The 113,379-nt window shown below is 47.2% G+C and overlaps 1 protein-coding gene across 2 annotated transcripts; it reads left to right on the top strand.

Moving 5' to 3' along the window:
* Nucleotides 1–9,809: 9,809 nt before the first annotated feature.
* Nucleotides 9,810–91,429, top strand: LOC126505926 (protein FAM169B-like). Of its 2 annotated transcripts, XM_050149171.1 has the most exons (9): nt 9,810–9,904; nt 33,624–33,754; nt 36,979–37,078; nt 54,156–54,241; nt 60,854–61,031; nt 77,643–77,825; nt 79,193–79,324; nt 85,455–85,558; nt 89,479–91,429. In XM_050149171.1, the coding sequence occupies exons 1-9, from the start codon at nt 9,874–9,876 to the stop codon at nt 89,713–89,715; spliced, it is 1,182 nt and encodes a 393-aa protein (XP_050005128.1). In that variant the 5' UTR covers nt 9,810–9,873; the 3' UTR covers nt 89,716–91,429. The 2 variants fall into 2 exon arrangements, with proteins under 2 accessions (XP_050005128.1, XP_050005129.1); XM_050149172.1 differs by lacking the exon at nt 79,193–79,324.
* The last annotated feature ends 21,950 nt before the right edge of the window (nt 91,430–113,379 follow it).

Here is a 113,379-nt window from a genome sequence, read left to right on the forward strand (position 1 = left end):
CCCTCCCCTCCCCTCCCCTCCCCTCCCTCCCTGCCTCTCTCCCTCCCTTCCCCCTCTCTTTCTCTCCCTTCCTTCCTTTCTTTCTTCTTTCAAAAGTTAAATGAGATCCCTGCTCAGGGTTCAACCTCACCTGAGATTATCCTTTTAAGTGGCCCCCGGAGGTGGGGCCCTGGGCTCTTGTTACCAGGAAACACCTGAAAGCCACCTTTTCTTTCAGCCAGCTTTCTACCATTTGCCCTGGGAGGCTGAGGCCGGCCAGGTTCTTGAGGAACTCAGAGGGCTTTGTACTGGGTCTGGCTGGGGTAGGGCTGGAGGTGGGGTCCTAGTTTCTTTTACTCCTGTGGGCTTTTGTAGACATTTGTCCAACTTTCTCTGCTGAACTGTCCCTCCCTAGATGGTGGCCTTTACATATTTCTGTTAGGAGGGATATGTTTCCAGGTCACAGTAAAACCAGCTGACAAAATGACCAAGTTTGTAAAGGTGGTTGCTGGTAGTGGTTTCTCTGTGTAGCTTCGGAGCCTGTCCTGGAACTTGCTCTGTGGATCAGGCTGGCCTCGAACTCACAGAGATCCACCTGCCTCTGCCTCCCAAGTGCTGGGATTAAAGGCATTTGCCACCACCGCCCGGCTTAGGCAGGCAGATCTTTGAACTTGAGGTTATCTTGGTCTACAAAGTTCCAGAATAGCCAGTGCTACACAGATAAAACCCTGTCTACAAAAACAAACAAACACGTGCCACCAAGTCTAACCCTGTTTACTAAAGCTTTCTCAGCTTAGAGAAAGCTTCCCCCTTAACTGCAATTACTATTTGTGAACAAGACTACTCGTTTGATAAGGAAGCTGTAATTGCTCTTGTTATTATTATTTAGAAAGGGTCTTGATCTGATGAATATATTAAATGTCACCATAGAAACTCTATCCAGCACTGGTGGAAAGAGAGGAGAGACCCACATCAGAGCACTGGTCCGAGCTCCCAAAGTCCAGTGGAAGAGTGGGAGGAGTGAGAATATGAGCCAAGAGGTCAAGACCATGATGGGTTCACCCACTGAAACAGCTTACCTGAGCTAATGGGAGCTCACCAACTCCAGCCAGACAGGGAAGGAACAAACATAGGACCAAACTAGTCCCTCTGAATGTGGTTGACAGTTGCATGGCTGGGGCAGACTGAGGGGACACTGGCAGTGGCACCAGGATTTATCCCTACTGCTTGTACTGGCTTTTTGGGGACCTGATTTTTTTTTTTTTTTGGTATGGATATCTTGCTCTGCCTAGATATAGTAGGGAGAGCCTTAGACCTTCTCCAAAGCAATGTGCCTCACCCTCTTTGAGGATTGAATGGGGGTGGGGTGGGAAGTAAGTGGAGGAAATGGGAGGAGGGGAGGGATTGGGAACTTGGATTGATATGTATAATGAAAAAAGATAAATTGTTTTCTATTTTAAAAAATCAATAAATAAAAAAGAAAAAAAGGGTCATGCTGTGCGGCACAAACTAGCCCAGATGCTTGAACTTACGTGATACTTGTGTTCCGCCTCTCAAAAAAGTTGGATTATAGGTCCGTGCTAGCATGCTAGAATTGCATTGTTAGTATCTGTGCGGTTTTTTTTGTTGTTGTTGTTGTATTGTTTTTGTATTTGACACACGTCCTTTTTATTTTTACCTTAAACTGGAATACATGAAGGAATTTTCACTTTCCCATCATTCATTCCCTTTTCTCCTGCCCGGATGTTTTCTCTAACTTTGTAATGAAGTTATCAAAAATCCCTAACTGATATAAAATATTTTAGTTAGTCACAATGACATATCCACTACTGTATTCATCCTGACTTGCAGACAAACAACAACAACAACAACAACAAACCGTCATCTTTCTCTTAAGATGAAGACAGCTCAGAGAGGTCTGGGTTTTCAGGTCTGGATTGGTTCTTTCATTTCTTTTCCACGGTAAAAACAAAAGGTCTCTAACAATCGGTGATGCCAAACACCACCTTCAGGCTGATGAAGTACAGAAAGCCTGAGTATTCGTAAGGCAATGAGGGAGATGTTTGGCTTAAGAGAAAGCATGACAACCTACCTTCTAGGATATTCCCCAGAGAGGATATTTGCAATTATATTTGACTAGAGGGAAGGAGCTAGCGATCCAGCCATGTGTTCTCACTGGGGACAGCCACGATGACAATATCCCCGGACTACAAATATTTTACATTTTAAACCAAACGCGAAGCTTTGTGGGATTTGTTTTACATTCCTTCCTGTTGAGTGGTGACTTCCTGCTTAAGCAAGAGAAAGGACTAAAAGGGGCTGTTTACCGGCTGTGAGCCAAACGCCCCTGATGCTATGACATGGACAGTTGTCCTGTTGACATCAATGAAATTTCATCAGACTGGTCAAATTCCTGCGGGGGGGGGGGAGGGGAAAGAACTCAATCATCAAGAAGCGGGGATCGTTTCAAAAAGGGTGTCAATACAGGCCTCCCCTGTGTCAGACATTTCTGCTCCTGTCAGTCACATAGCCCATAGCCAAATTGCTTCTTGTCAAAGCACAAACTGATTCCACCAAAACGTCACTTCATATTTGGGAGTCATCTCTCTTGCTCCCTTGTACCCTGGGGCGGGGGGACAGCCCTAAAGTTTCTATGAAGGCCGGGTAAGAAGGACGCTGGCTTGGTGTAGCGCGTGGCCTCTGGTGTGTTCCTCCAGATGTTTCTGCTGCAGTGGGCACGCGGCACAGAGTCTACGTAAACCAGTTCTGGCCCTGCTCCAAAGATTATTTATGAATGCTGAATTTGAATATTCCTGTACTATTGATATGTCATGAGATAATGTTGTTTCGATATTTTTAAGCTATTGGCAAGCGTAGAAACTATTTTCGGGTCTTAGGCTGTATAAAAGTAGGTGGAGGGCTGGGTGAGGGCTGTGGGCTGTACTATGTGAAGTCCGTGAGAATTCCATATTTCTCCTCTGGGAAACCTAAGTATAAAGTAGTGGGGCAAATCTTCAGTAAACTGAATACATAGATTATACTTAGAGATTCTCTGTAAACAATTTTGCGTCCATATATTAAGTTGCCCATGGTTGCCAGTGGCCTGGAAATATGGAATGAAAAAAAAAATCTAGTTGTCAACAGGGCTTAAGTCCAAACTGCACATTGTTTGGAGTAGTGTGACAGAAAATTACACTGTTGAGCGCTGTCCCCTCTGGATGTGGGCCACCGCTATTTCCAGTGTATGCTGCCCTCCCTTTATCACTCAGCAGCCCTCTTGGTCGTCAGATGGACTAAGTATCCTGATATATGTATTTATGTTCTTACTTGACTTAAGCATGACCCTACGAAACGTTACTGGCTAGCCTATTACAGCACATTGTTACGACGGTCTAATTTAATCATTAGTTAGTTAGTAGTTACTAATTCATTACTGATTAGTTATTGTTGATAATCTTTTACTTACTAAGTCTAACTTGTAAGTTAAATGTTAGCATAGGCTTGTATGCATAAGGAAAACACATAGCGACTGCAGGACGAGTCTTAGCTTTGTTTCTGACTTCATGCTCCTCACAGGTAAGTGGAAACTCTGTATGTGGGGAGCAAGAGAGGTCCCGAGTGTGTGGGTGACATGGACACAGCCTTGTCAAGGACCCCAGTGCTTTAGTCCATGGGAGAGGCAAAGCCTTTCCCTGGTTAGGCTGAGAGGGATGGCAATGGGGAAGCTCCGAGGGAGGGGAAAGGCTCCCTCTGGTCCCTGTGTGGATGTTAACAGTGTGTACAGAAAATGTCCACCATGTCTTTCTGCCTCTGGGATGAGTCTGAAGACGGATTCCCTCGGAAGACTGCTTCTGTCCAGATCAGCTAACCTGCCTCCTTGTGTGGCTGTATGCGTTAATCAAGGCTCCTTGTGCATTGTATATAATAAGTGAGCTGAGCTTCTGGGGTCACTGCCACTTTTCCATCTGATTCCAACTTTTCTGTGTTTCCCTGTATCTTTTCCTCATTCTCTTGTTGTCTCTAGTCAGGGTTCAATGACCCGAAGATGAAGTGACTTCGGAGTTTGGGGAGATAGCCCAGTCAGTAAAGTGCTTATCTTAGAAGTATGAGAACCCAGGTGATGGAGGAAGGACATTGGTTAATTATAATAAAGAAACTGCCTTGGCTCATTTTATTGGTTAGAACATAGGTGGGTGGAGTAAACAGAGAGAATGCTGGGAGAAAGAAGCTGAGTTAGGAGTCGCCATGGTTCTCCCACTCCAGACAGACGCAGGTTAAGATCCTCGCTGGTAAGCCACCTCGTGGGCTACACCGAATATTAGAAATGGGTTAGAACAATATGTAAGAGCTAGCCAATAAGAGGCTGGAACTAGCCAGGCCAGGCAGTGTTTAAAAGAATACAGTTTCCATGTAATTATTTCGGGGCATAAGCTAGCCATGTGGGAGCCAGGGCTGCCGGAATGCAGCCCTGCCGCTCCTTCAACACTCAGGTTCAGTTCCCAGCACCCACATAAAAATTCCAAGCATGGGGGGCTGGAGAGATGGCTCAGAGGTTAAGAGCATTGCCTGCTCTTCCAAAGGTCCTGAGTTCAATTCTCAGCAACCACATGGTGGCTCACAACCATCTGTAATAGGGTCTGGTGCCCTCTTCTGGCCTGCAGGCATACACACAGACAGAATATTGTATACATAATAAATAAATAAATATTAAAAAAAAATTCCAGTGGTGATGCATGCCTGTCACCCCAGTTCTGGGGGAAAAGAAGACAGGAGGATCCCTGGGACTCCCTGACCAGCCCAGCTGGCTGAATTGATGAGCTCCAAGCCTATAAAACAAAACAAAAACTCCAAAAACCAAACAAAATAAAAAATGGTCTCAGAGGAAGTGGGTGGACTTATTGAAGATGATACCCAGAAGGTAGTCCTCTGGCCTCTACTTATGTGCACACACTTGCGTGGACCCCTGCATGTATTTGTGTACCTGCATGTACACAAACACATACATTAAATGAAGATTATTTAATACAGAATATTTTTATCAAAACCTACTGCTTTACTTTTTTTTGTTAGGTTTGTGCAGAAAAGCATGCTGAATAAATCAGCACTCACTGTTGTTACTTCAATAATATAGTAATGATTTTTTACCACGTATGAACTGACTCGATTATCAATTTCTTCTTCACATTTGGTGAGAAGCAAAGATTGCAAGCCCCTCCCCAGCCTTGGTCTGCAGTTGCTGGCTGATTATACAGTCAGTCGAAGGATGGGCTCTGGCTTCAGCACTCACACAAGGTGGGCTTATACTCAGCTAGGGAAGACCTTGAAATTCTTCTCTGTGTTTGTGGTGGTCCCAGATTCACACATTGATGATTTTGCCTCTGGGAATGCTACCCTGACTGCAGCTGATCTTGTCCGATAGATTCTTGACTCACAGGCCTACACGTTTTTTAAACTTCCCACTCAAAAGGCATCTCTCATGAATGCTTGCACCTTTTTCTTATTTAAGAATTAGTACTGAGGTACTTTTTTATAATATTCCGAAACAATCATTTAAAACTTTTAAAGCGACCAGAAAAACTAAAATTATTAGAGAATTTATCATGACAATGGAATTATGTCAGCACCCTGTAGGAAACTAGTATAGACAAGAATGAGTTTCTGTTTTCTTTTTGGCCGTGGAGACTCCACGGGTTGTCTAGGTTGACCTTGAACTCCTAGGCTCAAATGACCCTCTTGTCACCGCGCCCAGGTAAGATTGTGTATTTTCTGAAGTCCTCTGTGAGTTATGAAGTAGCTGTTTGTTATTTCCTCTTTTCAAACTCCGGCAAGACTTCCAGCTCACACCAGAAAGTAATGCTCTTCCTCCTCACGCTGTCGGACAAAGATTCAGCCGCGGGTTTTTGTCTCTCACATTTTCCCTGTTTTCACTAATCCTTGCTCTGACATTCTTTTTTTTTTTTTTAAGGAGTACATCTCCTTCACTAAAGGGTGACAACTGTCACAACGGAAATTTGTTTAGTCATTAAACCCAGGAGTTTGCTAGGCCTATTGTTTACGGGCTGGATTCTTTTGGTTGAATTTCTCTAAAACCTTGGGAGTGACTCAACAGCTGTGTTCTTAACACAGAGAAAGTTCCCGTGTTGATAACTGAGGCCAGGTGAAGGGTATGGGATGGAACTTAAGAGTCCTCTTGGGACACAGAAGCCACATCAAACACTTGGCTAGGTCTTTGCCGGCCCCTCCTTGTCACAGTTATAAATGGCACTTTCCTTTTATGTTGGCTGAAGGCCCAAGGCAATTTTGGTGTTGGCAGTGAGTGTTAGTAGCTGAGTCTGTTTTTTTGTTTGTTTGTTTGTTTGTTTGTTTTTTGTTTTCTGAGGCAGGGTTTCTCTGTGTAGCCTTGGCGGGCTGGAACTACAGAGATCTGCCTGCCTCTGTCTCCCGAGTGTTGGGATTAAAGGTGTGTGTCACCACCGCCCAGCAGGTGAGTTTGTTTTAAGAAGACTTGAGTTGGTCCACGGTGGCGCACGCCTTTAATCCGAGCACTCGGGGAGGCAGAGGCAGGCGGATCTCTCTGAGTTCGAGGACAGCCTGGTCTACAAGAGCTAGTTCCAGGACAGGCTCTAAAGCCACAGAGAAACCCTGTCTCGAAAAGCAAAAGACTTGAAAATACAGCAATTCATTTATGATCAATCCGATTGTCTGTATAGGAAATCTATGACAACTTCTGAGCATGCTCAGACCTCAGAAGTGGCTGGATATGAGACTAGCAGGTGCCCTGAGTTAAAAGTTTTGTTTACCAACAATAAGTCATCCTAAGATAATTAGTAAAAGGGGAGGGGCCTTTTGTGGAAAGCCGACAAGGAAATCTGTGAAGGAATGTGCAAGGCATTTGGAGGAAAATGACCTTCGCCAGCTCTGGGGCTCACAGTCTCAGAAATTCAAGAATCTGGTGAAGCCATGGTGATTCAAATGGTGTGAACTGGTTGTAGAAATAGTAAAACAAAGCATATATATTATATGTGTGTGTTTAAGGAGATCATTCAAATTATAAAGAATGCTGTCTGTTTTTTAATGAAAACATTATTATTGTATGTGTAGGTACCTACGCCACGGTGCAAGTGTGAAGGTCAGAGGACAGTTTTTTTTTTTTTTTTTTTTTTTAGTTTTTTGAGACAGGGTTTTTCTGTAGCTTTGGAGCCTGTCCAAAAACTAGCTCTTGTAAACCAGGCTGGCCTTGAACTCAGAGAGATCCGCCTGCCTCTGCCTTCAGAGCGCTGGGATTAAAGGTGTGTACCACCACCGCCAGGCTCTACGCACATTTTAAAGCGTCTAAGTGTAAAATGTATAAAATAAAACTCTCTAGAAAATGATAACAAGGTCTTAAAAATGTTTTATAGTGCAGATTAGTAAGCTTTCAACCTACTTGCTAATAGCCTGAGTAACACCCATGGTTATCAATGTCTCTACAAAGGCTGCAGGGCTAGAAAGAAAAAAGAAAAGGAAAAAGAAGAGCATTGCTGCTCTCTCAGGGCCTTTGCACTTGTCACCTTTATAGATATTTCCAATAAAAATGTTACAATAGCAATGAGCTGCGATTAAGGCCTAAGCGAATATCACTTTCGTACCAGCTGTAAAACTCAGTTTTCTGGGGACTCTCGCTTTAACTTGGGGGCCACCCTTGGGACCTACAGGACAGGCTGTAATTTGTGCAGTGACAATACAGACCACATTACCGTCTCATTAAGTTCCCGATACACCCTTCGTGATGTAACTCCAGAGCCCTCCAAGATATATAACCACAATATATAATGGCTGATTGCCAAAGACACTCTATGGCTAAAGACACTTACAAATATAGCTATATTTTATGGACACTTAAGTGAGCTCGCTCTCTCTCTCTCTCTCTCTCTCTCTCTCTCTCTCTCTCTCTCTCTCTCTCTCTTTCTGAGACAGGGTTTCTCTGTAGCTTTGGAGCCTGTCCTGGAACTAGCTTTTGGAGACCAGGCTGGCCTCAAACTCACAGAGATCCGCCCACCTCTGCCTCCTGAGTGCTGGGGTTAAAGCCTGCGCCACCACTGCCCAGCAAGTGAGCTCTCTTGAAAAGACTACACACACCTGGGTATGTCTCATTTCTACCCTTCCCCCCCACCCAACACCTATCTTTCTACTAACCTTACATCTATGTTTAAAAGCTTTTACTAAACTTACGACTTGTGTCACACTGACTTATTCCAAAATCTTTTTTGTCAGTGACATCAAGAATCCTGGCTTCATCAGAGAGAATTTCTGAAAAGAATTCTTTCGTTTGCTAAACCCAACATGGAATTGTGTTGTGTGTCCAGTTACTGACAGAATCTCTTTGATTACCCAGACTGTTCTCCAACCTCCTTCCTCCTTCAACCTCCCTGTAGTTGGGTCATTAGGTGTGTCTCCACCACAATTGGTTGCAGGGTGTGTAAAGGTCTGTCCTGTCCCTTTAGGATACAAGCCCTGCCCACCCATCCCCACCCCCTTTTGCCGAGGCAAGCAGAAGATCTGCTTCCAGCCTGAGCTCTTTCCCTTTCCATCTCTCTCCCTTCTCCCCACATCTCCCCTACCCCTCTTTGTTTCTCTTTCTTTCTCTCTCTGCTCTTCTCCCTTCTCCCTTCCCCACTTTCCCTTTCCCCTCCATAACCCACTAAATAAATACCCACTTTCTCTGCATGGCGTCCTAATAGGTTTCTATCTCTCACCCACTCCCTGCCTGGGACTTGCTGGCTCTCGTGGGCCTGGGCTCCTGGCACTCTGAATGGCCCCCTTTTACTTTTGCCATAACAGGGTAAAATTTGAAATCATTCACCCCTGCATCCTCCCAAAGCAATATTTTGAAACAGGCTGATTATACTAGAGAAAAAAATTGTTGATATTGAATTTTGCTTTTCCAAGTGAGCGCCCTTTGGAGCTTTTGCTACATTGTGAGCACATTACAGTTTCCAGGAGACTGTTGGAAAGACTCTTGAAGTGGACAGAGACGATGCATGGATGCCCTGTATTAGGTGCATGTTTCTTACATTTTAGCTAGTTTTTCAGCCATGCAAGGTTGTTAAAAAAAAGGGGGGGGGAGTTAATGCTCCCATTTGGTCAGAGGTGGCTGCTCCTTTGCTTCTCTGGTCTTTCAGCATTTACTTAGATATCTGACTCCAGGTATTTATTGATAATACTAATCAGGGTCACGCTTCATACACTGGTTACGGTCTAGTGTGAGGTCAATGCAGGGAAATACAGTTGCTGTTTGTTGATTGCTGATTACAACAGCTGTATGGAGTCTAGAGAACGGTGTGTCTTATCTCTTCCTCCTCTTTTCCTTCTCATTCCCGTTCCTTTAGCATGAATCACACCAACTTGTTTCTGAGTTAGTAAAATGACAAAGCCACCATCTATAGATGAGATCAGTACAGCTCAGGATAAAAAATATAAATTTATTAAGTAAAAAAATTTTTTAAAAAGGGCTAATGCAAACGATTTTTTGCACATAGAAATAGAAGGGGCCATGGTGGAAAATCTATTCAGTACAGACCTAGGTGAAGGGACTCGAGCCAGTTGACCACAGGGACCGTGGGGAGGAGGGTGTGTGCCTGCGTGACTCAGTAGCTCAAGGACAACAATAAACTCTATTTTGGTGCAAACACCGTTTTTTGTAAACTTTGTGGTAATGAGACTACTGGGCTGTGGTCCTCAGGGAGGAGATAAAGAAGGCCCGGAGGCAAACAGTGAGGAGAAAGCCCCTGGGAAGGTGGCAGGGGCGGGGCAGCCCCAAGGGAGCTCGAGGTAGAGAGGTGGTGGCCTTGGGGGGTTGGGGTGAGAGGGTAGAGGCCGACTGGGTGACAGACGCTGTACCAGCTGAACCGAAGCATGGCGGCTGAGGCCGCCCCCGGAGCCACAGGTAAGGGCTGCCGCGTGCCCCGAGTAGCTGAGAGAGAGCGAAGGACGCGCAGCGGCCGGCCCCGGGGACACTAGCCCGCAGAGGCAGAGTGCGGCGCACTTTTCGCCATTGCAGCCTGGGGTGTGCAGCGCAGCGGGGCTGAAGGTCTTCCCGCTTCCTCTGATCACTTCAGTCCTGGGTCAGCGGAAACTGCAGGAGGAACCTCCAGAGTTGAAGCCCTCGAGGGCCCTGAACTGAGTAACCCCTGAGCTGGGTACCTCGCGTGCTGGGTACCCCCTGGGCTGCTCCCCCACCCTCCAACACCTGCTTTGGGACCTTGGATCTGGGCTTGCTGGAGTAGTTGGGGAGAGAGCTCCGGGCTAGATTCCCAGTGTCAGTCTGGGAAACAGGAACCCCACGGTGGGGAGAATTCTGCAAAGCAGTTCGTGCCCATTTCCCAGCAAAGAGGACCGGGGCTGAGGCCTGTGTTGAGAGAGGAAGTGTTGCTGCCGCCCAGGCTTGGTGCCAGTCTCTTTCTAGGCTCCAGGCACACAGCCTACATGCCTCTTTGGCCCAGCGAGCTTTCGGGGGGGGGGCGGGGGACCTGGATTTGAAGATGTATCCTTGAGCTGGGGCCCCCTCTGATGCCTCAGGTGATACCATTCCAGACATTTTTGCTAGGCATCCTGGTCACAGGTGACTGGCCCTGTCCCACAGGCAGCCACATCGGGCGCACAGGCCACTTTCTCAATAGAGTATCATGTTGGGGCGTCTTGGCATTTCGTCGGAAGCCTGTGGCAGCACCGGAAGCCACCAGTTTTTATGGTCTGCCGTAACTGCTGCGGTCCGGTTGTTTTTCTTCTATTTTTAGGGGAACAAGATAAGGAAAGAATGTAGCCACTAGCTAATTATATAGATTATTAAAGTTTTAGTTGATCTAGAGATTAAGAAAAAGTTTGTCGTTGATATTGGAAAGGGTGGTATTATTCCTCGTTTGTTTTTTAGTTTTGTCTTAGCTTCGTTTTTTTTCTAGAAAGTTAGTGTTAAAGGCTTGGATAAGCGAGGGCTGTTTCCAGTTTATGTGTTGGAAAACTAGAATGAAGGGGGGGGGCTTGCTTTTTGATCTTATCTTCCTCCTCTACAAAACAGGAGAAGCCCCCTAGGGTCTATTAAGCCCCGCTGTCTCTGGTTACACTCCGGTCTCTCCTCCCTCCTGGAAGGGAAATGGTCGCGAGCTGGAGGGCCTCCCCGCTCCTCGGCATTTTAATAGGAAGCAGAATAGTAATTTCGCCTTCTGGAAAAGTGTAGTTGGCCCGAAAGCGGCTTGTGGATTTTCCTGTACTCGCTTCGACCTTTGCTGTGGTCTCGATGGTCACCCACGGTTCGGATGACACACAGCAGTCTCGCGCTTGTCATTTCCACAGTGTTAGCTCCTAATGGGTCGGAGGCTTGCATAGTTGAACTGCTGCCTGAGCTTTGATAGCTGTTTCCAGAAACAGCTCGGGCAAATCTCGGCGACTGGGGAATCCCTTTCTTTTCAGCGGAGAAGCATGAAGGGAGAAGTTAGGCTTTCAGGTAAAGGCCACATGCCAGCCTCCGCTTAGCGTCGCCGCCGCCGCTGAAAAATGAGGAAGGACGTGTGACATTCCTGCGGCAGCTGTGCTCTGTGTCTGCGGGAGGATTTGGTTTGGGGGCGGTACCGTCCAAAGGGGATTTGAGGGTACCCCACAATAATTTACATCCTGACATGCTCTAAGTCGCCCCCCACCCCCCTCATCTATTCTCTCCCTCCTCTCTACCTGTTTTTAATTTCCCTGATGCCAAAACCTTCTTAGGTTCCACTGGGCCATCTGTTGCTGTCATTTTAGCTTAGAACAGAGTTGAAAGAAAGGAGAAAACCAGACACAGCCTGGTCCTGTTACCACCCTCATCTTTTATCTTGAACTTCCCTGTCTGTGAACTAAGGATTGGGCTGCCTTATAAGGGATTAATTGGGATCCTGTGTCCTCGGGAATTCACGGTTGGTCCCAGTGTCATTAGTAGTAAGCGTAGAGAAAGCTATTCATTTTGGTTTTTGAAAAGTTGGATTTTCTGATAATCCGTGCGGCTAATGAAACAGAGAGGATAATAAAGCATACATAATAATAATAATATATAAAAATATAAAATAATAAAGCAGAGAGGATTGATGGCACAGAGCTAGAAAGCAAACTGAAACAGGACAGAAGCTCGTGTAGGTTTGTATGACCCGCTGCAGAAGGGGACAAGAGAGTTAGGGGACAGGAGAGAAGTGAGTGGGACCTTGGTTTGGAGGCCTCCCGTGTCCTTTTTAAAGCATTGAGTATGCCAAAGGCTGTGTCTTAGGGTCTATACTGCTGTGAAGAGACACCACGACCACGGCAACTTTTATAAAGGAACACATTTATTTAGGATGACTCGCTTACAGTTCGTAGGTGCAGTCCATTGTCATCGTGGCAGGGAACATGGAGGCACGCAGGCAGATGTGCTGCTGGCTACGTCCTGATCAGAAGGCGGCAGGAGGGGGCTGTGATACTGAGAGAAGCTTAAACTAAAGGGACCTCAAAGCCCGCTCCCACAGACACCGAGTCCTTCAGCAAGGCCACACCCACTTCAGCAAGGGTAAAGAAGCAGTGGAGAGATGGATACTGAGGGACCTGAGGTGTGCACAGAGCCAGAGTAGCCCGGAAGTAGGGCTGGAGGGAGGGAGGGGACATGTCATAGGACTCTAAGGGGCCAGGCACAGGTATAGTTTGGAAAGTATTTGCAGAGACAAGAGAAAGGAAAATGTTAGTGTTAGGTGAAGGTCTCTCTTGCACCACGTCACACCCGGGGATTGAACTCTGGTCACAAGGTTTCGGGGAAGCTGTCCTTACCTTTACTTTTTTTTTTTTTTTTTTTTTTTGGTTCATTTACTTTTAGGAGTGCTTTTACATCAGGTATTGTCTGGAGCTCTTCCCAGGCTTACCTTCACTGACCTTCACATCAGTAAGATTATGTACAAGTGGGGAAACTGAGGCCGAGAGCTGAACTAGGGTTATCTGGCCACTAAGTGGCAACAACCCTGGACATTGATATGAAGGTTTCTGGCAGGGTTGGGTCTTTGGCTCAGGTCAGAGCTTTTTCTAATGCCTGAAGCCCTGAGTTCTACTCGTAGGGCTGGAAGCAAAAAGCCAGGACAAAGTAACCCAAGAGACATTGGGTTTCCTCAGAGAGTGGAAAATTTCCCTCCATTTGAGAAAAAGAGGTGGTCCAAGGAGCTGGGAGAGTCAGTTCACCAAGGTGTTTAGAGGTGACCTCATGTTAACACAAATTTAAATCACCCCCGCCTATTCCTGGTGACTCAGTGTCCTTGGAGGGGATGTGGATTTGGCAGGTTTGGGATCTCAGTTTCTGGGAAACAGAACCTCACTGAGGACAGAGGGACTTTGCGCTCAGCTGTCCTGGAGCACCTCGCTGGGGCTGCCAGTGAGAAAGGAAAGGATTTTGGGGTGGGGTGGGGGAAGGGTGGTGTGGACGGACAGTCAAAAGCAGAGGGACAGTCAAAAGCTGCTTGACCGTGAGGATTGCCCTTTGCTTCCTACCCAAGCAGACCTTTGTCTCTGGGCAAGCAGGACCCCTGTGGATCTTTGCGGTTAGTGTCCTGAGCTCCCTGAAAGAGTGTGGAGGTAACAGTTCCTCTTAGGTATGGGCAGAGACCCTTGTTGGCACTGCACCCAGGAAAAATTCCTGGGTGGGAGTCTCTGCAATCAGGCAGGTGTATCAAGCTTGCTCTGTTTTGGACAGAGTGCCCTGACCAGGGCTCTGGGTTGCCTGACCCCTAGAAGGGCCAGGTTCTCCCAGTGGCTGAGTGTCTGTGCGCCTCTCCTTTTGTGGTTCCCGGTGCCCTGTGCTGTCTATACTCCATCCAGCTCCTGCTCACTCGCCGCCGCTAGACTTTGCAGTAAACGGGACTGATATTTCATAAGACTTGGGCAGGAGATCTAGGTGTCCTTGTTTTGGACTAGTCAGATGGGGTGGATGACCAAGTGACCAGGATTCACACCGGGCAGTGGGACAGAAGGCTAGTCGGCTGGCCTTCACTAGCTCCTGGCTCCTCTAATGTTATTTGTTGTGTAGCCCTTGCAAGTTCCAGGCGAAGGACCGTAGAAAATGGAAGTGCTTTGCGGTAGAGGAACAAAGGGTTTGTAACAAAAATGGAAGCTCTTGGTCACTGGGCAGTCGCCTTTCAAGGTCAGTACTTTCAAGGTCGGGGACTGTCAGTAGCAGTTGAAGGTCTGGGCCTCAGAGTACAGTTAATCAGGATGAGACAGTTGTGATTTTGAGATGCTGTGCACACCTGGAACCCTCATACTCTGTAGGCTGAAGCAAAGGGGTTCTAAGGTCAAGTTCAGCTTGGGCCATGGTGTGACTCCGGCTCAGAAAAAAACAAAAGCCCCCCCCCCCAAAAAAAATCTAGGTTGCCTGTATGGCTCTTCCAGGGTTAGTGGCTTCTCTTTCTAGAGTTAGCAATCAACTAGCGTGGATGAGGGACCCAAAGCCTCGTGAATTTAAGGCCATTTAAAGCATGTTTAAATATAGGCATGCCCCCTTGCTATTCTTCTTGTCCCTTTCTCTAGTCTCTTGAACCCTCTCCCATTAAAAGCATTGCATCCGGTCATTCCATATCCCTAAGCTGGGGCCTCATTTTTTTCCCCCCACAAGAAAACAGATTGATTTAACCAGTGCCCATGGGTTCTGAGGACATACAAACCTCTCACAGGTGTTTGTACCTTCAAGACAGGACAGCCCCCGTGTCCTGAGTGCCCAGAATGAGCACTATGGGGCTGAAGCCTCTCAGCCATGCGTGTGTTACGGGGGGGGGGGGGGGGGGGGGGGGGGGGGGGGGGGGGCCACGTCTCCACCTAGACAGCTTGACTTGTTGAAATGAAGATGAATGTGTTGTTCTTGGAGAGCAGGTCTGTAACCACGACTTGGAAACTCCGCTAACAGAGAGAAAGCTGTGTTCATCTCCTCATTGCTTTTGCAGAAACAAGCTCTCGCCATTCTCTGAATATTTTGCTCGGTGGTAGGTACTTGAGAAGTTAGCATGGTAGTGTCTTCATTGTAGAAAGCTGCTCACACAGGACAGCCCACTACCCTGGAGTGCTCTCTCTGTTATTCTGATCCAGGGTGGACTCTTCTGGGGGGGGGGGTCTGTGGACGATGCAGCTGTGTTAATTAGGTTTAATTACATTCAGAGCGTGTATTATAATGGTTGGTTGTTCACCTGACCTTTATGATTTCCTACAAGTGATTTAAGCAATACATGTGTGCTAACCACATTTGGACAGAACACCTTAGACCAAAAAAAAAAAAAAACCAAAACAAAAACAAAAACAAAAAAACCCTCCAACAAAACTACAACAACAACAAAAAAAAACCAACAACAACAACCACAAAACAAGGTGGATAGAGGTGTAGCACAGTGGTAGAGTGCTTGCCTAGCTTGCACAGAAGTCTGGGTTCAGTCCCCAGGGTCCAGAGGTAGAAATGGGGGAAGGTCACCTCCATAGCAAGCTTGGAGTCAAGCAGGGATACATGAGACCCTGTCTAAAAAAAAAAAAAAAACAAAAAAAACAGTTTGCATGGCAGTGGTGGCACATGCCTTTAATCCCAGACAGAGGCAGGCAGATCTCTGTGAGTTTGAGGCCAGCCTGGTCTACAGAGTGAGTTCCAGGACAGCCAGAGCTACAAAGAGAAAACCTGTCTTAAAAACACACACACAAAAAAAAAAAAAAAAAGGAAGGAAGGAAGAGGAAAAGAAAACTTGTTATTAACAAATAATCATCTGCTTTTAATTATAATTAAACTTACCAGGCAGATCATCTTTTCCATCTTTTGCCCCTTTTATGTCAAGTGGCATCAACTCCATCCATGCCCCAATTTGATTTTTTTTTCTATTTTGAAATTTAATAACCGTGTTTCTCTTCTTTTAAGTGCTAACTTAGGAATTTTAATATTCATATCTAATTAATTTATTCTGTGATTAGTCAAATTTTAACTGCTTCTGGAATAAGTTAAGGGCCTTCCAGTGCTCTTTTTCTATTGTTTCCTTCCCAGCTCGCATGCCGTGATGGTTCATAGACACTGTCGACTTGACTAGGTTCAGAATCACCTAGGATACACATCTCCGAGCATGTCTGTAAGGGCGTTTCCAGAGAGGCTTAATTGAAGGGAGAAGACATGCCCTGAATGTGGGTGGCACCTTCCTACAGACTGGGGATGGGGGAAGTAAGGGACAGGGGAGATGGGGGCACTAGACTGAACAAGAAGGAGAAAAGTGAGCCGCTCACCAACACCCATCTACCCATCTGCTTCTCTTTCCTGAATCTGGGGGCAGTGTGAGCAGGCATCCCCGGCTCCTGCCACCACAGAGCTGTTCCTTTTGTCACTATCCTGGAAAAATTATATATATATACATATACCATTATACAGATATATACAGATACATATACCATTTTCACATGGCACTGTAAGCGCTATTACGCTTCTTGCTCCTACAGTGAAATGTTTTATGTTGTATGGTCGACATTGGCTTAGACCGTGGTCAAGTTTATTATTGCTTTCTTGTGCCTATCTCTTCTCAAGCAGCCTTTCTTCCTTCCAGAGGCTCATGGCCTATATGCCAATGTGCACAGGAAATAATGTTGCGGGAAGTGTGCTCATAGCAAACTCCCCGATGATACGTTTCTAAGTATTTCTTGATTTCACCCAACGTCTTGGAAGCTGTTTTTGGGAGATGGAAGATGAATGTTATTTTCCTTTAGCTCATTAAAAATGTCATTCCATTGTCTCCTGCCTTCCATAGCTGTGTGGAGGAGGCAGCTGTCCACTTATTATCAGCCAAGTAGAGAGAGCTGTCCTTTCTTCCTGAATGTTTTCAGGGTCGTGTGTGTGTGTGCGCGTGCGCATGTGTGCATGTGTGCATGTGTGTGCGTGCATGCTCTTTGCAGTTTGGCTAGTCTGTTTAGGTGGGAATTTCTTTGGACCTTGGTTAAGATTACAGAATCTAAAGAGTAGATGTTTCTTGTGAACTCGCCTATAGTTTCTTCATATTTTGATTCTTCCTAATCTTTCTCCTTCTAGAGCTTTAAGAAGACTGTCATTGCATCTCATATCTTATTCCTCTACTCTTGATTTCTCCTGAGTTGCTTCCCAAGTTTACCAGCTGAGTCTGTCTGATCTGCATCCTGGGTCAGTTTCTCAGCTAAGACATTCCTTTCCTCCTCAAATCTTACTGGGCAGTGTGAAGTCTTGGCCCCTTTTATCCTTAATTTAAATGTTTATAAAGCATTTTTTTTTGAGACAGAGTTTCTCTATGTAATAGCCTGTTCAGGAACTCGCTTTATAGACCAGGCTGGCCTTGAACTCACAGAGATCTGCCTGCCTTTGCCTCCCGAGTGCTGAGATTAGAGGCGTGTGCCACCACACCCAGCTGAAAATCATGTTTATTATCAGCATCTTCTATATTGCATCATTTCAATGGGTACAGTTTTTTGGGTCATAGTCTATGCTACCTCTATGGTAGTTTATTTCACCCAGAGACCTTTTTTTTTTTTTGGTCTTAGTCTTTTTGTCTGCCTGTCCGTCCGTCCGTCCATCTATCTATCTATCTATCTATCTATCTATCTATCTATCTATCTATCTATCTATCTATCTATCTACCTATCATCTATCTATCTATCTATCTATCTATCTATCTATCTATCTATCTATCTATCTATCTATATCTATCTAGAAGCAGGGTATCACTGTGTAGCCCTGACTAGCCTGGAACTTGTTATGTAGACCACAAAGCCCTCACATTCATAGAACTCAGTCTGCATTTGCCTCCTGAATTCTGGAATTAAAGATGTTCACCACCATGCCCAGCTGCTTGAGATTTTACCTATTAGGTCTGAGTGACCTCATGACTGGTACCCATATCCTTAGCCCAAACACACCTGTGGCTGAATATTGAGGAAGGTCAAACTTGTCCTTCACCGGTTTTCAATACACTATGTGAAAGCTGTCCTTTTGAAGACTTTTCCACACATTTTGACTTTATAATACCTTACGGAAATATTTAGTGTTTAGAGGAATGTGCATCTTAGTTTCCTGTTGGCATGTTTCTTAGCTTAACTTTCTGGTAATACTAGAATCATAATAGACTTAGGCTGCTTTCAGAGTTATTTCATGAAACCATCACAACGGAAAGCTGCCAGGTGTCTTTTACTGGCCTGTTTGGAAGGAGAGATTAAAATAAGCCAGGTTGCCAAAGCCTGGCTCACGTGTGTCCTCTCTCTTGCCACCTCTCTGCCATCTTTAGTCTAAGCTGTCTTTGCTTCCCACCGAAACTCTTCAGAACGCCTCAGACTTAGTTTCTAGTGTGCTCTCTGCATAAAATATTAAATGGTCCACACACCAACTTCTCTCTCGCATTGGCGAGAATTGTAAGAATTGTCTTGCAAATTTTTCAAGGCTGATGTCAAATACTAAGAATATATTGGCAAAGGACTTGAGATGACACTTCTCAAAGAAGATGTACTCATGAACACGTGACAAGATGCCTGATGTCACCAATCATCAGGAAGGCACAAATAGAAACCATGGCAAGCTACCACCTCTGCCCCATTGGGTGGCTACTGTAAAGCATCAGCAAAAGAGAAACTAGGAGAGTTGCTGAGGATGGGGAGAAACTGGGATCCTTGGGTCTTGTTGAGAAGGATGTAAAATACTATAGTGTTGAAATAGGAGCGGCGGGGCTGCGTCCCCGGCACCCGGCCTCCCGCATGGCTAGCTTATGCCCAGAAATAATTACACGGAAACTGTATTCTTTCAAACACTGCCTGGCCCGGATAGTTCCAGTTCCTTATGGCTAGCTCTTACATATTGTTCTAACCCATTTCTAATATTCTGTGTAGCCCACGAGCTGGCTTACCAGGGAGGATCTTAACCTGCGTCTGTCTGGAGCGGGAGAACCATGGCGACTCCTCACACAGCTTCTTTTTCCCAGCATTCTCCTCTGTCTACTCCGCCTACCTAATTTTCTATCCAATAAAATGGGCCAAGGCAGTTTCTTTATTAATAAGAAATCACTCCCACATCATTTCCCCTTTTTCTGTTTAAACAAAAAAGAAAGGCTTTAACTTTAACATAGTAAAATTACATATAACAAAACAGTTATCAAGTAAGAATTACAGTTACAATATTTATATCTATTTTATCTCTTATCATAACTAAGGAAAACTATAACTAACCATTCTTCAACTCCATCAAAGACTCCAGAAGGATATAATATTACCTATCAAACAAGAAATAAGAAAACTCTAGAAATGACAGAGACATCTCGCTGCCTGGACAGTCACCCAAAGTTCCTCTGTACCGTTGGGGCATCCATCTTCGGCCTACAGGCCCATAGTATCCAGCAGACATTCTCATCAAGCAAGAAATTCCAAAGACAGTTCAGTCACTTTTTGCTGTGTCCTGCAGAATGTCTCACAGACTCTTTCATGAAGCAGGAACCCCAAAAGGTCATCTCACCTTTAGGCAAGTTCAGCAGTCCTCTCTCTGCGGGTTCTCTGTGTCCAGTTTATGCAACAGTCCAGGCAAGAGCAGTTTCTTGCCCAAATGGCTATCAAACTCCATAAGGATTCTCTTCGATGCCCATCTTCCTCTTGAAATAGATTGGTGCTGCCAGGAGCAAATGTGTCTCATTGTCATGAAAAACCCTAAGTTATTAAAATATCTTAAATGCCATATTCTGCAGCCTTTGAAAGATATGAAGAATGCCTATCTAACTAAAATATCTCTCTATATATCTAGAAAATCTAACTAACATGACTACAAGCTTAAGTATTAGCGATGATTATCCATTAACAACCTATATTTCCTAATTATACATTACATTTTTAAATGAACTACACAATCACAATACCTTAATCAAGATCAAAAATACATATACATATAACAAAATTGACCATAAAATCCATACCAATGCAAATTATTCATATCTATATCATATCCCCCTTTAAATGTAAAAGAACATTTATAAACAATATTTGGGAACATGGGCGTAGTTTTTTCTCTACAAACTGCTTCCTGCTGAATAGGGGCGTCGTTAATTAGGTTGTTCATGATATAACCTGTATGCTAGTTTCATCTCAGTTGGCAATTGAGCGAAGCAATTTTTTGAGGGTATTCACAGCAACCTTTCAGGAGGGCGTGGTCTATCATACCAAATCGGAATAGATGCAATCCACAGGGTCTCATCCTCTGCAAAAACAAAAGAAGACCCTCTCCAAAGCATCATATCCTTAGACCCAAATTCTGAAATCATAATACCCTTATATCCATTTTGGTTTAGATTGGCAGCCCATGTAATGAAATGTCTCTCTGTACTTAGCTCCTTCACAGTCAAAAATTTTAAAGAAAACACAATGTACATAATCCAGACTCTCTGTGAATTTTCCATTTTTACGTGGCTTATATTTCTTTATTTCTTTTAATCTATAACTCTCTGTACTTCTGTACTCTGTCTCTTTAAAGACTTTACCCTTTTTCTTTTTAAGACATTAACTTTATTCTTTATATTCTTTTTCTTCTCTTTCCCAAGCCTACGTACATTTATCCAACAGTGTCTGAATCTGTTTTATTGTGAATCTGTAATTTCTTTACTATACAGGAGCATTTCTTAAAATGTTAAGCATTTCTTAAAAACTTAAGTTGCACCATTTACAGGTAATACGGTACTGCCTGTGTCCTGCCCAGTCTAAACCTTAACTGCACGGTTTTAAGGTAATTACGGTAGTTCCTGCCTGAGATCAGCACAGTTCAGCATGGAGCAGCCGCTCCTGCCTCAGAGTCATTTGGTGCCCCTGAACCATTCACAGTTTCAGGCACACAGCAAGTCCACATTGGAGCCGCACTCAGCAGTTTAACTCTGAGACTGAGTGTGCAGCACAGAAACTCTTTTCATCCAAGTTACAGCCAAATCTGACATGCAGAGCACTGCGCAGTCTGAAAATGCGTCTCTGTATAGCGGCAGGAATCCGCCATGCTCTTCCGCCTGCCTAAGCCTGATTCTGCCTTCTGCCCAGGTGCAGGCGGGGAGCTCTGAGCCATCTGCACGGTCTCAGAGCACTCTCCTCCGATCCCAAGCGGAACACAAACATCCAGTCCCATAAAAGCCTTGAAATGCTTTAAAGCCAGAGTTCATGCTGGCAGCACAGCCCCCAGGAAGCCGCGCTTTAAAATGATGTAGCTTATTTTTCTGCTGTTGTAGCTGAATCAGGAATCTCTCTACAGCACGCCACCAACAAAACAGCAAAAATCTGTGTTAAACTCTCTCTCCCTTATTTTTAAGCCTTCTCAGGTTTTTAAGTGGATTTAGCCCATCACGTCTGGGCGCCATCTGTTGAAATAGGAGCGGCAGGGCTGCGTCCCCGGCACCCGGCCGCCCGCATGGCTAGCTTATACCCAGAAATAATTACACGGAAACTGTATTCTTTCAAACACTGCCTGGCCCGGATAGTTCCAGTTCCTTATGGCTAGCTCTTACATATTGTTCTAACCCATTTCTAATATTCTGTGTAGCCCACGAGCTGGCTTACCAGGGAGGATCTTAACCTGCGTCTGTCTGGAGCGGGAGAACCATGGCGACTCCTCACACAGCTTCCTTTTCCCAGCATTCTCCTCTGTCTACTCCGCCTACCTAATTTTCTATCCAATAAAATGGGCCAAGGCAGTTTCTTTATTAATAAGAAATCACTCCCACATCACTATAGCTTAGTAAATGGTATGAAAAACTGGGGATGTAGGTCGGTGGTACTCTTGCCTAGTATGCCGGAAGCCCTTGGTTCAGTCTTCACTGCTGCCGTCAGAAAGGAAGAAAGGAAGGGAGGAAAAGGAATGGTATGGAAGTTCTGAAAATAATTAAGCGAAGTCACCATATAGTAATTTCTCTTCTGGATGTACAGTCTGAGGAACTGTGAGCTGGAACTTGAACAGTAATTGTTTATTTACATTTTTTTTGAGATAGGGTTTCTCTGTGTATCCTCGGCTGTTCTGGAACTCACTTTGTAGACCAGGCTGGCCTCGAACTCACAGAGATCTGCCTGCCTCTGCTTTCCAAGGGGTGGGATTAAAGCTGTGTGCCACCACACCTGACAAACAGTATTTGTGTATCCAAGCAGCTTCTTTCAGAGTATCTAAGAGGTGGACGCAACTGAAGTGCCCATTGATAGTTGAACGGAGAGAAAAAAATGTTACCAACAATGGATTATTATTCTGCCTTGAAAGAAGACATATATCACGGCAAGGATGAACTTTGAAGACGTTATGCTGAGTGAAATGAGTCAGTTGCAGCAGGAAAAGACTGTGTGCTCAGATGATGTACCTAAAGCAGTCACGGAGCTGTGGAGGGTGATGTCTGTGGACCCTGGAGTGTTCGAGTCCAGGATGTGGCATGTGCTTTTTCAGTCTGAGAGGATGAAGTGCTGAGGTGGATAGTCGTGATGACCTCACAATGACATGAACGTGCTTAGTGTCATACAACTGTCCTTTAAGAATGGTTAAATGGTAAATCCTTATGCATTTTACCACCATAAAACTATCTGGGATAGTTATGGCTATGTATTGTGATTTGTATATAAAACAAAACTCTTGAAGGCAGAGGCTATATATTTAGTATTTAGTATTTTAATTGTTCATTTACTGTGGTAAAATACACACAACATAAAATTTATCATTTTAAGTATATTTAAGTGTATCGGTCAATGCAACATGAACTATTGCCACCATCCATTTCCAGGGCTTTTTTTTTTTTTTTTAATCATTTTTAGTAGAAACCCTGCGGCTGCAAGTCTCTGAAAACATCTGTTTCGCTTTTCTGCTGAACTTGCCTATTTTAGGTAGTTCATGTAAGCGGAAGTAGAAATTTCTTTTCCTTTGGTGACTTTTATTTCCTTTACTGAAGTGTCCTCAAGTTCTGTCCGGGTCAGTTGCTGTTAAGTCCCCTTCCCTTTGACAGCTAACTGATCTTCGCATGCTATGCATGTACCGCATTGTGTGTGTTTTCCTGCCCGTGGACCCTGGAGCTGTTTCTAGCTTTGGGCTTTTGGGAGTGATGCTGCTAGGAACAGTTTACAAGTTCAGTGGATCCTGAACACGTGGATCCTGCCATTTAAAGCGAGTGGTTGGTCCTGTATTATGAGCGCTGGCTCAGCCGTTAAGGGTAGCTGCTGCTCATGCAGGGGACCTGGATTGGACTCCTAGCACCTTGTGTGGTGGCTCATAACCATCTGTAACTCCAGTTCCAGGGGCTCTCATGCCCTCCTCTGGCCCCTGTGGCCATCAGACACTCACCCAGTGCACACGTAGGCAAATACTCATACACATACAATAAAAACCTTTCAAATAAATTAGTAGGCAGGCGAGTCACTACCAAGGGCTCTGCTAGAAATTCAAGATCTGGGTTTGAGTTTTAACCTCGCCGCCATTTGACCTTTGAATCTCTGCTTCTTCGTCTGAGAAGCAGGGTCACTGCAGCGAGCTCTGTTGACTCTGTGGGGTTGACATCCTTTCCACACAAGCTGCGCATGTAAAAGCCCTTTGGACTCCGGACATCTCTGCCAGCGTGAGGTTCAGGGTGCAATGTCACACAAAAACACTTTGCTCCTTCCCCCTAATTCTACTCCTACTTTAGAAATATTGTTTATCCATAAAGCACGAAACATCATCACGTTTCTTTTCTATTTCTTCACATTGAAGCCGAGTCGGTACCAGGCTCAAGGCAAGTATCTGCCTTCCCTGCCTCATGTACTTCTCAGTCTTATTTTAGGCCCACGAGTCTGGCACTCTTTAAAAGGCAGTTATCACGATGCTTCTCCAGTTGTTGAGAAGCAGATCTGTTTCCCTTAGCAAATCCTCACATAGGTCAGAGGAGCCCGTTGAATGCCACGCATTCTTGGGTGCTACATATCTGAAGGATGAGCCCAGGGACTTCAGCAGTGGGCAATGACAGAGTCCACAACCCAGCTGCCTAGCGGAGGCCCTGGGTTCTCTCAACTCATCGCCCTTCACAGAGCTGGCATATGGGCTGGGACCCCTCCTTTTTCCTCGTTAGAAGTTTTATTGTTTGACATGTAACAGGTGAACACACAGGGGTGTGATTTTTGTATAGACATTTGTCAAGTTCATAAACGGCTGTGCTGTTTGGTTGGGCCTGTGGAATGTCATCTGGTGGCATCTGAAATGTATCACACTGCTGAGAGGTTGTTTTTCTTTGTCCCTCGGGTCCTGTGTGGTATGTGACTCTCGTTCCTTGCTGGGTGTCCTACCACCAGCTCCGGGACTGCCACACGCAGTCTTACTGATACGAGGGTATTTTCATGTGTTCTCAGGCGATTGAATGCAGGCTGTTAAGACTTGGGTTTTCTGCCTTGTCCTGTGTGTGCGACAAACCCCTCTTCCTTTTCAGCAAAGTTCAGACAGATAGCAACCTCACAGCTGACCAGCTGGGATGGAGTGGCTCCTGGTCTCAAAGGTGAGGAACCTGAGCTTGTAGCAGCTCTGTTGAGGTGAAGCCCTCTTTGGTCGCCATGCATATGGAAGCAGATATCGGAGGTGTTGTCTCCTGATCTCTGTCCCCCTCCCTGGGACTCCATCTATGTCTCTGTATATGATACTTCCTCGAAGGCTAAAGGAACAGAACGCTATAGTCTCAACTCATATCTTTTAGAAAGTTTGTGTGTGTGTGTGTGTGTGTATTACGTGTGTTTGTGAATGCCAGCATGTACATACTACGGCACATATATGAAGGTCAGAGGACGACTTTTGGGAGTTAGATCCAGGGCTCGAATTCAGGTCACAGGCTTTCTCAGTGAGCACTTTTTTTTTTTCTTGCCTGTGAGTTACACCTGCTGCCACCTCATAAGGTTTTGAATGATTCATGGGAAAAATAATTCTACGGTGTTTATTTGCCCAAACGTAAGAGGCACTGATAGTCATACTAAGAGCAATCAGAAGCTGGAGCGATCGATGGCTCACAGGGAAGAGTAAGTTTATTGCACAGTTGTAACCAAGAGCTGAAGCCATATCTCAGCGCCCGTGTAAAAAGCCGAATGTGGCTCCGCCCCCGCCCTCTCCTGTAATCTCATCACTGAAGGGGGCACACACGGGAGGATCATTTTGAATGATTACTGCCCAGCTGCCCGGCTTCCGTGAGAGCCTGGGATAAGGCAAAGAATGATAGCTAGAACAGGCCACCTCACTGATAAGTCTTTTTATCCCTGGTCTCTCCACCAATGCAATAAGTCAGATCAAGCCAAATCAGAAAGACCAGGTTTAATGAGCAAAGCACCCCCCGGGTGACTCTCAAGCCCCCCAGAAGTGAGGTGGCGGAGGGAGGAGGAGAAATCACATGGTATAGGTCTAGGGACCAGAGCTGAAATACCCTGTAGGCGTGGTCATGAGCAGCTCCTGCGGAGGAGTCGCTGCTTGGTGGGCTTTCTGAGAGGGGTAGGTAGAGGAGTGGGGCCTGGGTAGAACTCCCAAATGAACTCTAATGTCCTCCTCCGGCATCTAAGCATGCACCTACACAAATGTTTACTCGCATCATATAACACCCCACCGTGTTATGTGTGTTTGTAACCAGCATGCATGCCACGTACAAATATGGAGGTCAGAGACCTCTCTCTGTCTCTCTCTCTCTTACACTCACACACAGCAATTAGGAGTTGAAATATTCGTATATTAGAACTACCATAGCAAGATTAGCAGATCCTGGCCGGAAGTTGGATAACTTTCTAAAGCTGTCTACAAGAGAATTAGAAACACTGTCTGTAGATACCCAATATTCATAACGAAGTTATGAAACCCATGTGTCATCATATTTATATTAGCTATTACTAATAGCTAACTATAGGTAATGATTTCCTATCACCAAGATGATTTATATATTGTTGATTTCATGAAAACAAAACAAAACAAAAACAGGACTAAGTAAACATTCGTGTGGGTGTCACATAAAGTCATCTGCATATTCTACCGTCTTAGAGGCAGGGCAAGTGATATATTCTCAGCCAAGGCATTGACAAGTTGCAAGTTGGCCAATATTAAACACGCCATAACAGAGCAACAGGCAGCCTGTCAATCACCAGGGAATAAAAACTCCACCACAGCCACCTGCAGACCTTCAACAGCGTCTCCTCACTCCTTGACAATTTTGCTCATCTGCTCAAAAAATTCTAACATATTCCACATTCTGTCTTCCAACTTAAAAAAAAATCCTTTGCTAAGAATATTTTGGCAATCAGACGCTTTTCATAAACAACAAAAATATCCGAGTGTTTGTTGGCCTCACCTTCTGTTCTGTACTTCATTGGAAAGAGATGTTCTGCAGCCTTCCCTGGCGGCGAGTTCTTCACGTCTGACCTCAGGCTCCAGACTCTTGCCTGTTTGTAGTCTCTCTGATAGGAATGGGTCCCTCTAATCTCACACCATTTCAAATGTTGTTCTCCAGGCTATGTTTTCTCACCTAAAAATTAGTGCTCAGGGATCAGGGTCCTTTGTTAACTAAGTTTGGGAAATTAATCTGAGCGATGTAGCCTTTCTTGCTGCAAAAATTTCGAAGAGGACTTGGTTGCTGATGGATGTCTCAGTCATGAGGTGAATGTCTCATGGATCACCCTTCTACACTTGCTGGCACCAGAAACTCCCTCTTGTCTATACTAGCATGTCCCAAGCATATCTGCCCAGCTTGTTTCCCATCATGCATCAGGAAAAAAGGAGTCATGCACCAGGAAGTAGGTGGAGATGTGGGCACAGACCTCAGATCTGCAGCTGTCTGAGAAATGCAGGGAACTGCCTCACCTGATTCCTCAGTGAGTGTGTGTGTGTATGTGTGTGTGTGCTCACGCACGTGCGTGCACACGTGTACACATTCGTGCACATCCACAGTGCGCCCATGGAGGTCAGAGGACAACTTGCAAGTCTTGGTATTCCCCTCCCACCATGTAGGTCCTGGAATTGATTGGGTTTGAGGCTTCATGGCAAGAGCTTTTTATACACTGAGTCGTCTTGCCAGCTTGCTTTCTTTTTAATTTTTTTTTTTTTTTTTTTTTTTGCTTTTTATTTTTCAAGACAGGGTTTCTCTGTGTAGTCCTGGCTGTCTTGGAACTTGCTCTGTAGACCAGGCTGGCCTCAAACTCACAGGGATCCTCCTGCCTCTGCCTCCTGAGTGCTAGAATTAAAGGCGTGCACCACCAGCACCCCTCTCCCTGGGTGGATTTATTTATTTTTATTTTAAGTGCATGAGTATGTTTTGCCTACATGTATGTCTATGCACCATGTTTGTGTCTGGTCTCAGGGGAGGGCAGAAGAGCGTGTTGGATCTCCTGGAATTGGGATTCCTGATGGTTGTTAGCCTTCAGTAGGTGCTGGGGATCAAATCCAGGTCCTCTGGAAGAACAGTCAGAACTCTTAATGGCTCAGCTATCTCTCCAGCTCCAGTAAGAGGACCTTTACTGGATTCTGTAGAGGCTCTCAATCTCCATTTGTGACTTCATTTTCTTAAACCTCATCCGTTTTACAGACCTGGCCCTAGGGACTGGATTGTGTTGAATCACACGTACCTCCAGTGACACTGGAGACCTCCATGAGGTGGCCTTTGAAATCTGAGCAATTTGGGTGTTTGGGGGATTACCCTCCAGCGTGTTTACAGACTTCACAATAGCTGTCTTGCTGCATGCTTCTAGCGTTTTCTGCTGTCCTCCCTTAGCTGATGAGAATGTCTTGACTGAGCCCAGAACTAATCTTTCACCTTCCTGGGTAGCAGATTTCTCTTCTAATAAGAATTCCTTCTCGAATAGTTGCATTTTAGAAGAAAATTCTCCTGTAAACAAAACCACGGAAAACGAACATACGAGAAAGATTTCTCAGTCAGTGTTATCCACTCTTGTCCATAGAACACGAGAGTGGAGGATTCCTTTGGTTTTGTGTCCTTGCATTTTTTCCCCACATTATCTGGAGCAAGGATTGTTCTTACTGTGATTGAAGAACGACAACCCACATTACTAAAAAAAATCCTGTGTGACTACCGCCAGCTTTTCCAATGACACAACGCCCCGTGATTACTGCCAGGTAGTGGCGTTTAATGAAGCCAAGTTTGTAAGACTGGGACTAGTAAAATTTAAAATATCTCCCTTAGTGTTTCTCAGGATAATAGTCCCATCTTAGAAAAAAAAAAAGCGGCGCTTCGCCAAAACAAAAGCCTTTCCCTGCTCTTCGTGGGGAGAGTCTGGTGTGAGTGGTACCCAGACTACGATTAAGGGCGGATCTTTGAGCCCAGCAAAGTCTCCATTAGCGGGGGCTTTACTGTTTACACTCAAAGAAGCCAGCATTTCTGGGGATCTGTCTGAACACTCTCTACCTGTCTGGATTGGTTGGCTGGTCGCTGACTCTTTGGGCTGCTTGCTGGGCTGTCGGCGAGCCCCAGGAGCCCTGGGAGCTCCAGCGTCACTTGGGAACTCTCGAGCCTTTTACATATTTTCCCTAGAAGAACACGTTCAGGTGCGCCATTATTTTCGTTTTGAGGATGAGGCCACCAGCGTGTACCCAAGCGACTTCATAAAATCAGGCTTTATCCAGGAATCTCCATTTCTTTGCCGTCTGCAGTGAGTTATTTCGACTGTATGCTTTTTTAATAAAAGCATTTAGTGTTGTGCTGTGGGGATTACATTCTTTTGGCTTTGGAAAAATATTTCCTGTTCGGTTCAAGCCATTAAGGCCTGCTAGGGGCTCACATCTGGAGGGCTGAGGGGAGGGGAAGGGGCCTGTCTTTCACCACCAGAATTGAGCTTGGCCTGACCCACCCCAGACTTGTTTCATTGCCAGGGCCACTTGGAGTGGGAACCTTACTAAAGGGGGTCTGTTGGGGGTTCTGGGGCTTCCTCCCGGGAAGGAGGAGGGAAGTCCCCTTTTCTGCCTGGGTTTGAATGTCTATCACTTTTCCTACTTGGGCAATTCTCATTTTCATGTTCCCCTGGTTTTCCATGAGGCTTATGTGAACATTTTCTGTTTAGGAGACACACTGTTGAGTTTTGGGGTGGTAGAGTTTCCCCGGGGGTAGGGTATTTAGTATGGATGGGGTGTCATGGGCCCTGGTTGCAGGGTGCCCCAGGCGTTCTTGCTGACTCTTCTTCCTCATGGATACAGGTCTACAGTCAGTCTCAAGTCTTAGCAATGAAACCCAGTGTTGGTGCCAAGTAACTGGTGAGTGTTGACATCCCCAGTGCTTAATTTCAGTTCCCTGTTGCCCCCAGGCAACAGAAAGTAAACCCCACTCTCAAGATAATGAGGCGGGACCATGTCTTGCTGGTTCCTGTTGTGGGATTCATTCCGCCAATAGCTTTGGGGTACCAGCCTTGGCTTGCTACCTTTGTCTCTCTTGGGTTCTGCTTGTAATGAGAACCACAAATATATATATCAGCTTGTTAAGGAGTGCGGGGGGGGGGGGGGGGGGGGGGGGGGGGGAGAACAGACTCAGGGAGTTGAGGATTTAGGGAGCTGGGAAGCGGCCACACTCTGCTTCATGTCACCTCACTTGGTCTTCACAACCCAGAGAGCGCACAACCCTTGCCTCTCCTTTTAAGAGATCGCATTAGCCGACAAGAAGCCATGCCCTAAGGCAGGTACTCCAAAGCTATTGGCAGAATGACTTCCCACAATAGATTCCAGCAAGCATTCTGTTCTTGAGAAGAGGTCTCCCCACCTCTGCTCCTGTGCCCTTTTGGAGAGGCCAAAGCGCCCCATTTCTCTTATGGGGACAGGCAATGTCTCGGGAGCCCTGTACATGAGTTCTTTGAGCGGGTTTTAACTTTCAGGGTGAATGATTTCATGATGTGAAGAGGGCACAACAATTTCATGATATTTATCCTGACCACACACCAACCAGAAAGGATATCAGACAACTCCTGGCAAGTGTCTGGCTTAGGCCTTGGATAGCTGCCATTAGCAAACCTGATGACCCTAAGGTCAGCTTTTCCGTGGGGCCGATTGATAATGGTCCTTGTGAGTTCTTCAGCCCATACCTCAGGGGGTTGATGGTCCCGAACTGATGAGCATTCTCCTAAAACATAGGCCTAGAGACAACAAAAATTCAGGTCTGGTCTCTTTGTGCTCCTCAGGCTGGTGGTCCTGGGGTGGTCCATTCTAAAGCTGGCTCCCACAGTACAAATGTAGCATGATGGGTACCCAGGGTCCATGCAGCCCACCTGCTGGCTTCTCTTAATTTATTGGCTTGCTCACTAGATCTCCTATACCCGTGGGAAGCCATACGACAAGTCCATGGACAGCTGTTGAAATGCCAAGATTAACCACCCACATTTCCTAAGTGCTTCCTATGGGGAAGGCATGGGTATGGGGCTTCCTGTGGGGAAGGCACGGGTGTAGGGTTTTCTATAGGGAATGGTCTTTGTGCTGGGGCTGGGAAGGGAGCTGAGTTGTGCTTCCCAAGCCCCAGCTTCTTTGTTTATGGGTTAAGAGGTAAAGCATTACTCTAAGACAAAACTAAGGGGCAAGCTGGAGCGGACTGCAACTCTATGACAGAAAGGTGACCAGGCCATGTCAGTTCCTATCCTAGGTTGAAGTGGTGTTTGAACTCAGGCTTCAGTAACTCATGGAATCCTTGATCTTGGTTTTTGGGGCTCGAGGAGGGCCCCCCGAGGAGTGCTGGCTGTGAGCCTTGAGGATGGAGTGACAGAAATCTGAGTAGGGGCTACAGGAGCCCATTGGGTGCCCCGCTGTACTGATGGGGAGCTTTGGTTTAAACAACATAATCTGGTGCTTTACCCAGAGTTTGGAATCAGACGGGCCTGGGTTCGTGCTTTGTTATTTTCTTTTATGAAGCCTTGCTCCATTCCCTGTAAACTGGGGGCAGGCAGGATACAGTGCGAGAAGGTTGTGGACACTCAGCTGCCTCTTGGCCACTGGAAGCCAGAGAGAGTTGGTTGTCGCTGTTAATTATGGATGGAGCTTAGATGGGTGGGAGGGTGAGGCCTGAGGCTCTCTGGAGAAGCTGCAGCCTTGATCTAAGTGAGGGAGGGATAGGAGGGCGGTTGCAGGCTGGGTTGGTCTCTGTGACAGATGTGAAGCAGGCAGCTGGGTAATTTGATATCCTTCAGGTCCCTCTGGCTCTTGTGCCTAGTACATGACAACCCCAGTAAGGACTCAGGGCAGGCCTGCCTGGGCTTAGGGACTGCACTGCGTACTCGCTAACGGCATTGCTGAGCATGTTGGTGAGGAGCCTGAGCTTCCTTGAGCACATGTTTTTGCATGTAGAGAGCACATGGGTGTGTGCCTTCTTTGCCAAAGACGATCATGGCTTTATGGAAACTCATCTCTTTTGTATTCCCTTAGTCATTGCCACCAGTAAGCCATCAACCCTTGATGTCTTTATTTTAAAGATTTCTGACAGCGCACTTTTATTTATTATGTATACAGTATTCTCAGTACTCTATACATCATGTGTATGTGTATGTGTGTGTGTGTGTTTTACACTCAAATGTTTTATAAAAGATTGAATAGTGACAGAATGTCCAGTTTTCCTTCAGTGTCTACTGGTAAATGGTCGAGAGACCACCTTTAGACATGCAAATTACCTGCACTCAAGTCCCTTGCAAAATGGCATGTTTATGTGCAGCCTGTGCATGTTTTCCTGGATACCCTAGTTTCCAGGTGGCTTATAATTGCTAATACAGGTGAATGCCATAGAGGGAATCGTGGTAAGGCTATCTCTACCTGTTCTGTGCTGTCCTTCTCCCTGGTATCTTTGTCTGTGGTTGATTGGATCCGTGATGTAGAACCTCCCGAAGGAAGACTGTCTGTTTCCACTCAGCCATGGGGGGCCTGTGTATTCATGGCATTTGCACCCCGGAAAGTGAGCCCGAGGGTTGCGGTGCATGCAACCTGGTCCTAGTCCTCTAATATTGGCAGCTTGCTCACCCCCGAGGTCTCCCACCGGGAGTTCATCGGCAGAGGTCAAAATTCCGCCTGGGTGAGCTGAGTGAACCGAAGGCTTAAACTTTTTTTTGCTATCGGCAGCCTTTTGGATCCCAAGAGCGGCTCCCAGAAACAATGGTTCTCTGGAGATAACAGGAGTCAAGATGCTGAAGGAGCTTGGAGCTGGACTGCATGTCCAGATGAATCCATGTGAGGAGATACGTGGAGAAAGAGGAGCAGGGGAAGGGGAAGACAGAGAAGGGGAAGAAAGGGGCCGGCAGCTGCTGCTAGGGTAGCCTACTTCCCTCATAGGAGGCGGCAAATCAAAGGTAGAGATGTGGTGGGGTCCACAGAATGTGCTCCAAGTCCCTACGCACTTCGGAACACGTCAGCCAGAGGCAGGAGGCGTCTTTGTCCACGGCTGAAGGGGCAACCGATTGCTACTTCCAAGAACTGGGTGCTGTTCATTTGTAGGATGATTCCAGGGGATCTGTTTCTGTCAGAGGTGTGAGAGGAAAGAGATGCTGAGGATGGCTGCAGAATACCTTAGATTAGTTTCTGGGCAAGTGATTGCAGGGATGCGCGCTTTCATTCCCACAAGCCACTGCGCTCCCAGTGCCGAGGGACAAGAAAGGGGTGAATCCTAGGGACTTGTACCGTGACGGTAATCTAGAAAAAGAGTAATTTAAGTTGCCTGTGACAAAGGCTGATGTCAAAGTTCCAGCCTGCCCTTCTCTACTTTCAAGGGAGACTGTGTTCACGGTCTCTAAGTGGACCACAGTGAAAGGGGGAAAAAAGCATTCCGTTGATGGGTGTGTGACTGGAGTTTTAAAAATAGTGTGCGGTGGTGGTGCATACCTTTAATCCCAGCATTCGGAAGGCAGAGGCAGGTGGATCTCTGCCAGCCTGGTCTACAAGAGCTAGTTCCAGGACAGGCTCTAAAGCTACAGAGAAACCCTGTCTTGAAAAAAAAAAAAAAAAGAAAGTCTGATAGGAAAATTGGTGAGCATGATTGTGATTTATTTTCTTTTTTGCCTTTATGTGTAAGTGTGTGTGTGTGTGTGTGCGGGTATGTGTGTGTGTAGTGTGCATGGTATGTGTTGGTGTATTTGTGTGTGTGGGTATGTGTTGGTGTGTGTACGTGCTGATGTGTGCACGTGCTTGTGGAGGCCAGACATCAATCTCAGGTGCCATCCTTCAGGGGCCATTCACCGTCTACCTCGCTTTTTGAAGACCTGGACTCTCGTGGGCCTGGAACTATTGATTAGGGAAAGATTGCCTGACCGGAAAACCCGAGAGGCCTGTCTTTGCTTCTCCAGGGCTGGGATTGCAAGCTTGTTTTTTTTTTTTTTTTGCATTTGTTTGTTTGTTTGTTTGTTTGTGTTTGTTTGAGGGTTTCTCTGTGTAGCTCTGGCTGTCCTGGAACTTGGTCTATAAACCAGGCTGACCTCAGACTCAGAGATCTGCTTGCCTCTCTGCCTCCTGAGCACTGGGATTAAAAGCATAGGCCACCACTGCCCAGATCTGTGGGGTCTGAGGCTAGATCTCAGGCCCTTATGTGAGCATGGGAAGCCGCTCACTGAACCATCCCCCAGCCAGACTGTTATGGTTAAAATAAACTATTCCTTAAAAAGCCTGAAATAACGAACTCTTCTTTTAGCTGCAGAGTGCCACTAACTGTTTGCGCCCTTTTCTCCTACAGAGGCCTACCCTGTGGATATCCTGCAGGACGACTCGGAGGGCCAGCAGGCAGCTGCTCAGGTTTACTATGACTTGCTCAGGGAAGGAGCCCAGGCCTCAGCCGAAGTTTTCTCCCTTCGCACTGGGGAGCAGGTATGCTTGACCTTCCTTGGAGGAGCGCGCTGCCCAGTGTAACTTAGAAAGTGGGGTGCTATATAGAAAGAAGCTCTCAGGTTTAGAAGGACAAAGACTAACCAACTAACAAAGAAACTTCTGAAGGGAATGCTAAAGCAATTCCAGTTTGATGTAGAAGAAACCCTTCGCTGGAATCCCAGAGCCCCAAGCAGGAGGCTGGAAATTGTAGATCGTGGGCTGGCTAAGCTGCGGGAATCCCATGCCTCCCACTTAGGAGTTCTGTGGACTCAAGCAAGAGCTTTCTCCTCTCCGGTCCTGGTACTCTCATACCAAATGCAGAGAGAGCATTAGCATCATTTTCCTCCTTGGGCTAGCATGGGGGTGAAATGAGATACTGTATGAATGCCCGGCTGAACCTCACTTTCTTTGTTTTAAAGTGAAGGTGAGACTCATCTTTCCTCTCCAAGGTTTGGTTCAGTGCTGGTACGTGATTTGGAATGAAGCTGTGTCCCTTCAGATTTGGCGTTGATGAGATTCTGTGCCTTGTGAATATATACACAAGGGGACACAGGGAACCAGAAACTTTATTTATTGTGGCAAAATGTAAAAATAATGTGTTGTGGCCCGGTGGGGGTGGCATACGCTTTTAATCCCAGGCAAACAATTCTCTGTGAGTGCAAGACCAGCCTGGTCTACAGGAGCTAGTTCCAGGACAGGCTCTAAAGCTACAGAGAAATCCTGTCTTGAGAAAAATAAGAAGGGTGTTGTGTGTATGTGTAGATGTCAAGGTCCAACCTCAGGGTACAATTGCATATGAAATACAGTCCGCCGTGTATTTTGAGACAAGGTCTCTCATTGACTGGAAGCCAGGCCAGCAAGACTGGGGATCCGCCTGTCCCTGCCTCCCCCAGTGCTTGGGATTATGAGGACACAGTGTTGTCTTGCACCTGTCTTTTTATGTGTGTTATGGGGGAAGCAAACTCAGGCCCTCCTGCTTACAAGGGGAGCACTTTAGCGGCCATACTCCTCTGCCCCCCAGCACTGTTTAAGACTCCTATCCCTCCCCGTGCTATCACGGGCAGTACCTATAGTGTTTGCTTTACCTGTGAATGAGTTCACTCTTGCTAGAAATGGTTGCGATCTCACAGGCAGCGATGGTAGGGGAGGCGGTCTTGTCCCAGAGTTAATAAACTGAGTGGCTTATGCAGTTGTAAACTGTGGCTTCCCTGAGATTTTGGAGGTGGAAACTTACAGGTAAGGAAGAACCCCCTCCCCTTGGTGTCCTTAAGTTGTTGGGCTTCAGCGGGAGCGTGCTGGCCTCAGTAGAAGCTTGCTGTCTTCACGTGCTTTTAGTGCCTCCTAGTGGCGTTATAGCAGAACGACATGTGGCCCCGTCAGACACTGCCTGATCTGATGGGTGTTGGAGCCAAGCTGGAGCTTGAGAGATTGAGGAGACCTGCCTGTCCCTCCCCGCCCCCTGGGGGGTGCTGCCCCCAGGTTCTTTAGGACACAGCTTCCACAGTCTGCTATTATCACACACATATTTTTGAATAACTTAAATAAGCACCCCAACATAGAGTATGTTCTGTGGAGGGAGAAAGCTGAGGTTCTTATCAAACAGAAAGCAAAACAGTTGCTGACATGAAGTTGTTCTAATATGACATGTCAACATGACTGAAGACTTCTTGCTTTCTAGACGGAAGGAAGGCAAAAACCGTCGTACTTTATCAGTGAGTAAGGAAGCAGGGGCAGGGCCTTGCCACTTGGCACGCTGAACTGAGCTCCCCAGCAGGGGCCTGGACCTCCCCACAGGACTAATCAGGCCTTTGTGTATTCAAAGATTCTAGACCAGAAGGAAAGAGGAGGAGGTGGTTTGGGGAGGTATCATGTCTTGACTTTCATCTTTGCATAATTAGCTGTTTTTTTTTTTTTTTTTTTTCTAGTCTTGACATTACCCTGTCACATTTAAAACACAATGCTTACTGATTTCTCTGGAGCAAAGCAGTGGACGTCCATTAAGTGATATTTAAGGGGCACAGCAAAGGGCAGAGGAAGCACAGCCGTGTGTGGTTAGCTGCTGTAAACAAGTTGATGTGTTTCTGTATTTCTTTTTGGTTTTTATTTTCTTCCATTTTTTTTTTTTCTTTTTGAGCCAGGGTCTTAGGGTCTTGCTGTGTACCCCACACAGGCAATCTTCCTGCTTCATCTTTCCAAATGCTGCGATTTTGGCCTGTTCTTAAAAAACCTGGGTGAGAGTCCTCCTTGAAGACACTGCGTCTACAGTAAAGCATCTTTCCAGGTGGCTGTGACGTTTGGCAAACTTGGTGTTCAGTGGCCTTATGACAGCCACCCCTGTGGACGAGCCCCTTGAGGACCCTTCATTAAAGTCACTCCCAAACAGGGAGCTACCAAAGCGTTTGCCAGCTCCAGGACTTGCCAGGAAACAGTTCTCTGTAATGATGGTGGCCTGCTGTAAACTTTTTACAAGAACCTGCCTGCCTAGCTCAGCCGCATATTCTTTTCTCGTTTTCCTATAGTCTCAGTTTTCAAAACAGTGCCGGTAATGGAATGTATTGGCCTTTCTGCGTTAGAAGCTGGGAGCAGAGCGTTGGATGATTGCAACGAGGGCTTCAGATGTGGCCGACAGAGACCGTCTGGTTCCTCTCACTCACTAGCAAAAGCGGCAGACTTGATCTGAGTTTCTCCACCGTGGGGTCGAAAGGACAGGGTTGAGCCTGGAGGGCTCAGACACACTACCCATTTTAATGGCTGCCTTCAGAGCTGGAGCCAGGGTTGCAGACAGCAGGAACTGCTGTGGAGGCAGGCAGAGCCTGGGCACATGCTACTGAACGGCTACCAGGGCTCTAGAACAGAAGAAGATGGTGGCAGAGTTTCTTGTGTGAGGTGGGGTGAGGCCGTCAGCCTTGCAGGTTGGGGTGCAGGGAGGCCCAGGATGCAGAAGGCTTCAGGAGCACTACTCACAGGGAAGGGAGAGTGCACGAAGAACAGTTGTCTAACCCATGGGTTTTGGGATGGGAGGGCTTGCTGGTGGCAGACAGAAGCAAGACCGTTGCTACACCTAGGTCGACTAAGGCTTCCCTTGTTGGATTTCTTGCATCCTGAGTTTGCCTCTGCGAACCGTGTTCTTTCAGTGAGCACCGTGCCAAGCAATTGCCCAGTTGTTTCCCATGCTTTAGTCCAGTGAGAGAGCAGAATAGTCATTCAGTTGTTCTTTTCTTTAGGTCAAACTTGGAACTTCATCTCTTCGATTTTGCGCCATGTACCGTGACGAACCTCAACATAAATTACTGACTTTGGTTAGTCCCCAGGACACAAAGACAGGTTGGTAGTTATTCTGTTTGTTTGTTTATTTCATGTGCATTGGTGTTTTGTCTGCATGTCTGTCTGTGTGAGGTGTTGGATCTCCTGGAACTGGAGTTACAGTTGTGACCCACCATGTGTGTAATGGGAATTGAACCTGGGTCCTCTGGAAGAGCAGCCAGTGTTCTTAACCGCTGAGCTATCTCTCTAGCCCTGTGGTTGGTAGTAATTAGTGGACGTGTTGGTGTGTGTGCATGATGTGCTGAGGGCCTCACACATGCTAGGCAAGCACCACGACCAAGGCACATGTACAGCCCTGAGTTTTAAAAACCAGGTACCTTGATTTTCATGGTATACAATGTATGGAGGTCACATACCCAGGGAATGGTGTCAATGTCCTTTGTTGAATTTGGAAGAATATTAAGGTAGACTGGTTTGTTTTCAACTTTTAGGGACCCAGTGGTACCTTCTTGTCTTTCTTGAGACATGGGTCATTCTGCACGTCTCCCATCACAGTCCCTACTCAGAGCTGCTTTTGTGGCTCACTCTTGCTATCCCATTAACAGCAGTCTACAGAGCTGTGGACACCAGGTAGGACACTATTGGGGTGCTACCATGACCTTGTGGAATGAAGGGGTCATTCTCATTACCAAATGCAGTGAATGAGGGTCTCAGAGTGGTCAAGTGACTCGCCAAAGGCCTCCAGCTAGGGTATGGGAGGGATCGATTTCTACAAAGTGAAAACTGGATGGGGGTTCTGGTTCTGGTGCTGATGGTTATAGGGTCTGTGGTTCATTTATCTTTTCCTGTAACTACAGAGAAACTCTCTGGGCCAGGCTTTTGTGGTAGCTCCATGGAGCGAGTCCTCTGGAGAGAGGCAAAGGAATGGTCAGTTGCATCTTTTTTTTGTTGCTGTTGTTCTTTGAGACAGGGTCTCTCTGTGAAACAGTCCTACCTGTCCTGGAACTCACTCTGTAGACCAGGCTGGCCTCAAACTCACAGAGATCTGCTTGCCTCTGCCTCCCAAGTGGTTGCATCTTACGCAGAGGCTGGGGGGTGTCGGCAGTGAGCAGCCTGCCGTGTGGAGGACTAACTGGTTGGTCTTCCTGAACCAGAGCGCCAACAAGCTGGTAGGTGGCCCCTTACTTCTGACGTCACAGTAAACAATCCTACATGACATTTTTTTTCTCATTTGTTTTGCCCTTCTTACAGTGCCAAGTATTGCTTTCCAGTAGGAAGTAGCAACGCTAGCACACTGGTAGTACACTTTTAAATTGGTTAGCCCTTCTAAAGGTTGCCATTCTCGGACTCTAAGTCTTTTAACTACTCTTTGCAAAGGAGGTCCGCCCCAGCTCTCCACCTCCTATGGATAAATAGCTTTGCTTATCACCTGACTGTCTGTCTGGAGTGTGTGCTCAGAGGATCCCTTCAACTGCTGTCACCAAGTCCAAGGTGACATCTTTGGAGGCAAGCTGTTTAAAAGTATGTAAGACTCTTTTTTTGTCTTTTGAAGTATTAGGTATTTTTAGCAGCTCTTTTTTTTTTCTTCTTCTTTATTTATTATGTATACATCATTCTGCCAGAAGAGGGCACCAGATCTCATTATAGATGGCTGTGGGCCACCATGTGGTTGCTGGGAATTGAACTCAGGACCTCTGGAAGAACAGCCCGTGCTCTTAACCTCTGAGCCATCTCTCCAGCCCATATGTAAGACTCTTCTTGCTAAATATGAAACATCAGTGTGCTCAGCTCACTCTCTGGGCATTGGGGGTATGATGCCAGGGCTTTCTTAGTGCCCCACGGCCAGCAGAAGCTGTATGAGAGCCCTCTGGTGGCAGTGAGGGTGCCTCCTCTCTCCCTCTCCATCCAGCTGAGCCTGGACTGCCCTGAAGAGAGGGTCCGTGAGAACCTCAGGTATTTGACACTACTTTGAGTTTGCAACCCTGCCACCAGGGGGCGAAGAGGAGTCCTTCGATGCACAGATTATGAAAATCTCTTAAAAGACTCATTTTAGGAAAATGTCCAGATATCAGCAGCTCCTCCATCCCATTGAGACGCCGAACAAGAATCTGGTTACAGGCTTTAAAAGACAGTCTGCAGGATATAAACACATGACGGATTCTTAGAAATCTGTTTTCCATTTGCACGGTACTTAATTTCTGTTGTGAAGCGTACACCCTAATACATATTCATGAGTGCTAAGAAATCTCACTGTGGCTCCAGCTCGGATGCGAGAGTGCTTTTAATAAAGTTTCCGAGTGACTTCCTGCTGCTGTGGGCTCCATCGTTGCTAGCTACGATTGTTTACGATTTCAGAGAAACACTCGCGCCCTTGATGCCCCGTCCAGTCTTTAGACGGTGTCTTGAGTTCTTCCCAGACTGTGCATCTTGGAAACTTGGGACTTGCAGACCCTGTAGTACAAGGATTCTTTACAGCTATGCCCAGTGTGTCTGCTAAGCTGTGTCTACGGAGAAGGGCATTGCTGACTCTTGTGCTGTTATCTCCCCACCCCCCCCACCCCCGTAGGCAAAAGCAAAGAGCCTTTGTTTTATGCAAGTTTGCAAACTCGGTCTCTCCGCATGTCCATCGTACTGGAATAAACGGAGAGCCCTGAGCTCAGTTAGAGTTGGATTTTTATAGTAGTAAAAGTGGGGGTGAGGGGTTTCTGAGGTTCAGGACCCCTGATTGGCTGACATTTGTCTAGGGGTGTCTTGGTGAGTGGGTACTGGCAGGTGATCCTATCTACAGCGGTTGAAATGTTTGGATGGTCTGTTCTTGGGTGGTGCTCAGGTAATCTTAGTTTATGGTCCTTCCTGCAACCAGGTATTGCTTCAGGGTAAACTACTGAGACTCTGGTGGCTGAGTCCTACTCTGGCAGGTGATAATGGTTGGAAGTAAAGAACTTCCTTTGGGTGATCTGTTCATATTTAGCTTATCATGGCTGGTTCCCACATTTCCCGCTTCACAGGCACCGATGGCAGGACCCAGTCTTGGGTCCTGCTTGCCCCTGGTTTTTAAGGAGGTCTGGAACTACTTAAATTAATAAATCCATTAATTGACAACTCTGGACCTGTATATCAACAGTGCCGTTATCTTTATTCTGATGAAGGCAGATGCGTGTTTAAATGGAAGCTAAAGGGACCAGAAGCTGTTTGATCGGCCCCGTGTATGAGTTAATTATTGATAACTGTGTGTGAGTTAATTATTGATAAGCTGGTTCGCTCCATTAAAGTGACTTCCGATAAGTCTGTAAGCAAATAAAAAACATCCAGGAAGGGTAAGTTCCCCAGTGGCCAGCAGTTGATGCTTATGGCTTCCTGCTCCAACATGAGGGACAGAGCCTTCCACCACTAGCCCTGTAGGAAATTGCAAATGCCTTCCGCATAGAGGTGGCTTCAGAAGCAGGCGCTCTTGGCTCTGCGGCTCATATTTATTCGGATTTTCTACACAGTGGCTGGTTTTCCTAAGGGGAACTGGACAGATGAACTCAGCAGCCCTGCTTTCTATGTGGCCTCAGCTTCCCAAGGGCCTTCATCTACTTTTTCATATTTTATTTCCCTCATTTTTAAATTACTAACTCAGGTGTTTACGAATATTAGAAAGTGAGTCCTTATGCCAAATGCAAAGTGACTCCCCCCCCCCCCCATCTCTTTATTCAATCCAAAGCACTCGCCCTAGTGTTCACTACCGGTGACCTTGGCTTTTCTTAGTTCTTCCTTTGTTCTGCATAAGCAGTAGGATGAATATGGACTTGGGTGTCTAGTGAAGCGCTGTGAAGTCTTGGTTCCGTCAACTGCCTGCCTGTGTCAGCTGGGCTGTTTGGCTTCTCCAAGCATCAGGTTCAGCATTTACAAAACGGAGAAGATCTTATACTTCCCGGGGTGTTTGTGGAAGCTGATTGACTTGTGGCAGCAGATAGGATGCATGCTTTGGGACCATTCCAGCAGAGAGCAGGAGGCCCGTCGTCCACCGCGGCAAGCCTCGGTTTGCTCTTCAGCTTCGCATTTTCATTGTGCGAGAGGAACGCATGACTTCAGAGGGCTAGGCTCCTGTGTTTCATTTCTGGCCAAACTCTACGAGTGGGAGTTATGTCCCCAGCAGATTCTGCCTGCCACACCACTGTCAGCCTAATTTGACTCTGAACTACACTAAGAGTAAAGTTGTTCTTCAAACCCCAAAGTTCCTAGTGGAGAAATGTCATATACTTGATCTGAAAACATCAGTTGGTCAGGGGTAGGCTGGGGGGTGGGGCACATGGCCATCCTGGGTGAAAGAGGGAGGTATTCCAGAGAGGGGAGATGCCAGCTGTGATCTGGTGCCGCCAGAAGGGAGAAGATGGTGTTTCTAATGGCCTCCTTTGTCAGTCAGGCCACGTCTGAAGTAAATGGTGTTTGTCCATGAAGAGTTTAGGGAACAAAGGGAAGGGTGGAGCAATGATTGAGAAGACCAGGCTGCAGATAAGGGCTGTGGGGATCCAGGACTCCTGGAGGGATGGCTGAGTGCTTAAGAGTGTTTCCCAGAGTCTGAAATCTAGCATAGAACAAGCCAGGTGCCCCATACACTCTTTTAACTCCAGTTCCAAGGGAGCTTGTGTTCGTTTCTGACGTCTGTATGTACACACACACACACACACACACACACACACACCACATACTCATACACTCACGCCACACACATACTCATTCATTTATATCCCACACACATTCACACAGACTCACATATATACTCAAACTCTCTTTTGTGTGTGCACACATACACACATGAGTAAACAACCAGAAGATAGCCTTTGAAGGTTTGCTCAGATCCGCAGGGCTCTGCAAGGTGGTTTTAGGCACCCTGGCTGCCTTTCAGAAGGAGAAAATGAAATAATTCTATTTCAGTTCTGAACTTATCAATTGTTCTCTATTTCAAATAGATCAACATTCAATTATAAATATTTCATTTCTACTTCCTGAGAACGTGCCTTTCTTGCTTGACTAACTATTAATCCCACTTTAAAACAAGAAGGAGCAGGCTTCTAGCCAGAGATGCACTGAGTTAGGGTGAGATGCTCTTTGTAAGACTTTGATCTGTACGGCAGTGATGCTGTGTTGGTACCCAAGGTGCTAAGAGGATAGGCGTATACAGACAAGTCAATCAGTGCTTCTGGAAAACTCTGGTCCCTGCTCCCTGGGGTGGTTCAGGCCACTAGGATATGGCATGCGGATGTACCCATGTGTCTCCTTTCTGACCAGGTGCTTTCCATACCTGGGCCATCCAGGCTAGTGGGTGTGGCCTCTTCAGGGACAGTTCTTCTCAAGTCTGGAGTTGCCTTTTTCTTGCTCCTCACTCTGGCTGTTGCTTCTCTGATGTTTCTTCTGTGAAGTGGATCATGCAGGAACTGCGTGTGATCTGCTAAAGACATGCCTCGTGGCTTCTCAGGGCCCCCCCATCATCGGCTCTTTCTAGTCCTTGCCCGACTTTTTGCGTGTTTCAATCCCAGGATAACAGTCATAGGTTCTGGCAGCTGTGAGTCTAGAGCTATTTGCCCTTGCAGTGAGGATGGCCCTCTGTGACCATCAAGTGCTTGGCGTTTGTTTTTTGGATTCTGTTCTCCACAGCTGCAGCCTGTCAGTATTCCTTCCTTCCTCCCTCCTTCCCTCCCTCAACTCCTTCCTTCCTTCCTTCCTTCCTTCCCTTCCTTCCTTCCTTCCTTCCTTCCTTCCTTCCTTCCTTCCTTCCTTCCTTCCTCCCTCCCTCCCTCCCTCCCTCCCTCCCTCCCTCCTTCCCTCCCTCAATTCCTTCCTTTCTTCCTTCCAGTTCTCCCTCTGTCCCTCTCTTCTCTCTATTTCTGTCTCTGTCACTCTCTCTCTGTGTCTCTCTGTCTCTATCTCTCTATCACATACAGACAGACAGAGACAACACATTTGTGGAGTTCAGAGGACAGCCTTGGGTGTGGGCCTTTATTTTTCACCTTATCTGAGACAGGGTCTCTGTTGTTTGCCGCTGTGTCTGCCCGGCTAGCTGGCCTGCGAGCTTCCGGGGATTGTCTTGTTTCTGTCCCCTTTCCCCTTAGGGGCACTTGAGCACTTACCCAGCTTACGGAGTGTTCTGTCCCTTCCTACCAGGGTCATACAGGGCCTTTGGGGGCCTGGCGATTGGTCCTGCCTTGTGGGACACACCTTCCCTGCTTTACACAGTCATATCTTTGTGACAGAGGACACTTTCAGACGACAGACTTCTCTAGGAACTGCTAGGCCACGTTACAGCTGCCCTCTTCAAGACATTTGCTGCTGACCTCATTACGTTTTTTTCTTTTTTAGCTCGCTTCTGACAATGTTTGTGATACTATTTATTTATTCACTCATTCATTCATTCACTCATTCATTCATTCAATAAAAGCAAGTGGTGAGAAGTCAGCCAGCGGCTGGTAAAGGACGACACTCTGTAAGTGAGTCATGTGACAGAGGCACACTACCAGAGTGCTGCAGAAGTTTCTGGAATGGGATGGCACTGCTCCGGTAAAGGGAGAGCCACGAGTGGTTCTTGGCAGGAAAGTGGAAGCTGGGCCAAGATGAGGAGTATGAACCCTGAGAAGATGGCCACGGCCACTTCCTTGGCCTTCTGTCTCTGTCTCCTGGTGCCAGGCTCAATGGTGGCATCGACTCCTCCTCCTCATGCCCACCCAGGTCACTCTGTGACCTACAGGGCTCTGGGACTTGGGCTTTTGGCCCCTGGCACTCCTGGGCTTGCTCCAAAGCAGCCCTCTGCCTGGAAATCTAACTGTAATCTCACCAGAAGTCCAGGTTTCTTTTTGTAGCTATCCTGTTATGTTATTGGCTATTGCTTTTCCTGGAGGCCATGATGGGTGGGAGGGGGAGGGGACCACAGAGTTCAAAAGGTGCCTGGGCTCCAGACTAGGGCTGGAGGCAGAGGTCCAGGCTCTGCTACAGTGGCCGGCAGACTGCCTTTGAGTGGTTGGAAGGAAAGCTGGCTTCGATTAGGGACCAGAATGTTCATCCCCGGAGGCTGCCAGTAGCCACGTCGGGAGTGCAGTGGACCCGCCTGGCACCTTTAGCGGAGGCAGTGGGAAAGGGAGCATTAAGGGGCGGATGGAAGACGAGGATGAAGGAAGCTTGGGCCTGGTCAGGTGCTGATGCTAACGAAGTTTTGTTATTTAGGAGAAACGGTGCCCAGTGGGACCAGCTGGAGTCTTTTCCTGCATGGTCTGGGGGACAGAGATGGTAGTGAAGAGTTAGGTATACCGTGGGCAGGGGATGCTAGATCTGGACACTCTGAGTGGTACTTCCGCTGTAGGTGTCCCACTTCAGGAGTGAGCACACCAGTTTGAAATGTATATGTGTGTGTCACCGCCCTGGTCATTCCTTGCGGCTGATTTTTTTTTTTTTTTTTTTTTTTTTTGGATAGATCATAAGCACCGTGAAGGCAGGAAGGGCCCCTCAGATCTGGCTTGGAAGGGTGTGTGTCATCCCAAGAGGGTGCCTGACACGTGTTCCTGAGCCTTCTGCCCAGGGAGCTGTGACACACAGTGGTGGCCCAGGCTCAGGAAAAGCCAAGCTAGACACTTCCGGAGACGGGAGACGGAGGTGGTAGTGTAAACAGCTGTGGCCACACATTGACTTCCCTCATGAGAACGTCTGCCTTTCCCCTTGGCTCCCAGGACATTTTGTGACCAAGCGTAACGTTCACTCTTCTGCTAATTTATTTACAGAGTTGGGTGATTGCGTGTCACGTGCACCCCGAGAAAAACAAGCAGGGGATTGAAAAATGATGATTTTTTTTCCCCGGAAAAACATGTCCATTATAGCCTGCAGTGACAGCGGGTGCCAAGGCAAACATTCAGACGAAAACAGAACCTCTGTGTAGTCAGCCCTCCGAGGGGCTGTCTTGTCCAAGGAATATTGCGACACTCGGAGCAGACCTCTGCGTTGCCTTTGGGGCAGGTGCTTAGCTTGCAGAAGTGAAGGATCAGATGGGAACTGGAGGCATTTCTCAGAACAGAATGCCCTTCCCGAGGTACCCCTTAACCCTGAGCAACAGAATGCCCTCCTGCGGAACCCCTTAACCCCCAAGCAGGCTCTCTAGACTTTGAGGATGGCTTAGGGAGGGAGTCTGGGCACGGGGTGGGTAGCGCTGTGGATTTCTTGAACAGAGGTAGGAGAGATGAAATGAACCGGTCCAAACAGTTCTCCAGAGAGATGGTTTCTATGCCTCCAGGAAACGCATGGGTGGCACCTCCAGGAGACGTCTCCCTCACAGCAGAGTCAGTGGAGGGAAAAATGTACAATTTTTCTGGCATTAACTCTGCCTCCTCTCCAAACTCCAAAGCCGACATGCAGAGTGGGCTAGCTCCCTCAGGGTCCCCTGGGTCAGCTGACACCCTGTTGGCATCTGGGACCCAGGAGACCTAGCAGTTGTCTGTTTAAGCTGGTGCACGAATTTTGTATCATACAAAGACAGACACCATCCTGAGGTACTCCAGATTGTCTCACCTTGAGCAACGGGGGAGCCCCACTTAGATAGTTCAGATCACTGAAGGGGGTAGAAAAAGGTGGGCTATGGCTGGAAACTCAGCTTTCTCTTAGGTACCCCCTTCTTTGGGCAGCTAAGATGTCCTATGGCCGCAGACTCATACAAACTCCAGAGCCCTGTTTTCATTGGCGTGTGAAGGAAGTAGATTGGGGATCGCTCCCAGTGACAGCAGTGTGCTTTGGGAGCACCTGTTGGCCATGGTTCGGGCATCTGTCTGTCCCCTGTTAATTTATAGCACTGACTGTGTGATGGATTTGCACAAAGAGAAAGGACATCCTAGGAGGGCGTGTCCTTCATACCAAGACATCATGGTGTCTGGGAACCATGGAGGCCAAGGAAAGTATAGTGGCCAGAACAGGGGTCTTTGTCCTGAAGGGCAGGGACGGCATATGGAAGGTTTCTGTCCATGCCGCTGCAGGGTCTGTCTGCATCTCTGTTCTTCCTGCCACTCTGGGAAATTCAGTGCATTTGCCTTGTTTGGTGCACCTAGGCAATTTTAAGGTTCCTTTCTTTGATAGACTGGACTTTTTTTTTTTTCTTGCCCTGGTATCTCTTACTTCAACTGTACTTCGGGATCCAGGCATGACCTCCCTCCCTCCCTCCTCCTCATCTTCCTTGAGTTCAGTTTTAGACCCATGAAGACAAAACAGCTGGAGGCAGGAAAAGCCTGAGGAACACAGGGGGCCTGCTGTGAATGTACTGTGAGCCAGATGTTTCTTTCCCTGTGACGAAAGGCACCCAAGTTCACGAGCATCTGGGGAAGCATTTGTCCTTTAAGGGCAACATCTGTATGGAAATGGTAGCCCCGAGTAATGCAATGTGACGGTTGCTATGCCAACTGGTGTATTTTCCCCTCCCCTTAAATTATTGACCAGCGCAGTCAATGTTGCATGAAAAGTCTTGCAACTCAGTGGAATGTGTTTATGTGCCGGCCTCTGCCAGAACTTTTCATCGCTTTCCCCCCTACGTGTATTTGCTTTGGGGAACGATGGCCTGCCACTTTGGTTTAACTGTGCCCCCACCCCTCAGCCCCAGCACACATATTTCTAAGATTTGTCACAGGCCAGTGGTGACTTAAAACTGCGGGGGAGCCATAGAGGGAAGTAAGAAGGGCTTGAGGGACTGGAAGCCCTTTTAGTTGTGATGAAGAAGATCAGACTTGGGGAAGTATGGGAGTCCCTCGCAGATGACTTGGGGAGGTAAGATGTGTCTTGGTGGGCAGAAGAAGGACACTGGCTCTTCTTAAAGCTCTTGTGACATGGCAGGGGTCATGAGCTCTGTGTTTCTTAGTCCGGGCGATGTATTCAGCTGCCTGCTGGCTACCTATTCCCTGCAGTCCGTGTAGCTCAGGTTGACCTCAGATTCCCAGCATCCTTCTTCCTCAACCGAATACTGGGATTATAGACATGTGCCGCCATTCCTGGCTTTCTTTGCTGTCTGTAATTGCCACTCCATGTCTCCCCACAGTCCCCGAATCTTCCTGGCTAAGGCATATATTTCCTTTGGTTCAAGCTGGCTGCCCACTTTGCTGTCTGGGATCACCCCCCCCCCCAAATGGGTCCTTTCTGCCTCCCCTGACACCCTAGTATTTTGTCAGCAGGATTGCTATAGGTCAGCCCCTTAATCCTTGGGCTATATCACCTTTAGCCTCCACTTCTCCTCCCGGCCTCTGACTCACCCCTTCCTAATTCATTCTTTATACTTTAAGTCTTAAAAAAAAAAAGGACTTAATTTCTAAAAATAGCACTTTCAAGTACACACAGTTTTGGGTGCCATAGTTTATACTTAAGAAGGCAGAGATTTAGCAGAGTCCCCTTGCTTGCATTCATGTACAGCCGCCTGTGGTCAGTATGCATGCTCCACCGGGACATGCATCGCAACTACTGCCTAAATGAATGTGTCTCAATGGTCCAGCATCCTCATTTACATTAGCCTCACTCTTGGCGGTGGCTATCCTGTGAGGTTGGACACTCGCCTCTTTTGCTTGGTCTCTTCTGGGACTTATTGTTACCAAGCCCGATACCGTGATCCAACATCTATGGTCTCCAAGACTGGACCCTGTCCCATAGCTGGCCACCGTCTGTTGCCTCAGGCTTGGTCTTGGAACACGGTCTCCATCCTTCACAGACAGTCTTGCAAAGTGCTTGTCACGGTGCGAGTCATGGCCAGGCTGCCCTTCTGGCTCCCTAATGCTGAACACAGTATCTGGCACTTGTTAGATTTGCTGAATAAGTACCGTGCCCCTCGCTTCCCTCAGTGTGGCAACAGCTTGACGATATTGGCTCTGCCGAATCCTTTTCTTCCCAGCCTCTGCCACATAGTGCCTGGGCCCATTCTTTCATTGATCTCCTTCTGCTGGCCCTAGCTCTACACCACTGGTTTTCTGTCTGGTTTAACCTGTGGTCACAAGGCTTAGAAGGGGGCCTTTGGAGCCGGGCAGTGGTGGTACACACCTTTAATCCCAGCACTCCGGAGGTAGAGGCAGGTGGATCTCTGTGAGTTCAAGGCCAGCCTGGTCTACAGAGTGAGTTCCAGTTCAGGCTCCAAAGCTACACAGGGTAACCCTGTCTTGAAAACCAAACCAAAAGAAAACGAACCTTTGGATCCAGTGAGACTGACCAGGTTCCCATCTTTTCTCAGTGGTACCATTTACACAATACAACTTTGAGCACGTGTCTCAACTCCTGAGCTTCACCTGCGAAATGGGATGAACTTGATGGCCACTGTGTGAGGTGCCACACCTGCCATGGCACCGAGTGCTTGCCGAGCACTTGGACATGCTATTGTGTTGCGGTTACTGTTTTACCATAGTAATTGAATTGTCTCTTTCCCTTCCTTCCTTGGAGTCGAATGGCTGTCAGTCATCTCCAGAGCACACCCCAGAATAGCCACACCCCAGACTTTTGTAGACCAGGCTGGCCTTGAACCCACAGAGATTGGCCTGCCTCTGCCTCCCAAATGCTGGGATTGAAGACGTGCACCACCATGCCTGGCTTGCCTTTGGTGTTGGTGTGGCGTTCTGTCTTTGCCCTCCTGTGTTCTCTATTTTCTCACGTCTGGAGTGTCCTCCTGCTCACTACTGCCCCACTCACTCTTCTGGTCCTTGCCATTCTTCAGGATTCTTGTTTTGAGTGACCACCTCTCCTCCCTCCCCTCCAGCAGCATATATAGCTTGAGTGTGCTCGGATTTTATTCTGTGCAGACCCAGTCCTCTCTTTTTCTCTAAGATGGACTTTTCCTAGGACAGAGCTTAGATTTAATCCCCGAAGTGGATTAGGTAGTGCTTTACCCTCAGTGGCTCCTCAGGGCGTGTGTGCTTCATGGGAAATTGACCTTCTTTAATTGCCACTGTGGTAGGACTGGGTCACTTTGGCACCCCCTGCTGGAGCAAGTTGGGAGAGGTGTTAAATAGCCATCTGAGCATCCTTCCCCTGATGGATGTTGCTAATTTGTTAGAGCCCTGCACTCTTTCCTGAGTTCAGCCGTGGCCTAAAAATCTGTCCATGATTCTGGCTGTCACAGCCTGCCCATTCAAGGTGACAGGGGGCCACTAACTCTACCTACCCTATTCCATTGCTTTTCCCAAGTGATTGTTTTACTTGAATGTTAATTTGGAAGATACTTACGCTAGAAAGGCTTAGTTCTCATAAGGAATCTTAGCAGGATCCAAGGCTTAAAAACCTCGTTGGGGGCTGGAGAGATGGCTGTCAGTCAAATACACACAGGAAGATTTTAGTTAGATCCCCAGTGCCCACTTAAAAATCCGGGCATGACTATGTATACTTGTAATGGGGACAGGGACAGGGAGCTGGGGCTCTCTGACCAGCAAGCCTAGTTCAGTCAGGGAGCCCTGGGTGCAGTGATGAATCCTATGTTGAAAAGCAATGTACATAGCACCTGAGGTGGAACACAAGCCTCCTCGCTACACACATGCACATACATAAACATGTGCACTGACATGCACTGCTCATCTGCGTGCGCGCGCGCACACACACACATTCTTGTTGAGAGGCGCTGGTCAGGTAAGGTGCATGCCCTAATCAGGAGTACCGTCATCAGTGTGACGTTCTCTGGTAGAAAAGGGGCAGTGACAGAGAGGTGTGATGTGCAGAGCATTGTGTCATTCCACTGGAGGGGATGGACAGGGTGGCAGATAGTAAGCAGTAAAAGACAGACAGACAGACAGACAGACATCCCTGTGCAGACTGGAGCAGAAGACTGTCTGAAAACCTAGTTAGTTTTCCAGGCAGAGATGGCCCGTTATAAAACTTTTTTTAAAAAATTGCTTCACAGAAAGTTGAAACAACCAAGACTCTTCACCCTACCTAGGTGGTGGAGGCGCACGCCTTTAATCCCAGCACTTGGGAGGCAGAGGCAGGCAGACCTCTGTGGTATCGAGTCCAGCCTGGTCTACAGGAGCTAGCTCCAGGACAGGTCCCAGGTCCCAAAGCCACAGAGAAACCCTGTCTCAAACAAACAAACAAACAAAACAACAACAAACAAACAAACAAACAAACAACCCTCTTCACCCTGCAGAGTTTAAGGCGAGTAGCTGAAATTTCTGGAAACCACAGGAGAACGTCAACACTTTAGGAAATGTTGTTCAGTGAGGTGCATTCTTCCATGGAACCTGCAATGGAACAGGGGGTGGGGGGAGAGGATGCTGCATTGAACTAAGGATCGGTACATGAAGCTAGTAATGGAGGAGCTGGCGTTTGAGACCCGGCTGGCTTTGAAGTCTGGATGCTTCTCCCTACACCAGGTCCCCGGGGCTGTGTATGGAATCGCTGCCGGCTGCCCTGCTCACTGCTTAGAAGCTGAGCGAGTGACTCGGCTTTGCGGGACTGGCATTTGCCACCTCTTCTCCTTGTGTTTTTCACCCAGTTGCTTTCGTTGTCCCGAATGCAGCCTTGGACTAGGGGGCTGGCTCCTCGCCTCGGCTGTACATTGATTGCCTGTCTCATCCACCTGCTGAAGCCTTCCCCAGTGATTCGGGGTTTGGGGTTTGCAGAGCTCTCCTGGGACACTGTCCCTTCCTGCCTCTGCCAATCTGCCTTCTCCTCTGGGTCCTCGTGCCAGTCAATTTCAGCACTTCCTCGCCTTGCATCAGGACAGCTAGCTTCCTCTCTGCCGCCTGCCAATCCCTGGAGTCAGGATGGAGGTGGCTCCACCAGTCCCCGGGGCCAAGGTTCTGTGGACAGAGTTGGGGACCAGCCAAGGAGAGCTGAATGCACTTGGTCCCTTGATGCCTGAGATGAATCTGGGCCACTGGGAGTTCACTTGGGGACCTCACTGTCCCCAAGTTAACTTGTTTGAGAAACCTTGGCTTGGCGTAGAATAAAATCCATCAGCAACATCTTCCTTGTGGTCCCTGTCACCTGTCACTTGGAGAGAATGAGAGAACTGAAATTGGTGCCAGTGCTCTAGCAATACTGGCTCCTCTTAGCCCTGGGACAGGAGGTGTGTGTGGGGGGGGAGGGGGGGCGTGAGTGATGAGTTGAGGACATGCTGGTCTATGTGATAGTTTTTGTTTTCTGAAGCATAGGTGTTTTGGTTTCCATTTTGTTACCCTTAGTACCGCTAGATCCAGAGTCTCCGCAGTGCAGGCCCCGTGGCACGTGTCAGTTCACCTGGACACATCCCGAGACAAGTCCTGGATGTGCTCTGACAGCTTTGGCGTGGGCTCTGCTGCCGTCTTTTCCTGCCTGCCTTTTCAGGTACTTGGGGCTCACTGATTAGAAGCTGCTGCATCCTCCAGGCTGGTTTGGTGCAGAGGACAGGTTTAGTTTAGACTATTAAATTTGATTGGACTCCCTCTTTATTGTTATACACACTTAGTCATTAAAGATGAGTTTCGACAAACATCACGAGGCAGGTCGAATCTGTTTGGTAGCAGCATGAGTAATGAACGCTCTGCTGTGCCCCGTGAAACTCAGAAGGTGCCATGTCAACATGGTTCTGGGTGAAACGGTGTTAGTGAATCGAACATCTGTATTACGGAAATGCAGTCTGCAAGGAGACTGAACGGTTCTGTCGCTTCCCTTTGTTGAGCTGGGAAATCATCCCCGTGGCTGTAGAATGCCCCTGCAAGTTCTAGTAGCTGCCATTTTGGAAATTAATTGCACAGAATAAGCGAAGGCGAATGCCAGGAATTTAATTGGCTCTTCTCTCCCAGGTTGCTGCGTGAATTTTAGAGTCATTGTTAGAATTCACCCCTGATCTGAAGCTGACAGGCCGGGACAGAGGCTATTGGCTTTTAGAGGGGGAAGGGCAGGGTCTGAGACCGGCTTAAATGTCCGGCTTGTGCCTTGTAGCCCGGTCCTCCTGGATCTCTACTAATAGCAGATAGGGCAAGAGGGAGTGGCAGCTGACCCAGAGTGGGCCACAATGTTTATCCACAGTTGTAAACCTTACGTTAAATGTTCAAGTGACTTGGTTTTTGATTCCATTGTCCCCCAAGTCTTCATTTAGAAAGGGTTGTCAGGGAAGATGCATTTAAACATTCTGTGGCTTCCCAAACCCTTGGGATCAGGTACTCAGCTTAAGAAGTAGTGAAAAAGGTATCTAGTAAAAAGGCATAAAAGTTTGCAGAAAGCAAACAAAGGGACTTTTGTATGTGAGATGAAAGTGAAAAGGTAGAAGCCAGGGTGGGATTTGCCTTTTGAAAGTGACCCCTGAGCAGGGAAGGACTGGCGAGGAGGCAGGAATGGGCCAGGTGAGGGGCTCCTTTAGTCACCTGAGGCAGGAGGCTGAAGACAGAGCAGAAAGACATGGAACGAACAGCTCATTGATTGACAGGCAGGGGGCACATTCTGCCTGCCAACCTTATCCTGGGCATCTCAAACCAGTCCACCTTGGAGTTTCTTAGACCCCTGGGGCGATGTCTTTGGACAGCTCTGGTGAGGAATCTGGGGCTGTGTGAACAGGTGTCCGCATCCAGACTTGGTCCCAAGGATGTTGGGCAAATCAGCAGGGCGGTGGCACCGTTAAGGTGTGGCAAGGTAAGAGTGAGGAAGGAAAGGCATGCCCCTTACTTCTACCCCCGGATCATTGCTCCAGAGCCTTCTTCTTCCCAGACAGCCCTCCCCATGTGTTCCACCACCTTCTGACACGCATGCTGCAGCTCTGGCCTTTTACTGGATTTGTGGTCCAGAGTCCGGGGCTGAACCCTCTCTCTGCTCTTCCCAACCAGTGTCTTCAAGTCACCCTCCCTCTCAGAGCTGCGGTGTCCGCAGAATGATGCTGGTAATAGTTTCATTACGGGCCTGGAGGACATTCTAGTGAAAGCAGGCTGTGCTGAGCCTAGTGCCAAGCCAGGCATTGCTCAAGGCACAGGAGGTAAGTCTCTGCGCTCGGAGCTCAGGACCCATAGATAGCGTTCAGTCAGACAGTGTGTGGAGAGTAAAGGGCGGTGCAAGTGATTGGACATGGTTTTAAAGATTTATTATTTTAAAGAATCATGTGTCTGAGTGTTTCCTGCATTTGTGTCTGGGCGCCACATGTGCCCGGATCCTGCAGAGGGCAGAATAGGGCATCGGATTCTCTGGAACTGGGGCTATGGATGCTCTGAGCCACAGTGTAGGTGCTGTAAATTCTGAACCTAGGTCCTCTGAGTGAGTGCTCTTTTGGTTGGTTAGTTTGGTTTTGTTTTTAGAGACAGAGCTCTACGTTTTTCTCTGTCCGCTCCCTGTCTCTCCCCTCCCCCTCTTCAAACCTCTCCCATGGTCCTCATGCTCCTAATTTACTCAGGAGATCTTGTCTTTTTCTACTTCCCATGTAGATTAGATCCATGTATGTCTCTCTTAGGGTCCTCATTGTAGTCTAGGTTCTCTGGGACTGTGATTTGTAGGCTGGTTTTCTTTGCTTTATGTTTAAAAACCACTTATGGGTGAGCACATGTACACTGATGACAACTTATGCTGGAGAGGTTGTGGGGAAAAGGGAACACTCCTCCATTGCTGGTGGGAGTGCAAGCTGGTACAGCCCCTTTGGATGTCAGTGTGGTAATTTCTCAGAAAATTAGGAAACAACCTTCCTCAAGACCCAGCAATACCACTTTTGGGTATATATCCAAAGGATGGTCAATTGTGCCACAAGGACATGTACTCAACTATATTCATAGCAGCATAGTTTGTCATAGCCAGAACCTGGAAACAATCTAAATGCCCCTCGACTGAAGAACGGATAAGGAAAATGTGGTACATTTACACAATGGAGTACTACACAATAGAAAAAAAATATGATATCTTGAGACTTTCAGACAAGTGGACTGAGCTAGAAAACATCATTTTGAGGGAGGTAACCCAGACCCAGATTTGTGTTCTTATAGAATGCTGCAAACCTGATCCCAGGCTAGGTAGATAAGTCCGTGGTAAGACACTTGGATAGTACGTGCAGGGCCTGGGGTTCTCTCCCCAACATCGTAAAACAACCCAAATGATAAAAATGTCATCGGATTCAGCCACAGAGCACTCAATCTGTCGGCCCATGCTATTGGGAGTACCACCTCAGACCTCCGGTGTGTACCTTGTGTGACTCATGCCTTTCTCTTGGTTCTCCCTTCAGTTGTGGCTGTTTATTTGAAAGACTTCTGGTGGTCCATTGAAGACGTCCTAAGAACTTCTGATCCCACAAGGGAAGGGCTCATGAAGGTGAGGGCATGTGATGTTAAATGAACATTTGCAAAACAGGTTTTTGAGGTCTTTTTACGGGGGGCCTGTGTTAAGAAATTAAGGCTTGTTAGCAAGTGCATTTAAATCAGGGAGCCATTTCTTAACCCCCAACTGTTTGGAAGAACAGGTTCCTCTGTGTCCACATTGTCTCTCTCCATGTATTCGTTCCGTGGGCTGCCCTGTGGGCACCAAGTCTGTTTTGTCTCTGGACTCTGAAGACTAGAGTTCTGAGGTCAAGGAGGACGTCTTTTGTGTACTGGGGGAATCTGTTGGCTCTATCCCCACTTTGGGTTGCTCTAGCAATTCCTTGGCCTGAAGATGGCCATGTTCATGTGTCTCCATATCACCTTCTTTGGAAGCATTGTCAGCCTGTGTTGAGAGTCCCCCCTTTTGCTGAGACATCCTTTGTGTTGAATTTTGGGGAGCATAATGTACCATCATAGCCCAATCACCTATAAAAACTCATTCTAAACAAGTTCTCATTTACGGGTTCTGGTGGGACTTTCAGCATCTTTTGACAGGCATCCTGCTAGCATCTTTTTGTTAGCATCCTGCCAGCAAGGAAGAGGAACACGTGACCGTTCACCAGATATCTGACTTCTGTCCAGTCTGCTCCACCATCTCGAGTGTCTCTTAGGCTTCAGTTTGTAAACTTTAATCTGCCCCATTTCTCTGCTGTGCTGAGAAGTTTTTCTGTTGAGTACAATTAGGTCACGGTTATTGCTACAAGATTTAGAAGCGAATTGGTCTGCTTGCATATTTATTACCCCAGCTTCTTTATGGGGCTGGTCTAATTTCAGAATCTTTTGAGCTCCTTGTTGTGTCCTTGGTGGCACAGACTTGAGTTACACAGCCCGTGAGGGATTATTTGGGTGTAGACTTCGGTGTCTTTAATGTCAGGCCTAGAGCCTCTGAAGGGTTGTGGTGTTGGTGAGCAGTCGAGCAGTCGTAAAGTAGGGGCCTGGGATGGGGATGGTGAAGGCGGCAGCAGCAAGCAGCTTCTCAGAGTGAGAGAGAATCGCTGGACTTCAGCTGGAGCGGGTTAAGGAGGGAGGCAGTGATCAGCCGAGAGAGACGCTGTGTGCCGCATAGCTGTCTGTTCATCTGGCTGCCGGATTTATTTTAATTCTGTAGGTGAGAGGAAGATAGCATTTCTGTATCATCCCGAAAGGGCGTGTCTTTCCATGACTGTCTAGAAAACCACTTGCTTCTCTCTGTGGGGTTCGGTAGATGCCGGATGAAATGTCAGCACAGCATTTGTTCACACTCAGTTTGGAGAATGAGTTTCTAATGGAGTTTCTTCTACTGAACAATTCAAACAGTGAGTCCTAGGGCTGAGCAGATGGGCTCGCCGAGTAAGAACCCCTGTTCTGCAAGTGTAAGGGCCCGAGTTGGAATCCCCAGCGCCCATTCAGAAAGGCAGGCATGGCTGAGTGTACCCCGACTGTGAGGGGAGGAGACAGGTGGACCCTGAGAGCTCCCTTCCGCTTTAGTGAGACTGTCCCAAGACAATAAGGGTGACAGAGGAAGACACTCAAGGCCTGCCGTGGCCTCTGTATGAGTTTCCACATTCAAAAAAACACTCAAGGACATGCATCATACAAATGCACCAACACACACAGGTTGACAATTGAAAACTAAGTCCTGTTTTAAGTTTCATCGACGTGTAATTTGCATATCGTAAATTTACTCTAAAAATGTACAATTCCGTGATGTTTAATAGACTTAAACCCACCCCTCCACAGCAGTTTCATTATCCTAACCCTGTTTTTGCTGACGGACAGCCTGGCATAAGGATAGACTACATTTTATTATCCATTTGTCAGCTGATGGACATTGAGGAGGGCCCACGTCTTAGCTGTCATGAGTCTTTTTGGGTAACTGTTGATGAGGACGTGGACTCTGAATTTTCTTGTGTACATGCCTAGAAGCATAACTGCTGTCACACGGGGTCTCTCTCATATTTTGAGGACCTGCCATGCTGTCCTCCACAGTTCCTGCACCAGCTGACTTTCCCCCAACTGTGGTGGTTTGAATGGGAAGTGTCCTTCCCATAGGCTCGGATATTGGGACACTTGATCCCCAGTTAGTTGCACCACCTGGGGAGTTAGTTATGGAACCTTTAGGAAATGGAGCCTTGCTGGAGGGAATAGATCACTGGGGGAGGGCTTTGAGGTTGTAGAGTATTGTCCTACATCCTGTTCTCTCTCTCTGTCTCTCTCTCTCCTTCCTGTCTTTCCCACCATGATGGACCCTGTCCCTATGGAATCTTAGCCAAAATAATCCTTTTCTTCTTTAAGCTACTTCCCGTAATGGTGTTTTATGATAGCAAGAGACAAGTAGCTTGTTCACCATCCTGTAGGTGTGAAGTGGTACCCCAGAGATGTGTTGATGTACGTTCCCTGATAGCCAAGGATACTGAGCATCTTTTCTTGCTTTTACTGGCCATTGTCTGTTCTTTCTCTCTGGGAGAAAGCCCATTGCAATCCTTCCTTAGCCCACTTTTTATTGGAATATTTGAATTTTTATTGCTAAATTGTAAGAGTTTCCTACACATTCTTTGTGCAAGTCTTTTATCACGTATCTGTTTTAAAAGAACTATCATGCTGGTTGGTGGTGGCACACACCTTTAATCCCAGCACTCAGGAAGCAGAGACAGGTGGATCTTTGTGAGTTTGAAGCTAGCCTGGTCTACAACAGCTAGCTCCAGGACAGGCTCCAAAGCTACAGAGAAACCCTGTTGGTGCGGGAGAATTGTCTGTATTCTGTCAATCATGTTTTAAATAAACGCTGATTGGCCAGGCAGGAAGTATAGGTGGGTCAACCAGACAGGAAGTAGAGGCGGGGCAATGAGAACAAGAAAATTTCAGGAAGGAGGAAGCCCACATCACCTAAAAAGCAGGATGTAATCTACCCCATAGAAAAAGGTACTGAGCCATGTGGCTAACATATACTAGAATAATGAGCTAATATAAGTTATAAGAGCTAATACGAAGCCTGAGCTAATGGGCCAATCAGTTTATAAGTTATGGAGACCTCTGTGTGATTTACTTTGGGGCTAAACGGCTGTGGGAACTGGGCAGGACAGGAACCCCAAAGCTGGTCCACATGCTACACCCTGTCTCAAAAAAATCCAAACAAGGGGGCTGGAGAGATGGCTCAGTGGTTAAGAGCATTGCCTGCTCTTCCAAAGGTCCTGAGTTCAATTCCCGGCAACCACATGGTGGCTCACGGCCATCTGGAATGAGGTCTGGTGCCCTCTTCTGATCTGCAGACATACACACAGACAGAATATTGTATACATAATAAATAAATAAATATTAAAAAAAATCCAAACAAGAGCCGGGCGGTGGTGGCGCATACCTTTAATCCCAGCACTCGGGAGGCAGAGGCAGGCGGATCTCTGTGAGTTCGAGACCAGCTTGGTCTACAGAGCTAGTTCCAGGACAGGCTCCAAAGCCACAGAGAAACCCTGTCTCGAAAAACAAAAAAAAAACAAAACAAAAAACCAAACAAACAAGTAAATAAAAGAACTATCACATATTTGCTATAAAAACTTACATGACTTTTCCCATTCTGTGAGCTGCCTATTTAAAAACACTAAATCTGGATTCAGTGGTCTTGATAGATGTCATTATAGATGTTGTGCCAAGGTTTTCTTCGAAAAAAAAAAAATCAATGCTACCCTGAGATCCAGCTGAGGACCATAATGTAGCGGTGTGTGCTGTTGTCCCAGCCCCTTTGTCACAGGTGGACTCAGTGGGTAACTGATGCTAAGAAGACTCTAATTTGCTCCTTGTAATGCTCCAGAATGGGAGTCCTTGCTTTTCTTGCCTCCCATCTCTTCCAAGTTTAGACTGGGAGCCCACCTCCAATTTTCCGAGAGTGTCCTCTTATGTGTATGTTTATATTCTGAAGAGAAAGAACCTAACAAACCACATTGGGATGTTCTACACCTCCCATGTCTCCGCCCATGTTCCCCTCCTGTCCTCCCACTTCCATATATGGGTATTTCCTTCTGTTCTTTCTAAGACTTACTCTGTACTTTTTAAAACCAGGTTTTGTTTCTTAGCCACTTATTTTTTCACACATTCCTAGAAAAATCCCCTTTAATGCTCTCTCTGTTAACACGATTAGTGGCCCCAGTGATGGCTTAGAAATGGATCTTAGTTTTATGTTTTCAGAAATGCTTCTAAGTCAAAATGGCATGTCACACAGTTTTTTTTCTTCCCGTAATGGAATTGGACAAATTTAGCACACTCCCTATCCCCCTTTTTCTCTTGCCAGCGTTTGATTGGGTGTTTCCCTTCTGCCGCACGCAGTCTGGCTTCCCTCCGGTGCCATTGATTGAAAATTACTGCCTCCCAGATGATACCCATTAGCTCTCGAGGTCAGCTAGTTCTTAAAGCTGAGCTTCACATCTGGCCGCCGCTGTCCGAGAGAGAAAGTGAATTGGTTAGATCCACACATGTCTCTTATATTCTTTTATATTTTTATATCCTTTATATTCTGCACCTGCAAGGATGTGTGTGGACACTGGATACTTGGCTGGATGCTAGGACCTTATTAAAAGCAGACAAGTGGGCCAGTGAGGTAGCTCAGTGGGTGAAAGGGCTTGGCACAAACTTGACAATCTAAGCTTGAGTCTCCCAACTCTTGTTGAGGTGGAAGGAGAGAACTGACTCTACAGAGTTGTCCTGTGACCTCCACATGCATATCATGTGTCTACGTGTGTATATCATGTGCTAACATGCATGTGTATGTGCATGTGTGTGCGTATGTGTGTGTGTGAGACAGAGAGAGAGAGAGCCCATGCACACACAACAAAGCAACAGACAAGTGTTTTAGGGCTCACTCAAGGACATTATCTCCTGAACTGAATCTCAAAGAAGTATGAATGGCTGAGATCTCTCAGGAAATGCAGGCTGAGATCCTCTCCCACAAGTACAAATGACAGCAATGATGTTGGGGAGGACAGTATTTTGGGGATCTGGTATTAAATCTAGAACTAGGAGGCTGGGTAGATGATTTATTTGGCACGAGGACCAGGATTCAATCCCCAGAGCCCACATAAATAAGTTGGCACATGCTTATAATCCTTGAACTCGGAAATATAATAGAACCCTCCTGCCCATAGCAGAGTCGTCCCTGTGGTCAAAGTTGGGGCCACCAATTTGAGAGCTTTCTCTTACAACGGCCAAAATGACATCCTATTCCTACCTGTGACTCTGAAAGGGTGAATGTGTGAATGAAATCAGGGTCTCTCTTCTGGACTCATGGGAACTCAGAGAGGCTCATCGGCCAGCCGGCCTCGTCTGTTTGGTGCGTTCACCACACACACACACACACACACAAACAATCATATACACCATATACACTCACCCCCATATGAACAGTAACATAAAACATAAATAAGTAAAATTGTCTGTAAGACCATGCATTGATGATTTCAATGAAGGCCCCCATTCCCAAAGTCTCAGGTCTGGTGGACGGAGAGGCGGAAGGGAATTAACTTCTGTCTGGGCTTGGGCAGGTGTGCTGTTGCGATGCAGGAGCCCTGGCCTGTTCCTTCAGCCTGTTTCTGAGCTGGCTCTAGTGCGGCTGTCTGAGTTGTCTCTGGAATGAGACAGTAAAACTGATGCCTGTACCCACTTAACCTCTTTGAGCTTCAGTATCTGCACCTGTAAGCCAGGCCCTTCCCCAGCAGATGAGCCCCAAGTGACAGCTCCGGGGGTGGGCGGATCATGGTGGCAATGTGGATCCATGCACACACACATGCCCACACATGTGCCACTCCGGCTGTCACATAGCAAAGTTGTAGGCTGAAACCCAGTGCTCTAATACAGTCATTGTGTGAACAGCTGGCTGCGTTCATCCTCCACCCCGGATTGTATCAGTTGCCGGTGCTGCCTAGATGGATGTTTGTAGGATGAAATAGATCACAGCCTGGCTGTGTAGCCGGCCGTGGTCAAGTAGCCGCATCTCCTATGAGTCTAGAAGAGAGACCCTGATTTCATTCACACATTCACCCTTTCAGAGTCACAGGTAGGAATAGGATGTCATTTTGGCCGTGTAAGAGAAAGCTCTCAAATTGGTGGCCCCAACTTTGACCACAGTGACGACTCTGCTATGGGCAGGAGGGTTCTAGTATATTTCCGAGTGATCCCTGAGTCCTAGTGATGCCCTGGGGTCGAGACTCCAGCTTGTGCTTGAAGTCTGTCGTAAGTTTTGAAAGTCAGTGATTTTTGCTTTGGCAGCTGATCCCTGGGGCAGAGATGTCCTTGCTGTATAAATGGCAGATTCAGGCCACAGCTGGTCATCTCTTGGAATGGCTGACCTGGCCTCCCTAGAGGCAATTTTCTGTTCTGTTACCCTCAAAGGGTCCCACTTTGTGGACTTACAGCCCATGTCTGTGGACCCGAGACTTTTCTGGCACGGTTACTCTGTACTGCGCTGTGATGATTCAGTGGTATTGAGACCCCACAATTCATGCCCTGATCAAGAGCATTCTGCTACACCTGGCCCTGCCGCGAACTGCCTTTCCTGTCTGGCCTCACTTGGTGGTGGTTGTTCTTTCTTTTTCCTTTTAAGGTTCAGTCCTTCGGGGAAAGGATTGTACTTTTTGTTCTCAACACCATTGTTTTTGGAAGACTGGAGAGAAGTCTGGATGATGATGACATGTTTTTCTTACCTCACCCGGCGAAGGAGCAAGCTAAGATTCTGTGGAGAGATGGAGCGGCCGTTGGATTTTATTCAATCAAAATGAAAGGTGAGGGATGTGTGGTCTTTGGGATACAGGGTGGGGTGGGACACCTTGAAGGTCTGATCATCTCTGCAGAACCCCTCAGCATGAATATTCTGTGGATTCTTCTGGCTTAAAAAGCACAGCCAATTAATTAAACTTCTGTGTAAAGAAGCCCAAAGCATGGGTTTCATTTTTACGGTTCTGTAAGCCTTCTCCTTGGTTCCCAGGAAGAGCCGTGTGGCCCTATGACAGTGAACAGTATACGTGCCTGAAGCCAAATGCTTTTCCTTGTCCTTAATGCTAACAGTTTGCTGTCAGGAAAATGCTATTGCTAACAGCTGACGCGTGTTCAGGAAGTGGCCTAGATGCCAAGACTTACAGACATTACCTCAGAAGACAAGACAGGGAATTGGCCATGGGAACAAGGTTAGATTAGACACCAGCAACTTCTAGGGACCTTGGCAAGCAGTAGGTGTTCAGCCATTGGGATGAAGGTGTCTGTCCTTTCAGGTAGCTGTTTTTTTTTTTTTTTTTTTAAATAGTTTCTTCAGCCTCTAAAGGTTGTCACCATCTGACCCAATTGGTTCCACCATTGCCTCCACTTGCTTCTTATAAAGTTACTCATTTTAAGAATTGTTTTAAAAAAAATGACATGCATTTACTTGGCAGCAGTGGGGTGGGTGGCATAGGTGAGGAGGTCAGAGGTCAACTTGTGAGTCTATTCTCTCCTCCCACTGTATGGGTTGTGTGGATCAAACTCATATTATGGGGCCTGGTTGGGAAAACTCTGAGCATGCTCACTGGCAAGAAAATGACCAATTTTAGCAACAATTAAATTTCCCAGGAAACCCTCGTGGATGTGCTATTTTTGGAAGTAAGTGTTGTTCTTGAGAGATAAAGAGGCTGATTTTTGTTTTGAACTATGTTCACATGGTATGTGTCTATGAGCGTGTGTGTGTGTGTGTGTGTGTGCTACTTGATTGGGATGGAATGGAGTCTTTTCCTTGCTCCTTCCCTAGCTGCCTCCCCTCTTTCTTCTGTCATGTGATCAGGTTCTCATGTTTTGTCTGTTTGTTAAATGTCTGCTGAGGTCAATTGTAGGAGCTTTGGCACATGACTGCTTCATGACGACCACTGGCCCTCTTATTATAACATGTCTTTATACCTTTTCAAGTTCCTATATTCCTGATTTATTAACTTTACATAGAGTAATGGGCCCGAAGAATAATTAAGATAAAAGGGAAATATTTATAATTCATCGTTCATGAAACATATTGTTGTCTTCACAGTTCTGCAAGAGAATCATGTGTAGCCTGAGTGACTGTCCTTGTAGATCTTTGGGAGTCGGGGGTCTCCTGACAGAGCCAGGTCATACATAGAGTTTTGGTTAGAGACTGACTGGCGAATAAAATGTTGGCTTAGAGGAGCTTGTTTTTATTGGATGAGGAATTCAGATTGGTGAATTTCCGTAAAGCCTCGATTATCCTGATTGTTTCTCCCTTCTGATCTTGGCTTATGTAACAGGTTTCTTTTTTAAAAGTTGCATAGAGGCCGGGCGATGGTGGCGCATGCCTTTAATCCCAGCACTTGGGCAGCAGAGGCAGGCGGATCTCTGTGAGTTCGAGACCAGCCTGGTCTACAGAGCTAGTTCCAGGACAGGCTCCAAAGCCACAGAGAAACCCTGTCTCGAAAAACCAAAAAAAAAAAAAAGTTGCATAGAAAACTCACACAGTCAAATAGCGTGGGCTCACGGGGGCTCCCAGAGACTGAACTGACACCCAGGGAGCCTGCATGGGACTGACCTTGGCACTCTACATATATGTTACACTTATGTAGCTTGGTCCTCTTGTGGGACCCCTAACAGTGGAAACAGGAGTTGTCTCCAACTCATTTCCAGGCTTTTGAGATCCTACTCCTCATACAGGGTCACCTTGCCCAGTCTTAATATAAGGGGAGGTGCTGAGTCTCACTGCAACTTGATATACCATGTTCTGTTGATACTCATGGGAGACTTGCCCTTTCCCAGACAGAAAGAGAGAAGTGGATTGGGGTGGGTGGGAACAGAGGGGGGGATGGCGAGAGGGACTGGGAAGGGAGGGGGGACGGTAAACTGCGACCAGGATGTAAAGTAAATGAATGAATTAAAAAAAAGAATTACTTTACTATCTCCTACAATCTCCTTTCTCACCCAAACTGCTTTGGAAGCGTTCAATAAGTCTTGTCATTTTAAAGTTCTTTCTGAAACGAGTATTAAGACAAAACTGATTTTCTCACGCTTCTGTCTAACTAGTTAGGTAAGTCTCCCTAGTCCAGCTTTTGTCTGACAGATGTTTGGGGGGTAGATATGGGTCAAAGGTCATTTGTTTTTCTCAAGATTCAATCCTTCGAGTTATTTCCAAGTCAAGGGTGTTCAAAATTCTGGTCACTTAGTGTGCTCTATCCTAACGTGGAGAGCCTTTGGTGGCAACGTGGGCCTCAGACTTCAACACGGAGCATTGAGCCAGACATGGTCCTTAGCTAAAGCATGGGCTTGGATGTCACCATTGCTCCAAGCGGCAGCACTGGTCAGTCAGATCAGCGTGGCCCCAGTGTGGTAGTGTTGTCTTTGAACACCAGCATGGCCCCAGGTGGTAGCCCCGACTTTGGACATTCACTGGGCCTTAATGGTAACAAAAGCCATGGACATCAACATGGACTCTGGCTGCACCAAGGCCATGGACCTACACATGCCCCTCAGCTGAAGCTCTGGCCCCAATGTTGCCGTGGCACCATGTGGCAGCCCAGGCCACTTGGATTGGTATGGCATGACCCTTGGACACCTACATGGCTGCAGGTGCATTCCAGACACTGGGCATCCTTGTGGCTTTGGTGGATCACAGACCCTGACTACAGTAGGACCACAGACCCAGACATGGCCCTTGGCAACAGACTGGGCTTGGACATCACCATGGCTTCAGGTGGTAAGCAGGCTGCCAATATCAGCCTGTTCCTCACCACCCTCTCTTCTTCAGTTCTGCCTCTTTCCACAGCACATGGACCTTTCCGCTTCTCTTTCTCTCCCGTTTCTCCACCACACAATGGCATCCACTCACCGTGGATGTCTTCCCGACAGCCCAGGCCTTGAGGACCCAGGCTGCCTGTGGGTGGCTTCCACCCACTTGAGTGGAATTAGTATGATAATATTAAGGTGTCCTTGAGTTTTATTGAATTGTTGTGCCTGTTTGTCAGAGAAATTAGCTTATACTTTTCTTCTTTTGTCATGTCCTTATCTTGTTTTGGCATTTGGTCAGTAGAGTGGTTTTAATCTTCCTATTTTTCTGACCCTTTGATACAAGTTGCTCATGGTGTGGTAACCCCCCTAAAATTATTTTCACTGCTGCTTCATAACTGTAATTTTGCTACTTTTATGAATTGTAATGTAACTATCTGATATGCAGGATGACTGTGAAAGTGTCATCCAACCTCCCCCCCCTCCGCCCCAGACCCACAGGTTGAGAACCACTCCGTTAGGGGAATGCTGGCTTTTATAGAAATAGTTTGGTTGTGTTTCTTTCCTTTATCTTTTTTTAAAAAAAGATTTATTTTATGCATATGAGTGTTTGCCTACACAAATATAAATGTACCATGCATGCATGCCTGGTGCACATGGAAGTCAGAAGATGGCATCTGACCTATAGTTATGGAGTTATGGAGTTGAGAGCCAACATGTGGATGCTGGGATCTGAACTGAGGCCCTTTGCTGTTTCCCCCCACCCCCTTATCTCTCTCTCTCTCTCTCTCTCTTTCTTTCTTTCCCTCCCCCCCCCCAGTTTCTCCCCCCTCCAACTCTGTGTTTTCTTGGCTGACTTCTCAGTGAGATGCCTGTCAAAAGATGAGCGTAGGGTATTGAAATCGCTCACTATTGTTATTGATAGTATCCGACCTCTTATGTCTGTTAGTATTTGCATAATGAAATTGGGAGCACTAAATAGTACTATATGTACAATTGCTATAACTTCTTGATGAACTGTTCCCTTTATTACTACGTAGTGGCATTCTTTATTCTTCTAACAAATTTTAGGTTGAACTCCAGTTTCATAGTTTTTTGAATGGTCTCATGTGCCCAGGATGGCTTAGAACTCCCACTGTAGCTGAGGGTGACCTTGAACCTCTGGTTCTCCTATTTCCCTAGTGCTGGGATTATAGACACCCATCATGACGCCTGATCCATGCAATACTCGGGAGTGAACCCAGTGCCTTGTGCATGCTGGGCAAACATTATAAGCCCACTTAGCTGAATCCTCATCCCTGACGCCTAGTTTTTATCAGATACCAGAATAGCTCTGGCAGCTTGCTTTCCAGTTCTGCTCACTTGACGGATTGTTTTCCATTCGTTGACTGTGTCTGTGGATATTTTTACCAGTGAGTTGTGTTTCTTGGAGACAACAGATGGTTGGATCCTGGTTTTTCATCCAGTCAACCAATCTGTGTCTCTTTTTTGTTGACTTGAGGTCGTTTACATTGAAAGTTATTAATAGCAGTGTTTCTTGATTTCTGTTCTTCAGTTGGTTGGATTATTGTTTTTCCATCCTTCCCTGTTTATATAAAAACTTTGCTGGTTCACTGTGGTGGACATGTTGGATTCCTTCCTAGCTCTCCTTGGTTGATCTATTCCTCTCATGAAGTTTATTCTTTCTTGTGTTCTTGTGATAGTGAATTTGTTTTCCTCTATTTTTTTTAACGATGCTGGACTACCTTGGTGAGGTTTGTCTTGGAATGTCCTTATTATTCTGTAAGCTTTTAAAGATAGCTTTGCTGGCATTAGCAATCTTGATTGGCAGTTATTCATTTTCAGTTCTTGAAATCTATCATTCCCGGCTTCCCTGGATTTAAGTATTGCCGACGAGAGACCTGGTATATTATGGACATGTCTGCCTTTGTAGGTCAGTTGGCATTCCTCCTGGGGAGCTTTCCATCTGGCTTCCTTGTTTCGGAGTTTAGATGCCATGACTCTATGACGGGGAGATGTTCTCAGGTCAAGCTTCTTTGGAGTTCTAAATGCCTCTATTGTTCGGATGTGTGTTTCTCTATGTTCGGGAAATTTTCTGCTATAATTTCATTGAGTAGATTCTCCAAGCCTTTAGTGTTTTTGTGAGTTCCTCCTTCTATCTCTGCGTTCTTCCCCTACTCCCAAGACAGGGTTTCTCTGTAGTTTTGAAGCCTGTCCTGGAACTCCTTCTGTAGACCAGGCTGGCTTTGAACTCGCAGAGATCCACCTGCCTCTGCCTCCTGAGTGCTGGGATCAAAGGCGTGCACCACCACCACCCAGCCTATCTCTCCATTCTTCAGCGCAGTCCCTTGATCACATCTGAGTTTTTAGATGTTGTGGTCATGCCTGTTGGTGGAGGCCTTTAAAAAAAACTTTATTTTATCTACTATTGTGTGAAAGGGAGTCCCACAAGTGCCATGTCATGCATATGCCGTGATGGGAGTGTAGAGGTCAAAGGTCAATAGGTGGGAGCCATTCTGAGGAGGGCCCTGGGAATTTACGTCAGGTCTTCAGGCTTGTTGGCAAGGGCCTTTCACCATTGAGCCATCTCACCAGCATCATGCTCACCTGTGTGGCTCGTTTACTCTATTGGCGTTTGAACGAGGTGTGTGTTCAACTGCTTTGTCCTCTGGTCTTGATCTTTCTTCTGCTTGCTTAAGTCTGTTATTGATACTCTTCACAGTGTGTGCGTGTGCGTGCCTGTGTGTGTGTGTGTGTGTGTGTCTGTGTTCCCCTCCCTCCAGAGACAGAGCTTCTCTGTGTAGCCCTGGCTTTCCTAGAACTCTCTCTGTAGACCAGGCTGGCTTTGAACTCACAGAGATTCACCTGCCTCTGCCTACCAAGTGCTGGGATTAAAGGTGTGTACCACCATGCCTGGCTTCACTGTGTTTTGTTTGATTCATTGAGCTGTTTCTTTTCTAGCATTTCTATCCCGTCCCCCCCCCCCCCCGCCCAATCTTAACTTCTTTATAGAGTTCCCTTCTGTGTTGTGGCTTTTTCATTCACATTGCTGATTTTCTTATGTATTTTACTGCCCTTTTCTAGTATGTGGCTGGCTTTCCTCTCCAGATCCTGGATTCTTTATTTGCTTGTCTATATCTTCTTTCTGCAAGGTTACTGATATTCGCTGTGCCATTGGCTCGCAGGCTCCTATTTCTGGCGTTGGTGCCTTGTCTGAGCGGTCTTCGGCTACCATATGGGTAGGCATTTGCCTTGTTTGGGGTTGGGCTGTTTTAAATAAAGCTACTATAAACACGATCATTTCTTTTTCTTTTTACCAGAAGCCTTGAGAAATCTTCACCTGGCTGTAGGGATTCCATATTCCGTATGCATCTGGAAGTCAGCCAATATGCATAGAATATTGACTAGTTTCAGTGCACAAAATAGACACTTCACAATAGTGTGTTTTAATTTATCCCTCGTTTATACTGAGCTATTACGCTATATTTCTTTGTTACGAATCTGTCAATACTGATACATAATTTTTAAAAAGTAGTAATACTGATGAACACGGTGGCGCACGCCTTTAATCCCAACACCCAGGAGGTAGAGACAGGCAGATCTCTGTGAGTTTGAGACCAGACTGGTCTATATAGTGAGTTTCAGGACAACCAGGGCTACATAGAGATCCCTGTCTCCAAAAAGCAAATACCAACCTCTCCAAAAAACAGTGGTAACAGCTTTAACATGCAGTAAGAAAGGAGTATATGACTTACACATATTTTTCTCTTATTTCCCTCTCCTCTTGCTTTCTTCTACCCCTGGTTTTTACCCAGTTCTGTTTTCCTTCAGGCTGAACTCCTTCCCTTAGTATTCCGTATAGTGCAGTTCCGTCGGCAACACGTTCTCATATCTCTGATAAGTTTAGTCATTTTCAGTTTTAGAATTTCAGGTATTATAGTTCCACATCTTTTGTTGAGAGTTTATATCCATTTATTGATTGCACATTTCCTTCATTAACTTTATGAATTAAACCAATTACCTTAATTGAATATATTGGTAAAGCTGATTTAAATCCCCTTTCCCCCCTGATAATGCTCTTTTAGGTCAGTTATGTTGAATAACCACTTAGTTCCTAAGTATGGGTCATACTTCCCAATTTATTTGTATGTTTAGTAATTTTTGGCTGCAAACCAGTCATTGGAAATATATTGTGGCGCCTGGAGAGACATCTCAGTGGTTAAAGGCATGTACTGCTTTTGCAGAGGACCTGAGTTCATTTTCCAACACCCACATCGCGTGGCTCACAGCCACCTGCTTCCATGGACACCTGCTTCATGTACACATACCCAGACATAGACACACATATGCACATGCACATACACTTAATTTAAAAATTGATGTTAGAAAAGAAGTTATATTGTACAAGTTGTCTTTGTGTTTCTTGAAGACCTGTAGTGGTTTTTTTTTTTTTTTCAAATTCTTTGTTCTTTGGGGGCCTGCTACCCAGCTCTCAAATAAATACTCAGAGTCTTATTTTTGCTTATGAATGTCCAGCCTTAGCTTGGTGTATTTCTTGCTAGCTTTTCTTAAATTATCCCATCTACCCTTTGCCCAGATTTTTGCTCTCCTGCTTCTCCTATTTATTTTCTCTGCCTGGCAGCCCCACCTATTCCTCTCCCACCTAGCTCCTGGCCGTTCAGACCTTTATCAGGCCAATCAGATGTTTTAGACAGGCAAAGTAATACAGCTTTACACAATTAAAACAAATGCAACGTAAAAGAATGCAGCACATCTTTGCATCATTAAACAAATATTCCGCAACATAAAGCTATGTAACACATCTTCAACTAATATTCCACACCACCGTGGGTTCACTCCAGGAGACATTTAGCCTGCTGTGATTCCCACTGGAAGTGTCTCCACTGAGCTACGCAGCTGCTGACAGTCGTCTGTGTGGCTTCCTACGGCTGCTGCTTTAGCCCAGGCTTGTTGAGTTCCTCCCTTTGCCTAGTGGGCAAAGATGTGGCTATCCTCGGCCTATGATTTCTTGACTTTGCTACTTTGGAGTACCGTGCTCTGATCCTTCAGACTGAATATGCCTCACCTTTAGTTACGGAAAGTACCATAAACCCAGGTCCATTGGCTCACGCCTGAGTTGTCACCCAGGAGGCCGAGGGAGGATTGCTGAAAGTTTGAGGCCAGCTTGGGCGATTTGGCAGTGCAGTGTCTCAACAAAAAAACAAAACAAAACAAACTGCTTAAAAGGCCCATGTACGGGAAATAGATTAAAAAAAAAAAAGATCTCCTGAGTAAATTGGGAGCATGGGGACCTTGGGACAGGGTTGAAGGGGAGGGTGGAGGCACAGAGAAAAATGTAGAGCTCAATAAAAATCAATAAAAAAGTCCCATGTGTTTCTGAGGACCAGGTATCCAACATGGAGACTTTTGGGAACCAATGTGACCACATCCCAGACCACAGCATCCCTAATGAATGATGCATGGGGTTAGCCACCTGTCAAGGGACTTCCAAATTTGGTGAGAGTTCCCTGATGGTCTCGGGTCATCGGGTCATAAATAGAGTTTAGGATGTGGACACAGTTGTGAGGTGCTTCTCAGCCTCTCGGTAGCACAGTTTCTCCGCATAAGTTTAGGTCCATGTGCTCAGAACCTCTCAATTTATCCTAGGTGCCCCTGGAAGGTAGATTTTCATTTTGTGAACAAAATAAAACGAACTCGCTCTAGGAGGAGGACCTGGGGCCGGGTTCTCGCAGCTGAAGGCTGTGCAGATGGCCCCTGCATGGTGGTGATTTAGCTTTGAGTCTAGGAAGCTGTGACAATGGTATGCATGTAACGATCATTGGAAACTATACTCTGAACCTTCTTCTCGATGAAGTGATGTATGGCTCATTACGTTACTCTTCCACTACATTGGGCAGAAACAACAAGCTGTAGTACCAATGGGGCACCATGCAGCTACTCTGCAAAGTTATTGTGCTGTTTGGTAGGTTAGGTGCATTGACTATCCCTTCAGTTCTCTCTCTCTCTCTCTCTCTCTCTCTCTCTCTCTCTCTCTCTCTCTCTCTCACACACACACACACACACACACACACTTTTTAAAATATAATTTAAAAGATGAACAGAAAAAATTCTGGGCTTGATAGAACTGCCCATTTTAACCCTTGTATAGCTTACAGTCAAAATGAACTAAGGCGTAATTCCCAATTGACCTCACCTGCCCCCACTCTGCATTGTTCTTCTAGAGTTAACTCCAACTCCATCCCTGTCACTCGTGTCCTGGCAACCTCTGGGTATTTTGGCACCATGGTAGTTTTTGAGTCTTGTCTTTCTAAGAAGACTGTGGGCAGTGAGCATCTTTTAGCGTCTGGAGACCGAGTTCTTCCATTCACCTTCACGCCATTGAGCATCGCTCTTTTGGGACACGTGTTTCATAGACTGCATCTCTATTGCTAAGGAGTGTATTCAGTTTTCAGACAAGCCTTTGTGTAGAGCAGATTGGACATCTTCAGGTGGACTTCTCACAGGCAGCGGTTCGCCGATAGGCTGGATTGCCTCTCTCAGTTGGTTCGATGGTTCTGTAATTGGTTTTCTTACAAAATAGTGACACTGGTCATTTCAGTACTTCATGCTGGAGCTTCCCCTGAATAATAAAAATTAGTGGGGTCTACTTTAACTTTTAGTTTCAAACCACCAGTCCATAAGACTGTTAGCATTCAAGGGAGGAGAACACCACACCGGGGAGTGGAGCATAGATTTAACTTGACAGAGCTTATATTATCCACATGCATAAAAATCTATAAAGAGTAAACTTGCATTCCAGATTTCTAAAATCCCCGCAACAATGAAAACCATGAAACAAGAGTGGCAACTACAAATATTAAATGCGGTGATTAGGAACTTGGACAAGCATGTGACCTGTGATAGCCATGAAACTGGCCTTGCCTTAGCCCTGTTTGTGCCTGAGGTCCCCTACATATTCAGGACCACAGTCACCTCCTGCACTGTTGCCCTGTGAAGCAACAGTACCTTGTGCCATCTTCTGGACTTCTGGGGCCATCACTTGCTTTTTTTTTTTTTTTTTTGAATAAAGTTTTATTGGTACACAGCCATACTCTGGTGACTTCTTTGCACTGAACTGCAGAGTCCAGGAGTTACAATGGTAACCTGATTTCCCAAAGGCTAAAGTATTTTCTATGTCATTCTTACAAAACATTTTATTGACCCCTGTTCTAGAGACTACATGATAAACATTGCCTATGAAAACAAAACAATTTAATTAAAATTGTCTTCGTGGAATTCAGGAGCATTTAGAGGGTTGGTTGCTATCTTAATAGTTGTTTAACTGCCCTGGGCTCCAAGGCTTCTGTCCCTAGGACAGACCCAATAGCATGATTATAACTCAAAGATTGTACTGCACTTAGTAAAAAGCCAGCCTGCTTAGCCATTGGATCTCTGGCTCAATCTAGATCAATGGTTTAGTCATTGGATCCCCAGTGTCTTCGTCATCTGCTCACTTGCAGGCTCTTTGATTGGCAATTGTGCCCACGTGATCTAAATTTGGGTTTTCCCAGCCATCCCTCCTCATGTTCCACAGAGCAGTAGCTATCCTCAGTGTATTTCCTCACTGGGTTTTCAGGACAAGATTTTGTGGATGATTGATACCCACCCAGTTGGCTGCCACCAACTCTACATTTGGCTATTCTCTGTCTTTCAGTCCACACCAGAACTCTCTCTGTCCCATCTCGATTCTCAGAAACAGCTGGGCAGAGTGGGCATGGCCTTTGTCTCTCTACTTACCTTTTTAATCTTCCTTGGAGCCAAGCCTCTTGTCTAAAGTAGATACAGTGTTTTCTGTTCCTTTCTGGGTGCTGGCTCCTGTCCTTTCCTGCTGCGTCACCTGTGAATTCTGATTCAGGCATTCCAAGAAGTCACACATCTTTCTTTAAGTGAGCCCTTTTCTCATGGTTGCCGTTGGACATTATTGTTGCAGTCAGCCTGTAGGTTCCATGTTGGGTCCGTGGCATTTGGATGTTATTGCTGCAGTCAGCCTGTTGGCTCCATGTTGGGTCCTCTTTGGTCTCAGGGCTTCCCATGCTCTTGGAAGGGAAGAGCTCTGTTTGTATGGATTGCTGAACCATGTCTATGTCATTGCATCACAGGTACCCAACTGATCATGTGGTACACAGGAAGTTGGTGCCTGTATGATCCAGCCATCTTTGGTGACCTAAGCTAACTTTGTCTATCCTGTTGATGTGTTAACATTCATTGTATGTTTTGAAGCATAATTGATAAAAACTCAGTCCAAAATGGTGATCTGCCTCCAGGAAACCTCAGAATGAGACTGTGCCTGAGAGCTATCTCCTCCCCTCTTATAATCCTTTCTCGTTCTGGGATTAAAAGGCGTGCATCACTATTACCTGGTTTCCATGGCAAGCTAGCGTGGCGACTGGGATTGAAGGTGTGTACATGGCTGCCTGGTCTGTAAGGCTGGCAAGTGTGGCTGTTTTATTTTTCTGATTCTTAGGGAAGTTTTATTTATTAAAACACAAGTGAAATGTCACTACAATTTTTTTTTAATATTCAAATAGTTTACCCAGATTTCCCCCTGTTCTTGGCTGTCTTCTTCTTTTTAATTCCTGGAATGTTACACTGCACATAATTTTGGGGAATGCTCTTTTCTTTTCTTGCAGGGAGGTTTGCAAGTTTGGTAGACTGTATCGCTAAAATCACCTGAGCCTGGTGTGTTAGGTGTGGGATGATTTTTAAGTCATGGAAGGAATTAGGCTGAGGATGGCTATTGCTCTGTGGAACACTAATCAATGATTTCTGATCCTGTCACTTACCATAATGTAACATAGACAGACTGGGCAAGACTATTATTGGCTTCTTCCATTGGTCTTTCTATCCTAATATATGGTTATGGTTTGGGGGAGGTGGAGCAGCCTATTGTCACGTGTTGGAGCCTATGGTGTATGATGTCAACACCGGGATTGGTGATAAAACTGCTCTGTGTTTGGTGGTGATACCAGTCAGGATTGATGATAATATTGTTCCCTTCCTGAGTTAAGGCATGGGTTATTTCGGCTCACCCATTCAAGATCATCTGGTTCCACCGCTTTAGCCAGCCATGAAGCCAACTGTGAGGGTGAAGAAGGGATAGTGGCCAGAGTGTAGCATCGTGTGCTGATGAGCGTGACAGCCTGAAAGTAGAACGAGAGAGATAGGAAGACCCCAGAGACAAGATAGAGCCTTCCAAAGGACCTGTTCCATGACCTCCTTACTCCATTCAAATCCCACCTCCTGATATTTTATTCTTAAAGCTGTTTTACGAATTTGTCTATGTGTACATGCGTGGGCATGGGCCGGAGGGATGTACTTGATCGTGTGCCACAGTGGGGGTATAGATGTCTGCCCCTATTAGTTCATTGTACCTTTTTACACTGACATGTAACTTTACATATTTATGAGGCGCAGTATGATGATTTGAGAAAGTGTATGCATGCATTATGATCCAGTCTGGGTTCATCTGCCACTCTGTGTTGGGAGCCCTCAAGCTTCTCTTACAGAATATATAGTAGATAGCTGTAGCCTGAGTTGCCTTGTTGCGCATGCTTGCACTGTGTCTTTTAAGATACACTTTATTGCAGTATAGAGCCTATAAAATTTGCCGACAATAAGTATAAACTTCAGGGATTTAGAGATTGCCTACCAAAAGTGTAGAATTCAGGGACTGTAGTGACTTTAACGGTAATGATGATCAAAACCCCGTGTTGGGACATTCCGGTCACCACAGTGGATGGTGTCTGCTGTCATTTGTCTCCATCCTAGCCCTAGGCAATAGCTGAGTTGCCTCCTCCTCTGCCAATTAGCATGGACCAAGTGTTGTAGCAGTCAGCTTTCACTTAGGGAAGTGTCTTGGAGCTACTACAGATCATGGCTTGCGTATGCTCTCTGTTTCTCTTTCCCGTCACGAGACTCTGCCTTGTGAATAGGCTGTACTTCACTTGTGAACCTACCAGTTGATGGATTGTTTCCAGGTCTTACTACTATGAATAGGGCAGCTATAAACATTCTTTTACTTGTTTGCACGAGAGTGTTTTCCTTCCTTTTGGGTCGGCTCCTAGGAGTACAATTGCTGGGTCATTTGGCAAGATCATGCCTATCTTTTAAAGGAACTGCCAAGTGGCCGCGCAGCCTGGCTGCACCGTTGTGCACGCACTTCCATTGACCACATGTGAGGGCTCCAATTTCTGCATGTCCCTGTCGTCACTGACTCTCCCTTGATCTTCCGGTTATAGCCCAGAGTGGCCTTTTGCTGTGGTTTTAACTTCCATTTCCCTAATTGTGAGTGACGTTAGCTGGTTTTCGTCAGTAGTCATGTGAATGTCTTCTTTAAAGAAAGGTCTGCTCAAGCCCTCTGCGCAATTTTAATGAGGATATTTGATTCATTTTTGTTGGATTGTGAGAGCTCTCTTTATTCTGGTTCTCAGTAAGCCATCTTATGGGAAGTGTGATTTGTAAACATTTCTGTTGACAGCCGATGGCTTGGCCTTTGGTTTTCCTTAATAAAGTCTTTTGAAGAAAAAGGTCTAAGAATTCTGATGAAGTTCAAGTTGCCAGCCAGCTTTGCCTTTGTTGCTGAATCTACGAGCTCCTCATTAACTCAAAGTTGTCAAGACATTTTTCTATTTTCTGTGCTGCTAAGAGCTTTATTAGCTTATCTCTTATCCTTTTATCTGTTTTTTTTTTAGTTTGTTTTTCTAAATGATATGAAAAAAGAGTGTATTTTTTTTAACTCTTTGGGGGGGAGGCAGCCACGCAGCTCCCAAACAAATACATGGAGATTTATTCCTACTTATGCATGCCCAACCTCAGCTTGGCTTGTTTCTAGCCAGCCTTTTTTTTTTTAAAACTTAAATTATCTTGTTTCTCTTTAACTATGTTTTGACTCTGAGCTTTTTTTTTTTTTTTAATCTTTTTTTATTCTATGTCTTTCTTTCCTTCTTATTCCATTGCTGGTTATATAGCTGGGTGGCTGGCCCCTGGCATCTTCCACACCTTCTCCTTTTCTTGCTCCTAGTTCTTTCTGTTCTTCTCCCTCTCTAGCCCAGATTTCTCCTCCTATTTATTCTCTCTGCCTGCCAGCCCCGGCTCTCCTTCCTCCTGCCTAGCTATTGGCCATTCAGCTCTTTGTTAGACCAATCAGGTGTTTTAGGCAGGCAAAGTAATGCAGCATCACAGAGTTAAACAAACGCAACAGAAAAGAATGCTACACATCTTTGCATTATTAGATATTCCACAGCATAAACGAATGTAACACATCTTAAACTAATATTCCACAACAAAAGAGTCTAACTCGAATTAAAAACAAACAGACAAAAGCAGCTAACATACTTTAAAAGTAACCCTCCTTTTCGGAGGACTCAGCACAGGGCTTAGCACTCTGATTGTCTTCAGCCTCTAGTACATTAAAAGAGAGAAGCTATATTTTAGAGCAGGTTTAGATTTACAGAAAAATATTGAGACAAAGGTGCAGTTTTCCTGGTGTAATTTTCCCATTTCCTCTGTGTTCTAGTTTTTCTTCCCTCTCTGTGGTAAATCCCATGATCAAGAGTGACTTAGGGAAGAAAGGGTTTATTTCCTGTTGTACTTCCAGGTAAATTAGGGAACTCAAGGCAGGAACTGGGGCAGAGGCCATGGCAGGGTGTTGCTTACTGGCTTGCCTCCCATGGCCTGCTCAGCCTGCTCTCTTATGGTACTCAGATCTCCTCTGTAGGTGGAGCACCGCCCATAGCGGGCTAGGTCCTCCCACAGCAATCATTAACACAAAAATGTCCCAGTGGGCATGCTCACAGGTCAGCCTAATTCAGGCAGTTCCTCAACCGAGAGACCCTCTTCCCAGCTGACTCTAGTTTGTGTCAAGTTGACAGAAGGGAGCCAACATGGTATGATTAGCACATTGCATCTATGTGGTCCATGAATCAACACAGATGCATTCCTTAGTTTGTGTGGGCCATCACAAAGGACACAACCCTCAGATACAAGCAACAGGAATTTGTTTTCATCTAGTTCTGGAGGTGCAACGTCCTTGTCTCGGTGCGAGCAGGTCTGTTCTTTCTGGAGACCTCTCCTTGGTTAGCATGTAGCCTCCTTCTCACAGTGTATCTCCGCTGTATTTCTCTTGGTCCATATTTCTTCTTATATGGACAGCAACCATATTGGATGAGGGCGAAGCCTAATTAGCCTCAGATTAATCCCATTCTATGTTTTGATAGCATCCTATCTAAATACAGACATGTTCCGAAGGGTTTGGACTTAAGCACGTGAATGCTAGGGAGACAGAGGTGAGCCTGGAGATCACATTATTGTTAGCCAATGGCCTTGGTGTACCTGTGGGCTCATCCTTAGTGTTGATGCTCTGTGTATCTAGACTGGCGTCCGATGCTCTGTGTTATACAGGGCGGTCTGTCCTGAGTCTTCCATGCTCCATCGGCTCATCTACCTCCATCCGGCAGCCAGCATCTTTCCATCACCTCTGCAGGTTGGCTTTTTCAGCATGCCAGGGACATGTAATCAGAGTTGACCTGTTCATGGGAGCATCTTCTTCCACTAAAAATGTGCTGCTCGCTCGTAGCACACCTCGTGCGTCAAATCATTCCACTGCTATGTGAGGCCAAAAGTATTCCCTCCCCCAAAGAATTGTCTTAGCGCCTGTGTTGATCAGCATAGAAGCATTGATTTCTGGGCCTGGTAAGATGGCTCAGGGGGTGAAAGCACTTGCTGCCCCATAACTCACATGGTAGAAGGCAAAACACGGACTTCTGCAAATTGTCCTTTGACCTCTGCTCACCTGCTATCACACACACAATTTTTCACTGTATTGCATATCTTGTAGTTTAGTCCATCTAGTTAAATCTGAATCTTCCTTTTTTCAGGCTTGGGAAGTTATTCGTTTTCTGAATCTTGACAGGAACAGCATTCACCTCTCTCAATAGGAGCGGGGATGACAGCCATGTGAATGCTGATGTTGATTACAGGACAGATGTTCAAGGTGGAAATGGAGAGGGCACAACATCTGGCCTCTCCAGCAGCAGCGGCAGCGGTTCCCGCGTGGGGCTTATGTGTTTGGAGGACATGCATTTCACCAGAACTGGTCACCATAAGCCTTTATTGAAGTAACTGACACAAGCCCTTGCTTAGTGACGGATCCGGTTGGCTTCTGCCTGCACTGTGGACTGGCCTCACCATGAGGGGAGAACGTGGATGTTGCTTCAGTAAACTGTTTTGGTTCCAAGGGCCTCGGTGAGGGGAGAGGTCTGGTGGGGTCCACAAGGCTTTGGCGATGCTTGGTCTCCCAGGCTCCATTTTCATTTCCATGACCCAATCCATTTTTTTTTTTTTGTGCTTGCGAATAATTGTGTGGGTCTTTGAGGAAGACACACGGGTCCATTAGAGAATTGGTGTTCTGGAGTGATCTGGTATCTTATTATTGTTTGTGAAGTTAATTCTGCTCCCAGGTAGTACCAGTGTTCCTGGCTGGACCCCTGAGATCTGGGGGAGTCAGCATGCAGCCGGGGGGGGGGGCGGGAGGGGGTACACAACACGGACACAACACGGGATAGCACAGATCACTTGCTTTCCTGCAGGCAGCCTCTGTGGTGACGGCACCGGTGCATGCTACCTGCTGCCTGTCCTTGACACCGTGTTTGTGCGGAGGAAGAACCGCAGCCAAGGCCTGGGGACAGCCATGCTGAGGGACTTCTGTGATACCTTTCAAGACCATGAAGCCCTGGGTATCAGTTGCCCAATTTCTCCTGCAATGTACAAAGGTAAGCCCCACCCCATGTCCTGGGTGAGCATTTGGGTGCCAGCTAACAGTTAACACGTGCGCCCTGTGGCCACAGAAGGGGAGGAGTCTCGGAGCTTCTGGGGAGATGCGGCTGTGACTGACTGCTCTTTCAGCTTCAGCAGAACCAGGGTCCCTGTTGGATTGCAAAGGGGGACTTCTCTGAGCTCGAGAAGCGATTACATTTGAAAATGCTGTTGGGCCCTGACTCACCATGGTGCCGCTTAGGATTTTTTTTCATTTTATGTGAGTGCGAATGCAATCCACACTCAGTGGAAATCCCACAACACATGAGGCTCAGCTGTCTCGGCTGGTTTTCCACATGTGCTGGAATCCTGAAGAAGTATGCTGTAATGCTGATGGGGGAGTGGTCTTGCCAGTGAGAGCAGGCAGGTAGAGAAGGCAAGCTTCCTTCTTCCATGTCCGTTATATAGGGCTGCCAGCAGAAGGCCTGGCCCAGAGTAAAGGTGGATCGATCGTCTCACCACAGAGATCTGGATTAGAAGGGGGTTTTCCCGTTTCAAATGATTTCATTAGGAAAAAAAAAATCCCTCACAGGTGCGCCCACCCATTTGCATTTTAGTTAATTCCAGATGTAGTCAGTTGATAGCCAAGCATAGGCATCTCAGGCACCGGTATAAGGAGGCCCTAGGGATACACACAGACGTGACCGTGTGGGGACACTGAGAAGGCACACAGGTAGGTCGGGGAGAGGCCTCGGAACAACCCAACCCCAGGTACCCTGCCTCCAGAGCCTTGAGAAATCAGCTTGTGTTGCCATGGTACTGGCAGCCCATCATATCTGAGGGGTCTGATTCCAGAACTGAAACCGACTATGGCTTGAAAGCATTAAAAAGTGGCGCTTGTACTGGACAAGCACGGATCTGCCCGTTGACCTCATCCCCTAAGCACCACAGTCTGGTGGCTCTCGATGTGGCCTCTCCACAGCATCAGCTACCAAAAGACATCCTGATGATGGAGCGTGCACAGGAAGATGTGTTACTGCCCATGCAAGCATCACGCCTGACGTTTTATGTAAATACAGCATCCTTGGATTTGGTGCCTTCAGAGGTCTTCACTACCTTTGGATACCCAGGGATGGCTATTTCATAGTTGCAGCCCTGGAGCGCAGTGCATGATGGTTGGAAGTGGGGGTGGGAGATGAACAGGATGATTCTGTACCCATGAAAAGTTGGTGGAAGGGGTTTGGGTGCAGCAGGGTCAGGACAGTGAGGTGTAGGGTAGCTACCGAAGGGCTGGAAGGGCCGGATGCAAGGGTCCAGAGAGAGCTGATTGGCTGAAGCAGGGTGGGCCAGAGTCAGGCTCAAGCCTTGCCTCTCTTCCTCCCAGTCCTCAGGCGGTTCCTGTCGATCCATCCATGCGAGAGAGGGCGCTTGTGGGAGGTGGAGCCCCCAGGGGCCTGGGGCCAGCGCGCCAACATCTGGCTCAAGGTTTGTCTTCGGGAGCCACAACCTCAAGACGGTGAGTGGAATGGACATCTGCTTTAGCACCTGTAGCTGCCACACATGGGGACAGCTTCTCTTCCACGGACTGAGTCTGATTCATGCAGATGTTGCTGTCTTGAGTATGTAGCCAAACAAAGGAGGGGTGGAGACCCAGCTGGGCATCTGTTCTGTGTTTCTCATCCATGACCTTCTCATCTGCATGACTCCAAAAGATCTTCCTCAGCTCTGGAACTGGAAGCTCTCTCATGGCCCCCACTTTTCCAATTAGACTAGATAGACCCCTACAAAGACCAACTACTAGATAGACCACTACGAAAACTGCTACTAGATAAGCATCTACAAAGACCAACTACTAGGTAGTGATAAGGTTTTGAATCCCCGTTAATGGAAATCTGTTGCCACTGATGTCTTAAGCTAATCAAACCAAATTATTAAATCCAGGTTTAATGAACAGAACAAAGCAACTCTGGGTGACCCTCAGGAGGGCAGAAGAGGAATCGCGTGGCAAAGATGGCTACCAAGTCAAAGTGGTGTGGTCTTGAGCAGCTCCAAGGAGGGGCTGAGATTTGGCAGACTTTCTCAGGGGCGGAGTTTGAAGAGAGCAGCTCTAGGGGAGGGGCCGCCTCTTGGTTCACTGAGGGTGGGGTTTGGAATGGGAGGAGTGAGACCCCAGTGTGGAGTGGGGCCCCAAACTAGAGATCCCAAACATTCGTTTTGGGTATATATGGATGCCAGTAGGGCTTCCACCTAAACAGATAGACCACTGCATAGATCAACTGCTAATGAAACCACTGTGAAGACTGCTAGACCATGAACATCTACAAAAATCATCTTCTGTTCCTCTCTGTTATTTTGAGGGAGTAACATGCATATGGCTGAGAATTCCAAAGATGACTAGGGTTTGCTGTGATAGCCCCATCCATCCTTGTGTGCAGGCCGTGTCCATGGCCACATGCAATGTTGCCTAGTGCTGTGTAAATCACTGTGTGCACATGCATGTGTGGTACACGTTTGTAAGGTGTGTGCATATATACATGGAGGCCAGGGGTTAATATTGGGTGTCTTCCTCTGTCGTTGTCCATTTTAAAGTTTGAGATAAGGTCTCTCGGTGAGTCTGATACTCGCAGCTAGACCGACTGGCCGGTGAGCTCCAGGAACATTCTCCCCCTCCTGTCCTTGTGCTGGACTTACAGAGTAAGTCATGCCTGACTTTTACATGGGTGCTGAGGATTCGAACTCAGATCTCCATGCTTACACAGCGCACACTTTGCTGACCGAGCCACCTCATGTTAGCCCCATATCAGCTCATTATTATTATTATTATTTACTTTTTTGTGTGGATTTCATCCACGTACACAATGCCTTATGATGAAATCCATCCTTCCTAACTTCACATCCTCTTTTTAAAATCATTGTAAAAATTTTTATATTTCACTGCATCCAGTCAGTGCTTCCTGTATGTCATTGGGTGTGGGGTGGACCGCTAGGGCATGGGTATCTCCAAGTGGCCACCAAGATGGTTGTCCTTCCCCAGCCAACTAACCTCCAGTGGCTTCTCGGCTACAGCTGGGGCCTGGTCAGCTCCTCCTTCATCTGTGCTGGTTTTGGCTAGCTTGATCTGGTACAGTTCAGTTGCTGTGAGTTCATGAGGCGGTGGCCATCTTTATCCTTTTTAAAGGCAGCTGGCTATGATGCCCTGCGGACTTACTGTTTATCTCCTGTTGATCCCCGCTGTCCTAAGTTCCCGTGGGTTCCAGACAGTGCCCCGGCTTGTCAGTGAGGTTCGGATAGAGGAATCTTCTGGGGAGCAAGGTAGGGGATTGATGGAGCTTCCCCAAGGGAGGCAGGACACTCAGATGGGCAGAGCGGGATGCGAACATGCTTGTCCCGGGATTTACAGGTGGCTTTCTGACTTCCACAGTGTGTGTGGGGGGAGATTTCATATTACAGGTTCCATGGAAGGGTCAGGGTAGGGGGCTTAGGTGCTGGGACATTCCAGCCACAGGTGCCGCTTGTACCCTGGAGATAAGCTTCCAGCAGTTTAAATGCACTGCTCTCAGTTAAAGCAGTGCCTTTTCCCCTTTCTGTGACGTGGGCACCCGTCACATTCATGGGGATGTTTCTGCAGAAGCTGGTGTCTCATTAGGGGCCGATGGGCCGGAGGTGTAGGCTGCCTCTCTACCTGGGCGACTGCCTCAACTCAGCTGCTGACAGGCGAGCGCCTGGGACCTTATGGATGGTAATAGTGATAGGTCTTGCCTTAATGGCTCCCCTCAGCTGCAAGGCTTAATGGGCCCTTACAGATATTAATGAGGAGAAGCAGTGCCAGGGAAGGAGGCTGGCAGGCCTGTGACTGTGACCCTAATGAGGCAGTTAAGCGACTTGCCCTGTGGCATTGTGTTGGGAGGGAAGGGAAACCAGCCTGTGCCTCTGGGCATGGGGCTGGCCATCCCTCCCGCACAGGTTTTTTTAGCTTCACAAATGAGGGTCCAGTTTCGCTGCTGTGCCTTGGCTGAGAGTGGAAACCGCAGATGCGCATCGGAATGTGGACGCCGCCTGGTCAGAGGGGCTGGGCGGGGAGAAGGAAGCTTTGGCTTAGTTGGGGAGATGGCTTCCTGATGGAGAATTCCACCGGGGGTTTATTTCAAGAGTGAGGAAGGAGTCTGTGTGGTCTGGTCGGAGGAAGCTGGTCTGGAAATCAGATGCCAAACCTGTCACTTTAATCCACTCTGAGAGTCACCAGGTCCCACTTAACAAACAGCCAATGAGAGGACCTTCACAGAGAATGTTCCAGAAGTCCTTTGCAGCAACAAGAATCGTCGTTATAATTAGGCTATAATTAGGTTACTCAAATTCTGTATTTTTTTTTTGAGAAAAAAAAAATTTAAGGGTCTTTTCATTCTTTAAACCCTGATTCGTTTTCAGTGTCCTCCTCTGGGTTCCCAGGCTGTTATTTTTGACCAGTGGCTTTCAACCGTCCTAACACTGTGACCCCTTAATCCAGTTCCTCATGTTGTGGCGACCCCCAGCCATAAAATGAGGTCATTGCTATGCATAGCTGCAATTCTCACACTGTTAGGATATTCAGGATTTCAGCTACGTGGCCCCAAAGGGGTCTTGACCGCAGGTTGAGAACCACAGATTTAAAGGGCCCCTGCCACTTTGTGCGTGGTGGGAATGGGCTTGTGAGCAGGTGTCCCCAAGGAGTCGGTGGCTTCTGACTTTGGAGAAGTCCTGAACAGGCACCTTGCAAAGGGAGAGCCATTGGACCCCATGCAAATGCTGGCGGATCTGTGTGTGTGAAGCACCTTCATTTGTGGGTCTTTTTAAATTTTGCACGACCCTGGCTGTTGATAACATCTGTGACTTGTAATGACCCTGGGAATTTTTAGATTTTTTTTCCCCAGACCCTTTGAGAGAAGTTTGTGGGAAATGCAGTTTTTCCCTGTTCTCAGTTTACATGGGAAAACCTTTGAAACTCGACCGATAGGATCATAATTCCTTCTGATGTGATCTCCCAGTCAGTCTGCACATGCCTGGAGTCTCTTTACTGCAGGGGATGAAACTGAATATGTCAACAAGGAAATGTTCTTTTGGAAAAAAAAAAAAAAACAAAGTTACTGGAGGTGGGAAATATTGCATATGGCTCCAAAAATTATTTTTTCTTTCTAAAAGTTCACAGTTTTCTTTTCCAAGATTAATTTATCATGGATTCCCTTGTCATCCACGGGAAAAGTGATTTTCTTTCACTTACGCTTACCTAAAACAAAACCCTAGATGTGTTATATATATAGAGATGTGAATTGTTTGAGGGGAAAGTGGGTCTGTTTTCTAAGAGCGAGGGCCAGCAAACTGGAGCCCTAGGCTTGTTTCAGCTTGTTCTCATTAGCCACACAACACACAATGCAGTAGCAACAACAACAATTTTATGGTGATCAGTGTGGCCGGGAGTGTGGAGAGTCAAATCAACCTGCAGAGCCGGTTTTTCTTGAACGTTGCTCTGTGGCAGGTTTTATGGCTCCCTCTAGTGGCCGTTGTTTCACATTGCGGCCCTGAACTGCGGCAGGCGCTCATTATGGATGAACGTCTGGCTTCCCAGATTCGTACCTTTCCAACTAGTGTGTTAAAAGAAAACTATGCTTGAGACCCATATCATGAAAGAGAGCTTACCCCTGACACTGTTTAGAGGGCCAGGACCCAGAGGCAGGATAACTCAGAGACCTAGGATAGAACCAAATAACAGGACTGGAAAAAAAAAAATCTGCTACACTCATAGAGTAGTGCTAGCCCAACTATCATCGGAGAGGCTTTAGCCAGCAACTGATAGAAACAGATGCAGAGACGCATAGACAAATATTAGACAGAGCTTGGGGAAATTCTGTGGAAGCGGGGGGTGGGAGGATACCCAGTGGTATCAGGGGCACCACAAGAAAACCCACAGAATCAACTAACCCGGACTCATAGGGGCTCGCTGAGACTGAACCAAACACCAGGCAGCTTGCATGAGACTGATCTAAGCACTCTGCGTATATGTTACAGTTGTGTAGCTTGTCTTTCTTGTGGGACTCCTAATAGTGAGGGTAGGGGCGGTCTCTGTCTCTGTTACCTGCTTTTGGGAGCCTTTTCTCTTACCTGGTTGCCTCATCCAGGCTTAATAGGAGAAGACGTGCCTGGTCTCACTGCAACTGGACATACCACGGCTGGCCAGTATCTATAGGAGGTCTGCCCTTTTCTGAAGAGAAACAGAGGAAAAGGAGTGAAGGGGGTGGGGTACAGAGAGGGGACTGGGAGGAGAGGAGGGAGGGGAAACTGTGGCTGGGGTGTACAAATGAAAACTAAAAACCTATGGGACATTCATTGGTTAGGAATAAGATACGAGTAAGCATTTGATCTCACTAGCATGAGTTATCTCATAGCATGTAAGAATATCAGGAATGGGACTGGGGAGATGGCTCAGTGGTTAAAGGCATTGCCTGCTCTTCCAAAGGTCCTGAGTTCAATTCCCAGCAACCACATGGTGGCTCACAACCATCTGTAATGAGGTCTGGTGCCCCCTTCTGGCCTGCAGGCATACATGCAGAAAGAATATTGTATATATAATAAATAAATTAAAAAAATATCAGGAATGATGGAAGTCTGAGGATGTATGTGTGCATCTGCTCCATCCACCCAGCCATTGTTTTGTGCTTCTTTCATTTGACAACAGTTCACGGTCCAGGCAGGCACTTTCTCAGGCACTAGAGAGTCAGCGGACAAGGCTGATGAAGGTTCTGCCCTCACTTATAAACTATGAAGTCCCATGGGCAGTTACTCCTGTATGACACAGAAGCTAGACTAGGGAGAGATGAAGTGTACTGAAGGGTCTTCAGATGCTTAGAGTTAAATTGTCGCCAAACCAAATTTTGCTCATTTCTGCAGTTATCTGAGCATTTACAAATATACTTACATAGGTAACAACAGCATGACCTGTTTACTGTGTAGTCAAAAGGCAACACAGGCATACCTTCAGCTCAAATGTAAAACACTGCATTTTATCTTCCCCCACAGAGGACTGTCAAGACCCACACTGATTTCAGGGTGTGGGTCTGTGTATGGGACAGGGAGGTCACCCTTTCCAAATTAGTTCTGACTTAGCAGCGAGTGAGGGCAGAGCATTAAGTTAACTGTGAGTAAAGACAGCCCTGAGCAGCGAGGACCTTGGAAAATGCTCGGAACAACAGATATTCTTTCCCCCTTGCACTGGAAAGCGCTTGAGTAGAGCCACCATTTTGATTCTTTTTTTGAGACAGACTCATGTAGCCCAGGCTGGTCTCGAACTTGCTGTGCTGCTGGCGAGGACCTGGAACTTCTGGTCCTTCTGCCTCCTCTTAAATACTGGGATTCCAGGGGTGTACCACCACACATGGTTTATATGATGCTAGGGTTGAAGCCAGAGAGCATTGGGCATGCCGAGCACTGTCCTAGGCGGAGTTCCATTCCCAGCCCCCAGCCATCTGACACTTTGTAGCCCTTGACACTTCGCTGCTGTCCGCAGGGGAGTGCTGAAGTCAAAGTGGGGATCAGGAAGATGGAGTGGGGAGCAGTGTGTTGGGAGGGGTCCTGAGCGTTGGTGCTAGCCCCATTGCAAATCCTCTTCTCTTGTTTAGGGACCACAGTGCATCCTAAATGCTCTGAAGAGGACACAAACAGCCCGGGGCAGACTGCTCAGGGTGATGGACGCACACAATTTGATCACGGAGAAAGCCATAAGGTACAGTATCAATGCGTCATTCCACAGCCTTCCTGTCTTCCCAGCGACCACCTTGGTCTTTTTAGTGACTGCCTGGCAGCTCCTTGGACACCTGGGCCATGTGCTCCTCTTTGGCAGCGGGCCATGCTGATGCTGACTAAATGCCAGAAATTTCCCTGTCTTGGGATAAAGGGAATGGGGTAAGAAGTCTTTATAGTTAGACTCTTTGTGATCCAGGCTCTCAGCTAGACAAACGTAAATGAAGTCAGACGAAAACTAGGAACCTGACCCCCAATATCGTTAGAGAATTAGTGAAAAAAAAAAAAAAAAACAAAAACCAAAACTGAATCTGGAATTTGGCTACAGACCAGAACAAAAACAAGGCGAATCTACCTTGCTTATCCCTCCTGCCTCCCCAGTGTGGCTGCTAGAAAGAGGAAGATGGTGTTAGGTCTTTGCATCCTCCAGTCTTGGGGGGAAAGGAAGGTTACAGAGTCCTTTTTAGTATCTTGGTGTTCCATATTTGATAAAATTTGGAGATTTCCCTGAAGCCAGCCCCTATGTGCACCAGATTGTGCTATTAAATCCTTAAGAGTCCGCTCTCAAACCTAACTCTTGTATATGAGACGCCACGATGCTCATTTTGTTATGCCGATTATTTGGCGATAGAAGATTCTGCAGAGGCATAAGATATTCCGATAAATCTTGAATCATCCTCGAAAGCTGTACATGGGCAAGCATTGGCGCTTGTTGCCTGGCAGAAAGGGGCTCTTGTTTCCTTCAGCTGCTGGCAGATGCTGGGCTAACCTAGGGCTCTGCCAGGGCTCCAAGCAGAGAATATAGTAGTTGGCTTCTTCTGGTCACTGAGTTTTAAAACTTCTTTTTAAAAGAACCAGCAGGAGTTCTGGAGCATTTGAATGTACGCGTGTATGTCTGGGAATGTCTGCACACTCAAAGGCAGAATGCCAGCTTAAAAAATACACTGGCCTTGGGTGATGTTGACACACGCCTTTAATCCCAGGACTCAGGAGGCAGATGTAGGTGGGTCTCTGAGTTCCAGGACAGCCAGGGATACACAGAGAAACCTTGTCTGGAAAACATAAAAAAGAAAGAGAGAGACAGAGAAAGAAAGAAAGAAAGAAAGAAAGAAAGAAAGAAAGAAAGAAAGAAAGAAAGGAAGGAAGGAAGGAAGAAAGAAAGAGAAAAAAATTACATTGGTATATATGAATCATACTCAAAGAGTTTTATATAATATCTCCCAATATATATTTTGATAATAGCCATTGTCTGCCCTCTCCCCTCCCACTGGCCCTCTTCCTTTCCCTGACTGGTCCTACTTTTACCTATCGGCTACACCACTTCCTTCAACCAGTAGCTGCCTATAGAACCTCAGGGAGGGACGGGGCCTCACGAGCCCATTCTGCTGCTATCATGGGATGCTGAGAGGCCTGGTCTTCCATAGGCTCTGGGCAGGTGCTCAGAGCTGCTGAATTCAAGAGTGCCGTGGCCATGCCTTGCCTGGAAGACATCATCCCACTGCAATCTATCTCTCCCACCGGCTGGTGCCTTCTTTCTGTCCTCTGTCCCGCGATGTTCCTGAGCCTTGGAGGGGTGGTAGGATGTCACATTGGAGGTGGAGCACATGTCTGTCACTCACTCTCAGTACGTTGACATTGACTACTTGTGGGTCTCCATAGTCAGCACCGGCCACTCTCAAGGTGAAGATATTTTTGATCAAGACTAACAGCAGCAGCACCCCATGGTTATTGGAACAGGCAATCATGCCCATTCAGGAAAGCAGCCTCAGTGGCTTCCCCTTTTTACAGTGCAAGACGTGAATTTGCTCCTGTAGGTCAGGCTTCACATCCAGTCCCAAAGCAACTGGCCATAGCAGACTTGGCACTGTTATTTAGCATGTTTGATAAAAACTCAGAGACAGAAATTGGAGTTCAAATGAAGGTCAGAAAAGCAAAACAGCCAGCCACTGGCTCTTCCTTCCATCTCAATCTGAAAATGGTGACCCTGCCTCCAGGAATCTCAGAATGAGACTGAGACTGAGAGCCGTCTCCTCCCGTCTTATAATCTCTAGTTCTGGGATTAAGGGCGTGCACCACTACCACCTGGTTTCTGTGGTGAGGTAGTGTGGCTACTGGGATTAAAGGTGTGTGTCATTGCTGCCTGGTCTGTAAGGTTGGCCCGTGTGGCTGTTTTGCTTTTCTGATCCCCAGGCAAGCTTTATTTATTAAAAATACAAATAAAATGCCATTACACTATTTCATCAGTGGACCCATCCGGCGGTGTAGCACACTGAGTCCCCAGCTGAGAATGACCGCCGAGGACAGTTCTCCACAGCATCCTGGTCACACCTCTTGACATCATCTGGGCTGCCCAGCAGGGAGCAGGCTTCTAGTTCCAGCTTGATATCCTGTTATCCTTTGGCAAGAACACATGGTATTTTCAGCAGTAGATCTTGTCCTGTAGTTCTGATGGGAACCAGTCACGGTACAGTAGCCTATATTGTTCTGGAACCCCTGCTGTCTTCCTGTCCTATAACTCTGTTCTGGAACCTCTGGGTCCTCCCTGTCCTGTAACTCATACAGAGTATCCCATACGGAGCAGCCTATCGCTAGCACCAGGATTTCCATTTAATAATCTGTGCAAGCTGCTTCATTCACACGGAATAACCCCAGTTAAGCGAGGCCTGGGAGGTTTGCCCAGCATGTTTGAAGCTCTGTAGAAACTGGGTATGGTTGTTCACACCTGGAAGTCCAACCCTAAGGAAGTAGAGACAGGAAGATCAGTCATTCTTAGCTTCATGGAGAGTTCAAGGACAGCCTGGACACTGAGACTCCATCCCAAGCAAGCAAGCAAATGAGCAAACAAACAGCACAGACACTCACGGCCCCCTTTCAGTGTAGAGTTGTGTCGTGGTGTCTATGGAAGCTGGTTTCTTTCTTTCTTTCTTTCTTTCTTTCTTTCTTTCTTTCTTTCTTTCTTTCTTCCTTCCTTCCTTCCTTCCTTCCTTCCTTCCTTTCTTTCTTTCTTTTTTGTTCATTTGCTTTTCTTTATTTTATTTTTTGTTATTATCATTTATTTATTTATTAAAGATTTCTGCCTCCTCTCCGTCACCGCCTCCCATTCCCCCCCCCCTCCCCCAATCAACTCCCCCTCCCTCGTCAGCCCAAAGAGCAATCAGGGTTCCCTGCCCTGTGGGGAGTCCAAGGACCACCCACCTCCATCCAGGTCTAGTAAGGTGAACATCCAAACAGCCTAGGCTCCCACACAGCTAGTACGTGCAGTAGGATCAAAACCCAGTGCCATTGTTCTTGACTTCTCAGCAGTCCTTATTGTCCGCTATGTTCAGCGAGTCTGGTTTTATCCCATGTGGAAGCCGGTTTCAAGACCCTCCTTGGATGCCCTAAGTTGGATGCTCAAGTCCCCCCTGTAAAATGGTGTCCTTGTTTGACTCATCCTCCCATGCACGTGGTTTCAGCTCTCGATGACCTGGGCACCCAGTGCAGTATAAATATCACATAAATCGATGTTCAGTACTGTGGAGGGTAATGATATGAGAAGTGTGGGCATGCATGCCCAGTGTGGCCTGAGCTGCTTTGGAGTAGTCTGACTTGTGTTTAATTGAATCCGTTCATCCCTCAAATGCTGGGGCCGACTGCACGGCTTCCTTGCTCTGCTCTGACCTACTCGAGTCTTGGCTGGGATGTCCTTTGGGTTCTTCCAGTTAATATGTGCACCCATGCCAAAATGTCATTTCCCTGTGGCTAGCTGGTATGTTCGAACACGGCTTATCGCCTTTAATCTCAGCAGGAAGTATAGGGACCAACCCAGTCAGGTCAGCCTAAACCCTTCTTGTCTAGTATTGTCCAGGATGACCTCATCAGAATGTTTGAGGTGAACGCCTTTGGCTTACTGTCTGATTTCAGGAGTGGATCGCTGAAGAACGGGAGACACAGAGTGACCCAGAAAGTGTCAGAAGAGAGGAGGAAGCTGGGATGCCCCCGAGACCCTCCTGGGATGAGACGGAGGCCAAGGGAGCCAAGAGGACAGTGGCAGTCGCTGGGCTGGCTGGTGAGCCGTGGCAGAAGCGTGCGCGGCCAGCTCCTAACTCCTCAGAGGTTCATCCGGCTTCATCAGCATCTGAGCCTGAGGGTTTGAAGTAGCCCTGAATAGTCTCTGGTGTTGGAGACAGTGTCTCTGGGTCCTACCTATCTCTGCTCACCTTTTAGGCTCTGGGCTGAGGGAGTCTGAAGAAGTGCTGGGGTAGGGAAAATATGCTCTGTAAAGTAAAATGGCTTCCGCTCCCTAGGAATATGGTATGCATGGGGCCGTGTGAAGGGATCTCTTAGTGGAAATGGACTCAGAGCCGGGCCATGTGCAGAGGTAAAAAGGGCATGGTAGAAAGAAGACCATTTGCCATCCGCTCACTTGGCCTCCCTCCTGTGGCTGAGTGGATTTGCCCATTGTTGCTGTTGCTGCTGCTAATTCCATCATGGCCAGCAGCACCAGGGTTTCCAGGCTTTCGTTGTGGACTAAGGACCAATGTTTCCCCAGGAACCTTTTAGGTCTCAAACACCAAATTGGACATTGGGACTGCTGAGGTACTCAGCCTTGTGGACTGAGAAATTACCAGCCCCCCATTTAATGAGAGACAGCCATTGTGGGACTCTTACTGCCGAGATACCAGCCTCAGGGACTGAGTAACTACTGGTTCTCAGTTCTTAGCTGGTACCCTGCTATTGTTTCTATCTAAAGCTGACCTACTAAATTATTCTATCATCTATCTTTCTGTCTCTCTGCCTATCTATCTATCTATCTATCTATCTATCTATCTATCTATCTACCTACCTACATCTATCTATCTATCTATCTATCTATCTATCTATCTATCTATCTATCTACATCTATCTATCTATCTATCTATCTATCTATCTATCTATCTATCTATCTATCTATCTATCTATGTGGTTTGAATGAGAATTCCTCCCCTGCCCCCACAGACACATATATTTGAATGTTAGGTCCTCAGTTAGTAGAACTGTTTGGGAAGGTTTGCTGAAGGAGGTGTGGTTTTGTTGGAGAAAGTGTGTCAGTGGGGATGGAGTAGGGTGGGGTTGGAAGTTTCACAAGTCCATGACAAGCCTAGTTTCTCTCTGTCTGCTGCCTGTGGATCAGGATATAAAGCTCTCAGCTACTTCTTCTCTGGTATTATTCCTGCCTACCTGCCATCCCACTCCATATCATGATGGTAATGAAGCTATAAGCAAGCTCCCAACCAAATGCTTTGTTGTATAAGTTGCCTTGGTCATGGTGTCTTCTCACAGCAATAGAAGAGTAAGACAGCAGTTGGCACCAGGAGTGGAGTATTGCTGTGACAAGCCTGACCATGCTGTTTGTTGGAGGAATATGGAAGACTCTGGGACTTTGTACAAGAAAAGTGGTTGGATGCTTTAAGCCTGGCTTAATGGACCATCCTAGTAGGAGCGTGGAGGACAGTGATGCTGAAGATGATGTGGAACTGTGTAGGCCCAGCTCATCATGTTTCTGGGGAAGAACTATTAGCAGGTGGCCTAGAGATCATTCTTGTGTTATTTTGGCAAAGAATGCGACTGCTTTTTGTCCTTGTTTTAAAAATCTGCCTGGGCATAGTTGAAGAGTTTTGTATGGCTACTCTTGGCAGAGGAGATTTCAAGACTGCCTAGTATCGACTGTGTCATGTGGTCATTAGTGACCATTCTTTTGCAATCTACAATGAGAAACACAAAATGTACAGTTTGAGAAGAAAGAGAACACCAGAAAGTGTAATGTGGGAGCCAAGTTCTGTGCTCAGGTTGTTAAAAAAAAAAAAAAAAGGCTTGTTTCTAAATGGTAACCTCAGGGCAGGACACACCCAGCTAATCCTGCAACCTGTGAAAGAAAAGGCCCAAGGTATTTCCTAGGCTCCCAACAACAACAACAACAACAACAACAACAACAGCATTAACAACAAAAACAATAAGGGAAAGCTTATGCAAATGAAAATCAAACGGGGTGGGGGGTGGGGAGGTGGGGGGGTGGGGAGGTGGGGAAAGGTTACAGCTCTAGCAAGCAGAAGAATATAGCAGCTTTGGCCACAAAGCTTTATCAAGTTCTAGCTTAATCAAGGAATATACAGGAAAGGGACAGTGGTTCCTCTGTAGTTAGAGAAAGCCGCAGAGACCAGGAGTGGGGCAAGGGTCTCTCTGTATGGAGACCCTTAGCGATGACTGTGTGAAGCTGTGGAGGCAATGTCTGGATTACATTGGAGACTCCAAGATGTTGGAGATGCCAGAGCGGTGGGATACCTGCCAAGGAGAGCTGCTAACAGGGAGTGGAACCGGCCCAAGAGACAGGTGTGAGGTTGTCAATGAAACTGGAAGGAGTTGGCGATCCAAAGAGCCTTTGACATCAGATGTGAAGAGGCAGAGTTTGGAGTTTGCCCACCTGTGTTTCAGTCTTGCTTTGGTCCAGTATTTCCTCACAATGCCCCCCTTTCTTCCCTTTTGAAATGGTAATGTATATCCTGTGCCATTGAATGTTGGAAGTATGTAATTTGCTTTTTGATTTTATAGGAGATTCCAGTTAAGAGATTGCCTTGAGTCTCAGAAGAGACTTTGGACTTTAAAAAACTTTATTGAGACTGCAAGATTACAGGGACTCTTGAACTTGGACTAAATGCATTTTGCATTATGATATGACCCCAAGTCTGTGGGGGCTTGAACAAGAATGGCCCCATAGGTTTATTTGTTTGAATGCTTGGTCCCCAGTAATTGGAATGGTTTGGGAAGGATTATGAGGTGTGGCCTTATTGGAGGAGATATGTCACTGGGGTGGGCTTTGAGGTTTCAAAAGCCCACGCCAGGCCCAATGTCTCTCTCTACTCTCAGCCTACTGGTTAGGATGTAGCTCTTAGCTACTTCTCCAGCACCATGCCTCCCTGCTGTAATGATAATGGACTAATTCCCCGAAGCTGTAAGCAAGCCTCCAATTAAATGCTTTCTTGTATATATTGCCTTGGTCATGGTGTCTTTTCACAGCCATAGAACACTAACTAAGACGGTACATGTGTACACACAGATCACATCCTGTTGGTTCTGTTCTTTTTTTTTTTTTTAAGATTTATTTATTTATTATGTATACAACATTCCTTCCATGTATGCTTGCATGCCAAAAGAGGGCACCATGTGGTTATAGATGGCTGTGAGCCACCATGTGGTTGCTGGGAATTGAACTCAGGACCTCTGGAAGAATAGTCAGTGCTCTTAACCTCTGAGCCAGCTCTCCAGCCTGGTTCTGTTCTTTTTAAGAATGCATATATTCTGTTTACAGGAGACAATCCGGATGTCTGAATTTGCAGTTTTCTTTGTAGACTATTACGGATCTGCAGCTGGAAAGGGCTTCCTCCCAAAACCTGGAGTAGGCAGTGGAATCCAGGGCCTCACAGACGTCTAGCCAAGGGCTCTGCTACCCAGTCCTGCAGATGGAGTTTTAAATTACGTCCTTGAGCTTTCATTAGAGAAGCTGTGTATATTAGTCGGATTCTCTAGTGAAACAAAACTTAGAGAATGAATCTCTCGCTATATATAGAAAGGACACTCATTAGAATGACTCACAGGCTATGGTCCTGCTAATCCAAAAATGGCTGCCTAGGAACAGAAGGTTCCGTACTTGTTCTGTCCATGAATCTGTATATCTCAGCTGGCCTTCAGTATATGACAGAATCCTGAAGGTGTAGGCTCTAAAGCTAGTGAAGGAATGGACTTGTCAGTGAGAATGAGAGCAAGCAGGCAAAGAGAACAAGCATCCTTCTTCCGTGTCCTTATATAGGTTTCCAGGAGAAGGTGTGACCCAGATCAGAGGTGGGTCTTCCCACTTCAAAGATTAGGATTAGACGTGGATCATCCCACTTCAAATTAAGCAAAAATCCCTCTCAGGCTTGCCTCTCCATTTTTGGGTTTTAGTTAATTCCAGATGTAGTCAAGTTGACAACGGAGAGTAACCATCACAGTGAGAGACACGTGTTTTTGCTCTTGACTCTTCCTCTATTTCCGGGCACAAAGTATTGCTGTGGAAGCAGGAGAGAAAGCAGTGTAAGTGGCCGCAGCAATCCAGGTGCTCCCATGAAGGTTCAAGGACTGCTGAATGGAACTGGCTAATCCTAGTAACATCATTTCCATCTGTCAAGTCCCCTTCACCGTTCTTTGGGACTCTTGACGATGAGCAGACAGAGGGAAGGCAGAACCAGGGAAGCTAGTAAGTATGAGGACGGCAGGTTTGTGGAAAGCCTTAGTGATACCGGAAATTCAAATTAAGACCAGGATGGGATGCTCCCTGCCCCCCAACACACGTCATACAGTGGAGCGGTCACGACCACGCAGTGCCAGGCGTCAGAAGTGGCGCTCAGGGATGCTCTGGGATGTGGGGATACACAGTTGATAAGCAGTGCTATGATGCTCCATTTAAAAAAATGAAAATAAAAAAAAAAGTACTTTAGGGTGTTTTGTCTGTTTTTGATCTGGCTATGTAGCCCTAGTTGGTTTTGTACCAGCCAACCTCCTGCCTCAGTTTACTGAATGCTGGGGAGGGGGTTCTGTAGATCAGAGCTAGGGCCTTTTACATGCTAGACTGTTCCTTAGGTACTAAGCTATGTCCCTGTAGGAGCCAGCCATGATAAGCTAAAGGAAGTTCTTTACTCCCAACCATTATCACCTGCCAGAGTAGGACTCAGCCATCCATCGATAAATTTAATAGAGGCCTGAGTCTCAGTAGTTTACCCTGAAGCAATACCTGGTTGCAGGAAGGACCATAAACTGAGATTACCTGACCACCACCCAAGAACAGACCATTCAAAGGAAATGCCTAACATTCCAACCGCTGTGGATCACCTGCCAGCACACTCACCAGGACACCCCTAGACAGATGTCAGTCAATCAGGGGTCCTGAACCTCAGAAACCCCTCACTTTTACTACTATAAAAATCCTACTCTAACTGAGCTTGGGGCTCTCCGTTTATTCCAATATGTTGGTTACGCCAAGAGACAGAGTTTGTAAACTTGCATAAAATAAAGGCTCTTTGCTTTTACATATGGGACTTGGTCTCCTTGTTGGCTTTTGGGGGACTTTGCAGATTTGGGCATAACAGTCCCCTGTCCAGGAAATAATAATAGACCTAGTCTGTTGCCTATTGATGGATAATGTCGGGCCAGACGCTGTGCAGTTCCAAATCTTGTGGGTCCTGGTGAACTTGTATGGACCAACAACCCTAGAAGAGTCCTCTGATAGCTCAAGACCTGATGCCGGGGACAGAAGCCTTTAGTTGGTCCACGGTAAAGGTGCCACCTCATTTCTTACCGTGTTCCCTTCATTTACAGGTTTCCCCATTTGGGGATTCAACGACTCATGAAAAGTATGTTTTCATAAGTTGCTGGTGTCACCAAACATGAAAACCTGCTTTCCCTTGTCAGTGTCCTCCCCTTCCCCCCTCAATGGCACTATTTGCACATCAGGTACTGTGTGTCATCTAGAGATGGGCTCGCCTTTAAGGAGAGTCTGTGCAAATCCTGTCCATAGGCATCACTTTCTACCAAACACCGGAGAGTCTCAGTTCCTGGCGTGGGGTGCTGTCCTAGAACCTGTCCCAGTGGGATTCCAGAGGGTGTTTGTGTTTAGTTCCGACCCGCACAGTTTACGTTCAAGCATTTGTAATTAGGATGAGATTGTACGCCATACTTCCCCACGCTTCATCATGGTTCCAAACTCTGCCCTACTGAATGGCAGAGAGTCCAGTCCAGGTGATTCGTCACATTCCAGTGTCACCCCCAAAGAGGACCGTACTTCTTTCTTCCTGTAGTTTACCGGAAGAGCGGAGGCTTGCGCATGCCCGAATATCCCTTCTTGCCTCACGGCTGGTCACACCTCCGTTGTCGTTCCTGGGCTCACACTCCTGGCCGTGTGGGCCACAGGAACTGAGCTGGTGGTGGCCTTTACCGGCTTAAGTCCTGCCTGTGACCCAGTTGGTACCAACTAATGCCCGTGTGCGCCCCTCCCCTTCCCATCCCCCATAGCGACCATGAAGTTACTTGTTACTTGCGGGTTTCCGTCTTCTCATTTGGCTATTCTGCTTGTGACCGCTCTTCCCGAGGTGGCATAGCTTTGCCTTGGGTCTCCTGAACCCCTAGGCAGTTTTCTCCCGAGCTCTGGGACTCAGGCCACTTCTGGGTGCCATCTTCTCAGAGGACTTCAGGTAAGCTGCTGTTAGCTGAGCATCTGCTTGGTGTTAGGCTGGTACCCTGCACACACAGGGCTTCGGGAGCTCTAAACACGTAGTCCAACCTGGAGCAAGGATAAGGTACAAGTGACATCTTACAAGATGGTGGTGGGACGCCAGCGCCTTGCCGGAGGCTGCTTTTTAGAACCTGCCAATTGCTTTCACTGATAAGAATCCTTAGGCGTCTCTGTCCCCCCCCCCCCGCCCCCCGCCAGCGAAGGCTTGGGAGGTGTCCTGGAGAAGTCAGAAGCGGATAGCAGCAACATTTGAGTCTCGTTTTCCTCTAAACATTAGTTGTCAGCAGGTCTCGGCGGATCTCTGTGAGTTCGAGGCCAGCCTGGTCTACAAGAGCTAGTTCCGGGACAGGAACCAAAAGCTACGGAGAAACCTTGTCTCGAAAAACAAAACAAAAACAAACAAACAAACAAAAAACACCAAGACTCAATGAGAACAGAAACCAATCCGCTCAGGCAAGCGCTCCTGGGTTCCGGAAGCAATGCCTGCAGTTGCCACACGATGGCAGCCTCGCACAAACCAAGGCCGCCCGCGCTTGCTCCGGGGCTCTAGCCTGCATCTTGCAAAGTCCCCTGAGACCCTCTCCACCTTCCCGGCGCTACTTCCCCAGGGGAAAAAAAAGCGAAACCTCCTGAGCGTCTGTAGGTGGCATAACAGAGCGCATTTGCTTTTAAAAGAGGCTAAGCTGGTCCCCCCCACTTCCCAAATTTGAGTGATGTGACCTAGAAAATACAGTGGAGACGTCTCAACAGGGCCTTCTGTGATTGCTGCTTCTCGTTCTCTTCCTTTCTCCTCCGCGTCTCCTTTTTCCTCCTTTCTCTGGCTTCCAATTTCTTCTTTCTCCTCCTCGCCTTCTCTCCCTGATAAAAATCTTAAGCCTGCATCAGGAGTACAGATTTTACAGCTCTGTAATTTTGCCACTAACCTCTTAAACTCGGCAATAAGTAAATTCCTTCATAACCCAGCCCCCAAAAGCGCAGCAGGCGCCCCCTGTGGGGCGGCCAGGAAGCTGCTAGCTTCTCCGTCCCTGATTTGGACGCCCAAAGCTGGGGCGGTGGGCGGGGGTGGGGGGGGTGGGGGGGGGACGGGACACGACACGGACGAGGACGGGACCACTTTTCCTGTTCCTCATGTAGTTCCCTCCGGCTTGCTTCTCTCCTTCGCACATCATGCACAGCCCTGGCAGCTTCCAGCCAGACCACAGCCTATGAGTGACCAGAACCCCCTCCCCCTTTTAATGTATATGTTCTATGAATTCTGCTCCTTTAGAGAGCTCTAACTAAGAAGGGAGGATAAGTGGGGCTTACAGATGATTAGACTTGTCCCAGCCTTGAGGGCACTCTAATTGTGCCCGTTGGAGAACTGTCACAACCTTTGAGGGTCCTGGAGACTTTTTGCCTTTGGGAGCTTTCCCTACATAAAGACAGTAAAAATTACATTTTTTGCTACTATAGTGGTAAAACGTTAAATTTCATCCAGGATAGACTGCATTTTTTTTTTTTCGGTTTTTCGGGACAGGGTTTCTTTGTAGTTTTGGAGCCTGTCCTGGAACTAGCACTTGTAGACCAGGCTGGCCTCGAACTCACAGAGATCCGCCTGCCTCTGCCTCCCAAGGGCTGGAATTAAAGCTGTGTGCCACCACTGCCCAGCTCTTCTCCTTCACATTTTAAACCAATCAGAACCCTTTCATGGGCCGTAGTTGCTGCTTCTAATGCTTAGCTCCAGCATTAATTTTCCCAGTGTGTCTGCGTGCTCCAGAGGGCGGCATCTCCGTATTGACCACTCCTGATAGGATGAGTGCACTAAATCCACCTTTTGGTCCAAGTGTCAAACTTAGGATGTCGGGGACTGTAGTGTATGGAAAGATGGGTGGGATGGCGCTGGCTGGACCAGCGCAAGAACTGTGCTGTGTAGGTAAGTCTTAGCGTGGGACACCTCTGGCGACAGTCTGCATCTGAGAATGCAGATGGTGCGGGCGCAGGCTTCACTGGTCACCCGGGTGCTGCGTTTGTCTTGTGGTCTTTGTCAACCAAAGGCCGGCCCCCAGCCTTTACCTCCTGGTGGTCCTGCCTCCTGGGTGGGTTAGAGAAGACATGCCCCATGCTAAGGGTTGTTGGCCCCTCTCCTGTCCCTGGCTTTTCCTAAAGAGTTGCAGGCAGAGGAGCCCAGAACTCTGCCAGTACAGCCAGTAGCAAGAGCAGGGCAGACCAGGCGAACTTTGGAGGCCCACAGGGAGAAGCCTAGGTAGGAATTCAGATTCCTAGGCTCTATTCCAGACTGTGAGCATTGGAGACCAGAGGGCTGTTCCGGGTGAGGGCTGTGTGCATTTCTACTGGAGAAAGTCTCTGTAGGAAGGCCTCAGTGACCTGCACCAGGTGTCCTGGGCTGGCCATCTCCTTCCCATGACCAGCCTGAAAATCGAGGGAACCTGGTTACAGTGACCCCTTTAGGACCCTTAACAATACCAAGCAGTATAGGTTTTGTGGACAGTTTGCTTTTGTGTGTGTGTTTTAAATTTTCAATAACATGTTTTTTCATTTATTTTATATACTAACTGCAGCTTCCCGTTCCTCCTCTCCTCCAGACCCCTACCTTCCCACCTACTTCCTCCCCATCCACTCCTCCTCCAACTCCATTCAGAAAAGGGCAGTCTCCCCCTGGACTTGAACACATGGCGCATTGAGTTGAGGCAGGACCGAGCTCCTCTCCCTGCATCAAGGCTGGGGAAGGCAACCCCTCATGGGGAACAGGTTCCCCAAAGCCAGCTAAGTGCCAGGGAGAGGTGCTACTCTCACTGTCAGAAGCCTCACTAAGAGACCAAGTTACATGATTGTCACACACATGCAGAGGGCCTAGGTTGGTCCCATGCAGGCTCCCTAACTGTTGTTCCAGAGCCCATGAGCTCCCACAAGCCAAGGTCAGCTGTCTCTGTGGCTTCCCCGTCATGACCCCTGCTGGCTTCTGCATTTCTTATGGAGGTGGAAGCAAAGGTTGGTGGGTTTAAAGCTGCAAAGACCAAAGGCACAGTCCAGAGGCACCACGATTTTCTAGTATGGTACGGCCCGGCGTCCTAGTAGGCACTAGATGGCGCTGCTGCACTTCCCTTCCGTCGCTGCACAGCGTTTCTGCTTAAGGCTTCCTGAGTCCCACAGGAGTCCCAGTTTAAAAAAAAAAAAACGTGCCGTGAGATGAGGCCTATTTCACTAAGATAGCCAGGAAATGACATGTAGCCACGAGGCTTTGACTAAGGGGAACTGTGGGATTGTAGCAGGAAAGTCACATAGAACGTTACAAATCTCTCTTTTGCCCTGCAGACTCCCCTAACTCCAGTTCACTCCACTCCACTAGGGACTCTAAGTCACTAGCTTCCCTTGGGAGAAGAGCGCCAGCAAAAGTGGGGGACAGGCTCTTTTCTTTTAAAGGGGACTTTCTGATCTGATCGAATGCCTACTTTGAGCATCAATGCATTAATCCAGCCGTGTACAGGTTGACACTGGCAAGAGGACCCCTAGAACGCCTCAAGAGAGAAAGGACCCCGAGTCTGGGTATGAGAGTGTGCGAGGGAAGCAGCGTGACAGGCTCAGGAACATAGCGGGTTTAGGCTAGTTTAGCATCAGAGCACAGTGTGGCCACAGCGAGGCAGCATGGACCCTGCAGGAGACTGGAGGTGACCCCCAGAGATAAATCACTTCCCCAGGTGGCAGAGAACTTTGAAGCCGTGGTAGTAATAAGAAAAAAGGTAGCCGCCCAAATGGCCTCATTTAATCCAACCTCACAGCGGCTAGAAGGGAGGGAGCACAGCTGGGAAAGATCCGGAGCTCAGGCGGGAAACACATTAAAGCAGGGTAGGGATAGAATTTCAATTCAGACCTGATTCCAAGGGTCCTCCTTCAAGCCCTCTATCCTAAAGGATCGTGTAGTAGAAGTTTCAGAGAGCCCTGGTGTCTCTACGGAGGAGGCTTCTTGAGATTCATCTCTGTTCACTGCCATTGGGGCCACAAAGGGAGCCACAAGGCTCCGGGGCTGTACTGCATCTGGTAGCTCTATTGAGTAGCCTGTGGGCTCTGTAGGCCCCGGGGATGCCTGGGAGAAACCATACCAGTTTACAGAAGAAGAATATCAAGATCAAAAGAAGGGGTTCCACTCCTCCTCCATGCCCAGTCCCCCAGTTTCCTGAGAGACCTGGCTGGCAGGTGAATCTGGAGAATAAGGTTGCTCCTCTGAGAGCATCCTTATCTGTTGCAGGGTGGCAAGGGCAGGTGAGGACAGGAAAGACCCTGCACCAGGCGGTGGCCAACCAGAGGAGAGAAGACGGGAAGGCCCCTAGGCACAGTTGCCAGCTACATGGTGGCCTCTTCTTGGTGAGAGTCACTGGTGTGGGGTTCACTCTAGATATCTCCTTTGTCCCATTCCCTTGTCCCACCCTGACTCCATGTTTCCAGACTAACATCAATCAGGTTGTCAGGGTTGTCCCCAATGCTCAGCTCCCCACCCCCCGCTCCAGCTTAACATACCCCAAAGCACCCTACTTTATGTATCTAGGGTTTTCATTGTCCTCTCTTCTCTTTCTCCTTCATCACAGCTTTCTGAACACAGAGTTGATCTGGTGAATGGCGTGATTTTTTTTCTCTTTTCTTTTTCTAAAAATTAGTTCTCTAAGAATTTTATAAGTTGTAATTTGATATTTACTCCCATCTTCCCCAAGACCCTCCCCCCCTTCCCAATCCACCCAACTTTGAGTCCCCATTGTTTTTTCCAACACAATATTTTTATTGCTTATTTGGGAATTTCACAGAATGCACCCCATCACACTCACTTTCCAGTCCTCCCAGGTCTGCTCCCCCAACCCTTGTGACCCCCACAAAAAAAAAAGAAGAAAAAAAACCAAGTCCCATTTGTGTTGCTCACACACTCACTGGAGCGTGATCACACTCCCCGTCCCTTAAAGAAAACTGAGTCGTGCCCTGCTAAAATACCCATGGAGTCCAATTTATGGCACACGTGTGCTCTTGGGTGTGTGGCATCTGCTGGAGGATTGTGTTTAGTAGTTGGGTGTGAGACTGATGCCTTTGCCTTCTCCTTCCTCCTCTTCCGGTTCGCTTGCTCCCCACTGTGCAGGGGTATCTGGAACCTCATGTGGATATGAGGAGTTTGGCAGGCGTGATGAACTTCCCCGGATTCCAAGGTGTCCCCCCCCCCCACCTGATCTCAACTGGATGCCAGATGACTCTCCAGTCATGGGAGGTTCTATGTCTGTGTCCAAAGACTAGATCTGAAACAAATCTTAAAACCTTGGAGTTCATTTAAAATTTGCAAGAGTTTCGAAGGCTTGGATGCTACGTTGAGCTCCCACACACCCTTCACCCAGATCTCAGAGAACACACCAATCACAGAGACCTGCCCGCCTCTGCCTCTGCAATGCTGGGATTAAAGGCACACGCTCAGCTGCAGTGTGTGTTTCATTCACAACCATGTGCCACAGGGCAGGGCTCATCACTAGTTCCCACAGATGCAGCATTTTCATCTCATTGTCTGTCTTGCTTTAATTTGGCCACTTGGTCCAACAATGCATGCCCATTAGAGTCCTGTCCCTCCACACTGCAGGGCAGGAGAACTGCCACATTTGTTCCTTTAATTTGGAATGACCAACATGGGAGACCCGATGACTTGAGTTCTCTTCTAGGGACCCACAGAGAAAACTGACTCCAGAAGGTGGTCCTCTGACCTCCGAATTATGGCTGGAGCCTCTGCCCTAATCTCTATCTCTCTCTCTCTCTCTCTCTCTCTCTCTCTCTCTCTCTCTCTCCTGTGTGGGGCTCCTCGTTTGAATGTTTGCTGAATGAGTGAACGAAAGGGGCCTGGAATCTACATTTCTATCTGTCGCATATCATAAGATTTGGGAAGTCCATTTTTTTTTTTTTTTGCTTGTTTCAAGGCAGGGTCTCTCTGTGGTTTTGGAGCCTGTCCTGGAACTAGCTCTTGTAGACCAGGCTGGTCTCGAACTCACAGAAATCCGCCTGGCTCTGCCTCCCAAGTNCTCTCTCTCTCTCTCTCTCTCTCTCTCTCTCTCTCTCTCTCTCTCTCTCTCTCTCTCTCTCTCACTCACTCACACACACACACACACACACACACACACGTCTGGTATATTTTCATAATTTCACTGGAACCCACTGGAGAAGACCCACCTCCTCAGGAAGCAAACTTAAAGTCAAGTACTTTCTTCTAATTTCCCCTGCTGCCGTGGGGACAGTGTCTATGCAGCCACATCAGGAGGTGACTCTCTTCCAGAGAGGGCTCTGGGAAATGCTGTTTTCCTCCGCACTGGTGGAAAACCTTAATGAGCCTGCTGGCCTCTGGCAGGAAGGCCGGCTTCAGGCCCCAGTGAGTCTGAGAGTTCCCACACTTCTCAGGCCCCGTTTTCCTGTCAAGGCCACCAGGGCCACACTATAAAGTCCTCCCTGAGGGGCAGCTGGGCTGGGAACAATGTACCTTTTACCTCCTTCATGGCTCGGTTGCACAGCTGTAAACACTACACAGCGGCTCTGCCAGTCTTCCAGGGAGCGGTTTCCAGGCTCCCTTGCCTTAGGGCTGCTTCTCTGCACTTGGTTTGCTAAACACCATTGTCCTCAAAGAGGCCACTACTGGCCAGCAACTGGGTGTCATCAGAGAGGGTCTGTGGACAATAGACCACAGCATGTGCAAGGCTCCTGGGATTGATAAAATAGTCACATCTTACTGGCGTATTTTCTGTGTGGTCCTTGCTGGTTCCAGAAAAAAAAAGGCTCACTTGTTTTGGATGCATTACAGTGTCCATAAGGAGGATGACCCAACAGTGGAGGAAGAACCTACAGTTAAGGCTGAGGTTCAAATCTGGCTCTGTTGGGTTAGCTTGGGGGCTTTAGCGGCTCCAGGACTCTTCTGTGAACCATGTGAGAAGGGGCAGCGTGTGCAACTTCCTGTCAGTGTGAGCACTGTGTCCTCGCCTCTCCAGGCTGCCAGAATTGACAGGGACTGTGACCTAAGCCCACATGAGCATGGTATGAACTAAGGCCAGCGGTTCTGACCCCTTTGACCAACTGGGTAGAAGTGGCATTGTTGAAAGAGTCTCAGGTATGCTTATAGACAGACGTAGACATCTAACTGTGAGCTTTCTATCAACAGTTGGCCCTGGCCATGTGGGGAAGAGACTGAGGGAGGAAAGGCCGTGAGGATGTAGCTGGATCTTTTACCTTGGTGTCTGCAGGAAGAGAAGGCAAGGTAGGCAAATGGACTCGGGGGGCCTGCTTGAGTGACAGCTGGGTGTTCTCAGGTGTTGAACTGTCCCGAATCTGACACCTGGTCCTAGGGTGATTAGGACAAGTGACTAGCGGCCCAGGAGGATATGAACGTGGGGTATACATGGTGAGTTTGTGTTGGAGCAAGGTGTTGACACTCTAGAGATTGCTTGGCCCTATGAGGGAAAAGGGTCAATATCAAAGCGCCAATACTGCCAAGAAATGGACAGTGTGGCTACTTCCCATCCCTGAGCAGGAGGAGGACATAACTACAGACATTATGGCAAGGCTGCTCGCTGGCCTCTTAGGACCAGGGCCAGCGGTTATGGTCTTCTAGAAAGTATGTCACACTGACCCAAAGCTGACTGCCTAAGTGACCACAGAGCAGCTGGGCTTTTCCTCAGAACCCAAAGTTTTCCAATGTGATGTGTGGCTTGACCGGCAAGGGAGAGAAGGCAGATACTTGTCCCCAGCCTTCTCCATACGTGTTCTTTGGTCCACAGTTGTCAAGGGCAGACACTGGGAGGTGCTGGCCCAGGATGGGCTGTGTGTGGGGGGGACAGTAAGCTGACTTGAAGCGACATGACATCTCTCTCTTGTGTGTGTGTTCTCTGGAGGCGACATAGAAGAGAGAGAGGAACAGTGCGGAGGGTGATGTAGGAACTGTGTGTTTGTTTAACTCAGCAGGTTTAGTTGGCAGCTGGGATGAGAGCAGCCCAGGTCCCCTGCCACCAGGGACAATAGAATCAAGGACTGCAATTTGAGTGTGTGAGTGTGTTTTGGTCAGACTGCTTGAGTTCTAGCAATAAGGGTGAAGGTTAACATGGAAGACATCCATGGTGTGCCCTTGGGGAAGGACAGGAAGACTGACAGGCTTTGCCATGGTGGTTACTGACTAGAAGATGGAGAAAATGTACACAGAAGCATCTGGTTTGACATGAACAACTGGACTCGGTCCAGAGAAGTGTTGGGAAACTGGTAAAACTATGACAGAGAGACTCTATACAGATGGTTCACCCAAATCCGGCTATGGCCGCCTTTGTTTCTCTAGGGAGGATGCTGTCGTCCACCCCTTCTCTTCCTTGTCTCCTCCCTTCCCTCGCCTCCTGTGGGGCAGCCATTGTGTTTTAGGGCCTGGAGACAAAAATAACAAGCTTGTAAAGTCTATGAGTCTGCCTGTGTGGAGTTTACGACCACTTTCGTTGGCCTCAGTGTGTTTATCATTATGGATGCTTTATTTGTGGTAAGTGGCCGCCTTGTGCATCCCAGCATGCTTCATGCACCATAGCAGCTCTGGTCTCTCCCTACAAGACACCCCGAGACCCACTCTTTTCTGGTGTGTGTGTGTGTGTGTGTGTAAAACACCTGGAGTCCCGACTCTCTGCCTTGGTCCTTTGAAGCAGGGTCTCTCATGGAATCCGTAGTTGGAGTGGTGCCCAGCAATCCTCCTCCTTCTGCTCTCAGCAGTGCGGAGATGGCAGGTGGGCATGGCCATGGCTGGCTTTTAACCTGGGTGCTGATATTTGAACTCAGATCCTTATGTTTACACAAGAAGCACTCGTACTCACTGGGCCACTGCTCTACACCCTTCACTTCTGCTCTTTTGTAAAGAAACATGTCTCCAGATGTTGTAAGATGTCCCCTGAGCCTGGCCAGTACCCTGCTGAAAGCCGTTGGTCAGGACAAGAGGCACACGAATGAATATATGTCCACAACACAGCTGGCATAGACGGACCCAGTGTCCACACAGGGTCTGCTCAGAGGTCCTGGGCGGGAGTCACAATAGGTGTTGGCACATTCCTGTTGAGGGAAAGTGATTGACTAAATATAACTCCAGCAAGGAGACAACCACCTCTATAATCATAGGGGGATTAGTGTGGATTTCCACTCTTGAGTGGCATTGTTCTGCAAAACTTAGCAGAGGTATTTGAGAAGAAGAAAGAAAATGATGAATTGAACTCCGTAGTTCTCTTCCAGATTTTTTTTTAACCTTGGAAAAAGTGCAAAGCAGAATGAACTGGTTTATGGCGACAGCCTGAAGTTGATCTACTTTGTGAGTGGACTCCGGTTGGCTCAGTGTTCCTTTAGGCCCCCAGAAGGGAGGCAAGCTACCATGGCAGTGGAGTATATGCCATCCCAGCACATGAGTGATGGGGGCAAGAGGGTCAGGAGTTCAAGGCTAGCCTGGGCTACGTGAGATTTTGTCCTAAAGTGGGAGATGTGAAAGAAGAGTGTGTCTGTGCCTTTTTTTGGTGCTGGCCCTGGAAGGGGGAGGGTCAGCCTCAGCTATTGCCCAGTGTTTGGCTGTCTCTGACATTTGGTAAAGGCTGCTGTGACTCCTGCAGAAGGGCACTCTCTGACTGAAGAGCCCATCAGAGGAGAAGCTGTCAGCACCTTTGTTTGCCCCTCCCCCTGTCCAGCTGAGACCCTTTTTCTCAGCTCAACTTTAAGGTGTTGATGGGTGGATCGATGAGGCTTTGCTGTTTGGCCTCATCGGGAGATCCTGACAGGCGACTGGGGGTTTAGTCCGCGGCTGCACTCAGGCGCACGCTGTGGTCGACACATATTTGCTTCAAGTGCTGCAAGCTGTGGCTGGAGAGCATTTTATCTGCTCACGCGACCATTGAAAAAACTGCAACGCCTGTTTCAAGTTCCTCAGATACCCGGGAGGTAATTACAAGTATTGAAAACATCAGAACATCAAAATGGAAACTTCCTGTCTCAAAAACGTGTTTTGGCCATCATGATAATTGAAATGACGAGAATGGAACCCGCCTGAGAGACTGTGCTCTTGTGAAAGCATATTGTTTAACAGGAAAAACTGTTCCCGACACCCAAGCTGACAACTGTGACAGGGGTGGGATGTTTGCATAGCGTAATTTCCATTTCTGAAGGCATTTTGGTTCCTCTTCTTAACTCATCCTCCAAGCCTTGGGATAATCTTTCTAACTTCCTTTTTAAAATGTGTGTGTGTGTGTGTGTGTGTGTGTGTGTGTGTGTGTGTGTAGGTACAGGTATGAGCTATTGTGTAGCATTTGTACAGTGACCTGAAGACAAATTGTGGGAGTCAGTTCTTCCATTTTACCTATGGGTCCCAGGGGATCAAACTTAGGTAGCAGAGCTTGGGTCCAAATGCCCTTACTCATTAGATAGTGGAGCTCAAATGCCCTTACCCACTGAAGCTTCTCACCATACCTTATGATCAACGAATCTCCAAGCTCTCTAAATGTCCAGTCTTTTGTCAGACATCTGGGGCCAGCCTCTCACATGTCTTTCCTAAACTTTGTCAAGGGTTGTCTGAAGGCATCCTTCTTCCTTCCATTTGATCATTCAACTTCCAACTCTCTCCCGAGTATCTCATTTTGCTACTTCTTTTTGACACGTTAGGCTGACATGTATTAGCTGAAAATGGAGGTTCATTGTACCCCAGATCTTTTGAGCATTCAGGAATTTGGTGGTTCTGGTTCAGGATACTTCAATGGCTAGAGACGTAGCTATCAGAAAACTTCACTGGGCCTAGAAGATCCCTTTCCAGGGTGACACCCACATGGCTGTTAGTACAGTGGCTCTATTCTTTTGAGTTGTATGTCAGAGGCCTCGATGTTCCATCACCGAGTGTCTCCATATGTTGTCGTGTTCTTATGACAGGGCAGCTGGGTTCCCTAGATAGGAGGAGGGGAAGGCTCCTTAAGACTCGGCCTTCCCTATGAGACTCCGAATTGTCTCTTCCTCTAGTTCTTTTTTTTTTTTTTTTTTTTTTTTTTTTTTTTTAGACAGGGTTTCTCTATGGCTTTGGAGCCTGTCCTGGAACTAGCTCTTGTAGACCANTTTTTTTCTGAGACAGGGTTTCTCTATGGCTTTGGAGCCTGTCCTGGAACTAGCTCTTGTAGACCAGGCTGGTCTCGAACTCACAGAGATCTGCCTGCCTCTGCCTCCCAAGGCTAAGAAAGTCACTGGTCCTTTGCAGGAAGAAGGGTTGAAGCCCTTGTGGACATTCTGAAAAGCAGTTTCTTCTCACTGTAAATGCTGCTGTCTGTACCTTCAGGGAACTTAGTCAGAAGGTCTTTCCCTGTTAATTTGCCCCAGTGTTGACAAACAAGGTGCCAGCAAGAGTGACTCCATCCTGTGCCAGCGTAAGTTCCTCCATCCTCTTGTATATGTTAGGAACTGACAGTGGCCACCCTGTGCCTATAGCACACCATCCCTCCAGTCTTTAAGACCCCTGGTTATCTTGGCCAAACCTCCTACTCCCTAGAACAACCTGTTTTCCGGCCTGCCTGGGCGTCTCACCCTGCTGGATGCGCCCTCTGTTCCTTTATCCTTTCGCCTCTGTTTATTCCTAGTATCTTCCGTGCGCTCATCAGTTGCTTGTCTCTGCTCTTAATCACACGCCTCTGCTGCTTTCCCTTGCTCACTCACTTCACACTCAGGGTCGGACATGCGCCCTCTCCCAGTACTCTAGCAAGGGCATCCATTCTGGGCTTTCTCTCCAGACTTTTCTACCATAGCCTCTCACTGAGTTCTGGAGAAACAGTCACGTGGAGATCCCCCAAAGCATAAGCCGGACTCCTCCTCCGGGCCTTTGCTAAACTCCTTCCCTGAATTTGTGATGTGTAAAGGAGCACAGCTTTTTTTTCTTCTGTGTTTTCCAAGCCCTCTGACTGTCCCAGCCTGCTGGCCCCTACATTGTCGTGGACCTTGCTCTTCAGAACAACCCTGTGCTTCCATAGGCTTTTGGGACTTGCTTAGGCTTCCCTTTGGAAATCAAATAACCACAGGGGCCATAAGTGCCCAAAGACGTTTAGGGATCAATGGACTTTATAGCTGGTGAGGAAAGGGGTCCTCAGTTAAATTTATTGGGGTCTCAGAGGATTGGTGTCACATACGGAGCCTGCAACCAAGGTACTAATTAACTCACGAATGAACTTGACCTGGACAATGAGGTCTTGTCCTGACTCCTCTAAGGCTGACAAAGCCAGTACTGCATCCCTAATACTATACAGCAACTCCTGGCAGGGGAACATGTCAGATGGATTCTGCTGCCTTGTACAGTTTTAGATTTCAAAATTAGGGACAGAAGTTTTTTCTCACTTCTATCCAAGAGTCCACATTTGCAAGAGGTTCCACCCCATTCTTGTCAAACACAGGCAGTATCATGGTTGCCCAATTGTAATGGTCCCTCAGAGGCCACAGCAGACTGGATGCCAAGTTTATGGATGTTTGAGTCCCTTTTTTATAAGATGTAGAATTAGTATATAACTTACCCACACCCACGCTGCTTCTTTTAAACCATCGCTAGGTGACTCATAATACTTAATGGATATAAACACTCTGTAAATAGTTGTTAGATTATACTGTTCAGGGAATAATATCAAGACATAAATGTTCAGTGCAGGTAGCATTCCCCACCTCCTTAGAATGGTTTCAGGCTGTGGTTGGTGGACACTGGATTTGGAACATGTGGATCTGGAGGGTCAGTTACGCTATGGACATGGGTGACTCTCAAAGGAGAAGTAAGGCCATCTGAGATGTTTTGTGCTTTGCTAAAACCAGCTGCAAACTGTGCTCTGCAATGTCCCCTTGCACTCTCAGCTGTTAGACTTTGGAGACAGGGTGATTGGTACAGGACAGTTGTCTATATTCTGGCCAATTATGTTTTAAATAAATGCTGATTGGCCAGTAGCCAGGCAGGAAGTATAGGCAGGTCAACGAGAACAGGAGAATTCTGGGAATTCCTTCCCAGTCCTGGCCCATCCACTGAAGAAGCAAAATGTGATTGCCTCACTGAAAAAGGGACTGAGTCATGTGGCTTACATATACTAGAATAATGGGCTAATATAACTTATATGAGTTAATACGAAGCCTGAGTTAATGGGCCAATCAGTTTATCATTAATATAGACCTCTGTGTGATTTCTTTGGGGATGAACGGCTGTGGGACCTGGTGCCTCCAACAGGTGATGCTCAGGTCTGCATTGTGATTATGGGCACAGCTGGTTTGTATAGAGCCCACTAGCACTCTCCTTGGTTTTTGGTATTTGGTGATTGAGTCGGTCAATCTCAGTTGTTAATTTGATTGTGTTGGGCTCAACTGAAAGACACTCCCTCTGGGTGGGACTGTGAGTTAACTCCCTGCATATATTAACTGAATAATGGTGAAGCCCTTCCCGGGTGGGTAGACCCTTCTGGCAGTGGCCCAAACAGAAGAAGTGCAAGGGAGAAGCTGGGCTCCTCTTGCCTTTCACCTTTGCTCCCCATTAGTGAGCACCTCTCCTTCAGTGACATTAGAATTTAGCTTCTCTGGTCTTCCAGTGTGGCCTGCAGTTTTCCAGGAACCCTCCAAGGAGCCATCACTTTCTGGTTCTGATTGCAGGCACAATGTGAGTGGTCTACTCAACCTTCTGCTTCTGTTACTTCCTGGCTATTGTGGACTGCACCCCGGAGCTGTGGGCCATCACAAGCCCTTCTGTCCTTAAGTGGCTTTCATGAGAAGTTTGTCATAGCAATAAGACAAACAGCAGTGATCATTAGTGCCACCTACTAGGGATTCTTGCCCTCTCTCTAGTTGCAGGGTGGCATTGCACCCCTTGGTCCCCTTGCAGTTTGCTGGTGTCAACTGATTAGCTCAGGCCAATGACTATGCATGGATCAAGCCACCCAGGGACTGGACACATTTCATTGTGAGTGTGAAACCCTCCGGAATCTGTTCTTGATACTGGGTGTTCCAGCATCACGTAAGGCAGTCATTGTTAGAACCCAGATCTTTGAGCAGAGGCCCCTAGGTGACATGTAAAGGCTATGTATATGGACACAGGGTCTCACTAAGTTGTCAAGGCAGGCCTTGCTCCTCCTGTCTCATCTTCCTGCGTGGTGAGCATTACAGACAGCTCTGTGCTATCAGGCCTAGCACGTATGTGATTTTTAACTCACAGAGATGTTTGGAGCAGCTTGTTACCGCAGCACAACCTGGGTATCCCGGTAGGTGGTGTCGGCATTTTGGGAAACTTAGTAGTTATCCTAGCTTCTCTTGCACAGAGGTGAGGTCTTTCCATTTTCTCTTTTATCATCTCACGGTCTTTGGAGGGAATTTCCACAGTTGGCTCCGTGGAAGGTTGGAATTTGTTCCAACTTTGGGAAGGAGGAAGCAGAAGTCAACATCTCATAGCTCAGAATGACCTTGGCATAGCTTCTTAGGTAAATCCTTCCTGGTTTGTAATTGGCTAATATCAGCAATAACCACACCTTGCAGAGTAGCAGCTACATACCCAGCCTAAGGAAGCCTTATCTCTCTCTATGATTTTAGCACTATATTCTATATTCTATTCTCGGTTTTCGTGTGATAAAACAGAAAGACACAAGAGGTAAAGTGTTTTCCTAAACTCACTTTGTTATCAGGACCAAGACTGGAACCCAACTTGGGGTGCAGTTTCCAGGTTTTTCTTTTAACCATGCCTGGTCAAGTCTGCTTCAAGATTCACAGGAGAAGGATGAAGAAAGAGGACGGAAGGTCATTGTCATTAAACGCAGCTTTCTGTTTCTGAAGGTGGTCGTGTCAGTGGCTGACATATCCCTCCCCCATCCCTGACAGATGCCACACTGGCTCCTGTCCCCTGACCCCTCACATCCCTGCTACCCTTACCCAGACATCTTTCCCCACAGCTCTCACCAAGAAGGCTAAGGTCCCTCTTCTGAAGACACAGTGAGATAGAATCCTAACTCTTTCGGGGGCACGGACAGATTTCCCCCCAGTTGGGCCTGTCACTTGCTTGTAATAGCTTGGGATCGGTTGCAGGACTATCGAGCAGGAGAAAGTGAAAAAGGACTCTCTGATTGCAGGCTGCTAAGATGGCTGCGGCAATTTGAGGAGAAACGGCTTTACAGCTCTGGGGGATAAAAAAAAATGTAATTCTCGTGTATGAAAACCACGAGCCAGACTTGCCATGTTCCCTTCTTGTTTTTAGAGCCCCGACGGGCCAAGTCACATATCTGGGTCAGAGGGTCTATTGATTACCTGTCAGGCCTGCAGGTGTGGGTGATCAATAATACTAACCTACAGGAAAGGTGGCCTTGAATGCAGAAATCCTGTTGAGTTGACCACCGTTTCCTCTGGTCTGCTAGTGTTTTGTGAGGCACCCTGAATTCCAACGGTGCTCCTGCACCCCAAGGGTGTGCAAAAACTCCCTGGGAATGATAAAAAAAAGTTACACTTCACTCTTCCTCTCAGTTCTTAAACAGCCATGGGGCAAGCAGGGAGGCAGGGACAAGAGGAGGCAAGGGCTCTGTAGCTGCCATATTCCCCAGAGTTCTAGCACGTTCTTGCTGGTGCACCAGTGACACCCTGTTTCTTCCTCCCTGGTCCTGTCACCCCCACTCCCCTGGCTGCCCAGGTCCCTTCCCTTCTGGTTACAGTCTTTTTTATTCAGAGTGTGGGTCCACCCATGTAGCAAGAGGGGCACCATGACTAATTATAAAACCATTATATGATTAAACTCAATTAACTTTAAATAACCCTTGAAATCTGTTTAATGTTAGCCCTTGCCCTGCTTGAGCTGCTAAATATTGCTCTCCTTTGGAATTCTGCTGGGATGAGCTCATTATGGTGTGTGATAGTTGTCACTCTTTGGGGCAAGGGCATGTCTTAACATGCAGGACAAGACATGGTGGCCTGGTACAGGGGTCCTTGGTGCAGTTGAGGGAAGCATGGGAGGCAATGTAGATGGAATTGAGGAGTCTGTGGGTCTCTTGGAGATCAGTCCATGACCTGCTGGTGGGAACCCACTCTCTGTCAAGTACTGAGCAAAATTAAGTTCAAATGTTAGGCCACCCAGCGTGGGACGCTTCAGCAAGAATGCCCACACAGCTGAGTAAAGTCTTCCTCGGCCTCAGGCTCCCTGCTGCCCTTGAAGGAGTTGAGGAACACTGAGGGCATTGTGGGCACCCTTCAGACTATAAAGGTAAAGGGTTGAGACAGTGACCCTGGGTCCCGGTGGAGGCCAGAACTCCCTGAAATGGCAGAACCTGTAAGTTAGAAGAAATGCTTAAGAACTGTCTGGGTACTGGTTTCCTTGTCAGTAAAATGGAGGTGATAAGCATATGACCCTTTGTGGGGTTGGGAGAACTCATAGAATTAACCAAACTTGTAACTTCCTTTCAAAGAAGAATGCTAAAGCCCTGAGTGTTGGCTCCTGTGTTCATCTGCCGTTGCTGTGCGACAAATTGCCATGGACTTGGTGGTGGTTTCTAATGGCTTCTTCATACCAGTCCTCCCCATCTATGTGTGACCCATTTCAGGTAGCCAACCCTTGGATCAAGAATATTTGAAAAAGGTTGCATCTGTATTGAGCATGTTGAGACTTTTTTCTTGATATCACTCCCTAAATTATGCCCTGCAATGACTTTACATAGCGTTTACACAGCACCAGGTATCTCAAGTCACTTAGTCAGTTTAAAGTATGGGAGGGCTGTATATAGAGTCTGTAAAATGCACAGAATTTTATATAAATGAGTTGAGCATCCATGGGTTTTGGTATCCACAAGGGACGCTGGATCCACAAGGGATGCTGGACCTAATCACCCTAGAATAACATGGAGAATGATATTGACTTACAGCTTGTAAGTCAGAAGGTTGGAGATGCTCCAGCTGGGTCTTGTACCAGGGGAATCATCTTTTCTGGGTCCTGTTTCTGTGTTGGCTCCCACCCAGGGTCTGCTGCAGAGGTCTGCTCTAGAGGACAGAGAGATACCTTCCAGGTCTGCTGCAGAAGTCTGCTCCCCTTCCTTGCTCTATAATTTTCTCCACTTTCCAAGTCCCAGTTTCTTCTCATGCTTTGATTCTGTTTTGCTAAGAGTATCGTCCCTTCCGAAAGGCGAGTCCTCTAGATTTTAGACCAGGCCTACAGAGGATAATCCTGCTTCATACCAGCTGACTGGGGGCGATTGTCACACACATGCAATCCCTTAGTTTAGCACCCAGTGAGGGCATAAATCATCTCTCTCTCTCTCTCTCTCTCTCTCTCTCTCTCTCTCTCTCTCTTATTTTTATTTATTTATTTTTGTTTGTTTTTCAAGACAGGGTTTCTCTGTAGCTTTGGAGCCTGTCCTGGCACTAGCTCTTGTAGACCAGGCTGGCCTTGAACTCACAGAGATCCGCCTGCCTCTGCCTCCCGAGTCCCGAGTCTGGGATTAAAGGCGTGCGCCACCACCACCCAGCTTCTCTCTCTCTCTCTCTCTCTCTCTCTCTCTCTCTCTCTCTCT

The sequence above is a fragment of the Alexandromys fortis genome, unplaced genomic scaffold (genome assembly GCF_014885135.2).
Source record: "Alexandromys fortis isolate MF-2015 unplaced genomic scaffold, M_Fortis_MF-2015_v1.1 scaffold_67, whole genome shotgun sequence".
NCBI classification, from domain to species: Eukaryota; Metazoa; Chordata; class Mammalia; order Rodentia; family Cricetidae; genus Alexandromys; species Alexandromys fortis.

Excerpts from the sequence above, each read along its gene's own strand:
- LOC126505926 (XM_050149171.1), top strand. The coding sequence starts at position 9,874 with ATGGCGGCTGAGGCCGCCCCCGGAGCCACAG. Across the intron at positions 37,079-54,155 it reads TCCCCAGGACACAAAGACAG|TTGTGGCTGTTTATTTGAAA; the intron begins GTTGGTAGTTAT and ends TTCTCCCTTCAG. Across the intron at positions 79,325-85,454 it reads GGAGCCACAACCTCAAGACG|GGACCACAGTGCATCCTAAA; the intron begins GTGAGTGGAATG and ends TCTCTTGTTTAG.